Source organism: Chionomys nivalis, chromosome 14 (genome assembly GCF_950005125.1).
Source record: "Chionomys nivalis chromosome 14, mChiNiv1.1, whole genome shotgun sequence".
Taxonomy (NCBI): Eukaryota; Metazoa; Chordata; class Mammalia; order Rodentia; family Cricetidae; genus Chionomys; species Chionomys nivalis.
The window spans coordinates 7,669,433-7,812,904 of NC_080099.1; the positions used below are offsets into that span (position 1 = coordinate 7,669,433).

Sequence of the window (143,472 nt, forward strand, 5' to 3'; positions counted from 1 at the left end):
TCATGAAAAGATGCAGCTTCGGGATCCAGAAGTGTGTGGGCGAATTGTGAAACTCACCCTGTCGCCGTCTGTCTGCCGCAATGGCTCAGATTTTGCAGAAATGATTAGAAAGCAATGTGCCCTGCCCTCTGTGCACTTCAGCCCTGCACAGCACACCAGCTGCTCTCATGGTGACAAACCCCAACCGTTGTCACATCCGCTCATGGCTCCACCTTCTTATGGAGCAGATTCGCAAAGTGTGTACTACTGCCTCCTTTAAAAACACAAGCAAATCAGGAAATGTGGCATATCCCTTTCGGCAAAACTTTGTGTTTGCAAGATTCCTCTGTTTCCCAAGAGCCACTTCCCTTGAAAGTTCCATGCTGTGCGACACAACCTACAGGAGACTGTCAGGACACACTGCACCATGGGCAAGGGGAAAAGTCTAGAAAGCCTGTGTTGTATCTCAGAGCACAGCTATCCTGAGGCTGGTCCGTCAAGTGACAACACCTGAGACACAGCCTGCTTGTGTTTGTAGACTCTTACCCTACGGAGCTCCTCCTCTCTCTGAAGCCCAAGAAGTAGCTCTTCCTCTAGATTTCCTTCCAGTAACAGGCACCTTCTCCAGATCCTCTGTCCTCCTCCAACCCTTTCCTCAAAATGAGAAGACTGTGAGCACCCACTGCCTCGGAGATTAGGATCATGTCTTAGGAATGAGATCAAAAAGAGAGAGAGAAAACAAAGGCAGAAGAGAAGAAGGGGAGGGGGAGAAATCAGTGTCCCTTTGAATCTTTGCAGTCCAGTTCCAGACAGAGAAGGAAGACGAGAGGAAATGTCCGTTCTTGACAAGAAAGCATCCTAGACACTCTGACGCTCTGAAAGCCCTCGCCCAGCAGAAAATGCAAACTCTAGCTTAGGATTCTGTTTTCTATGCCAACAACAGGCTGGAAGGAACAAAGTGGTGTCTTCAAAACTCCCAACCAAGAATAGCCTTATGACCTGAGTGTCAAGGAGGGGGATGAAAGGACAAGCTGCCCAAGAGAACACGCTCTCCTGAAACCACCTGGAAGGCTGCAGGACGCAGCCTGTCCTAAAAGGAGACAAGAATGCTTCCGTTTGGTCCATGGCTCTTGTCAGCAGCAAATGCTACCAAGTTCCCACAAAATAACGTCAACCAAAATGCACTCATAAAGAAGTCTCAGGAATCAGTATTGGTGGACACAAAGAACAGATTAGGACCACAGAGACACCAACCCTTCAAGATGTGAGATGCATAACTCTAAAAACCAAATGTGAAGGATTACAGAAAACAGATAAGATCACCAAAATGGGAAGTAAAAAGGAGTATAAATGAAGAAGCATAATTTTTAAATATCTAAAGAATAGTTTTATAAATGAAAATTTCAATTGTTAAATTGAAATCTCATAACATGAGATGACATACTGATGAACAGACTAATAAACCAGTGTGGACCTGAGGAAAGTGCACAGACTGCTTATACAGAAGCCAGGAAAGGAAAAATTATTCACACAAGACTTAGAGGGATAAATTAGAGATTCTGAAGTGTTAACAGCTTCCTCGGAGCTCCAGAGAGACCACAAGGGAAGGAGAGCTATCGGTGAGTCCATGCTTAAAGGTTTTCATGGCTGGATGGAATTAATGAGCCCAAAATATATTTAAGACACCCTCAGACACATCACAAATAGAAATAAAAGACTAGGTATTGGAGAGATGGCTCAGCATTTAAGAGCAAAGACTGCTCTTCCGGAGGACCCAGGTTCTAGTTCCAGTGCCTACGTGGTGCAGCTCACAGGTGTTTGTAACTCTCATACTAGCAAACCTGATGTCCTCTTCTGGCACTGCACACAGGGTGCACAGACACACATGCAGACAAAACATCTGGACATAAAACTGAAATTAAAAAGTAAAGAAAAAGAAGTGTTGAAAGGCTGATGGTTAAAAGACTATACCAAGACTTGTGGGCTGTCACAGTGTGATTCTAGGAAGGACATTTATTCTACTGTAGTTTCCCCAAACAAAAATAAACTACAATTAAGGACTAAACAATTAATTGGCAATGTAGAAAAAACTAATAATGAAACCTAGAAAGCTGACAAATTCCTAGGGCACAATTCTCAAAATCTCTTAGAGAGAATCCACCTTCAGGAGAAAGTGGCCAGTGCATTAAACCTTTCACACAAGTATCAAGTCCAGGAAGGGCATATAAAACATTTTGTTGTGTTAAATGTAAGAAAATTTGCCATTTTAGTGTCAGTGTTCCCCTCAGAAGTATTAATTACATTCAAAATGTTGTTTAATCCTCACCATCGGTTTCCAAAAACTTTGCATCATCCCAAACAAAACCCTTCATCCACTAAGCAATGATTTTTAATCCTTCTTTTTTCTCAACTCCTAGTTAGCCATGAATTTTCCTGGCCTATATATTTCCTGTTAGTGGAATTACAACATTTATCATTTGTTTCTAATTTCATTTCACACCATCTATTTGTCTTAAGGTTTCTATTGTTGTGAAGAGACGCCATGATCATAGTTACTCTTCTAAAGGAAAAATATTCAGTTGGGTGGCTTACATTTTCAGAGTTTAGTCCATTATCATCATGTGTAAGATGGAGGCATATAGGCAGACATGCTGCTGGAGTAGAAGCTGAGAGTCCTTACATCTCAACAGGAAGTGATCTGAGACACTGGGCATGCCTTGAGCATATGTGACATCTCAAAGCCTGCCTCCACAGTGACACACGCCCTCCAACAAGACCACGCCTACTTACTCCAACAAGGCCACACCTCCTTATAGTGCCACTCCCTTTGGAGGCCATTTTTATTCCAACCATCATAGTATTCGAGATGTGTTCATGTTGTAGACTGTCCCAGATCTTCATTTCTTTCCAGTGGTGGAAGAATGTACTAGTACATGTATGAAGAACAGGTCTACATATTCACCTGCTGATGAACGTTCAGATTACGCCATCATTCTGGCTGCTGTAACATGCTACATTGGATGTTAGACAGGATGGCTGAAGGGTGAATGACTAAAAACCACGGGTAACCAAGAAGCTTTGAACAGGAAAGTTAGCTTGACTGACATCACCTGTGGAAGCTTCTGATCACGTGCTCCACACAAACCCCACAGGTATCTACCTCTTCCAGACTGCAGGGAAACCAACCTACAGATGGAATTGTCCATCCCTCTAAGTCCCCTTTTTCCCCAAGCACCCCATGCAATGTGGGCCCAGTCTCCAGTTCCGCAGTGATTAATTTTAATTGTCAACTAAATTGGATTTAGAATCATCATGGAAACACACCTGTGGATGTGCCTGTGAGGGTGTTTCCATGAATGTTTAACCCAGACTGGCAGCTGGCGGCACGGTCTCATGGGCTGGGGTCCTGGACTGAATAACACGAGGAAGAGCTGAGTCCTGGCATTCATTTCTCTCCGCCTCTAGACCCCGGATGCACTGTGAAGAGCTGTCCAGCGTTGCCACCACCATGCCTTTCCTATCCTGATGAACTCCGTTCTCCAAGTGTGACCTAGAAGGGACCCTCTCCTGTTGCAATTTCTCTTGTCGGGTGCCTGTCCCAGCAATAGGAAAAACAACTAACATTGAATGTTTACTCTGTGCTGTTGTATGTTGAAAGCATGTAACTTGGCTTTGGTTTTACAGGAGCTCATAGTTAAGAATTATCCTTGAATCTCAGAAAGGACTTTAGACTTTTGATTAATGCCTAAACTGTTAAGGACTTTTAAAGTCAGGCTAAACACATTTTACATTACAAGGTGCTCATGAGCATGTGGGAATTCGGTAGAATTTTGTGGCTTGAGCCTAAAACATCTCCCAGAAAGTCATGTGTTTAAAGTCTTGGTCCCAACCAATAGAACAGTTTGGGGAGGTTGTGATTGGCAGGCAGGAGTGTATTACTGAGTGGGCCATTAATGTTATGGCTTGACCCTCATTCCAACCCAAGACCTTTGCTTTCTAGTTGCTGAGATGCGATCCGCTGCCATGGTCTAGGGTTAGGGTTGGGAGGAGAGGTTTGGAGCCTTTAGAAAAGAGCCTCACTAGAGAAAGTGGGTCACTGGGAGTGGGTCTGGAGCTTTTAGGAACTCAGCCTATTTTCTGTCCTGCTTCCCAACTGGAGATGCAATCTGACCACATGCCTGCTCTGAGAGCCTTCCTCACGAGCATAGAGTGTCTCCCTTCTAACAGTAAGCCAAAATAAGCCTTTCCTCGCTCACATTGCTTCTTGTTAGGTATTTGGTGACTGCTGAGAAAAGAAACTAGCACACTAGCATTTAGGGAACATCAGGAGGGTCACACACAAGTGTTGTGGAATAATAGTTGAAGATGTGTTACATTTGTTTATGTTGTGGAACATTTGTTTAATGATGCAAAGATGTGTTGCATTCCTTTATGTTGCGTTTGTTTAACTCTGTTTCCTTGCCTGTCTAAAACATCTGATTAGTCTAATAAAGAGCTGAACAGACAATAGCTAGGCAGGAGAGAGGGAGGGCTGACAATCAGAGAGACTAAATAGGAGAAATCTAGTTTGGGAGAAGAGAGATGGGGATCAAGAAAAGGAGAGGCAGAGGAGGACACCAGGGGCCAGCCACACAGCTACATAACCAGCCATGGAGTAAGAAGGAAAGAAAGGTATATAGAATAAGGAAAAACCCAGAGGCAAAAGGTAAATGGGATAATTTAAGTTAGAAAAGCTTGCTAGATACAAGTCAAGCTAAGGCCAGGCATTCATAAGTAAGGATAAGTCTCCATGGATTTATTTGGGAGCTGGGTGGTGGGCCCCCAGAGAGGGAAAATACCCGACTACACGCGGGGTTGCCCACAGTCTGTAGCTAAAGAGCTAGAAAACAGGAGCGGTGTGCTGCATCATGGTGGTGAGGTACAGGGAACTCTCTTACAAAGCAGCAGAAGCTGTTTCTGTCCCTGTATTGGCTGCTTTTCCAGTTACCATGAAAAAAGCATCTGGCAAAAGCAATTGAAGGGAAAGAGTATTGATTCAGCATCGCAGTTTAAGAAATGACATAATCCATCATGTCAGGAAGGCATGGGCAGGAGCATGAAGTGGCTGCTCACAACGTCCTCCACAGTTAGGAAATGGAGACAGATAGCATCCTGGTGTTCAACTAGACTGTCCCCTTTACCCTAACCCATGGGGCAGTGCTACCCACATTCAAGGTAGATCATCTATCTGAAGTTAGAACTCTCTGGAAACTCCACCAAAGACACACCCAGAGATCTGCTAGGAGGAGATTTTTAAACGTGTCAAGTTGACAATAAAGATTGATCATCACAGATCCACCCCTGTCAACCTGACACCCAGGAGCATCACTGTTTAACTTCCTACCCAAGGTCCTCCAAAAAGTTCACGGCCATTTCATGCTATAAAGTGTATTTAGTTCCATCTTCAAAAGTCCCCGAAGTCTTAAAATTTCAAAACTGTTCAAAGGTTCAAAGTCTTGTCAGAGACCCAAAGCAATCACTTAAGCATGAACCCGTTTAAAATGTCAAAACTTACATACTTTCCAATATGCAAGGGCAGAGAACAAACACTGTTGTTCCAAGAGAAGAAAGAAGGACTAGCGAAGAGAGCCTAGCCCAGAGCAAGCTGAAACCCTACAGGGAAACAGCAAACTTGCATCTCCGCGGCCAGCATCTGGAACTCATAATCATTTAATTTCCACCAGCCTTTGGGTAGAGCCCACCCACGGCTCTACCGCCTGTAGCACAGGTGTCCTCTCTTCTGAGCCGGCGTCACTCCTTGCCTGTTGCTTTCCTTGGTGGTGTCTCATGCTCCCGGCGTCTCTAACCTGAAGAGGTCTTCACTGCAGTGTAGGCTTTCACATTGCCTGCCACCAGTGACGTGAAACCGTGATGCAAGACTCTACTGTCCTCTGATTTTTGCATTTTGAATGCCTGCAAACCAGCGTCACATGGATGATACTGGCAAGTTCCGTTGCCAGCTCAAGATGTAGCCTGACACCCTTTCTACTGCTACTGTGATGCCCTCTGTGTGGCCTTTTGTGCCCAGTTGTTTGAAAACAGAACCGCCTAGCAGCACTCTGAGTTCATGGCCTCTTACTGAGATGGCTTTGTGTTTGCACAGGGCAGAGCCCTTCATGAGGTGGGATCAAAGCCCCGTCGTTCCTGCTGTCTCAGTACAGAGCCCAAGGTTTCCTCTTTAATGACACTAGTGTCCTTTTCTCCCCACCTACTCGTCTGCGACTTTAAACTCTCTCACCTTTCTCTCCTTGTCAAACTGCAGATTTCCCAGAAGTGCCCTCTCAGTTGACACCAGAGCACAAGTTGGCGATTTAGGATAGTCTTCACATACTGTGACTAAAGTCTAAGGCTATGTATTATTTGAGGGGAAGAATTAAAAGAAATTTAAGACAGAATGAAAGTAATCCAGTACACTGGAAAGTGACATTCGTTGTCTTACTTTCTTGCTTAGAAAATATTGGTTTTCAGAAGTAGATGGCAGGAAGTAACCTTTAAAGAGCAGCTAGGGTCAGCCAGATGGCCCAGCAGGGGAAGACACTTGCTGCCAAGCCTGTTGACTTTAGTTCATTCCTCGGGACCCAAATGACAGAAGGAAGGAACCAATTCCCTGCAAGTTGTCCTCGGGCCACCACGTGCTCCTATACATCCATACAGCGCACACCAAATACATAAAGGTTTGTCATTTTTTTAATTGACAAAGGGTCAAGGATCAAAATAGAACCAGGATTTCTTTATTCTATGGAATTAATTCACCTTATCTATTTGCATGCTTCCAAGCAATTCTAGTTTATATTATGAAATAAGAACAAGTGCATTATTAGAGTGTTTGACTCACAAGACTCATTGATAACTTTAATGGCTATAGCTCGATGGAGAATACTTGCTTAGCATGTACAAAGCCCTAGTTTCCATTCCCAGCACCGCCAAAAAATTCCTGCAATATCTATTTTATTATGACAAAAAAAATTAACTAAAACCAGGCTAAGTGATTTTCTAAGCAGTCCCTAACTTTCCATTTTTTTGAAACTGTAATTGTGGTTATAAAAAAAATCCACATCGAACTTCCTGTACACACCTGGTAAATCGCCAGCCACTGGGGTGTGTCCACCTGCTGAGGGACCGCAGATCTCTAGAGCTCGGCATCTAATACCACACCTACTTCCCTTCTTGCAACCACTATCTCGTCAACCTTTTCTTTAAAAATTGATTGCTTTAGGCATGCCGTGGGTGGATTTATGCAGTAGGAGCCCTTTGCTTTGTTTCATTTAATGTTATCTTTGACGTTCACCACACGATAGTTTGAGCGGGAGTTTCATCGTTTGTAAGGCTGAATAGCGTCCTATAGAATGTGTATGGCACTTTGGTTGTCATCATGCAGCTGTGGACTCTTTGGTGGCTTCTCTTTGGCTGTTACAGATAATGCTTCTATGAACCTAGACATGAAAGTATCTCTTCTAGATAGTGCTTCTAAATCTCTTGGATAAATGCCCTTCCTGACCTTTATCTGGGATTGTTGGGGTACATGGCAATCCCAAATACCTCCATAGTGATAGCATTTTACACACCTGCTAACAATAGAACAGGCTTTCAATGTATCCTATCTTTGCCAACACTGATTTGTTCTTATCGTGGCCATGCTAATGGGTATGAGGTGATAGTCCAATAAAGTATTGATTTGCATTCCTCTAATTGAGGCTAGCAAGTTAGCAGCCTAATAGCCTGTTTGACTTGAGTTACACACACACACACACACACACCCCTTTCTTAACAATACACTTAGAAACTTAAGATTTCTCCTTCATTGAGCTGCATGCACACGCCTCTCCAAGAAGAAGCAATTGGGGCCGTCTATGGTGTCTTGAATGAGAAACGTACCCCATAGGCTCAGATATTTGAACACTGGGCTTCTGATTGTTGGCATAATTTGGAGACTGCGATGTGGAGCCCTTACAATGTGGATGGAGCCTTGCTGGAGGATACACGCCACTGCAGGCTGACTTTCATTTGCACCATTTCCAGTTCATTCTCCGCTTCCCATCTGAGGTCGAGATGCGCTGTCTCAGTTTCCGGCTCTGGCTACCTGCTGCCATACCCCTCCCACCACTTTAGAACTAGAAGACAAAATAAACTTCTACGACCATAGGACAAAATGAGCTCTTCCTTCCATCAAATACTCTGGGCCATGGTATTTTATCATGGAAACAAAAGCTAATACACATTTTGACGCAGGGCTCCCTTGCCACCTTCAGTAACTCTCTCTCTCTCTCTCTCTCTCTCTCTCTGTTGCTGTTCTATTGCTGTGAGGAGACACCATGAGCAGGACAACTTATAGAAGAAGGCGTTTGTTGGACTTACAGTCTCAGAGGGTGAGTCCATAGCCATCATGGCGGGAGCATGGCAGCAGGCAGACAAGCCTGGTGCTGGAGCAGGAACTGAGAACTTACACATGGAGACAACAACCATGAGGCAGAGATGGAGCTAACTGGGAAATTTTGTTGGCTTTTGAAACCCCAAAGCCCACCTCCAGTGATATACCTCCCCCAACAAGTCCTAATCCTTTCCAAATAGTTCTATCAATTCTGGACCAAGTATTCAAAAATATGAGCCTCTGGGGACATTCTCATTCAAACTACATTCTACTCCCTGGCCCCCATGGACTTGTGGCCATATCATAATGCAAATTTCATTAAGTCCTAAAAGTCTCAATAGCCTTTCAGCCTCAAGACTATCTAAAAGTACAAAACTTCTTCTGAGACTCAAGGCAATTCTTAGCTGTAACACCCTGCAAAATTAAAAAAAAAAAACAAACAAGTCGGGCAGTGGTGGTGCACACCTTTAATCCCAGCATTCAGGAGGCAGAGGCAGGTGAGTCTCATTGTGAGTTCAAGGCCAGACTGGTCTACAGGAGCTAGTTCCAGGACAGGCACCAAAGCTACGTAGAGAAACTCTATTTCAAAAAACAAAACAAAAAACAAAAAATTACATACTTCTACAATGGAGAGATTGGGGCATAGTGAGGAAATACTGAACCAAAGAAAGTCTGAAACCCAGTAGAGCAAAATCCAAATCCTGTAACTCCCATGTCTTAGGTCAGAGGAACGAGATGGCTCCATCCTTCCAGCCTGCTGACGGCAACACTTCTCTTGGGCTGGTTCCACTCCCTATGTGCAACTCTCCTTGGCAGCCATCCCATGGTGGTGGCATTTCCAACACTTTTGGGTTTCCAACATAATTTGGGCTTTACTTTCACTGCCTCATTCAATGGCCTCTCAGGGTCTCCAAGCAGGGCCTCCCCAGCCACATGCCTGACCTCAGGGCTTCCCTTAACTGCGAACGAAGATTCCACAATCCCCTTTCTCCTTCATCTTTCATGATTCGACAGCTAGAACCACCACACTCTCTCGTCTTGACACTAAGATTAGTGGCCGATCCAGCCTTGACTGGTTTGGGGTATGTGTAAAGCAAACTCTAGCTTCAAAATGAACTTCTTGTGTGTGGGGGGGATCCTTTACTTCCTATCTGATGCCTAGGTGCAGCTAAGACATTAAATAGGATGCTGGGGATTTGAACTCAAGCCTCATGTTTGCATTCTAACATCTCCCTAGCCATCTCCCTAGCCCTACTAGGCATTCATCTGATTAAAATCAGCTGTATCACAAGAAAGGGCATGTACAGTGTACGGAAATTTGAGGCTGTCAGTCAGAACAGAAAACCTATATGCTACCTTTAGTAACCCACTCCTCCTTTTAGACTCTGTAAAAGAAAGGTCCGAACAGTAGCCTGGTATTCTTGAGCACTCTAGTTCAAGTAGCCCACCGCTCCCTTACAGTGTGTCTGTTCTTTTTGTTTTGCCTTTAAATAAAACTTCCTGTTGCTTTCCTATTTGTGTGTGCTTTTGAATAAGATTTCAAGAACCTGGTAACAGTGAGGACAAGTCCCTGTGACATCATTAGTAATTGTGAGCACCTTTGCATTTATTTATTATTATCTTGGTTTTTTGAGACAGGCTCTGCGTGTCTGTCTGGACTTGAACTTGTAATCATCCTGCATCCACTGGGGCACTTGGATTAAGGGATTGTGACACTTGGTTCTGGAGATCAGACCAGCCTGCCCATTTTAAAATTCGGTTGTTTGATTGCCTTTAAGCTATAGAAATTCTTTGCATATTCTGGATATTAGCCCCTAATCACATATACATCTCTTCAAATAGTTTCTTGTTTTGCAAGCTGCATTTTCATTGTTGTGTCCTCTGAGAGCAGACATTTTTCAAGCTTGATATCATTTTGTTTTTATTTTTGTTGCCTGTGGAACTGTCATATCAAGAAATCAATGCTAACACCAATGTCATGAAGCTCTTCCTGTTCTAGAAATTTTGTGGTTTGTCTTCAACCCAGTTCAGGCTCATCTTCACTTACCTTATAAAGATGTGCCCTCACAGCTCTTCTGGAAGCCACAAGTTTGTGCATGAAACAGGTCTTTAGCATGGGCATACAGACATGCAGATGAAAGTCTGCAAGCCTGAGAGTCTGATCCTGTGGAGATGTTGTTCTTGCCCTGGCAGCTCTCTTATCTTTCCTCTTAACTGCCTCTTAGTTTTGACCTCACTAGCACTGACCAGTATCTGTCCATCAGAGAACAGAGTCTAAACCAACAGTTCTCAGCCAGGAAAACGGATGAGGTCATGCTCCAGCTTTTGAAAACCAGTCCAGGTAAAGTAAGTCAGGCTGGATTCAAGAGAGGTGGGGCCTTCTTCCCCTGGGTCATAAAGATTAATTCATCACCTACATAGTATATCAGGTCTCAAACTCAGGATAAATGGCTAAGGTGCTATTAGCATGACCAGCATCCCTCAGCCACTACCTGTTACAAGGTCCTCCTGTTTGGCATTCCCAGTCCCTATCCTAAACTTCTCCAGCTCAGAGCCTTGGTGGAGTGCCCTTGCCCCAGCTGCTTTTTCCTATATAACCCATTTTGGCTACACTAGTTCTTTTTTTGGCCTCTTGCCCTCTTGGCTACTGCTCCTGATTCACCTGTCCCTAGCCCCTCCCCCTCTCCTCATATGGCCTGATTCAGTTGGCTGGTCTTGTTCAGTCTGGACCCTTCCAGATAGATGCCTCTGGCTATACTTTTCCTCATATCTATCGTAAACTTCCTCCACCATACCGAGGGGCAGTCACGCCTTTTTCTTCTTTTCATTCATGGTACTCATGTCTTTCTCTATAGACCTCAAATTCATAGTTTACAACACAGTAACTCTAGTGTGACTTACTTGATGGCAGAATCTGACATGATTTGCATTTCCTTCCGCTTACATTTCTTCAACGTTTCATGACAGTGCTGTCTCTGCTTGCAGATGATTACATGTACACATCAATTTCTTAAAAATCTGAAAAGTCATGTACTCAGAAACCCACCATTCCTAAGATTTTAGGATAGAGGGTTGTGGCTCATGATAAACTTTCCTGGCTATGGCCTCCCCTTCTGAAAACACGTTACCTTTCTTTCTAGTGAGTAGCAATTCTTACTACCTGTGTGACACTCACCATTTGTCTCAAGCTTGTATAAACAAATACCTGCCAGGTAGGTTTGGGCTGTAGGACAGAACTCACATCCCCAGGGACCTCAGGTCTCATAATCTGGCTACACTACTTCAGTTTACTTCCTTGTACATTTACTGGTGGACCAGTAATGAGTAACTTGAAGATCTTTTTGCTTCTGCACACTGCAATCCTTACTTGGTGTCTTAGGGATGCTTCTGTTTCGAGGAAACATTGTGTCCAAAAGAAACGCAGGAGGGATTTTGCTTACACTTCCACATCATTGTCTTAATTTGACTTACTATTGCTATGATGAAACAGTTTGACCAAAAGCAAGGTGAGGAGGAAAATGGTTTATTTGTGCTTCCACTTCCCAGTTCATCATTGAAGAGAGTCAGGCAGGCACTCAAACAGAGCAGGAACCTGGAGACAGGAGCTGATACAGAGGCCATGGGGGAGTGCTGTTTACTGGTTTGTTCTGCCTGTTTTCTTTTAGAACAAGCCCAGAGGTGGCTCCATCCCAAGAGAAATATATCTCTCTTAGGTTTTATCTAAAACAGCGATCTCCTGGGACGCTATTCGCCACACTTTGGGCAATTCGTTGGAACGCGGCCTGTAGGAACAAAGGCCCAGTAGTTTTGCATAAGATGCGGTAACAAGTTGTAGGCATCTTTGGGACAAGCGTGCTCATAGGCCAGAACATCTACTCAAGCTTTAAGAGCATGCTATTTGATAGGATTCAGAAACTGCGAACTCTCCAGTCAGAGAGCCTCCCGGCTCCCACTTGCAGGCCTGATGAGTAATTAGCACACCGCAGCCCGGGAAGAGCAAGCAGGCGAGGTGGACACCCTACCCCAACCGCAGCCCCACGCTAGACCTCCACTCTGAAAAGAGTGCCAACTGCTAGCGGCCACTGCGCACGCTCCGCGGCCGCGCACCAGACGAGGGCGGAACCGAGCAGCCAGGCCCGCCGCCGCACCGCCAGCAGAAACTCAGGCTCGCCACTCTAGCACCCACGGTCCATGACGCGGGGGAGTGGGCTAGAACTAGGCTGGCGGTCTCGGAGCGTGCAGGTAGCACCTCCGAGAGCAACCCGGAGTTTCTCCACCTCCCACTCGCAGTGCACGACGGGAGTGGTGGGACAGGTTCGCGTTGCATGTTGGGAATGGTAGTCTCTCGCTCCATCGGGACTACCGTGTGCTATATAGCACAGCCTTCCGCGCTAAAACTAGTATCCGAAGTCTCCCGTAGTCGGAACTCGCAGTGTATGCCGGGAGTAGGCACAAGGCTCGCGCTGCATGCCGGGACCGGTAGTTTCGATGCGTCGGGCTTTGCAGCGTGTGACAGAAGTCTTGTGACAGCGATCCGCGCGGCGTATCTGTAGTCTCAGTACCGCGGACCAGCGGCCAGTGGGTGTGGACCGGCACCACCCGGCTTCGCGTGGGCCGACTGTTTACCCGCGGCCTGAGAACACGCAATCACGCGGCTGCACGTCGCCATCCCCGCCCCCGTGACGCAGCACGCCTCCCGGAAGTGAGTGCGCAGCGAGCGGCGGGTGAAGCCGGTGTCGGAGCGGGAACCGCAGCGTCGCCGCCGCCCGCGGTGGGCGCCGCGCCCTTACCGCCTGTGTTTTCGTTCCTCACCTCCGTTGTCCTGACTGCCCTTGCCGCTCGCCGGGTCGCGATGGAAACGCCGCCCGCAGCCGGCGTTCCCACCGAGGGCGCTCCGGCGGCCGCCGGGGCAGAGGTGCGCTGCCCGGGCCCCACACCGCTGCGTCTGCTCGAGTGGAAGGTGACGGCCGGCGCGACCGTGCGCATCGGCTCGGTGCTGGCAGTGTGTGAGGCCGCTGCTTCTGCGGAGCCTTCCGGGCCAGCTCCGACTCGCACCGCTTCTGGGGGCTGCGTGCGCGCTGCGCGGGCCGAGCGCAGGCTCAGGTCGGAGCGCGCCGGCGTGGTCCGTGAACTGTGTGTGCAGCCAGGCCAGGTGGTGGCCCCTGGGTGAGTGTGCGGGGACCCGGTTCCCAGGGCTCTCAGGATGTCGGGGGGTGTCTGGGCTACAGCTGCGATCGGGAGTGCAGGGACGCCCGAAGGTGCTGCGGGGTGAGAATGTAGGAAGAATGGTCGCCGTTTGTGATCGTATCAGACCCGAGATACTTTGTGTTTGAAAAGTTCTCAATGACCCAGGGTTACCCCTTTGGGAAATGTTTTGCATTCGTCCCTCTTCTATAATTGATGGACTCCACCTTTGTAAGTGAAGGCAACTTGGGTGGCTGTGGCCGCAGGACTACTCAGGCAGGTTCCAGGCTCGTTATTGAAATAGAAGCTGTCGGGCGTGTGTGTTTCTTTAAACGCTTATAAAACTCTGTGAAACGCGACTGTAAAACCCAGTGGTTTTGCATCATAGCCACGGAAAAGGCAGAACCCAGGCTGCATCGGTAATGGGTACTTGGTCCTCAAGTCATGCGAGGACCCTTTAGCTGTCATTCTTGTCATTCTACAGGAACTTGAATTGGTTTGATCTGCCACTGTCTGGCTTTATGTCTGACTTTACCAGTGTTGTGTGTTGAACCTGAGTTAACACGTGGGCATGTGTGTCACATGGCCGTGATTGTTTTGATTGTAAAGAACAGAAACTACTGGGGGAGGTAAGTGCTCCTGCCCACAGTGGGTTGGGCTGGGAGCTTCCCTCTGAAAACATCCTTTCTGTTCCTTTTCTGGTGTCCAGTGCTCACCTCTTTGACTTGTACCAGTCCTGCCTTTATTGAGTATTTGCTGTCCACCGTTCTCCCTAAGGAAATTTCCATTTTCCACCGGTCTTGTCACAGACAGAGAACCCTGCCTAGTTTCTGGTCACTCCCTAGTGCCTCTTTGGAGATGTTGCCTGGGGTCTTGGCCTGTGGACCGTGCACCTACTCCTGCCCACTGTATGCTGGAGGGTGAGGTTGCACAGCCAGCCGGAACTTGCTTCTTTGGGGCTGACCACCCCGAGGGAGCTGTCTGCTTGACTTCTGGAAGGACAAGGCTGTGGGCTTGGTAGGCACTGTTCCTACATCAGAGAAGCTGCTCTCTCAGCTTCACCTGGGCCCTCCCTAGCAATTTCTCCTGTGGTGGTAGCCTGCGTTTGAGTTGACTGGCAGAAAACGCCCACAGTGAATGTCCCCTTTCAGTTTGGCCCCTATTACAGAATCACTGAGGCCTAAACAGGCACCATCAGTCTCATAAGTAGTCAGTGACCCAAGGAGTCAGCAGAGTGGTCACTGTGATGAGTATTTGCCTCTTCTCTTTGATGTTTGAGATCTTGGAGCTTAAAGCAGTGACTTGTAGCAGGACTCTGGAACTGATGAGTTGTGTCACTTCTAGGTGTCCTTGAAATGACTCTGGGAATCCTGAACCACTCAGGGTACCTACCTGTACCACAAGTTCAGTGATGTCAGGTGGATTCTAGTTCTGGGAAAATCGCTAGCAACATCCCTTTCATTTAAAATGTTTCCTTTTGTGTGCATTTGTGGACAGCATTTTGTCAGTGTTCTGGGGAGTACTGCAGCAAAGTGATATGCACGTTTCCCATAGTATTCCTGTCTGTATGTACGTGGTGAACAATGTGAAAGAACCAGGAAAAAGCAGTTAACAACACCTTGATTTAAAGATCCCTTTATTCCTTCCCTGTGTCAGTCCTTATGATTTCTTTGGAATAAATTTCATGGTAGCGGGTTGCATTTCCCAGTTGAGTTCATGGAGCTGGGATTGATAGGTGTGCAGTACTTTCGGAACTACTGGATCTTGAGGACACCATTTAGGACTCCCCCAAAATATACTTTTGTGGAACAGAGTCTTAGAAAAAAAATTGCTGCGTTAAGTCACTTTGTACAAAGATCACTTGATGGGGGAGCCATGATTCTCCCACTCCAACCACTCCTTAGAGAATTGTCTTCATCAGGCATCCACCTGGCAGAAGTGGGATCCACTGAGAGTGGCTGTCTGTGCAGAGGATGCTGTGGGTGGCACTCACCATCTGGACAGGCTTTGGTAACACAGATTTCGGCTAAGTGGGCCTTTGCCCCACATTTTAGTTGTACAGATTGAGTGTCTTTAATTCTAAAATCCAGAGTATAAAATATTCCAAGATCCAAAACTAGGGCCTATTTACTTTTGAGTTCCCAGTGCTCAACAACACGTGAGGCCTATGCAAACCTACCAAACGCCAAATGGCCCCCAGAACTGCATCATTTCTGGTCTCTAGCATTTTGAACGAGGGAGTCTCATGTTAGGAAGTCTTTCTGAAGGGCATGCACATTCCCCTGTTTGAGAAAACAGAGAATAATAGATAGCATTTTATCTGGTAGTGAATGATACTTGCCAGGACTGTCAGACCTTGGACAACAAAGAACTGTCTGGCTCACATCAGGTTCCCAGAGTCAAAGCCCTCTGTTTTCAGAAGGGTGTCTGTCTCTGGTTTGGGTGCAGCCTCATCCAGGAGCAGTTCCATCTCAGCACTGGCTTCACCCCAGGTGGGGACCCTGGAAGGGAGGGTATCAGGAAGAAGTAGCCGTGCCTGCTAACCCTAACTAGATGCTTACTTCTTTAAGACTACAACAGGTTTATCAGAGCAGTACTGGAAGTTTGCTTATGATCTCAAGTTCTGGTCATCCAGCAGAACCTCCTGCCTCTTCCTCAGTGCTGGGATTACAGGTATCTTAAAATCACATGGATGAGCCAGCATTTCCTGACATTTGCATTAAACCTTTGGCGAGTGATTATTGGATGGTGGTCCTCAGCCACCCCACACACATACTGATGTCATAGCCACTTATATAGACTTAGGATTGGTGATTTCAGAACTGATTTGAGGCTACTCTTGCCCATCTTCAGCTTGCCTGTTAGCAGAAGAGACATCTGTTGATGAACTTTCCTCTCCTCTGCTTGAACCCCCCCCCCATTGGAATCTGTGCCTCTAGTTGATCAGCAAGCTCCGCACACGACTGAGAAACTTGGTGTTAGAGTGTCAGTCTTATACAGCTGCTAAACAGTACCCAGCTGCGTAGTCTGCCAAGACAAAAACATTGCTTCTGAGCCAAACTAGACCTTAGTCCTCATCTGTATGCCACAGTTTGGTCCTTACTGGTGTTTCCTTTGACATCAGGCCACTCTAAGCCCCTGAAGGCGGCATGAAGAGGTTCTAAGCCAGACATCTTCGTGGTTTTCCTGCCCATTATTGTCATGGTTTCTCCCAGGGTTGGCTGGCACCATACTTTTGAAGAATGAGGGAAGAGAAGATCACCCACTGCCTGGGTGGTATGGCACAGCTGAGCCCTGGTATGTGCACTTGGTGAGAGCAGATCTCATTGACCGGTTGCTTGACACTAGCTTGTTTTTGCTGAGACCATGAAGCTAGGCAGAGAAGGTGGCTTGTGTGTTTAATAAAGACTAAGAAAAATGAGACACCTGTGGTTGTAGTTGTCACATTTGTTTTGGTCATTAGTAACTTCCAATCATGCGACATCTGAGTTTGTTCCCAAAGATCTGTGTCTGGTTGAAGTGGAAGTGCTAGGACAGTTTCCACAGCATTTCTTCCTCTTGGGTGAAGATGAGCTCTGCCGGGCAGGTGAAGGAAGGGAGGAGACTGAAGGTGTACAGTTCACACTGCTTGGTAGGTCGCCGTGTATAAGGTGTTGTCAGTGAGAGGCCGCTTAGTCTACTCCCTAGACCTTCTCATGGCGCTAGAGCTCGGTAGGAACCTCGAGAATGATAACTCTAGCAGTTTATAGGGCGAGGGATTCTCGATCGGTTTGCCACTTGGTGGTGTTTACCTGGATTACAGTTAGTGTGGTTGAAAGCACTGGTCATTCACCATCTGTCAGAGAAAACCTCTGAATTGCTTTGTCGTTATTGCCCTGATCCTCTCTGCAGGACTTGTTTGCTTGTTTCTGTTTTGTTTTTGTTTTTCTGGACAGGGTTTCTCTGTGTAACCTTGGCTGTCCTCGACCAAGCTGTAGACCTGGCTGGCCTAGAACTCCCAGAGATTGTCCTGCCTCTGCCTTCCCAAGTGCTGGGATTACTGGCTGCAGGACTTTTTAAAGAGTGGAAGAGGGTGATAAGAACCCTGATCAAGTTGACTTTACTTTGCAGTAGAGCGAAACCATTGCAGACATGATCTATATTATATTATATTATGTTGTGTTCGTGGTTTTGAAGGAACTCATCAGGTCTTTTTGGCTCCTGAGTTTGGTGTGCAGGCCTTTAGCTTGACATGATCATTAACACAGGTCTCTGAGGTGGGTAGGCTTTGAAGTGTGCCTACTTAGGACCAACACATTGGCTCTAAGACTTGTATGTGCACTGTGAAGTGAATCACTAGCCCTGTGCTTTCTTTATTTCATTTTAGAAGAGATTAAACAAGGGGCCTCAGAGGTTAAGAGCACAGACTGCTCTTCAGAGGATCTGAGTTCCATTTCCAGCACCCTCATGGTAGCTCGCAACCTGTGACTCCAGTTCTAGGGAACCCAACACCTTCTCTGGCCTCTGCCAGCACCAGGCATATATATAATATACAAACATACATGCAGGCAAAATCCCCATACACAATAAATAAATCTTTTTTAAAAAGATTAAATGAAATCCTCATATTGATGTGGAGGAATAGATAAGTCATTTTCATATATATTTTAAAATTATGCATAAATACTTATGTCATCGCCAAACATAACAAGTGATGTATATCCATTGTCTCAGGAAAAGTTCGTTTTTTGGGGGGAAGACAAATAGAACAAATCAATTTTGAAATGTTTAGAAATACTTTAAAGATACACATCTTAAAGTTTATAAACTGAGATCTTAATGGATTTTTAAATGTTATGTATACACATAATTTTATTTAATTAAAAAACTTGAACTACTTATTTATTTTATTTAACTTTTTTTTCATTTATTTTACATACAGACCTTAGGTTCCTCTCCCTCCTCTCCTCACGTCCCCTCCCACCCCACTCTCATCAATATCCCTTCCCCATCCCCTCCTCCTTCAAACTTGAGTTATTTTTAAATTTATTTAATAATTTGTGCTTCATGGTAAAGTCCATTTTCACGTGGCACATTAAATTGTGGATAATGTTGGTCTCATTTACGCACTGTGTCCATGTGTGTGTCCGTGTGTGCGTTAGCTGTAAACTGGTGGCAGGTGCACCCTGCAGCTTTGGAGCTTAAGGAGCATCGGTGGCTTTGTGCAGCTGCAAGCATTTAACCCTTGGCTGATGAAATTTTGAGACAAGTTTGCTGGTATATCCGTCCTTGGAGGTCTGTGTTCCTGCAGAGGTCATAGGATGAGTGGCAAGTGGATGCAGCTTCTGTGCTTTTTGAGACTAGCAGTTCTGGACCAAGGAGGGGTGTCTTTGTGTCGTCAGAAGTCAGTAGAGACGTTTTGAGTCTTAGCTGACCCTTAGGAGATTCTTAGATGGTTTGGGAAATTGGACTTCTTAATTTAGTCTTTCTCCAAATGTTTTAGACTGTTTTTTATAACTGCTGCCAAAGCCTGACCCGTCGAGTTGCTCCAGACTTTGTCCTGGCCCTATGTCTCCTAAGGCCCAGCACAGCTCTGGCTGCAAGTTGGCGTATGAGTATATATTCCACATGTGACACCTCCACCCCTACGGAATGACTGTAGAGTAAGAGGTGTGGGCTGGCAACTATTCATTAGGGGTGGGTGTCTCTAGAACACTGAGAGCACAAGTAAACTAGATGAGCCCAGATAGTGTATACTCTGGTGACGTTGGTCTCATCTCTGTGTCTTGGCTTCCAGTCTGAGCCCTGGGACATTCTGGATCCTGTGACTGTGCTACAGGTGTTCTATGCCCTATGAAACAATTGAGCAGTGATATATGTATTATCCAGAGTGTCTGTAAACATGGTCGTGTATCCCAAGGCAAAAGCTGCCTTCTAGAATAAGATGGGCAAAGCCTTTTGATTCTAGTACAAAATGTTACATGATCTACTCATACAGTGAGGATGTTAGGTTCACAGTGCCCGAAGTATAGGAGGCCAGACTGTGCACTACACGCACTGTACCCTCACTCTAGCTTCACAGCCTTGCTTGTCTGCTTTTGTCTTTCCTGCCTCTCTCCTCTCTTGCAGAGTGTCTGCAGAATTCTTTGTTCCAGTGCTTACTGTCTTTAACTCATAGCAGTTTGACTGTAAGCTTCCCTTCTCATCAGGTCCTTGAGAACAAGGCTGTGTAGCCCACTGTTTAGATTATGGCCATGTTTCTTTTGTGTATGAAGTTGAGCCTATTCCCAGAGGAATCTTTGCCAGTGGCTTTGATGTTGGGCCCATGCTCCAGGGAAGACCAAACTGAACAGGTTACCCACCAAGGTGGTTGACTTTGTTATCAGCTCTGTCCTCACAGCAGACTTCACTATAACTTTACTCCTGTCCTTGATCGTAGCTCAGTGTGCCATGTAAAATGTCACATAGTTTCTAGACAGGCACAGGAGGTAGAGAACCAGGCTGACTCTGCACATAGGCTGGAGGGCAGGTGTCCTGTGTCTGAACTAGTATTAGTAAGGTAGGACTTGGGTGATCTGCTGCTGGTGGGAGGAGGAGGTTGCGCATCCCATGCTTCCTTGTGCTGCCTGTGTGCCATGTGGAAGATACTGACTTCTTACCCAAGTAGAATTTAGCAGCTGTGCTTATGGAAAATGATGAGCTGGTCCTGATGTTTGTACAGAAAAATACAGGGAACCTCAAACAACCACTTGGAGAAAGAATAGTTGAGAACTTTTGTTAACTGGTTTGGAGACTTATTTTAGAGCTACAATAATCAAGGTCCCGTTTGATTTTACTGTTGAGTTGTGAGGATTCTTCGTGATAGATAGTAGCTCTTTGTTCAGACTGTGGTTAACTTTTGGGGCCTCCCTGACCAAAAACTCAGAGATCCTGCACCTGCCACTGGGCTTTGTGTTTAGCTGTTTTAATAAGTCAGGTTTGGTATAAGGAATGAGCCTTAAATCAAAGATCCTCTTTGTCTTGCTTTTTCTTGCCTATGGTATCCCACAGCGCAGTGGAAAAGACTCTCCTGTCTCCACTGGGTTATGGTGTAGACCTCTGGGCCTATACCCCTCTCCCAAACCTCATGCACAAGGACAGGGATGTTTGCAGAGACTCCGTCCAGTGAGTCTGAACCTGTAACTGTGTGTCTTGGGTCTTGGCCTTCTACATCTTGTGAAGTACCAGGGAGTGTCCTTTGTTGTTCCTGCGTGGCCAAGCTTTGGTCTAACGTTTGTCCTGCTCTTCTTCTCTTTCTGAGTGCTGTGAGGGGGGCAGTGGAAAGTCTTCTCTGGACAGGTTTCTGGGAGGGACAAGGTCTCTGGCTTACAGTGTGATAGATCAGGCCCTTGGGAGCTTCTGCTAGTGACAGGCTAGACCAAGCAAGAAGCAGAGTGCTCCTGAGTGTAGAGCAGGGTAGGACCAGTTTTGGTTTCTGGAAGGTGACCCTTCTTCTGGAAACTGTTAACTTTATGACAAGAAGAAACATGGGCCTGAGAAGCACCCTACTGAGCCATATTTGAGAGATGTGAATTTGCTGGGTTATTAGAGTACAGCCTCTGCTCTTACAGTCCTGAGATTTGTCTATAGGAGTCCCTCCCTGAAGGGTTTACAGTCCTGAGATTTGTCTATAGGAATCCCTCCCTGAGACAGTTGTATGTGTGGACAGAACAAGAAAAACAGTTTCTGTTTACATAAAATTAGGAAGTGGGCATGGCAGCATATCCCAGTACTTGAGAGGCTGCTGTAAGAGGATGGAGAGTTCAAGGTCAGCATGGGGTACATGGTCAAATACTGTTTTAAAGGGAAACACACAAACAACTGGGGACATTGTGATAATTCTGTCAGAAAAATATCAGATGACTATGAGCCGGTCTAGACTGGGAATCATCTGTGGAAGGGAACAGGAATTAATTTTGGAATTATACCAGCATGTAAAGCTTTTGATGTGCTCCCTCCCAGATACACGAGAGGATCGTGTGCAGATAGTTATTGAGACCATCTGTTTGTCATGTCGTCCTTTGATTAGACCGCTGCAGCTCACTCTTGCTCTTGCGGTGTCCTGGCTAGAGTAATTGGAGAGTCAGCTGGAGCCAGCCTGAAAACTCGTTCCCATTCAGGTGCCCTTTCTCAAACCATGTGATACACTGAGATTTTTAAACATGCATTTGTTAATGTTTGCCTCTATCTTGCAGAGCACTTCTGGTGAGATTGGAAGGATGTAGCCATCCTGTTGTCATGAAGGGCCTGTGTGCCGAATGTGGCCAGGACCTGACCCAGTGAGTACACATGGGGAGGGAGGCTCCAGAGTCTTTGGCTCTCAGGTGGGTGAGCCCATGGGTACTGAGGGCAGTGGTGTGTAAGGCAAAATATAGGGTCCTGCTGCCTTTGCCCAGAGTTGGGCCCAGGACCATGGCCAGTTTCCCAGGAAAGAATCCTTTTTGTTTTCAGCCTTCGCTCCCTGACTCCCTAGATTATGCAGGGAACTTCTCCAGTGTTTCTGAAAGGCTTATGCTTTCTACATCTGGAGCACATCCCTCGCCCATTCAGGGGCACAGCTTTGACACCGAACCTGCTTTTCTAGTGCTCTGTATAGCTGACCACTGATGCTAAGTGATCTCTAGTCGTTCAACAGTATAGGTTGTGGGTGGCTGTCACTATTATTACTTGTTTTCATGTAACTGTGGTTGGTTTACATGGAGACTTGACTCTTGCACTGAGCCTGTGATTGGCATATCTGGCTGCAGGTGTGATCTAGAGCATGGTTTCTCATGGTTTCCTGTTTTTAAAGACAGGCAACATTCACTTGCTGTCTGCACAAGAGTGTGCTAGGGTAGGAGTGTTGGTCACCTCCTGCTGAAGGCATGCCACTCCCAGCTACATGTGCCCTCCATACAGTTAACCAAATGCTCTTTCCACATTTCCAGGTTGCAGAGTCAAAATGGAAAGCAACAGGTACCACTTTCTACAGCTACTGTCTCCATGGTTCACAGTGTGCCGGAGTTGATGGTGAGCTCTGAGGTGAGAAGAGGGGCAGCTGCTGGGCTCTTTAGGGGAACCCTGGAGCATTTTATAGGCACCCCCGTCTGGAATACTGCTTTCTAAGACTTGGAAGCTGCTATTTTTCTTTTCGTTCATTAACAACTGTGTCCACGTGGATGCTTTCAAGCCCCACAGCTCTTAGTTCTGTGTGCCAGTGGCCTTGGTCTGCCAACACAGCAGCAGGGGTGGCTTCAGTCCCCTTGAGCCAGACTTTCCTTAGAAATGTGCTGACAGGCTGCTAATGTGGAGGCAGTCGTGGTGGCTAGGAACTTGTCTATGTGCTTTTCTTAATAAAACTGAATTTTGTTTTTAATCCAGATATACATAATTTTGTCATTTTTCTCTGTTTTTGTCTTTAGCAAGCTGAAAAACTAGGAAGGGAAGATCAGCAACGACTACATCGAAACAGAAAACTGGTCCTCATGGTTGATTTGGATCAGACCCTGATTCATACAACTGAGCAGCACTGTCCCCAGATGTCCAACAAAGTGAGCGATGCCCGCTTTTCCCATGGTAGCTCTCACAGCAGCCTAGACTCCACGATTCTATTTTAAAGTACACTATCTTGTTTTAAGTGAATTCCTGTGATCTCCTAGATATGGGAGACAGGCTCGTCACATACCTGTGTCTGTGGGCTGCTCCAGGTGGCACTGAAAGTGGCCCCTTACTGTTAGCTTTGAGCGTTTGTGTGAGGCTCTCACTTGCTGTGGTCATCCAGACTATAGAGTTCCGAGACCTGTAAAGACAGTGAGTGGAGACACAAGGAGAATGCCGTTAGGGACATGGTCTTGAGAAGAGCTGTTATGTGGAGTTCCTCATATCTGTGTGTCTAAAACAAAAGGACGTTTGGGTTTGTGTTGAACCTAGGAGTTACCATGAGGAAATTGAGTTCTCCAAGGTGACAAGGGAAGTGGCTAGGTGTGGAATCGCATTCAGGTTAAGCCTGAGTAGGAAAGCAGTCACTTGCTGGGAAGTTCAGGTTCAGGAGTGGAAAGCTTTTAGGGTTTATTAGAGAAAGATGGCATAAAGCCTGTAGTCATGCATACTATGAACAAGGAAGTCCTAGCTAGTGTCAGGCTGCTAGTTTTTAAAATACTAGCTGTTGGGCACGCAGCATGTAGACTTTGGGTACTACTGCAGCTTTATATGTGTCCTGCTATGCCAGGCCTAGGTGTGAGAAGATACTCGAAGCTGACCAGAGCCTAGGGTATGGGTCGCCATAGAGCCAAATTCCTTTACATGAGTGAACTCTGTGGATATAATGGTGACAGGAATAGTGGCCAGACAAGAGTGTGGGTAGTTTTGTGAAGATTAGCCTTCTATGACTAGAGGTTTGCCTCCACGGCACAGCTTCTACAAGGGTTATATTAGTTATCTGTGTGTATCAGGGGGATCTTACAGGACATTTACACTGTCCTGTGCACAGTATTTGCTGTGATAGAAGTTCTTACTGGATAGTATATCATTTCAGTCAGTGCACACAGGTGGGAGGGACTTTGCTCTTGTGCATCTCAGCTTGTGTTGCTGTGGCTGTTTCTTTTATTGTTCCCTTGGAGTTACACATTTAAATTAGTTTAGTAAGGCAGCTTGAACCAGTTCTCACTTGTAGGGATCTGGAGAACTACAGTGTCTCACATCTGTATAGGGAAATGGTTCTCACCCTGTGGGTCACAGTCCCTTTGGGGGTTGCCTAAGACATGGATATTTACAGTATGATTCACAGCAGTAGCAAAATTGCAGTTATGAAGTAGCAGCAAAAATAATTTTATGGTTGGGAGTCACCACAACGTGGAGAACTCTAGTAAAGGGTTGCAGATGAGAAAGGCTGACAACACTGGTACAGGATGATCTAGGCAGAACTAGCCCTCTACTAATATCAATACTGCCAAGGTGCCTCTAGTGTGTATCTAAGGTCACCTCTGGCCAGGGCCTGGGCCACTACTGAAAATAATTGTAGACTTTGGGACTCAGCCTCTGAGTTCAGTTTCGGATGTCTGGACACTTGGGGAAGGGCTATTTATTCTTGCCTGTACCATTATGGAGACTGACATTATAGCTGTGGGACTTCTTTCTGTTGAGACGGGGGAAAGCTGATTATAGAATCTCTCATTGTGTCTTTGACAGCTCCGTTTCACCATCCTGGTGTGTTTATATCAGAGCTAGTGAATGTCTGTCCTAAGTAGTTTACCTTTTTAATTGTTAAAGAAGTCAATAATTTTGCTGAGAAAATAATGGTAAATAGAAGTAAATGGATCATAGCTTCGTTTCCTAAGGAAAACATGCTTATCTACAAAATAATAACCTGCCTGCAAGGTGATCTAGAACACTAATTCATCACTCATGTATCGGAGTGAAGCTGTGTGTGAAGCCATTAGCAGCAGCTCAGGAACCACATGGCTGTGTTCAGAACAGTGGCTGCAGCTCTGTTGTTTGACCTATAAGAACATGTGAAGCAGCAAAGAAATAGGCTGTAACGAGATAAGATAATGCCACAGATAACATACAGACTACCCCGAGGTGTGACTTGACTGGATTCTCACCAGCAGCCCTCATCAGGCTATCCTGGTTGTGGTTATCACAGGGAGTTAGCATGGTGGTTGATCCGAAGAGTCAAGTGGTTATAGTGATTACTAGTTGGCAGATAATGTATATAGTAAGGAGTGTCATGGACAGTAATAATTATGAGAGGTCGTTATTGCAGCTTATTATTACAGTGGCTAGTTGTCATAGTTAGTGGCATTCATCATCGTGGACCTTCCCATGCCTTCCTCCTGCAGAATCTGGATCTCATGTGCCCTGTACAGACCCTCACCTGGCTTGTATGTCTGCAGACCCTTGCAGGGTCTCAGGTGTCAGCTGGGCAGTTCTCCCTCGTCCTCTTTTCACTCTTGCCTGTTCTCCACAGGGCATCTTTCACTTCCAGCTGGGCCGAGGTGAGCCGATGCTGCACACCCGCCTGCGGCCTCACTGCAGGGACTTTTTGGAGAAGATAGCCAAGCTGTATGAGTTGCATGTTTTCACTTTTGGCAGCCGTTTGTACGCCCACACCATTGCAGGTCAGTCAAGCACAGTATACGGTCCACAAACGAATAGATAGCAAGTTGTTTCCTGTTTTCAAGTGCATTTTCTTCAAAACAAGGAATGGTGCAGAAACTCAGGCTTAAGACTGGCGGTTGCGGTGGGAAAGTTGACTGGGACCATAGGTGAATGAAAAGGGAACATTTCCATGGGTCCATTTTTAAAGGTAGTTCCTTTAGCTGACTAAAGATGGCTTTGGAGCTCTGCTGTCCCACGTGTGTGCCAAATGCCATCATGAGTTACTTAAGAACTGAGTGACCTTTGCTTGTCCTGGTTGGACATGAGCTGCTGGCAGTCTTGTCCATGTGCTCTTAGTGTGCAGTGGCCACCAGGTGGCAGCACTGTCTGGGGAATGAGTTCTAGCTATTGCCAGAACTGTACATTAGTCACTTCTTGAATCCCATGCCAGCAGACCCACGGCGGTTGCAGAACTTGTTCAAGTGAGCACCTTAAAATTCAGAGTCTTGGGGCTAGGGAGATGAACTCATGGGTACATCTCTTCTTGAGCTAGCATGAAGACCCAAGGGCAGCTTCCCAGCACCCACTAAAAATCAAAATGGCCAGCTGGTTTCTGAGCCAGTAGGATCAGATACCCTGTTTCAAAACAAAACAGAAAACAACAAGGCAAAAAGTAATACAGGAAGAAACCCAGTGTTGACTACTGGCCTTCGTACAAGCATGCATGGGTGAGTACATCCACCACACGTGCACACACACACTTCAAAGACACAGATTGATCTGTCTTTGTTGATGGAGTTGTTAGTTTATAATCTTTTTTTAGTCTTTGTAGCCTATGTTTTTAAATAGGCTTTGTTTTCCAGTCAGCTTCAGGTTTGCAGCCGAATAACAGAGATTTCCATGTCCACTCTCCCCTCCACAGACTCTGCCCCTACCGCACACACCCTACCTTAGACACATCTCGCCTCCCCATGGTCAGCAGCTCACACCAGAATGTGTGCTTTGACAGTCTGCACCGATACTGTGTCACAAACATTGAACCCACATGTTAAAGCTGATTCCTGTTGTGCACGTCAGGGTTTTAAGGTTGTGACTCCTGTGTACCTAGGACATAGGATTTAAAGATTTGTATGGTTGTTCCAGGACAGGCTCCAAAACCACAGAGAAACCCTGTCTCGAAAAAACCAAAAAAAAAAAAAAAAAAAGATTTGTATGGTTGTGTAATAGGAAGGTGAGCCATCCCAGACCAATAAAGAACCTCGTGTTCTGCCTGCATATTCTAACCTTTAATCAGCAAGGTGGTTATTAGGAGGTGGCCTTGGGAGGCTATGAAAGTGACCTCAGGGCACTAGCTTGTCCTTTCCACCCTTCAAAGGTATAATGAGATGGCACCATCAGCAGAACAACTACCACCTGTCCCTGGAGCTGCTGATGCCTTCATCTTGGTTTATAGCCTCCAAAACTGTGATGTGTAGATACCTGTTGGCTATAAATCACCCAGCCTGCAGTAGTTGGCTGTAGCAGCCCCGACAGCTAAGGCATCCCTATATAAAAGTAGATCCACACCCAACTTTTGGCTTTCCCATTGAAACTTTGCCTCTCTAGGTGGTAATTAGTGACTCATGGGTAATAGTGATAATGGTGCAAGCTGTAGGCAGGTGACTTGGAGAGACATAGCAGAGTTTAATGAAGAAAACATCCCAGTTAAATGAGCACTTGGGTGCTTTTAATTTTTAAGTTAAAGCTATTAGAAAAGTTAAAAATTAGAAAAATATTCATCACTATCATCATGCCCACATGTATTCCCTCCTCTCTTGCTGGATGTGGGTGTGTTTGCATAGTCTTACATAATTTGTCTAAGTTTACATACACATTCAGGCCATGTTCTCACATAAGATTCTTACATCCTTGTGGTTGGTAATAAATCTGTATCACATAACTACCTAGTAACTATTTCTTTTTGAACAGTTGCATTCATTTTGCTCTTTCTTCATAAGAAAAATGTCCACTGAGCATTCAACATGAATAAACTTTTCTTGCTTTGGATCGGCTCCTGTGGGTGAGCACCTCAGCAGTGTGCCTCCTGTCTATCTAGTAGCAACGTCAGTATTTCTTATTTGGGCTCTTTTAGATCTCATCATAGTTATTTAGGACAGCAGAGCAGTGGTTCTCGACCTGTAAGTCGAAACTCCTTTGGGGGTGGAAGAACCCTTTCACAGCAGTCACATTTTAGATACCATGCATGTCAGATATTTACATCACTGTTCATAATAATAGCAGAATTACAGTTCTGAAGTAGCCGTGTAACCAGTTTATAGTTGGGGATCACCACAACCTAAGGAACCGTATTAAAAGGTCAAAGCATTCGGAAGGTTGAGAACTGATGGAGGTGGGTCTTGTATTAATCTGTTGCTTTCATTGGTTAATTAATAAAGAAACTGCCTAGGCCCATTTGATAGGCCAACCCTTAGATGGGTGGAGTAAACAGAACAGAATGCTGGGAGAAAGAAGCTGAGTCAGGGAGTCGCCATGATTCTCCCACTCCAGACTGACGCAGGTTAAGATCTTTCCTGGTAAGCCAGCTCGTGGTGCTACACAGAATATTAGAAATGGGTTAGATCAAAATGTAAGAGCTAGCCAGTAAGAGGCTGGAACTAATGGGCCAGGCAATGTTTAAAAGAATACAGTTTCTGTGTAATTATTTTGGGTAAAGCCATGCGGACAGCCGGGTGCCGGGGACGCAGCCCTGCCACTCTTATTACAACAGAGAACCACTGGCCTAGAGCCACTCCTTGTAGATGTTTTATTGATGGGACCATGTGGACCCAGCAAGGACCAGAATGAAGGAGGATTAGAGACTGTGTCAGTGCTGAGGAAGAGGACATTTGCTTAAGCAAAGTCACATCCTGGGTTTCACCTGGGTCACATGCTCATTAGTCCTTTTGACACTCAGTCACTGTGATACTATCAATAAAGCCCCAGTGATGGAGCTAAGGGAAGAATGGATGTCAAGCTGCTTCAGACCAGAAGCAGGAGAGTGTGACTGCCTGCTGCTTTGATAGTGTCTGTACTGATGGTGCTATTGACAGTGCCACACATAGGAGCCAGCTAACAGCCCTGGCCTCTAGGGCTGCCAAAAACCAATCCTGCTACTGTGAGTCTTCCTGTGCTGGGCAAGCGCTTGAAGCCTTGGGCACCTATCCCATTTCTAGCGGTGACTGTAGGGAAGAAGTTCAGTATCTAGTACACCTGAAGCATGTTGGGTAGAATCACACAGAAATATCAAATAAAATTGTAGACAGTATCTTTGAAAACACAAGTGTCAAATTCTCCCAGGAACACTGCATGCCAGAGCCTGAGCACAACTGTGCACAGGGTGTGAACTCTAATGGCGGTTATACATGCAGGTCCTAAGTCCTTAGTGTGCTGCATGGTGCACATCAGCGTGACTGTGAACACTAACGACATTAGTGGGAGGTAGTTCAGCCTGTAGGAAGTGGGGTCTAGTGGGAAGCAATGAGATCATTAGGGCAGTGTCTTTAAGGGAATACTGGGATCGTGCTTCTCCTGTGCTGAATGTAGCACAAGTGCGTATTACAGATTGCTTCAAGTTAAAGTTACTGTAGACAGCAAATGTGGTGTGTGTAAGAGAAGAGCAGACCCAAGTGAGCAGGTCTCAGCTGTAGTGGTCACAGTGTGGAGTGCTGTGTGCACAACATGACCTTTGTCCTTTCTATTTACAGGTTTTTTGGACCCCGAGAAGAAGCTTTTTTCTCATCGAATATTGTCTAGAGATGAATGTATTGACCCATTTTCTAAAACAGGAAACCTTAGGTACGTATTTGGCTGAATTAGTATGGGGACAGTTTACTATTCGGTTTTCTCTTTAAAATTTGAATTTTGAGCCAGGCAGTGGTGGTGCACACCTTTAATCCCAGCCCTCAGGTGGCAGAGGCAGGTGGATCTCTTAGTTGAGGCCAGCCTGGTCTACAGAGCCAGTTGGAGTACAGCCAGGTGCACACAGAGAAATTCTGTCTTGGGGAAGAGAAAGAAAGAAGGAAAGGAAGGAAGGAAAATTAAACTTTGGGACTCAGCTTCAGAGGATTAGTCCCTGATCATCATTGTGGGGAACATGACAGCAGGTGGCATGGTGTTGGAGTGCTAGCTGAGAACTCACATCTGATCCACAGTGAAGCTGGGCCTGGGTCTGGATTTTTGAAACCTCAAAGCCCATTCCCAGTGACATACCTCCTCCAATAAGGCCACACTTTCTAATCCTCCCCAGACAGTTCACCAACTAGGACCTAAACATGGGACTTGTGGGGTCTTCTCAGTCAAACTACCATAGACCCTTACGGTACCCAGTCCCGAACCCCCAGCCCTATTCCCTCCTCTGCCCCGTACAGTTACGCAGTTACTCTGGTGCTTTTGTTGATGTCAGAAGTGGTGCGGTGGCCATACCCCCTGCATGTTGTCTTGCTCTTGGCCTCTCACCCGTCTCTCTGCCTTCCGTGTCTCCCTTCACCACTGGCCTAGGAGAATAGACCTTGAATTTCGGGCCTATGTAGAGGCCTGGCTAGAGCTCAGTATTGCAAAGACAGGAAGCAGTGACTGCGAAGGTGCAGGTTTGGAAATAAGGCAAAGTAGCCTAGAGAAAGTGAGGGGCCTACAGGAAGCAGCAGTGTGACCCCAGCAGCTGTTAGAATGTCACAGTTTTTTCACATGGCTTTCTGAGTTGAAGGATGAGGACACCAGTACCAGCATCTCAGAGTTATAATTTCATAGGAATTTGCCTGGCTATTTGTTCCACTAGTATGCAAAACCCAAGTTAAATAGCCAAAGTGTGGTGTCTTCCCTATTTCCTTTTGTGTTCTCTTTACTTGTTTCCTGTCATCTCTAAGCTTTTGTGACAGGGCTAGCGCTGCCTCAGTCCTCCTTAGAAAGCAGTGTTATATATGAAATTTTCACTTTGCTGAAGATAATTTCCCATTTCTACCAAGAAAGGACTGTGTCTGCCATTCTTATGTATCGGGTGGCGTTTGTTTCTGTAGTGTGTTTCTTTCCACCTGGGCCATGACAGTTTTGTGTACCAGGTGAAGGGGTGTGGCTGATGCAGGTGCCCTCTTCTAAAGTTTCATTTTCACATGGAGACATCCAGAGAGAAAGCCGTGCGAGTTGTTATTAGCTGGAGGAGAATGTGGGGTGTTCAGGTGGAACAAGACCTCCCTTTGCTAGTATACAGGGATCAATGAAAACAGGAGCTATCATTGGTGACTCATCAACCTGCAAAGCTTCTGAAGGGATGGTTGCTAGACCCAGTGCATCACCTGGACAGCACACTGCCACCTGTGCTGTGCTTGGCGACAGCTGGAGGGCCACTCTAGGGGTGCCAGGTGAACTCTTGGCTCTATACCCTGGCTGTGTTTGTGAATGTGGTCTGACCCATTGGCTTACAAGAACTGAGTTTTCAGAGTTGTGTTCTGACCTGTGACTGAAGAATTTACCATTTTTTGAAGTTTTTTTTTGTTTTTTTTTTTTTTTTTTATGGAGGAGCCCTAACAGTGAAAGAAAAAATATTTTAGTGTTACTTTCTCTGGACAGAAGTTTAAATCGTGACATAAGCGAAAGACCCTGTTATAGCTTGCTTCTTAAGGCGTCTGCTGTCTGCTGTTAATATAGTCAAGAGTCGTAAACTGTTCTTTTTAGCAGAACAAAAGATTATTGTAAACTGGTTTTGCTTGTAGAAATCTCTTTCCCTGTGGAGACTCAATGGTTTGCATTATTGATGACCGGGAAGATGTCTGGAAGTTTGCCCCTAACCTCATAACTGTGAAGAAGTATGTCTACTTTCCTGGCACAGGAGATGTGAATGCACCCCCTGGGGCCCGGGAATCTCAGACAAGAAAAAAAGGTGGGTGCTTTCCTTCTCAATGTGAAATTAGTATTTTGATAAATGTTTATCTCTTACTTTTTATTTCTATAAAGACTTACAAATTCAATATTCACTTTATTTTTTTTTTTTGCTTTTTATTTGTATTTCAGTTTTCCTGTGGCAATTGGATTTATGTAATGAAAAGTAGGATATTTAAAAATTACAGTAGGGCTGATGATACAGTTCCATGGTATACTGCTTCCTTCCACAAGGCCCTGGGTTCAGCCCCCAGTACTGGAGGAGGAAGTGGGGGCGCAGCAGGAGATACCATACCTACTGTTCTAAGTTTTTGCTGACCGAGTAAAATTAAAGATGCTGTCTGAGTATCCAGCTGTGGTGCTGCCGTGTTTTATCCCAGGTCCTTAAACAACACAACCTGTGGGTTATATATCTCACAGAGGAAGTGCCCCGTACCTCTTGTGGGATACAGTTGTTCCCCTTGTAAGACAGCCCCAAGCAGGGACTTGACTCGCTCTATTGCTTGGTTGGTTTCCGGCGTAGAAACTGTTAGGCACATGTGAACCAGGGTGTCCAAAGGAAATTTACATTTCTTTATCCTTCCTTTCTTTTTTTTTTTTTTTTTTTTTGACATAGTCTTTTTATGTAGCTCAGACCCTCTCCCTCAAACTGAAACAAAATATTTAAAGGCATGCCATTACTTTTTTGTTTTTTTTTTTTGATTTTTCGAGACAGGGTTTCTCCGTAGCTTTTTCATTCCTGTCCTGGAACTACCTCTTCTAGACCAGGCTGGCCTCCATGCCATTACTTTTATAGTCTCTGAAGTAGAAAAAGGTAAAAATTCTGTTTTAGGGCCTTGTAGAGGAGGGCATTGATTTGGAAGACCACGCCCACATGAGCTATAAAATCAGAAGGTTTGTGCATGGCCACAGACCTGAGCTACTGATTTTTTTTTTTTTTTGTCCAGCTGTTGGATCAGAAACTTCTGAGGCCTCAGCTAGAGGGTGGGCAGTCTAGACTGTCCTGGAGAGGGTACGGTTCAGTTTTGAAAGTCATTACCATTAAGTAGCAGCAGCTTTTCCTTTTGTATGCTTACTTAGTAAATCATTCTTCTAAAGGAGCTGGCGTCTTGGAACAAGCTCTGTCGCTGAAGGGTCCTGAGGAAGGTAAACCTGCTCCTGGGCTAGAGCAGAGCAATGGCCTTGGGAAGGCCTCCCGGGAACTCAACGGTGGCGAGGTTGTACCAGGTGATTTTCCCAGTAAAGCGGTTGAGAAGGATACCTGGTCCCTCACCCGGTCCTCTCCTGCCAGCAACCCTGGTGGCCAGGAGCTGACAGAAGCGTCAGAGCTCCCCGTGTCTTGTGAATGGGATAGTCGGACCACACCAGGGGCGCAGCCCACTCAGGGAGACTCCGCCCAGGACTTGGACTTTGACCTGTCCAGTGACAGTGAGAGCAGCGAGAGCAGCAAGTCAGACGGCCGGAAGTCCTCTGCTTCCGATGGCGAGAGTGAGGAGAAAAGCGGCCGGAAGTCTCCAGCCACCCAGGACAGAACCAAAGTTCCACTGCAAGGGGGTCCCCCTGGCACAAGTGGGGGGAGACCTGCAGCAAGCCCTTTGGGAGAGTCTGGGCCTAGCACTCACCCACATGACAAAGCATCAGACCTGGATACACAGGAGGAGGGTGAACGGGACAGTCTCTGTGGCCTGGGGAATGGCTGTGTGGACCGGAAGGAGGCTGAAACAGAGTCACAGAATAGTGAGCAGTCAGGTGTGACTGCGGGCGAGTCCCTGGACCAGAGTGTAGGGGAGGAGGAGGAAGAGGACACAGATGAAGATGACCATTTGATACACCTTGAGGAGATCCTGGTCCGAGTTCACACCGACTATTACACAAAGTATGACAGATACCTCAAGAAGGAGCTTGAGGAAGCTCCAGATATACGGAAAATTGTGCCAGAGCTCAAGAGCAAGGTACTGGCAGATGTGACAGTGATCTTCAGTGGACTGCACCCAACAAACTTCCCTGTGGAGAAGACTCGTGAGCACTATCATGCCACAGCCCTGGGAGCCAAGGTCCTCACTCAGCTGGTGCTGAGTCCTGATTCCCCAGACAGGGCCACTCACCTCATTGCAGCACGAGCTGGTATGTTTCACCATCCCTGATCCCATGGGTAGGACCATACAACCAACAGTGCTCCCGGGTGGGCATACACCTTCTGTGCTTTGGCATGTTCTCTTTTTGAGACTAGCTCATAATGGAACACTCTTTATAATCATGACATTTTAAAGACAAGGTGACCGGCTAGGGGGACAAATGAGTAGATGAAGTGTTTGTCATACAGGTATTAGGACCCGAGTTGGGATATCCAGAAGCCATGTAAAGCCAGGCTCAGTGTATATGTTTATGTATCATGTATGTATGATACAGTATGATATAGTGACAGACACAAGAGAATCCCAGAAGCTCGTGAGTAAAATACCCTGGTGTAAGCAGACAACAAAGACTTTGTCTCAGGGCAAAAAAACAAAACCCAACATCCAAGGTTGTCCTCTATCCTCCACATTCACACAGACACACACAAACACTCAGGGTTGATAATCGAATTTGGGTAAAATTTCCAAAGATGTCCTCTGACCTCTGCATTTGTGTGTGGCACCTGCACACACAGAGACACACTTAAAAACACACATGCAAGGTTGATAATCGACTTGGGTAAAGGGTGGGTTTTTGTTTGTTTTTTTCCTGTGCACATTTCACCTGTCGTGGGTCCCTAGAACAGTAGTCACTTAATGTGCTTTGTATAACATGGTAATGGATGTTGATTTGAGAAAAGCTTAAAGAAAACAAACAACCAATTACTTTTTTTTTTTTTTTTTTTTTTTTTTTTGGAATTTTTCGAGACAGGGTTTCTCCGTAGTTTTTGGTTCCTGTCCTGGAACTAGCTCTTGTAGACCAGGCTGGCTTCGAACTCACAGAGATCCGCCTGCCTCTGCCTCCCGAGTGCTGGGATTAAAGGCGTTTAAAGGCGGGCGCCACCACCGCCCGGCCCAATTACTATTTTAAATAGTCTTCATAAGCAGCTTGACTTTTCCTTACTTAAGGTTGCCCACATTCTCTAGGCACTCCATGTTCAACAACAGTCGGTGAGTTAGGGTATGTTCCGCATGGCTGTCAAGGTGGCTCATTCCCAGAGTCTCCCTGAAGCTTACAGTCTTATTTGCCTCTGGCTTCTGACCATACTGTCATTTGCTCTGTAGAGCAGTTACCACAGATTAGTGGGGATCAGACAAGCTTTCTGGCCCCAGCAACATCTTCTGAGGAGAGAATGTCGCCATCAGCCTTCCTCAGGAACAAAGGGGGTCATTCTTCCAAAGTGTTGAGAGCAGAAGTCAGGTCCCTTGGGTTGTGTCTGTGTGTGCACCTGCTTGTGTAGGGACGGTCCAGTACTTGGTTCACATCTCTTGTTTGCCTGATTCTGAAGCTCTCTGTGGAGACTTCACCATAGGGACAATGTGAGATGTGACAGACATGTCCTCATCCTACCTTTTCCTTTGAAGAGAATGGCTTTCTTTAAGACACAGTTAGCCAGAGGCTCAGTTGACCACCTTACAGCATAGGGTCACTGAGCTGTGTACAGAACAGCTGTAATATACCAGGACAGGGCAGGATCAGCTGGAGACAGAATGAGGAAGCACTAGGTGGGTGATCAGGAGCCTGCAGGAGGCCCTTGGCATAGGAAGGACCAAAAAAAAAAAAAAATAGGCAGGGGAAACGCCAGGCGCCAGGCTGGTTAAGGAAGCCTTCGAGTTTAAAGTGGTAGGATGCCTCAGTGTAGGGAGAATCGACATGGCCTCTTGATGGATCTCTTGTCATGGGTGGTACCAGAGCCCAGGTAATAGATAAGCCTGGAGGGCAGGGCCCTAGCTGTCTGCAAGGATAACTTGAGGAGTAGAAAGCAGTTTAGATACAAAAATCCTGTTGGCAGAGGTTCTAATTCCCAGTGGTGAGGATACTTGTAAGCCTGGTGTTCAGCTCCATTTTAAGGATATGTAACCCCCACACTGGTATACCAGGGCAGGCAGTCTGACATGTTGTCTCTGCAGGCACGGAGAAGGTGCGCCAGGCACAGGAGTGTAAGTACCTCCATGTGGTCAACCCTGACTGGCTTTGGAGCTGCCTGGAGCGCTGGGACAAGGTTGAGGAGCAGCTCTTCCCACTCATAGACGACGATGCCCGAGCCCACAGGTAGGCTCCTTCCCATCCATTTCACCGTGTTCCACACTGCCTTTCTTCCCGAAGTATCCAGCCACAAGCAGACATCTATGTGTGGCCCCATGATCTTCCCAAGCGGGGCCAGGAGGTTCTGTGGACTCCATTCTACTTCATATCCAGCAGTGTTTCAGGTGGAAAAGTGAGTTCTGGCTGGAGACAGTGAGGAGAGTCTTGGTGCTGCAGAGTTTCCATTCAAGATTCAGGACATGCTAGTTACTGTCCTGCTGCTGTGACACAGGACCCTGACAATTTAAGGAGGGATCTGGGTGCAGGAGCTTGAGGCAGCTAGCCATGCTGTTTGAGCGTTTAGAAAGAAAGAATGATAGATGTTGGCACTCAGCTAGCTTTCTCCTTCCCGATTCATAGGACCTAAGCCCAGAGAATCCCGAGATGGTGCCCCACATTCTTTTAGGGTGAGTCTTCTCCTTGGTTAACTTAATCAGAAAAATCCTTCACAGGCATGGCGAGAGTCTTCTTGATGGTTGTAGACCTGTCAAGGTAGGCATTATTAACCGTTACAAATGCCACCCAACTCCCAAGGCTGCAGTGCTCCTGAGAGGTGTCTGTTCTGTCCACCCTGGCCTTGACCTCTGCGGTGTGACTTTCAACTCCTCCTTCCTCTGTGAATTCAAAGATGAGCAGCTGTTACCATCCAGAGAAGCTTCACATCTGGGTTTTCTTTTAGTACAATTCAGTGTGGGATTCAGGAGTATATCCTGGTTTGCAGAGATTTCTGCAGGGTTGATATTGTCAAACAGTTACATAAAGAAACCAGAGGAAGGGTGGTGGGATGAGGACCATGGAGCCAGTCTGCAGAATTACTCCAAGAGGGAGGTATATGGAAAATGGAACAAATGTATTTGTGATGAGAAACTTAGTTGTTGGAGGCAAGTGGCAGTCAGTTTCCTTTGAGAGTATCCTGGTCATTATCAGCTCGAGCAAATATCGAGCATGAAGCACAAAGAACTGAAGTTGTCCTGCTGAGGTAAAGCTTCCAGGCAGGTCCTGCTTGGTGAAGCTGGTGGTTGTGCATCGTGTGATTTTTACACATAGTTATGTTCTAGAATTTTGAGTTGCAGATCTTCCATCTTAAGCATTCAGTCGAGAATTGAAGAGGCATTTCATCTGGAGCCTAGTCAGTAGTTTCTGGTTATCTGTGGTACATATTGCTACATTCTCATAGCCACATCCTTACAATCATTGTGCCTCTCTTTGATCTGTGTCCCTGGGCCATGTGTTATTGACAATACTGTTGATGGCCCTTGCTCTCACCCACAGGGATAACAGCCCTGCAGCCTTTCCAGACAGGCAGAATGTGCTCCCTACAGTCTTGTTCCACCCAACACCCATCCATTCCAAGGCCCATCCTGGCCCTGAAGTTCGGATCTATGACTCCAACACAGGCAGGCTCATTCGAATGGGCACCCAGGGTCCTGCACCAGCTCCCTCTAGTGCCCCACTAATCCACGGAGAGCCTTCCTCCTTCAGGTATGTTGTGGCACTTGTAAACTTCCTTTGCTGAGAACATAGGTATCTAAAATGTTAAGCTTTAGTTTTTGAACCTGTTACAATGGTTGTACTGGATCACAGTGCGGACAAGTGACATTTGAGGCCTTGTTCAGTCCTGAGTTTGTGTTGGGCTACCTATCTGACAATGGCAATTTCCAGTGCATAGAACACCTTTATCCTTTATGAGTCATGTGTCTCTACACAGTGCTCAGTGCTGGCAGGGTACTCAAGAGTATCCTGGGGGCCGGGCGGTGGCGCACGCCTTTAATTCCAGCACTTGGGAGGCAGAGGCAGGCGGATCTCTGTGAGTTCGAGACCAGCCTGGTCTACAAGAGCTAGTTCCAGGACAGGCTCCAAAACCACAGAGAAACCCTGTCTCGAAAATCAAAAAAATAAAAAAAAGAGTATCCTGGGGTAACCATCAGAGGTGGGTCCAGCGGGTGCTCTGACCTCCCTCCCAGATCTGTCCTATGGCCAGGCAGTCTTGGACGCCTGGACTCTTCCACATACTGAGAGAAAACACTTTGTCAGAAGGGTGTGTGAGAACACTCAGCAGACCAAATGTCATGTGTTGGCCGGGTTGGTAGTGCCCCACACATGACAGATCCTTATTACCCTCTGCTTTCTCTGTGCAGTCTTAGCCATCTCCATCCTTGTGAACCCCTCAGGCTGCCCATATATAGCTGAAGCACATCCTGCTTGTTTAAATAAGGAGCCTGGAGGTTTGGGGCAGTAGATACAGTGTGCAGCTTGCAGTAGGCGTGCCATCACCTGCCCATTCCTTTGTACTTCTCCAGAAGCCCTGAGATCATCTCTGGTAGTTGCCCTATGCAATCAACAGCCCAGAACTATAATGGTGTTAGTTCTGCTCTGATTGCAGTGGGCCCTGAAGGCCTGAGCAGTTTGCACATTTTCAGCAGAGTAGTTTTAGGGCTGAGCAAGAACTTAGTCCTGTGTGGCCCAACCTCAGTGACACACGGCAATAGGAAGCAGGGTTGGTGCAAACAAAAAAGCCTAGATACTCATTCAGGACTGGTGTGCAGTGGCACTCTCTGCTTCCTCAGTGCACCTCGAATGCACCTGCTGCTTTGCAAAGCAAAAAGTGTCATCATTACTAAAACTTGTTTTCTTCTAATTAGTTACTTACATGCTGGAATGTGTCCACTTGCTGCTGCTTCTAGTCTATACCATCACGTTACCAAAGTTGGGCGTCTGAGTTCAGGGTTACGAATATTTTTAACTGTGGTACAGCATAGCAGCTGTTTTGCAAAAACATGTTGCAGTTTGCCCTGATACCCAGAAGAGTAGATTTGTATGCTCTAGGAGATGTTTGTGCTGGACACATCCAGTAGCTGTCCTGGGATGCTAATGGCTAGCAGGAGCTTTCTAAGGCAGCCTAGCCTCTCTGTGGATGTGGGCTCACTAGTAGAGTACACTTCAACCAACGGCCTTTTATGTCCTTTCCGCCCGTTTCTGTGCTGGGTTCTTCCTCTGAGAAGGTTAGTCAAGTAAAAACTTAGGAAGCCCCCTATGTGCTCACATGAGAGCTGCTTTGATTATTGCTATCCTGCTACTGCTTCCCTCCCTAGGCATGACCTCATTGTTTGTGTGGTGTGCTACCAGGGATTTTCCTCTCTCTGTAGCAGGCACCTATGGCTCAGACATTTATTCACTGTCTATGGAATTAAGTTCAGTGGAGATTCACTATACATTGCTTTTCTTGACATTTTCACAGTTCAGTCTGAGCCTCCTTTCAGATTCTGTTGTGATTAATACCATGTGGCAAATTCTCCATATGCTGAAGTGTCACCTGGTTCCAGAACACAGGGACAGCAGAAGTTTCGGCACCTCCTGCCGTAGCCACAGCCGAGCCTAGTGGGTATGAGGTTGCAGTCACATACATGATCCCGAGTAATTTGTTTGTATGAGAAGTCTGCATTTGGTTCAGAGCACTGCATGTATTTACTGTCCTAAGGTGAAACAGTTACTCTTGCCAAAGTGTCCTTTAGGCTATCCTCGTTCTTGAGGTCTTGGTTCAGGAATAAAGAGGATGAATGTGCAAGGGCACAGCTGGTGTGGGGTTTGTACTCCTAGGACCTACATAAATGCTGGCCTCAGTGGTGCGCATCTGCAGTCCTGCCGCTGGGCAGGTGGAGACAGGCGTGACCCAGCCCAGCTGAATCAGTTAGAGGCCTTATCTCAGACATGTAAAGTGGAGGGTGATTGAGGAGACACATGATGTTAACCTCTGGCCCCCATCATACATATATCACATCAAAGCGTGAAAGGATGCTCTTACCTCATATGGGCAGCAGCGATACCTCTGTTCCCCACTTGTATCTGCATCTCACTGCTTTCTGCTTCTGTGACAGCGTGATGGAAGAGAAGCCAAAGGGCACAGGCACCAGACACTCGTGCCGAAGGTTGGATGTTAGAGATCAGGGTGGGGTAGGATGTTCTAAAGAGTCTTCTAGTAAAGCTCCATGGCAGGAAGTGTACTAGAACAGAAAAGGTAAAATCACATGGTACAAAACAAGAACAAAAAAAGGAAAGCCACATGGAACCAAAAGCTCAACCCCAGGTGAGGTGGCGTGGAACTTGTTGGCTGTAGGAATGTGCAGGTCCTTTATGTGGTACACAGGTGCACTCAGTTGGAGGGCAGGGCAGGTGTGGTCTCAGGGCTGAGCTAGATACCTGGAGCCCAGGTGGTCAGTGCATGTGTACCTAGGTGATCTCAGGAGGATACTCTGTGGCAATGAAGAGAGATTAGCATTCAGCTTGTAGGGATTGGGGGTGTACAGTGAACACTAGCCTCCACACACACTAAGTACAAAGGTTTCAACCCAGTGCTGCCTGTCCACTCCAGGGTGAAGTGTGTTTGTGTCTCGCTGAGGATGTCTGAGTGCACTCAGTATTTGGCTGGGCTCCGGCAGTGTTTACTAAGAGTGTGCGCCCTTTGACCCAGGTTCTACCTTAGGAACTGTGTCCTAGAAGTCAAAGCAGTAACTGAGGACAGTGGAGTGGGACACAGGATTTGGAACTCAGATTTCTTTCTTGCTGATAATAATCCTAAAGCTGTCACATGGAACAAGCAATGGTGTTGGGAGCAGCCCCAGTGACCAGCTGGGCTATGGCTGTGTCCACACTGGGTTCTTCTCGGGGGCACCTGTACCCTTCTGAGCTGAAGAGACACAGTGCAGAGTTGAGGCCGCCACAGCATCCAGGATTTGAGAAGCAATGCCGAGAGACGGGAGGCCCAGAAGGAGCCTGGTGACTACAAACTACCTCTTTATTCTGGAGCTCTGAGTCCTTCTAGATCCTCTCGCCAACGATATCTGTGGTGGGATTGTGCTGGGGTGGGATTATGTCATGGTCAGCCCAGAGAGGCAGATATGAGTATGGGAAAGGGGTAAAAAGATGGAGAATTCAGGCAAGATTCAGGAAAGCTCTATGTACCCACCCTCTGGAGGTTTTGTGGAGGACACTTTACATCATATAGAAGGTTAATCACTGGTCCTAAGTGATTGACTCTGGAGGTCAGAGGTTGGGGTTGGGTTTGAAGTTCCATGTCTCAATCTTTCTAGGGATTAGCCCTGTTCTGAAGCTGTCTCACACTTGATGGACACGCCAAGGTTTTGATTTTTGTGTCAGGAACTGGGAACACCCTAAGATTTCCCCCTGAGCACAAAGTCTCGGTGGTCAAGGGGTCCACATTTCTGTTGCTGTCTGTTCTGCAGTATTATTATAACCTGATAAGGGGCAAGAAGGAGCTGTGATTGAAGGCTATTTCTGAAATTCAGTTTCTAAATTGCAGTTGGACAGCAGTGCTTCCAGAATTTAAAGTAGCCGCAAAGTCAGTATGTGCTGGTGTGCACCTGCGCAACACCTGTGCAGTCTGCTTTCCACGCTGCGGAAACCAACTCAGCCTCTCATTTAGTTTTCCTTAACTAAAAAGCAAAGGCACCTTGTCTTAAGGTGAGTACAGTGTTAGGTACAATATTGTTTTTTAAATTATCTGGCTTTGTTTGAACTGTGTGTCAGTAGATTAGGGATATCCAAGACAAGTGAAAAGTAATTGTTGTCTGAAAAATAATTTGAATATGGTAGGCTGAGCCTCAATAAAGCTTTTAATACGACCACAGAGAAAGCGAGTTCTAAAATGTGAAGTCACCCTCATACAGCTCCAGGAGCTGGCCTCTGGCAGTGCATCCTGGGAGGTGACTGTTTTGGTGATGTCTTCTTTTGAACCTGGAGGTGTCTTGTGTACCCTGTGCCAACTTATCCTGGTACATTAGAGGGTAATAAGGAGTCATCAACTGTATTGGTTGTAGAAACTTAATGGAAAGTGGCTTTGTATGCTCACACTGACACGTCTTCTCAGCATAGTTCACTTTGGAGGCTGCCAGGTAACCAGGCAAGTGCCATACTCCTGCTGTCCACACTTGAATGCACAGGGAACCTTAAGCGCCACGAGGTCAGCAGGTATCGGAACTACTTATTCATGACCCTGACCAGTGTACATAAGGAAACATGGAGGCCCTGCCCCTTCCTCTTTCCTGCTCGTATGCCTGCACCAGAGAACTAGATGTCTGAGGGCAGGAGCACCCGAGCACAGAAGAGTGCTCTCCTTGTGGTGTTTGTGTCCACTCAGGAATGTAGCTGAGGGACTTGGTCCCACTTTGATCAGTCCCACTCTGCAGGGAGCTCATCTTTACTGAGTGGAGAAATCTAGCATGTTTTCCTAGCCCCACCTTGTGGAGTACTCCCCTTTGACTTCTTCCATCCTTTTAAACTTGCCTTCCTTTCTGCTGAGTCTCATACGCTGAGCCCTTGACCAAGTAAGTGTGCTCTGGTTCAGCTCTCCAGTCGGCACCTGGTGACTTTATTTTTTATAGTCATACCCACCACAGCTCCAGACACGCACAGTACATCCTTGGCTGTAGAAAGTCCTTGACCCATCTCAGTATAGTGGAATGGCCCACTGTTCCAGCCATCTACAGCCTATGTAGCTCCTGCTTTGTCTGTCACGGGGCTCCTGTGCCTGCTGAACTTCTACCTCCGTGAGAGTGGCAGTTAGCCTCGTCCTGGGCCTGGAACTCTATGCAGACCCATTGTGACAGGGTGCTTAGCAACAGCACCAAGCACTATCCTTGATGATCATTGTCACCCAGGCTGTGAAGTTGTAAGTTTTGCTTGGTACTTGGTGGCTAAGAGTACAGAGGAGTCTCCCAGACTTGTCACTGAGTGAAGTCAGGGACAACTGTAGGCACTTCTCGATGACACTTGAGATAGTAAATGTGGGGCTTGAGAGCAGGCTGTGTCCTGTTGTAGGTGATGTCCATCTGACCCCACCTAGCTCCATGTCTGAAGCAGGGTGAGGTACAGGTCTCCTCTGGTCATGTGAAGAGGCCGACCCCTCAGCCTGACTGAACTTACTAAGATGACAGGGGTCCCATCTGGAAGCGTGAGCCCAGGGAGAAGCCAAGCACGGCTCTCTGAGGGACACTGAGCTATGAGCATTTATTGAATATGCTTGCCCTTCGGTGAAACAACCGTGCCGTTGCCATCCTCTGAATTGTGTGGTGGTTGCTGTAATGTGTAAGTCTTTGTATGTTTTCTTTTATGTGAGCACTTTCTTAGTCCACCATGGTTGTCTTTGCACCTTTCAACTGGGCCTTTAATAGAGCGCTAAGTGTTTTCACTTTGTGAATTTTGTGAAGTCTACTTATCAGCTTTTCTTGTTGTGAATTGTGTTTTCATTTTTAAGTTTATTACTGATAGCCCAACCCTCAGATTTCTCTGGTGTTTTATTCTATTTCATATACTAAAATATGATCTGTTTTCAATCAGGTTTGGGTTTTTTGGAAGGAGGGTGGTATAAAGGGGTGTGTGGATGTGCACACACAGATGAACGTGGAGGCCCAAGGTCAGTGTCCCATGGCATCCTCATTGCTCTTAACCTTATAGTTTAAGAGAAAGAGTCTCTCACTAAAATTTAGTAAGCAGACTGATGAGTGAACTCCAGAGGACTGCCTGTCTGCCTCTTGGGCACTAGGACTGAAGGAGCTTGTGTGACCATGCCAGGCTTTTACAGGGGTTCTGAGGATCCCAACTCAGGTATTCAGGTTTGCATGGTGCTTTCTTGAGGCACTTTTTATAAAAGTGTTGAGAGGTCTGTTTCAGCCCTCCTACCCCAAAGGTACATGAGGATATGGGGGATTGAGTGGTTAGCATTTTGAGACAGTCTCACTTTTTAGCCCAGTGTGGCTTGGAACATAGCTGTCCTCCTGTTGAAGCTTCTCCACTGCTGGAGTTACAGCTGTGCATCTCACTAAGACGTGAGAGTTCTTGCTTCAGTTGTTTTTGTTGAAAATGCCCTTTTCTCCCTTGACCTCATTTGCAGTTCTCAAGGTCAAGCGGGTACGTGACTGTAGAGCTGTTTCCTAGTTCTGTCTGTTTCTATTAACTTGAGGATGCAGCACCTCAAGTTACTGTCTAAAGATTGATTTATCAACTCATTTTCAAAAGAACATTAAGTTATTGTTAACACACATCTTACTTTAAACACAAAGTTGCTTCCGATTGGGAAGGAATATAAGGGGAGTGCTCTTCTTAGGGTCCTGTCACACTTTTCTCCTGCTGGTTCTGGGAGTAGCTGGCCTCTTGCCCTGGCTGTGAGCTGGGCATGACTTTGGCAGTGTTATCCTCGGAAGATCCACACTCGGCTGTAGTAGAGAGGTCTTTCCTTACACTTCAAACTTGGTAGAAACATTAGACAACTTTAAAGAGAAGGAAGCAGAGTACACTTAATTTTATAAATTAAGTAAAGGGAAACTCACAAGAGCTTTGGAGCTGCGGGTGTTGGGAGCAAACAGTGGCTATAAATGTCGTCAGCCAGGTATCTGGGGTCCTGATGCTGTCCCTGGAACGGAAGCATGGCCAGGGAAGAAGATGCTCTCTTCAAGTGCTTGTTACTCAGCATTGGACAGCAGTAACTTGTGACAGCAGATGGCGCCCTGGTGTTAACAGTTCTCCAGCAAGCCTCAAGTGTCTGGGTCTTCGGATCTCAAGTGTTTACAAAGGTTATACAAGTGAACAACTCCCTGTAGGCCTAGGATATTTAGAATTCCTTAGATGTTGGCATCAGTTGGCATTGGAACTTCTGTGCAGGCCTAGATGCCATGATTTTCTAGCTCCTGACAGCAGCTAGTATTAGCAGTGTCCAAGCCTGGGGTGGCTTAGACTCTAAGGGTTAAGCAGCACTATGGAAGGCTTCAGCACCAAGGTCCATGATTTTCTTCTAGTCCTTCAGTCTTCTGTTCGTCAACCTCGGTCTCCCCTTGGTTTTATCCCAGCTGTTGTGAGCTCTTCAGTTACCAACCCTGCTGCTTTGGCATCTCTGTGTGCCCACTGGTCGACTCTCACTGCCACTCTGCTGCCTCTAACCTGACTGTGACTCTGCTGCTTTCCTCATCTTGCCACTTAGCCCACTCTACTAAAAGTAAGCAGATAAAGATTGAAGAGAAGCCTAATGCTGCAGAACTAGGTAGGAGAGCATCGTAGGAGAACACTGCCCACCCACCTCACCAAGTGAGCCAATCAGCCTGTCCTATAGAGCTGGAGGATGGAGTTTTCACAGTACTCATAGCATTGTCCTTTGACACCAGTCAAAGGCAAGTCTCTGGTAGGCCCCCAGGGAAATGGGGTCCCTTTAGTCTAGGTGGAAATTGTTTTAGGGTCTTCTAGAGCTTGCCAAGACTTGGTGTATGATAGCAAAAACTCTAGTACAGGAGTTTGAAACAGCCCTGAGGCAGGCAGCTTTCCAGCAGTGTCCATGGGGGTTCGAGAATGGCCAGTGCAGCATAGAGAGAGTCCAGCTATCTGTTTAAGGCAGCCAGGACAACAGGAAAGTCCATTTGCCTCACCTCCAAATTCTTTGCTTATATATAAGAAAATAACATCAGAAGGAGTGTTTACTGTAGCAAATTTACTAATAGTAGTGATTTGTTGATTTAAGTAGTAGTAATTGTTGATTTAAGAGTCACCTCTGTCTCAGAAAGGCAGTATTGAGCCTTTGCCACACACGTCCTGATCGTACTTTCTGCTGGGCTGTCTGACTTGATCAAGCTGAATTTTACCATTCATGTATAACATGAATAATAAAAATCCAGAAACAGATATTGGAGAGCAACCCGAAAACCAGAAAGCAAAGCAGCCAAGCCACTAGAGAAGTCTTACTCTAGGCTGGGTGACCACAGTCAAATATTCTCTCTTCCCATTTTATTTCCCCTCTAGTGCTGGGATCACAGGTATGAGGCACCACCACCTGGATTTGTTTCTGCATTGATCTTGTGTAGCCCAGGGTGGCCTTCCACTCAGAGACCTGTCTGCCTCTGTCTCCCAAATCCTGGGATTAAAGGTGTGTGCCACCGTGCCTGACCTCTAGTGGCTTAGCTTTGCCCTTCTGATCTTTAGGCAAGCTTTATTTATTAAAACATAAATAAAATAGGTATGAACATGGAGTCTTAACTTTGGAAAAGCAGAGATTGCACTTTTAAAGGTATCTAGATAGAAAATGTTTCCCTCATTAGATAATATTTAGTTAGCCTAATACAGTTGCTTTTTAATTTGTGACTTTGAGTTAATGCTCCATTATTCTTTTTCCTTACATCTAATCTCTATGTATGTGTGCATATGCCCATGCATGTATTTGTGTAGGTTTGCATATGCTATGGCGTCCTTGTGGAGGTCAGAGGACTTGAGGAGTCAGCTGTCTTTCCACCTTGTGGGTCCTGGGCATCGAATCAAGTGGTCGGGCTTGGCTGCTAGTTCCTTTATCAGCTGTGCCATCTCGCCGGGTCCCACATTTTTCTTCATGGTAGTGGGGTCTTACCACCTTATCTGTAGTGTCTGTGACAGCCAGCCTGGGGAAAGAGCTGTTCTAGAGACAGCTCTCTTATTCTCTGCTTCAGCCTTCCAAGTCCTAGAGTGTATATATGAGCCGCTGTGCCTGGTACGCCTTACATTTTGACATGAACTTAAACATGCATAAAATGTATTCATTGAGGTCCGGCACACCTAGGTGTACATTACACACAAACGCTGTTTGAGCATAGCTGCAGTTTTGCCATTAAGAATAGCAGCTTCATGTTGACATGTTGGGGGTCACAAGTAGGAATGAATATCCCAGCGGGGCCTCCAATTGGATATTCAGCAACTACAGTGTCTTTGAAGCTTGAACTTGGTCCTTGTAGCTGATTGGTTACTACAGTACTTAATGAAGCTGTGCACAAGTAATCTAATGTTTCTTCCCTGGCCTTTGTAAGCAGATAATTCCGCTCCGTTGATATCCATCTCTTAATTCACTGATCCTGTTTGGGTTCTGTTTTGTGCTCTGAAGAGCATGTAAACGTCACTTTTGTTTTCTTTTGTCTTTATTTCTTTTGACTGTGACTTTATTCAAGGGTAAATGACATTTCCTGATGATTTCTAGCAAACCATTTGTCTTTAAGTTTTGTGCTCAGGTCAAGTCAGGTGGACAGGGTGGATTCTCTGTAAAGCAGGTGAGTGTGAGCCTCCAGAGGGCCACAACATGGCTGAAGAAGAGCTGCTGGGTTTGCTAAACAAGCAGATAGCAGGTGGGCACAGTGGTCAGAACACCTTTTCTTTTCCTCCAAATGTTCTCCGTGTGTGTCACCTCGTTCAAGAGTCAGGGGTCTGCTGCAGAGCTGGCAAGGTGCTATGGAACTGCTTTCCTCACGCGGGACTGTAAAATTCCTTTCAGAGCTGTTCAGCCACATCAGCAGCAGATGTTTGGTGAAGAGCTGCCAGAAGCTCAGGATGGAGAGCAGCCTGGCCCTGCTAGAAGAAAGCGACAACCCAGTATGTCAGAGACAATGCCGCTGTACACTCTCTGTAAGGAGGACTTAGAGAGTATGGACAAAGAGGTGAGAATGTGATGCAGGCCCCAGGTCCTAGAGGCTGTCACCCGCACACCAGAGTCAGTGGGTCCGTGCAGAATAGACAGCACATGTTTTCCTGCTGAAAGGGGTTGTAACCATGTGAAATGATGGACACAAGAACAAGTGAGCCCCACTCCCAGAGCTCCGTGATAGTGTCTGTAGACATTCCGGATTGTCACGACAAGAGAGTACTTCTGGCATTTTGTGATACAGGAGACACAGTGCTTTTCAGGGTAACCTGTTAGGGAACAACAGTTCAGACAGAAAGTTGATGGAATTCAGGATGAGGTAACCTAAATTAGTTTGCATTCAGTTGAACATAGATTTTAAAACCATGGATTCAGACAAATTAACACCAGTTTCTTCTGTCATTTTTACACCACTAAATAGTTTTAGATACATAAGTAGTTAGCTCTTTCAAATGCTCTGCTTGGGGAATTGAGTACCAGGACTACAGGTGCGTTTTGTTTACAGGGTGCGTGTCCTTTAGAACTAAAGCAAAACTGTCTCAGAGGTCAGTAGCCTGTACTCTAGACTCATGTTCTCATACAAGCCCTGGCTCAGCCCTGGGCATTCCTGGGACCCTTGGCCTCACACATCTTCCCCGGCTCTCAGGCTAGCCTTCTTACAGGGCTTCTGCTCCAGGGATTTTGTTGTGTCACCTGCAGTGTCATTGCTTTGCAGACTGCTTTTAGGGAACCACTCTAAGAGTTGAGCCTCCAGTCAGGAGGACAAAAGCTGCCTCTCCACTTTTCCTGCAACCGTAGTTGAGCACAGTCACCTGGCACACTGTGCTGTGGGGACAGGAGTGTTCTGTTTCCATTGATCATGCAGCAGAGAGATCTCGAGGAAGAAACATGGTTTTTCATTTAGCAAAAGCAAGAAAATGCAGACAATATTTTCAGGGTGGAATTCCATCAACAGCTCAGATTTTTCTCTCAGACGATAACTTCTGAGCTCTTTACCATGTCTGTGTTCTTGAACATTAAGTGTTTTATTTCATGAAAAGGTTTTTCTGGACCACTGCTTCCTTGTCCTCAAGGTCAGCTGACTTACTAAAGCAGTGCCTACTCCCCCGCAAGTTGCATAGTTGGCTCTCCACCCTGCATGGTTTCCATACTGCTGTTTCCCTTCTGGCTTCCTGGCCTGTCGCAGAGGGCACAGCTTGACCACACTTGTGGTTTTATTCACTTAATGTCAAAAGACCTCAAATTATCCTGCGAAACAGCAACTTTGAGTTACTCCAGAGTCTTACCGTTTTGGCAATAGGAGCCAGCCTTAACCCCAGCCTTCCTTTCTCAGAAGCGTGCTCCTAAGAAGGAGGGGCTGGCGCTATGGTGTCACATGCATGGGTGCTTGCTCAGGTGAAGGAAGAAAACTGGAGGCTTCACAGCCCTCAGCACCCTGCGTAGGCCCAGAAAAGCAAACATCCTGTCCTCCAACAAAGATAGCAGCCAGGCTTCCCCATACATAGGCATAAGGAAGTGTTCTTGCCTTTTGTGTGCCATGGGCCACTGGTCAACATGGACTCTTTCCAGTCTTCAGGAGAAGCAGAGGGCAGGTAGTCAACCACACAAGATGTAAGCACCAGGCTATCCTCACATGCCTCTGGCCATTTAGGATCTGCCTGAACCCGTCTACATCCGTTCAGTGTCGATGTGCTTGCACATAGTGCTTAGATTCAACACTCTCTTCTTGTCAGAGTCCGTGCTCTCAGCAAACCACCCTGACCCAGGTGACCTCATCTTACCGAGCACATCCACAAAGACCATATCTCCATTGAAACCATAGACACAAGGACCAGAGCAGGACTTGGGGTGCGGGTCAGAACTTGGGCCTCTTTTTCTGGCAGAAACACACATTCACATTCCTCCCTGTGGCTACCTGAGGTGCTTCCATGGGTGAGTTGGCAAGGGTTTTTTCCATACTACAAATCAAACATTTACTTGCAGTAAATCATGAAGAAATTTATTTTAAAACACTTCTTTGATTATATATAATCTTGTCGTTTTCTAAAGGTGAAAGCAAACTTGCATGCTACTAAGGTGAATTTACTTATTTAAAGTGTTTATGAATACATGTTTCCATGCCTGTGGAGACCAGAGGACAACCTTGGACATCGTTCCTAAGGAACTCTCCACCTTGGGTTTGAGACGGGCTCTCTCACTCACTAGGCTAGGCTGACTGGCCAGCAAGCCCAGTGGGTCCACCTCTCTGCCTACACAGCTGGATTATAAATGTGTATTGCTATGCCTGACTTTTTTGTTAAGTTGTAGGGATTTCATTCAGATCTTCAGGTCTCCATGCTCGCATAGCAAACACTTTACCAATTAAACTGTAGCACCAGCACTGTTTTTCTTGATTAAATATTTGATACTGCAGAATATGGAGCACCCTCTACATTTTTCTATTAGTTGATATTTTGATTTTTTAATCATCAACTCTTATAATACTATTTTACCAAGCACACACACACACACGTGCTCATGAAAGAAAGGACTGACTGAAGGAGGGAGGGGAGGAAGGATGGATGGATGGACGGACACATCATATAATGGCAGTAATATGCTTAGGGCCATTTCAATAAATTGGGGGAAAATTTGTGCTAATCCCAAACCAAAGTTCATTTGAGGATTTCTTTTTTTTTTTTTTTTTTTTCGAGACAGGGTTTCTCTGTGGTTTTGGAGCCTGTCCTGGAACTAGCTCTTGTAGACCAGGCTGGTCTCAAACTCACAGAGATCCGCCTGCCTCTGCCTCCCAAGTGCTGGGATTAAAGGCGTGCGCCACCACCGCCCGGCGAGGATTTCTTTTAAAATAAAATTTTAAAGTCAGCAACTCAAACACCATGTATAAAAAACATTCTAATGCATTCAATATAATTGAAGGTACACTAATTTCATATTTGTCTCCTAATGGTGGAAAAATATTGTTTTCTGAAAATAGCTCTCTGTGTACGAGCAGAACGCTTGGTATACACAGCAGCAGCACTGCCGTTCAGAGCTGTTTCAGGCAGCGTTCATTGGCATGGTGTATTGTGGCAGGGTACAGATGTTGGAGTTGTACGTATAACTCTGCTAGTTAAACTGTCAACTTGAATCACTCAGAAAGTGAATCTTAGTGAGGAATGGCCTCCATCAGGTTGGCCTGTGGGCATGTCTGTGGGGGGTTGTCTTGACTATTAACTGAGTTGGGAAGACCCACCCTGAAGGAAGCCCACTGAGCTTAGTGCAAGCAGGCAGTATAGGCGCCCTCGTCTGCGCCTCCTGCCGGCTGTGGTGTGACTAGCTGCTTCACCGTCTGCTACCTTGTCTTCCTCAGTAATGAGCTGACCTGAATTGTAAGCCAAACAAGCCCTTTCTTATGTTGCTTTGGTTGGAATGGGGTCTTTTGCTTGTTTTGTTTTGGGTTTTTTTGTTTGTTTGTTGTTGTTGTTTGTTTGTTTGTTTTATCATGGGAACAGAAATGAAACTAGAACAGAAGTTGTTACTAGAAAAGTGGGCTTGTTACTGCTATGAACTTGACCATGTGCCTTGTTGTGCATTGGACTCTTTTATTGGAGGATTGTGGAGGATTTCGGAACTTCGGACCAGAAAAGCTTTTGAGTGCTCAGAGCTTACTGGCCTCCAGCAGGAGCTTAGAAGAGAAGATTGCTAAGAATAATGAAGACAGTGGAGGAATGGTTCAGAGGGGAACAAGAATTTTTGTCTTAACTCAGTTAGGGCTATTTGTGGATATTTTTGCTAAGAATCTGTGTGCCTGGGGCTGGAGAAATGGCTGTGATTGTCCGAGCTCAGCACCACTGAGGTGAAACTGTCCATGCCTCACTGGGACAATAGAAACATGTTTCCTCGAGGTCAGCACACAGAAGCTGCCAGGCCAGGCTGCATCTTGGCAATGTATGAACATTGTCCACATGGTACTCATTTTGAAGGCATAAAAGATGCAAGATTGAGAGAGCCATAGAAAGCGGCTGAGACTTGGTGCCTTGTAGCGGGGTCACGGTACCTATGGAGGTCCTGCTTAGGAGAAAGACGCAGATGAGCAGTGCTCTCTCCTCCTCCCCACTGTGTCTGTGCTCCCTGAGCTGGTGAGCAGATCCCTGTCCTTGTCACCCTCTCATTCCTGTCTTCACAGCGGTTTTGATGGCTTACTGCCCAAAGCCCAGATACCTAATGGAGGCGCCAGTGCCACCACTGTGAGCAGGGAAAGCCAGTGCTCTTCTGAGCACAGCACTGGCAGTGTCATTCCCTGTCCAGAACCACGGAGCAGGTCCTCACTGCCTAGAAAGCAAATTAGAGATTGGGGTGGGCCAAAAAGGTACAGCAGAAACATGCGTAGTTAACAAAATCAACATTGTGCTTTAGTCTTAGCTGCTTTGTAATCCTGTGTGTGTTTCTAGAAATATGTCGAAGTCAAAGATTCTAGTGGAATCCCCAAGGCAGAATACCAGCCTGGAGAGGGTCAGGACTACCTGCAGGCTGGTTTTCTACAAAGAAACAAGTGGGCTTGGAGGGTGTAGGCTGCTCCATCACTAGTAGCATGGGTAGGTAACTAGGTTAACTAGACTGTCCAGGCCTTATCACTAATAAACTGCTCTGGTAGTTATTGGTTCTGTACAGTTAAGAGAATGATCGTTGATAGCCATACTTCTGGTTTTAAATGGGTGAGTTTATTAATTACACAGCAAGCAAAAGAAGAAAAATAAATCTCATAGCAGATAGAGAACAGAAATGGATAACCATCTAGTAGGGTGACTGGAGTAGCCCAGTTGAGAGGACAAACAAGAGGTAATGGCACCAAAGCAAGGGCATGCAAAAATGCAGCAGAAATCATCTGGGGAGGCCCTTGAAGGCAGCCAGGCAGAGGTCCTGATCCAGAGCTGCAGGCAGAGCAGAGGGTCCCCTTGGGTGAGGCTTCAAGGGGCGCACATAGCAAGCAGCAGTAGATGATATCATCAGTCAGGCAGTTCCTGCATCCAGCGGCAGTGAGCAGGCAAGCTGAAGCAGTCAGCTAGAGCTCTTGATTGTGCCTCTCTGTGGAAAGGCTTCCCAGTCCCGCTCTAGACCTTTATACGGAGGATAAATGATGCTAACATCTGCTAGGGTTGCTTCATCTTCTGCCTGTTCTCAGGGTTTCTCTCTAACAGCCCTGGCTGTCCTAAAACTAGCTCTTGTAGACCAAGCTGACCTCGAACTCGGAGAGATCCACCTGCCTCTGCCTCCCAAGTACTGGGATTAAAGGCGTGCATCACCACCACACGGCAAGGACATGGTTTTAATTCTTGAGCTGTTTGTTCTCTTCCCTCCGTGTTACAGAATTGAGCTGGGAAGGCCCCTGGGGACAGGCATGGATTCATGCCCACATGCATGTGTGTAGTCAGCATTGCTAAAAGATGTTTTGTGTAGTATTAAGACTAACCCACACTACTGCGACGTCACTATTTAAGAGTCCTATTCTCTGGTTTTCTTAGGGCACTGTATATGATCCCATCACTAGTACATGAGGGTGGGGAGCAGGTATATTATTCCCAACCTTCTTTTTGCTGCTTTATGGTTGTATCCTGTGTCTGGCCCGCACCTTCTGTCGTGTGGCCCTATCTGTTGTTTACCTATCTCTTGTTTACTGTCTTGGGTAGAATGTATTTGGTCAGCCATGAAAACCAGGAGATTCACTGATTTACACAAGTTACAGGCTTCCTAGAGCTATGTTCTCAGAAAAAAAAAATCTCTCTAGAGATTCTGTGTCTCCCATGTCTCTCATCTTTCCATTTTAGGAAGCTAGTTATTGTTACTATTGTGGACATTTTGTTTATCCTCAGATGATTAGCTGAAATTACCGTTTTTTTAAGCTGAGTGATAATACCTGAAAAGATTTTATATTGTGATACTGAAGCAGAGACAGGTGCTACATCGCATCTCCTTGCTTGCCCACTGCTGCTCTCAGTCTTTGAAAGTTGTTACTAAGGAAGCAGGGCAGTGCCTGCACCGGCTGTGGAGAACCATTGCCCATGGCTCTCCTGGGCCCCAGTGGCCACCTTCAGTCCCACCTCTGTCCTTGAAGTCTTGCTCCTCCTACTTCAGGAACCTAAGAGCGCTTGTGATGAGTGCTTGCTGTGAGAGCTGCGTGTGTGTTGCTTTACACACACCATGTGTGAATTGTCTCCTGACTCAGTGTGAGAGTGGGTTTGTTGTTCGCTGAATTCAGCACCCGTCTGTCTGCTCACGTTATCTTTATAACAAAAATTAGTCCCCTCTTAGCGTTTGGGCTAAGACCAACTGTGTGGCAGTAATTCCTGTGGAATAAGAACCCGTGCAGGAAACTGAAGAGACAGCCTGACTGGGACCGTTCGCTGCTGACACATTTGAGATGTTTGACCGAGCGCAGCAGACATGTGAAGGTGTTGGGAATGCTCTGTTACTGAGCTGCAGTCATTTTTACCTCTTATCAGCTCGTGACTGGATCTTAGGCGATTATCCTAGAATACATCCTTTTGGTAAGCTGTTTAGTCAGTAGAGGTTATTGAGCCACTTGGTAACAATGTATCCTACACAAAATGTTACTTGATGGTGATTTAAAAGTTCCTCATCATATGTTCATTTTTGCTTTTTTTTCTTTAAATCAATGAGTCTCTTCTCTCTGGTCCTTTATTTCCTGGAAGTGTTGATCACTGAAGTTTTAGTGAGATAAGGTTCATTGCATGTGAAAATCTATGTGCGAGAAAGAGTTTGTGGTTCTCTTTTGTTTTCATCTCCCTGGTGTAAAGAACTTTCTTAGGGGTTTTAGAGTGTAATTTGCATAAGTCGTTTTCAGAACATATGTGCTGCCTACAGCCAGCGTCTGTGTGACAGTTTTAAATCCTCTTGAGCAGTTTCAGAACGCCTCAAGTTTGTTTTCCAAGTTTGGGGGTTTTCACATGTCATTAAAGTTTCTCTTTGGCCTTCAAAGTGTTTTCTGTTCATGAAAATAGCTTCTCCGTTGACATCATTCCCATTAAATATGTCCCACCGCTGTATTAGTTCTGTGACGCATAACAAGTACCACAGACGCAGAAGCTTAGAGCAAGCTCTGTCTTTCCTTTGTCCTATTCCCAGGGTCAGGAATCAGGTGCAGGGAGCAGTGTCCCCTGCTGGGCCAGAGCCTTCTGCCCTGCATATTCCCAGCTCCTCGTGGCTGCAGGTTGATTTCCTGTTGCTGTAGGACTGAGGTCCTGAGGTCATGGGCTGCCTCTCTGGCCTTGGCATGACCACTAGGCCACTGGATCCCAATAGGAGTCTCTTGTGTGGGAATATCCACCATGGGAATGGCAGTCTCCCCTGTTGCATTTGCCCTTGGGTGAGTTAGTTGAGTGCTTGACTCGCAGCGACTTTCAGATACCTACCACTGAAGAGTCCCAGGAGTGTCCTATGTGTAAAGTAGAAGGCTTCGTCAACAATAGAAAACCAGCCTAGTTACAGACAAAGAAGGATGACATATAATCAGGTTTTGAAAGTACCGTGAGGTGATGCCTGTTCTATGCCGCTGAATCATGGTCATAGGCATATGTCATATGTCAGGAACTGACTGATGGACATTAGCTTTCACATAAGGAGGAAACCAGGACAGTCTCGGGAAGTTAGCATGTGTCAGCAGTATCCTGGAGGCCCTGAAATTCTGTGTGGAGTCCCCTCTGTCCTTGGTAACGTCATCAGGAAACTTGCAGGCAAGACTGACTTAATGCATCTATAAATACATTGAGTTGGTTCAGAATGTTGGTTCTTTGGGACAAGGAAGTAAGTACATTTATTTGAACTCCAATCAGTTGGTACAAGTTTAAGATTAAGAAACTTGTTCTTGGAGCTCTCCTTCTCCAGTCAGTAGTCAGTTGTAGGAATGGTTTTGCTTTTGAGGCAGTGCTGGTCCTGTTTGGTGACATGGGTGTGGGGCCAGTTCCCTGGCAAGTTCTGCACCAGGCTAGGGAGAGCTGTCTGTCTGTCATTCTCTTCCAAGGCTGTCTGTCAGTGTCTTGCAAGGCACTTCCATGACAGAAGAGCAGGAGGGGCTACATTGGACTCCTGCTTGTAGGCTAGCTACCGTACTCTGTCCCATGTGTTCAGGTGTACTGTCTACCTCTAGCCACACCTCGTGGCTCTAAAGCTGTGATGAGACAGATTCTCAGAGCTTGTCTGCCTGGGGGACCCTCTTGTGTTCTGTATATTTATAGACACAGGAGTGTTTGGTGTGCTGTGTGGCCTTTTGTGAAGATTTAGTAGTTAATTTCGTACCTGAATTTTTTCCATGTCACACACTTGTTTTTAAGTTTTTCTTTAACATTTAACAAAACAGCTTTCCTGTTTTGTCTTTTAAATTAAGTTCATTACAGTTAAGTAGTTTTCAAAAGGCAGTTGACACATTTGCACAAGAAAACCTTTGGAAAATTCATGTCATTTCCAAACAGAAGCTTGATTGAAACAAAGCCAGACTTGGTGTATGCCCACATTTTGTTTTGGCTTTTAAGATGTTTCTGTAAGTCTTTGGCCAGCCAGCAGAGCTAATGCATGCTCAAGTCAGCTATCTGACTCACAAGAATGCTGGCACGGATATAGGAAATGCTTTTCTGATCAGGATGTAGATGCAGTCAGCCACCCAGAGACGCTGGTGGCCGTGGATCTCACCCAAGTTGCCTGCTGGCCTGGCAAAGCTGTGCTTGGGTGGAAGCCTCACTGGAGTTGCCCGTCAGGACTGTGGTGGGCAGGACCTACCACATTATCGTTGCTGAAGCTCAGTAAACCACTGCACTGGTGAGCAGCTGGGTGCAGCCCCCCTGCCCTGTTTTGCTCATCCCTGCAGTGCAGGATAAAAACTAAGAACTGGAGTTCTTGGGCCAGAATGCCAAAGCATGGGGTTGCCTTTGCCTTCTCTGCACAGCGTGTAAGAGTAACAACAGCTCCTACTCTCTGTTACCCGGGTACAAGGTAGCTCAGCGTAGTGTTGGACCCCAGTGCGGTTCCCCTTCTGTTTGTGGTGTACCCCACCCTGTTCTGTTCTCTGCCCTCCTCCCGCCTCAGACCTCAGGAGCAGGAATCCAGGTTGGCAGGCCAGGCCTGTTCCTCTTCCCTCTCACTGTTCTCGCATCACCTTCGTGAGGCAGATGGGAAAGACCCCAGTGTCTAGGAGCCACTTTTCTCCTGGACATACGTCCTCAGGCTCTGGGTCTCCTGATCCAGAAGATGCTAAGTGAATGTCCAGCTCACAGAAAGTCCATCAGTACAGTATGTGAAAACTTAAGCATAACGAAAACCACCATCCCTTCCTTGGGACTCACGTGCATGCTCCATGGGAGTGTCTGGTCTTCTGCTGTCATTTAAGCGTAACTTTAGACCCCAGCATTCAAGTAGGAATAGAACTGAGTATGCCCTTATGTGGGGATGCTGTGAAGCTATTGTGGTTCTTCCTGGGCAAGTGGATCGTGTGACTCTTACAGAAAGCTGACTTGCAAGACCACTGACTCTCCCCCTTTTGTCAGGTCGATGACATCCTTGGAGAAGGCAGTGATGACAGTGACAGTGAGAAGAAGAAGCCAGAAGATCAAGACAATGAGCAGGAGAGAGCATCAAAGCCCCGGAAGCCCAAAGCTCCAGGGGTCCGAAGAGAGCAGCCCCTAGGGCTGTCCCCATCTGGCGAAAGAAGCACCGCTGGCATGCGAGGGCCCAGGTGAGGATAGGCACCTGAGGGAGGCAGTCCCAGGCCTACACCTGCCTGTCACTGAGGTCTGCGTTCTGTTCTGGGTGTTGGTGTCATTTTCACAACAGTGGGAAGGGAGAAGAGAACCCTGCTTGGCCTTCTTGTTATGGTGGTGGCAGAGCATTGTGAGATCATTCGTGGAAACTGTTCTGACTGCATGTGGTCCTAGCTCTATTGAAAGGTCTGACTGTCACACCTCTGGTCATTCTGTGGGGGTTAGGGAGTGGCCTGAGGTGCACCTTTGGCATTGCTTGTGGGAGCATGGTCCTTATGCTCCGGGAGCCTATCTTTGAGCCTGTGTGGCATCCACTTATGCCGGTGGTTGCCAGTGGGTGCGTGCTTAACTCTGATAGCACTTTGAGAGGCTCCATCCTGGGGGAGCTACCTTACTCTACCTTCTCCTGTAGGTAGGTATAAATACAGATGAGATGTTGCCATGGGAATTCTTCCTAAGTATCAGGGGTCACAGTGATGCTGAGTCTCCACCTCGGCAGTGGGTGTCCTGTCACTAGTGGGCAGTCAAGTGGTGCAGCAAGACTCATGCAGCTCCATCTGCTGCTATCAGAATGGCATGCGGGGCCTTTTCAAATGTTGGCGAGCATGCGCATCTTTCCCCTTTTCTTATGATTGGTCAGTGCTTTTCAGTTGACAAAGGTTCTCCTCACTACTATGTGTTCTTCCAGCCTCTTGTCTGTTTGTGCCTTGATGTTGTGTTGCACACTTGCTAAAGTGCTTCTGTGCATCCTTATGGAGCTAGGTGTCCTGGCCTAATAGTTCTGTCACAGTGTATCCAATAATATTCTCCACTAGTTTGAAATTAGTCTCTGGATATATAGTGGGCTTTCTGTTTTGCTCTGTTGGTCCCTATGTGCTATTATTAAATGGCATTATAATATCAAGCTGATTTGCCTTTAAAAGTTTGTTTTATCAAATTGACATGAATTTATTTAAAATCCAGAAAGCAGTAAAAGGCATGGAATCAAAGATAACCAATTCCAGTGTTCTGCCCCAGCCCTGCCCTGCCCTAGCTACGTTCTCACACCTTTATTGCATATTCCCTGTTAGAGAGAGACCCTGCCTTACCATGCTTTAGCCTTTTCCTTGCGCCAATTCTGCCAGTGTGATCCTTTCAGGTTTAGATTATGCAGTATTTTTTGTGACTTAAATCGTTCCACTGAATCTAGAAGGCCATATGGTTGTATTTTCTTTCATAATCATCTTTGGTTTTTTCTTGATTTGATAGTTATCTCATCTCTTATTGCTTAGTGTTTGTGCCTGCCTGCCTGCCTGTGCGATGGCATACAGAGGGTATATGGACACGGAGTAATAGGTCTTTGTCCTCTCAGATCTCACAGCAGTGGGCAGGATACAGAGCTCAGGGATAGTGTGTAAGGGCTCTTTTAGAACAAACAACAGAAATAATGTGGCTTAATCAGTGTTGGTACATACATATACAGCCTTATGGCATTCCTGTGGCCTCAATATCAGGCAACCTTACTGCATCCATGTAACCTTACTGGCATAGCCCTATGGCGATAAAATAACCTCCACTGAAGATGATGTTACCATATTAGGGGGACAAAGATTCTAACCAGTGTCTGTCTGAGGCGGAGGATCCATGGCTTCTCTGACCCTGGCCTTCTTCCCAGCATTCAGTTCTGTCTTCTCCACCGACCTAAGTTCTGCCCTATCAGGCCCAAAGCAGTTTCTTTATTCATTGACCAATGAAAGCAACACACGAACAGAAGACCCTCCTACACCACTTAACTATGTGCAGAACTGAAATTCAGGAAGACTAGAGTGGGGGTGGGGGTGAGCTCTGCTCTTGGGCTGAAGGAGGCCACTGGATAGTGCAGGCGAGTAGGGTGGACAAGGTTCTGGGCCCTCCTTTGTTCCTTGCCCGTTGGGCTCTTGGTCTTCTCTGCCTCCATTAGATCTGTTCTGCACCCCCATTTGAGTATTACTCAGTGAGAAAGCAAGCTGGCCTCCAGCACAGCAGCTGTGCCGTGGTCGGGATGAGTCCTCTAAGCAAAAACCACCTGACTTAGCCAGAAGAGTTTGAGTGTAGCTGCCCTGGGTGCAGAATGGGGGAGCATTCAAGATGGGGTAGCCTGGTATATGCCCACCCGGATTTCTAGGTAACGGCCCTGTCCATCCTCTGGTACCTAGTAAGGCTGATGGAGAGCCTTGTTAGCAAACACACAACACAGTTCTCGCCCTCCTCACATTTGTTCTTCATCCCTAAGACCCACGACAGCCTGAGCAGTTCTCACGGGAGCTTGGCGAGTTCCCGCGGCCTTTCATAACATGTATGAGGTTCTCTGATAGCTGTCCCAGCCAACAGCCAGCACAGCCTCTGTTGGAAACTGGATAGGAAGGAGACATTCCCGTCAACTCTGTGCCTCTCAGACTTGCAGGTCTCACAACTGCCAAGTTTCTTAATTCTGTTCCTGAGTGTGATGGAGCTTCACAACTGAGGTACAGGCTTGGTTTGTCACGTGGTGCTTTGCTTGGCAGCACATCCTGTGAGGTTCACACGGCCAAGCTGTTCAGAATCCTAGCACACTTGAACTTGAAAGTGACTAACAGGATGAGGGAGCCCGACTGTATTTGTGCTTTCCCACCAAGAAGTGATTCAGGCTCCTCTCAGCAACAACAGTACTCTCTGTACACATCCCTTAGATAAGAGACCCAGCACAAGATGGGAAAGTACCCGGCACCCAGGTAGAGTACACAGCTGTTTCAGACTTGGTCCTTCATGTTTCAGACTTGGTCTTACCTTCTAGCAAGAGCTTTTTATAGGGAGGGAGGGGGAGTATGTATCACGGCCAACAGCTATCAGCTTTGAAATACAGCATGACTTTAGCCTGTTCCTAGAGTTAGTGGAAAAGTGAAAGCAAGAGTATTGAAATGCCAAAGCCTGCAGCAATTTTGCTGATACTTGTGACTCTTGGGTGACAGAGAGCCTGATGAGGTGTGTCTGTCCTTCCTTTACTGCGATGGCACTAAAGGCACTCTTGTTGATCTCAGTGTTGCTTTTACCCCATTGGTACTCCACACATACTGGCTTGCAGGACCCTCTGAGTGGCAGCCTGAAGGCATGCTAGATGGCACAAAGCCCCAGTGCAGGCTTTCCTGCTTAGTCAGCACTGTTCTGAGTATGGGGACAAGAGTGAACAAGGAAAATGTCACTACTTTATAAAGGAATAATGTCCTGATACAAGTTCCCTCTCCAGGCCCTAGGTTCTGTTCTGTTGTATCTCCGCATGGAGAGTGAGAGTGTGGTTACAGGGATGGTCAGGGTAGCTCTGCCCAAGCCTGCCCCATCCTGTTCTTTCCCTGGAAGCTTATTTTAGCCCCAGCTGTCACATCTAGGGGACTCACTAAATAGTACTGCAGAGATGCTCACATAGAAATTAGGTTTGGCATGATAATTAACTTTAGGAGAATGAAAGCAGAAAAAGTATTCTGGGGGACAAATGGCCAAAAACTTCCGAAATTTGATGGCCTTGATTTTTATGACCCAAAAGTTCAACACACTCCATGTCAAAGAAGAAATCCACACCAGACCCAGTACAGCTCAGTTGTGAGCTTGGAAGACGAGAACACTTAAAGCAGGAAGAGAAGCTCGGTGTGTTTGCGAAAGCTCTCGGGTGAGGTGAGCCTGCTTTCCAATGTTCCCACGACACCGTGGCAGGGCCATCCAGGTGCTCACAGAGCAGTCACCTGCCAGGACTCCTGCACCAACAAAACTGCCTCACACGTGGAGGAAGACGCCTTCCAGGAGCCCTGACACTCTGGACTGAATGCACTCCGCTTGAGCAGCATTGCAAACCCCATAGGCAGGAGGAGCTGTCCAGCAGCAAAGGGAAAGAGTGCTCTGTGTAGGTAGTTCTTCCTTCTGGTAGACTCATGCTGTGGTGCATATAGCTACACTGCTGGGCCTAGGACGTACTCCAGGGTAGTGTTTGCCAGCAGCATTGTAGAGGGGGTAGGCAGGAGTTGTATCCACAGATATGGTGCTGACTTACTCATGTCGGTCCTTGAAATAGAGGCTGTGGTCCAGAAAGAAGCTCGGGATCTTTGGGCAGCTGGTCATGTATGGCAAAGTCTAGCCTGAATCAGCGTATCTGAAGCTGGGGGAGAAGGGCAGGAAAGCTCAGAAACACTTCTAACTGAAACTTACATTACCTGTATCTATGTATGAGATTGCAGGCTTTTTGAAAGCTGCCGAGACAAGTATTTGAAAATCACATGAGCTCTGTCGGCACATTGTATGTCCTGACTGAAACAGTAAAAATAAAATGCTGCGGGATCCCCAAATAGCTGCAGTGGCAGAAACGCTGCGGGTCCCTGAGCAGCAACAGGCAGTGGGCCATGTGTCCCAAGAGCTGCCAGTCCCAATGGCACACGAGACCACGTCGCATTTCTCTGAAAGCAGCTGGTCCCAGGTGGCGAGCCACGTGGCGGCGGCAGGTAAGAGACAGAAGGATAGGCACTCTATGCAGAGTGAGGTTAGATATTTATTTAGTGGGTTATGGAGGGGGAAGGAAGAAGAGAAGAGCAGAGAGACAGACAGAAGAGAGAGACAGAAGCTGCCTCTCTGAGAGGGAGACAGAAAAAAGGAAGAGACTCAGGCTGCAGGCAGGAAGGAAGATCTGCCTGCCTCAGCAGACAGGGGAGGGAGTAGGCCTGGCTTGTTTCTTAAAGAGAAAGATCTTTACATCTCTTTTTTATAATGAAAAGGCGGGAGGTTAGGCACCACAGATTAAAGGAATTGAGGCGGCGGATTCTCAAGATGCTTCGTGCTTATTTATAGGTGTTGTCTTTGGTGGGGGGGACCTGAGAAATCTGGGTGCTGGTCACATCCTGGCATAACTGGTCTGTTTGTTCCTGTCCCGTGTTAGTGCTATGGAAATGTCTGGTGTCTCTTACACCTGTTTAAGGTATTGACAGAACAGAGGACAAAAATAAGGGAAAAAAAAATACCAGGAAATTGAGGGGGGTGTATCTGACCTGCTTAAGGTGGATCCTTCAATTCGGCTCCCTGGAACTCACAAGAATTTTTTGGGTTTGTGGAAACAGAAATTTTAGACATATACATTGTATAAACAGTAGCATATTTATGTCAGAATGACCGTGACAGATATTTTTTGCACAATGAAAAGTATTTTTAAGACTATGGAAGGCCTTTAATAGTGAGGGTGAAAAAGAAAAGAGAAAGAAAAAACTAAGGGACCCTGGGCCCCCAGTCAAATGCACCACAGTGTGTGCAGTCCTAGTGCAAGAGGAATGACACCAGGTCAGTCTGGTCACAATTTTAACTAAGGGAAGCAATCCAGAGATGAATGTCAGCGAAGAGCTCAACCCTCCATGGTTGGGGGCTGTCCCCTAGTTTCTAGGAACACCAAAAGATTGCTGGGAGCTCAATGGTCAATTTCTCTGGTTCAGAGAAATGGTTAAGCTGACCAGAATGGGGGAAACTCACCGATTGACACCGGTGGTGTACGTAGAGCTCACGGTGTAGAAATCATACTGAGGCATATGGAACACATGGTTTTGTGGGAAGAAAAAAAAAAAAAAAAAAAAAAAAACCTGGTTCCGGATCCTGACCCTGGGAGAGGGGTTCAGGACAGAAGAGCCATCCGAGTCACGGCACCAGTGTAATAGATTAATTTAAAATGCTGTGGATCCCCAGATCCCTGAGCGGCTGCAGGCAGAGGGCCATGTGGTGACAAGCAGAGGGCAGCTGGTCCTGAGAGCAGCCAGTCCCAGGCAGGGATGCTGCACGAGACCACACAGGTCTCCAAAGGTGGCTGGGCTCAGGCAGCGAGCCACATGGAGGTGGCAGGCAAGAGACAGGTGGATAGGCACACCATGCAGAGTGAGGTTGGATATTTATTAGTACATTATGGAAGCATGGAAGGGAAAGGGGAGAAGGAGAAGTACAGAGAGAGAAGAGAGAGGAGAGGGGAGAGACAGAAGGGAAGGGGAGAAGTGGAGAGAGGCAGAAGCTGCCTCTTCAAGAGGGAGACTATATTTTCTGTACTGCTGCCTGTTCAGATCTGGACACAAGAATGTACCTCACAAAATGTGTGTAAGGGGAGGCACAACATTTTTCTGCATAGTTTTATTGGTGTGCAAAGTCCACACACTTTAGTATGTGCAAAGCCACACAAACACAGATCTTTTGAGAAGTATTTCTCCATGCCTGTGCAGCTTACCCAGACCCGTCTGAGTTCAGCAAAGGCAGTGGAATAAAGCAGGGTTGCCCCATATAATGCTGGTCTTTTCTCTCCTTTCTACCAAACCGCACAGCTGTAATCAGCATGTGAGCAGTGCACATGGGACCTGTTGGCTCTTACTAGATTGGGTGCTGGTGTAGAACAGCACTGTGTTTATTAAAATAGTTCTGCACTTTTTGAATAATAAACCTTAGGCAATGTTCCATGTATGCTGTGACAACAGTGAGTTCAGAAAGCTGAAATATTGGGGAGGAAATTTACATTTATAATTCATGTTTATATCCTTCTACCACATTGAATTTGATATGCTTTTTCACATTTTCCAAAATTAAATATGCTAATATTTCTCTGTGGAATTGTGCAGCTGCTTGTGAGAACAAAATATAAATACTTCATGTGATACTAAGAGGGAGGGAAACAGCAGTTGCAGGCACTCATCACTATGGCCTATAGCGGTCTATTGCTAATTTGCAAGGTAATTTTTAATTACCTAAATTTACTCATGGTGTATTTTAAGCTGTATTACTGCAAACATTGTTTTAGCCAAGAGCGGACCCTGTGCGTCGTTTTCTGTAAAGTTCTACCTGGCTTCTTACAGGTTGAAGCCGTAAAGGGCTGCACTAGACTGGTTGTCCCCGCAGTAGGAATTGTCACTAAAGAACTCTCCCAGTTCTTCTCATTGTGAACCTGCTAGCCATCTGTCCCGTCCTGCCACGGACCTGCTCTCTTGTCTTTCCTTTTTCCCCCCGAGGTCTTGCTGTCCCAATCTGTCTGTTCTCTCGTGGTCCTGCCATCTCTGTGGAGGACGGATGCTCGGCTTCCTCCTTCCTTGGAGTTAGCACAAGCTCCCAGCCCAGAAACATATCTTCGCGTTTCAGTTTGAATCACATATTTCTAACATTGATGAGCACGTGCGGTCCCTCTGCTCTATCACACCCATGGGCCAGACACTGCCCTGTTTTAAGGACCTGTGAGACTCAGCTTCTTGAGATTCAGACAGATAAAACAGCATCCACCAGTGGGTTTCCTGTGAACATTAAAGAAAAGTACGTCCAACCAGCGATGCAGTGGTAGCTACTGTCTTACCTGGTGGGGCTAGCTGGATGGATGGAATAGCTTAGGCATCCCCTGTGTGCTGCTCAGAGGCTGTGTGGAAAGATTGTCAGCCTAAGGATCCTGGAAATGTCAAACCTGTTGTAAAATTCAGCGGTGATGTGTCTGTTCCTTCTATTTAGAATACAGTCCGTCGTTTGACTTTCTGTCCAACACAGTGCTCCACCTTCACCTTTCCTTTTACTTAGATTACACACAGTGTAAGAACTGGTTTAAATTTTAAAAACTTAAAAAGCCAAATTGATCTTCAAAGAAGTGTTTGAAGACCAGAAAAAGATGGCATTTGTATTTTCCCAGTTGTTTTCCAAGAGTTAAAGCTTGGCGTGGTGGTACATGCCTGTAATTCCAGGGAGGCAAAAGCAAGAGGATTAAGAAATCCAAGGACAGCCTTGGCTGCTTGCAGGAATTAATTCAGCATAGAGTAGCCAGCTTTTGTGTGGCTGAGCTCTGTGCATCAAACCCTAGGGAAGTGAGAATTTCCAGAGTCTAAACCAAGTTTCCCTGCTTTCTGGGGAGCCGCAGCCTGGCACTAGAGAAGGAGGGAGACATAACACTGCTGACATTTGAACTGGGGTGCGAGTCAGTTCCCATACCTGCACTACTTTGTGACTGAAATTCACAGCCCAGGAGTCATGAAATGTGTATTGCCATTTTAGAATGAAAAGTCACCAGGTGACATCAGCATTTGACAGTAGCCAGTTGCATCAGATAAAAGCTCCTCATATTAGTGGTGACCACCTCCAGCTATTGCCTGCCCACCAGCTAGCAGGTACCCAGGATAGGCACATGTGGCTGTGCCATCCTCCCCTGTGGTGTCTTCAGGTCCTGGGCTGTAACAGTAGAAATAAAGTTAGGAGGTGCCTTCCATATTGTTAACCTTTAGATCATTTTGTCACTATATTTGATGGATTTTTTTGTAGGATTCTTGGTTGGTTGGTTGGTTGGTTGGCTGGCTGGCTGGCTGGCTGGCTGGCTGGCTGGCTGGCTGGCTGGCTGGCTGGCTGGCTGGTTGGTTGGTTGGGTTTGGGTTTTATGACAGGGTCTTTATTGTATAGCCCCAGCTGGCCTGGGATTCACAGAGATCTACATATCTCTGTCTTCCTAGTACTGGCCCCCTGCCTGGCTTGTCATTTTTTTTTTTTAACTTTAATTTTAGCTAGTAAAATGTTCTGTCTTTTCCTGTATAATATTGTAATGGTTTCTGGTTAAGCAGAATGGTTGTTTGGTTGTTGTTGGGATGTGGTGTCTCCGGAACAGGCTGCAGCAGCTTTTGAGCCAATACAACAGGTGTCAGCCTTGGAGAGGCTTCTGGGGTCATTCTTCAGTCTAGATTCAAAACTCCTGATGGTTAGGACGTCAGCTTCTTACTGTAGATTCCTTCACAGTCACTCTGGTTTTCTAAACATACCTGCTAAGTTCCAGGGAAGCCAAAGATACACAGAGAAACCCTGTCTTGAATAGCGCCCCCCCCAAAAAAAAGAAAGAAACAAAGACACGCCTGGATCTTTCAGGCTGAGAGTTGCCTCCCTGGGGTGTCTTCTGGGTGCTCTGCAGACCACCACTAGGAGCTTGTCTACCGTGAGGCACGTTCACTGCTTGACTGCAGAAGGACGCCGTGAGGACCCGTTCCAGTGCCGCTCGCCGTCTTCCTCTGACTTTTTCCCCCGCCTGCTCTTTCCGGGTCCTACCAAGCACCTCGTCCCCAGTATTTCCTCTAAGCTCCCAGCTGCAAACCTGTGCTCCCTCTGGGCATCAGTGTTAGTCCAAGGCAGGCAGTTGTGCCGCTTTTACACCACTGGTGTAGTCAAGTGTGTACGCACGTGCTCCTACATACTCCAGAACGCAGCAGCTTTCCCAGAGCGGAGCTTCTTGGGTTCCATGTCTGCCCAGAATTTTCTTCTCCTGCCCAACCACTGGGCACTCACTTGTAACACACCATAAAAAAATGAGCCCACGTGGAGCCCAGTCTTCTTGGGTGGGGAGGCTGACTGTCCTGTGGTATTCATCCATTGACCACTCGACTGACCTTGGGCTCGCTCTATTTGAAGATGCTGTTGGAGACAGAAGCATAAGTGGAAGGGAATTTTGAGGGTGGACAAGATTTATTTAAAGTCCTTTGAGCATGGATAGCAATCACTACTTGAAAATGCATTTCAGAATCTGGTGAAAGTTGTTCCAGCTTCTGCCAGCTTTGAACCTCAGTACCCTGGGATCTATTTACCCCCTTCTCCTGTCACCATGGGGTTGAGTGACCTCTTTCTCGGCTTGTTTCCATGTGCACGAGCATGCACGTATGCACAGGAGCTGCATCAGCTTATTCATGCACATGTGGGGGCAAGCACTGTGTGTCTCCCACCTAATATAGAGCTTGCAATTTCAGCCAGGCAGCCAGCAGGCATGTCCCAGGATCCAGTTTTCTCCATCCTCACCCCACCCCTATCTGGGAATATAGATATGCACGATTGTGTCCAGCTTTTACATGAGTGCCAGGGGTCCAAACTCGGATCCTCCTTCCCACTCTTTCCCCACTGAGCTTCTCATCTCCCCCCCTTCCCCTTCAGCCTAGTTGGCTTTCTGGCAGTAATGTTCATCATGGACCAAAACAGACGTGTGTGTTTCAGTGTCGACATGCTGGTGGGCCCATTTCCTACGGGTAGCCCGAGTTCGTGCAGCTCCCAGAACTCAAGGCGTCAAGTTCCTGCACCCAGCTGTAGGAGGGCATTCCACCTGTGGAGTGTTCTGTACCCTCCTTACCCTGGCTTACATTTTCCAACATTCTGTTTACTATCTGTTTGAATTTTGGTGGTCTTGTTCACTTGAGGAGTATTTCTCTTGTAGGTTATTTGTTGTCCTGCTACTTTTAGAGCTTTTCATACATTGTATCACATACATGGCCAAGTGTGCGCCATCTGTCTTGCAAATCCAGTGTTTGCAACTTTGTGCTCTGTTTGGCTGAATAAATACTTGTATTCCTGCAGCCAAATACAATTTTGGGGAGGTTTCTTCTTTTGCTTCAAAATTCAAAAGGTTTCTTTGAATAGTGGGTCTTTATATTCCCTCAGGCAGTTCTTAAATTCTCTTTCCCACAAATGGTGCTGTAGCAATGGGCTGTGCAATTGCAAAAGAAAGAAATCTCAACCCAACCCTTACACCCAATACAGAAATTAACTCCGAGCTTGGCCATGTGTCACACAGTGAGTGTTAACAATGATACAGAAAGTACTGGCCTTAAATCAGAAGGTAACTTGTGTTTGTAAAGGAAACTTAGGAAGATAGGAAGATAGCTACAGATAGAGTGATGCTTGGGTGCACACCTAAAGAGACTCCCCCAGACCTGAGCAGTGAGGCTGTACTCGCCCTGGTAATGGCAGATAAAGGTGTGCCCATAGTCACTGGAGTTTCAGGAAAGCCACAGTGAGACTTGGTACACACTGGCTAGAAAAGGACCCATTTGTCAGCAGAGCATGGTTAGGCCATAGTAAGTGGTTTGGTGGATTTTTATAGGGGAACTTCAGGTAGCTTTCCTTTCCCTGCCTGTGGAGAGTTTGAGTTATAACCTGGCAGCAGTATATTCTTAGGTCTTCTGCCCTGAAACCACCTGAAAACATGCTCTTTGAACCTGGAGGCTTGAAGCTGGGAGGGAGGGCTCTGTGTTCTTGGCTGTGCCCCATGTACAGAACTCCAGCATCTTTGTAACAGAGTTCACTGGTTTCCAAAGGTGTTGCAAGGAGAGGGCCAGCTTGTTCATCCCGGCCGCCTGGCTAGCTTAGCTCCGAAATAATCACACAGAAACTGTATTAATTAAAACACTGCTTGGCCCATTAGCTCTAACTTCTTATTGGCTAACTCTTACATCTCAGTTTAACCCATTTCTATTAATCTGTGTATCACTGCGTGGCAGTGGTTTACCTGGTAAGATTCAGCATGTCTGTCTCTGGAGGCTTCATTGTGTCTCTCCCCTACTCCACCTTTCTTCCTCCCAGCATTCAGTTTTGTCTTCCCTGCCTACCTAAGTTCTGCTCTGTCAACTAGACCAAGGCAGTTTCTTTATTCATTAACTAATGAAAGCAACACACAAACAGAAGGAACTCGTACACCCCATCCCCTCCACAGTGTCCTGCTCTCTATCGCTCACTGAGCATATACTCCATGTACACCGGCTCTCAGTAGCATGGGACCAGACTACTTCATCTTTGTCATCATTTCCTCCGAGACATCTGTCTGTCTGTGGTCAGGACTCCTTTGCACTATGTTCCTGGAGAAATCTGCTTTTTCTTCTTCTATAGTTCCTCTTAGTTTTAATTTTCTTATTCCAGTGTGAGGATTCTTCTTTTTACGTCAGTTTTAAGATCAACCCTTCATTTTTGTATCTTTAAAAAAAAATTTGTTTTTTCTTAGTAGGAAAGTTGTTCTGCCTGAAATTTCAAAAATAATATATGGATTTTGAATTTAGGCTGATAGCATACATAGCTTTTGATTCAAAGAGCCTCATCATATAGATAAAAACCACATTCCTGTCCTCCTCAAAGGGGGGCAGGGTAGGGCTGAGCCAGCAGATAACCTTGGAGGTTCACAGTGCACTGAACTGTTGTGGTTGTTAGTGTTGCCTTTGTTGTAACTCTGATGCAGTGAACCACCTGGAATGGGTACTTTTTACTTGGAAACAGTCAAGGGGCATCTTGTCTAATGCTTCCGTCCCATTACCTTCTCACATTGTGCCTGCCTCACGTGAAAACTACAAAGTTTTCCTGATACTAGCATCGATCATTTGACGTCGTTATTGCTACATCTAGATATATTAGTTTCCACTGTACATGCTCTGTGTGTGTGTGTGTGTGTGTGTGTTAGCCAAAGAAACTTGTTCTGTGGCCGCGATTACAATGTATTTCTCTTTCAGTTGTCCCAGGATTGGAGTTGTGGGCTGATGTTGCTCAGTTACCCTCTAGATGAGTTAGGGTACAGGTTATAGAGAGAGACTTCACCAATCAGGGTCCTTATAACCTCAGGGCTATGGAAAGGAACGCGCCGAGCCTCTGGTGCCACTCTGGTTCTGGTCCACAGATTCCCTGCCGACAGGTTTAGTGATTAGAAGCATGCAGTGGTGATTGCTGTTTCTACAAAGTGCTGGTGCTTGTTTTAGTTTGTGTAGTAGAGTGACTGCCTGAGGAAACGGGCTCAGTGTACACCCAGTCACCTGAAGTGACTGGATTTCTTTTCAGAACTTAGCCTTGAGTGGCTGTGGTAAAAGACTCCCCTCCTGAGTCTTTATTTAGTTGTTCCTCTATGGCCCTTACCTTTGCTTTATGCTAGTACTGGAACTTTGAATAACAAAAGGAAGGAATGCGCATATCACAAGCTTCTCTCTCTCTCTCTCTCTCTCTCTCTCTCTCTCTCTCTCTCTCTCTCTCACACACACACACACACACACACACACACACACACACACTGACCGCTCAGGCAGTTGCTGTGGCTGAGTCTTTGTAGACTATGGCATGGCACCCATAGCAGCTGCTCTTGTCACTGTGGTGGTCGTTCCTGTTGGCCATGCTCTCTCCGCTTACTATCTGGGAGCCGTCCCTACGTGCCTTGTTGGGTTAGAACCAGCTCCAGTGAGCTTGGGAGCTCCCAGGTGTGTGAGTACCTTGTCCATCACCCACCTCATCACCTCTTACTCTCCGGCCTTCTCCTTCGTTGTGGCCTCTCCTGTTCCAGATCTGTCACCTACACCTACAGAATTCCTCCTTGGCATATACCTGAAGATGGGGTGTTCTCCACCAGTCCACTCCCTTTCCGTCCAGATGCAACCATGTGTGGAGTGGGGCTGTGTCCATGCCCTCCCTGAGACAGCGACCACAGGCTTGTTTCCTGCATGCTTGCCCACCACCAGTCTCACAGTGCTCTTGCTTCTCGTCTGTCTTCAGGGGCCACAAGAGAAAGCTGAACGAGGAAGACGCTGCCAGCGAGTCCAGCGGGGAGTCCAGCAACGATGACGAAGAGGGCAGCAGTTCGGAAGCAGACGAGATGGCCGCTGCTCTGGAAGCGGAGCTGAATGACCTCATGTGACCTGGACCTGCCACCAGTCCAGCCTCTGGCGTGGGTCCTCTTTCTCCAGAAGAACGTATATTTTGCAGAGCTCCACATACAGAAACACATTATTTTGCAGAAATAAGTGTTTGTAAGTTTTACTATAGGAAAGTCTACTTTTTTAAGCAACAAAGTGTTACGAGGAGTTGGTTGCTATGCCAAAGAGCTCAGCCCGGCCTCTCGTGTGGCTATGTGATGTCTGGTCATGTAGTGAGAGGCCTTGGGGGCTTCCCTTCAAATATAACAGCATATTTAGTGTGAGGCCTGGGGACCCAGTAAGACTTAGAAATGTAGCGAGAACCTAGCAGCTTGGGCTTTTTCACAGCTGACACGATCAGAATCTTGAAGGATTTCTAAGTGCAACAGCAGTGTGCATCCATGTGCACAGGACACCAAGACTCAGGCAGGCCTGGGCCCAGCCACCCTCAGTCCCCATGACCTGCTCCCTGATGCAGGTGCCGGCTGCAGCCTGGGCTGCCTGGGCCGGAGCCTGCGGCATGGGCAGGGTGACGAGAGCTCGTCTGTGCCGCCCTAAGAGAGCTGATGTAAAGTTTTTGTATATTTCATATTCCACCCACCAGATTCTTTTTCCATTTAATAAAATCCTTTTTCTAAGTTCTCTCTTCTGGTCCATGACAGCAGTGCAAGCAGCCTCTTGGGATTCCCTCAGCCCGGCTCCTGAACCTGTTCCCTGTCAGAGCTTGTAGGACAAACACAGCACACTAACAGAGAAGTAATTCCCTGGGACTGCATGGTGGAGCTTGCTCTCACCCACTTGTTGCTGCCCCCATCTCTTCCTGTTACTTGGGGGAAATTTTTGAGAACTTGTACCAGCACATGAAGAATGCAGACTTGTTCCCGCATGAAATGGACGCCTGGTGAGTCAGGCTGGAGAGAGGGTTCATCGTGAGATGTAGCTACTGCGCTTCGCTGCGTTGTTGCCAGGACCAGCAGTGTGGTTAGTCAGTCTGTCACTCAGGTGTCCTCAGAAAAAGCTGGGGTGGGGGCACAGCCAATAAGAGCCAGTCATTCTCTGCAGCAGCGTCTTCTAAGCCGTGGGCAGGGAGGCATGCTGGGTCCATGAGGCCACTGCCAGTGCTGCAGACCTGTTCTTGAGACAGTTTAGTCCATGAGGTCACTGCCAGTGCTGCAGACTTGTTCTTGAGACAGTTCATTCTGTCTCCCGCCTGTTCTCATCTCTCTTACAAGAATGACGTGAGCAGACATTGAAGGGCGAGCAAGAGGAGAATCTGCTAACATGGAATCGACAGTTGCAAAAGGAACCTGGTCACCACACAGACGTGACCATGGAATGGAACTTGGTTGTGTAGGTGCTGGCTGAGAGCTGGCCAGCGTGAGTTAGGAGGCGTGAGCTCCAGGCTGCCGCCAGAAAGGCAAAAACCTCGGGGGTCGTGAACCCAAGGCATTCTTCCCTCTCTTAATTCTGCTCTATAGACTCCATGTGCGCTGATTGGCTGGACGTGCATATACAAGTAAGTATAAAATGAAGACCTCAGTCAAGGGAGCTGTCTCCCTGGGGGAAGTAGCCTGCCCAAAGCTTCCCAGTCAGGTCAGCCACCCACCCACCTCCTCCTAGTGGTGTTAGGAAAGCAGGTACCTGGTGGTTAAAAGGTCACAGCAGGGCAGTCCATTTCAGGTTGCCCTAAATTTTGACTCGAGGCCGTCCAGAATGTGGGTCTTAGATTGCCTGCTGTCACCAGCCTGCTTGTGGCTAGCGGTGGGACCTGGGGTTTTGTTGGTTTCCCAGTGGGGATTTTCATACTGCTTTCATGCAAGCTGGAGCCCCTTCTACCAGTATGCCAGGAGTGCAGCCAGGGTGAGTTTCCTTCATAAAGACACCAGTGCCTTATGCCCCTTCCTGGGTCAACCACTACATTGATAGTGAACTTTGGGATCAAGACTGGGTCATCCATGCCCAGCTATATACCTCAGGAACATACTCCAGTAGGCTCAGCTCTGTCAGTGGATGGACTTGATGTTCAGAGACGTTACGGACAGTGCTCCAGGTACTGCTGCATCTAGGTGTTAAATGGTTGGACATCATCAGGAGCCAGGGCTCCCTCTGGATTACCTTTCTACTCTGCCGGGCTTTCCCGTTGCTTGGTTAACATGGTTATACTCTAACCTGAATGGTGTGGACAAGTAATGAGGTTATTGGAAGACCACTATGGGCCCAGAAATGAATGCTGAGCAGGCAAACACCCAAAAGCCAAGCTCACCAGAGTCCCTGAGTGCATTTGTTTACTCCAGCGGCAGGAAACAAAATCTCTGTGCCTTCCAGTCAGTTGACAGAGCCGCGCTGGGACGGACATGAGAACAGATGATTAAGATCAGCTTGGAATATTGCAAAGCAGCTCTCCACCTGGCTTTCTGAGCAGCGCTGGTCAGTGTCAGCGTCTTCTCTCAGTATCGTTCTGTCCTGGTGCCATGGTCATCTGGGCTGTCAGCTGCCATTCAGCTCCTGTACCCAGACCATGTTTATGACTGTCAATCACTGATGTTTATGTTGCTATCAAACATGCATTTCATACCATTCCCTGGCCCAGATGAACAAAACCCTTCCTAACCTGGCCCCACCCCCACCCGTCCCTGGAAGGTGAGAAACTGCTGCAGGGGGGTGGCCAGTCTTTTATCTGCCTCCGAGGAGCTCGGGCTTGCTGCAGATACTGGGCCAGAGCAGGGCGCCTCTCAGACCACCACCATCTGTCTGTACACCTGTCCCCAGGACTTTACTGTCCTGATTGAGGTGTGGCTTAGTCCCAGAGCATCCCACACATACACAGATGCCTAAGGTGGACTTTCTTCCCCATTTCAGTGTTGGCTGCCTTTGCACATCAATGCCAGGGCTGGGCCAAGCGGGAAGTGGGTGCTGAAGGCCCTCCCACAAGGTTTTTCAAGATTACATACTGACTCCCACCTGTCAGAACTAGCTATATCCTCTGGTAGGCCGACTGCTAGCCCCCTGACCTGCAGCCCTCTTGAAGACCCGTCTAGAGCTAGCTGCACACCTGTGGCCGGGAATGACCATGGAAGCCCTGCAGCAAACCCAGGTCCTCTGCAGACACAGGTCATAGCTATTCATTCACAGTTTGTACATCTGTTTGAAATTTGATCTTAGTAAGTTTAATAGCTTGAACTTGTTTCTCTGAAGGTTTTTTGTTTTCTAATAAAGTCAAGCTCTCTATGTAGTCTTGGCTGTCCTGGAACTCACTCTGTAGACCAGGCTAGCCTTTAACACTCAGAGATCCATCTGCCCCAGCCTCCCAAGTGCTGGGATTAAAGATATACACCACTGCCTGACTGAAGTCTTTTTTATTACCTAGAGCTTGACGAGAGTTGGGTGAGGTTGTGCACTCATGAAGTTGAGTCACAGGCCTGGAGAGATGGTTCAGTGGTTAAGAGCACTGACTGATCTTCTAGAGGACTTAGGTTCAGTTCCCAGCATCCACATGGCAGCTCACAACTGTAATTCCAGCTCCAGGGGACCTGGCACCCAGGGCAGAACACCAATGCACATAAAATAAAAATAAATTTTTAAAAATGCATTGCAAGGAAGTTGAATCATGAGGGCTACTGTGAAGTCAGGATCAGTCTGAGCTCCATGAGACACTGGCTTAAACCAAGAAAACTCATCAAAGCCCTAAAGAAATATTTATATAAGTTGGCAATAAACTGACTTACCTCCCAATATTTGAAAATCTGTAACAACTGGAACAGAATGGTTTCCCCTTGTTTTCTTTTTTCCAAGACTGTCTTACTGTATAATACAGATTTAGCTTAGGCTCATGATCAGGGTTACGAGTGTTGGAATTACAGCTGTGTGCCACCATGCTGTTTAATTTCTGATCTTTTTAGAGAAACAATGTTGGCATTTTGAGTGTGGTTCATCTCCAGAGGTGTTTATTATAAACTTTCAAGGCGGCCATAAAGCACTGACCTTTGAGTACATTTGCTTCATGTTGCCTAGCCTAAGGCCTCCCCAACCTTCCTGGCTTCTGAGCCCTTCATGGCTACCTAGCTTATTCCTTTTGTCTCTCTGGGTGAAACACTGCTGGGTTAGGTGCTCCGCTACCAAAGGACATTTGCTCTTAAATGTGAACCGTGATTAATACAGTTGTGGTAAACACCTGAGTGTGGGGTGGCTAGATACCACTGTAAAACTACTAGGTAGAAGGGGAGAGGGGAGGAAGGGAAGGGAGCAGAGGAAAATGTATAGCTCAGTAAAAACAAAAACAAAAGTCCTCCAAAGTCAATAAAAATGTGCTTTTTGCATCGTGGCAGTGAGCATCCACAAAAAAGAACCACACGCACACACACACACAAGAGAACTTAGGTTTGTAGGGATGTGACAAAGCGCTCTCCATTGTGTCCTGACAGCTCGGAATAGGAGTCCTGCTGCTGACTCCAGCGCCATTTCCTGCTGTGCTGTTTTCTGTGTTTTCTTCACAATCGTCTATTCGTTTTTCTGGTTTTCAAGGGCTCTTACTTGGTGCCACTAAATTTCTAATTTTTACATTAATGTGGTCTCTGTGTCCCGAGAGTGGCTCAGAGATCTTCCCAGCCCCTGTCAATCTTTGCACTTTCACCTGTCTCCATGGTGATCTTCCCACTTCAGTGTCAACCACGTAAGCAGAGGCTAGGTGTCAGCTGCTGTCTGGGTTAAGGAGACCTTCCCCACAGGTATGAAATCTGTCACACCCGAAAACTCTAGAAACTTGTCCTCGTGTCGTCATTGTTATGTTTGCTTGTTTTCATTTCTGCACTAGCACTTAACCCAGGGCCTAGTGTGTGCTAGGCACCGGCCCTGCCACAGTTCCTCATTCTCAACTATTTGTCTAGGTGGAGTTAAAAATTATCTCATCAATCACACCATTACACTTTCAAACTCAATGCATTCAGAATCCCAGCAGGAGGGTTTGAAGCATAATTTCCTCCAGAAGATTCTCAGGTCTCAGAAGTGGTTTTCTTACAAACAAAATAAGCTGCTCATCGTTAGGGGCTGCTATTGTAATGGTTAATCTTCATTGTCAGTGTGGCTGTCTTGATATCCCTCCCCCAAAGAAATTATTTTAAATATTGAAACATTTATGGATAAAATATCTGAGTTTTCATTAAGATACATGGCTCAGGAGTGGTGTTTTAAGATCTGCCATTCTGAAAGTTGGGTAATAAGCCAGCCCCACTACCTATTTTTGTCTTTGAAATGATCTGTAGTAAGAACATAATACTCATGTGAATTTTAAAATACATAAAATTATGCAAGATATTTTGTAATCAAAATGACTTAATTGCTCTGTGGCATCCCAAGTCTTCCTTGAAAGTCATTGGAACTACATTGAGTAAATACTGAGAGCACATAGAGCCACTTTGAGGTAGACTTGTAGAAAGATCCATACAGACAGGCTTGGGAGCCTGTGTCAGTGCTAGGGGCAAATGAGGGTGGACTCAGCAGTTTGTCTTGCTATAGGGTTCACAATTCTGCCCATAACTGAGAAAACTCTCTGATGGGTCTTTTCATCCACAACGTTTTGGCTCTTGGAATTCCACTTCATCTGCATGTCTTGAGAGGATGGTTTGGTCCTTCTGGGCCCTCGTGGAGGATCTTCTCAAAGTCAGTAATGACCGGTCCCGCCGTCAGCCAGTCAGGCCCACTGTAACAAGTAGTGTGATTACTACAAAAGTTCTTGTTCCAGAACGTCTAGAACATTTTTAGAATTGTTTTTATGATTTTATTTCAGGATTTCTTTGGATATAACGTCTTTGTGCTGATTTTTGTTTAAGAACAAGCCTGCATACATGAATCCTCTTAGCATAAATTGCCTTTGGTTTTGCTTCCATTTGGGTTTTCCTGGGCCTTCTGGGAAAAGCTCAGTTCCCACTGTCTGTCACTTCTCACATTTTCATCTCCTTGGCATCTGCCCCCAGATCCTGGGAGGACTTCCCAGGACATTCTCCACACCCTTCATGGCCATGCCATGAGTGCTTCTGGCAGGCAGCTCAGCTGTGAGCCTCGATCAGGCGCTTGCTCAGCCTGACTCCTCCGCCCTTGTCTTCATGATGCTCCTGCAGCTTCCTGCTTCTCTGTGTCCTGTGTAGGTGAAATGTTTCTGAAATGTTCTTCAGGTCAGTGATTCTCCAAAAGCATATTTTTTTTTCAAGACAGGTTTCTCTGTATAACAGTCCTGGCTGTCCTGGAGCTCACTTTGTAGACCAGGCTGACCTCGAACTCACTGAGATCCACCTGCCCCTTCCTCCCAAGTGCTGGGATTAAAGGTGTGCACCACCACCACCCAGGTATCTGATTTTCTTTTTGTTTAGTTTTCAAAGGCTTCCACTTAGATTTTGTTTTTTTAACCCCAGGAAAAGACGTGCACTCAGCTTCAAGGACTTTGCTTTGACACCTGGAGTTGTGGCTTCGTGGTAGAGAACTTGACTGACATGCAAAAGACCCTGTATTTGATCCACAGCATGCACACATGCACACACCGTAGGAAAAAAGAGTCAGCCCTAGCTGTAGTCTCTGGGGCAGTTCCTTACATAGCCCTAACCACTCTGTCAGCCTCTTAACTCTGACAAGGTGGCCTGTTCCCCTGCCAGGGCCTTTGCAGCTGCTTCCTGTTTCGATCCCTTCTTGGGCATGACAACTCACCTGAGACCGTGTCCCCCAAGGGTTGCAGAATATCCCTTTACACTGTGTGAAGATGTGCCACTGTGACTGCCTTAATAAAAAACGGAACGGCCAAAAGCTAAGCAGGGAGAGGTTAGGAGGGGCTTCTGGGGACAGAGGAAAAAGCAGGTGAGCAGTATGGAGAGATGAGGTAACATGCCTCGCAACAGACTATAGATTAAAAGAATGAATTAAGTTATAACAGCTGGTGGGCCAAGCCCAAGCTAAATCCAAGCTTTCGTAATTAATTATAAATCCCCATGTTATTATTTGGGAGCTGACAATACAGAAAAAGACATTACAATCAAGTCTTAGCACAACCCCCAAGCTCCCCCCATCACCACCCCAAGAGAGCTTCCCTTACCACCTGTCTCCGCCCCTCATTTAATCTTTGTTAATTGGTGGTTTGGGCTCTTTGCCCCACCCCCTTTTCTTGGCTGACATCCCCGTGCTGTGCTCCATGCAGAAGGGTGGCTGTTGTCGCTTTGCTGCTCCCGCTCCCACCACAGACCTCGTTTCTGGTACCCGTTCAATAGAAGTTTGTCGCCTGGTGTGGTTCGGGTACCCACAGCTTGCTTCATCCGTTCCCTTCCCACCTTGCGCTGGGGCTCTGAGTTACTTCTCTATCCCCAGTCACAAGCCAAGGTGACACTTGGCAGATGCCATTGTCTGTCCCATTGAGAGTCAGAGGAGCAAGAGCCGGAGGTAAGTGGGTCCCTCAGACCTCGCCAGAGGCTGGCATTGGGCACTCCAGCTTTCTCCCTGTGTTGTAGTGAGAGGGAGCATTTGTAGATGGGACTGGGCAGTTGCTGAAGGAAAAGTCTTCTAGACGGTATATAAAACTGCCTTCCCAGCTAACACTTCTGTATAGGAGAAATCCTGAGTAACTTCCAATGCTGTTGGCTGCAAGCTCAGCAAGGTTCACAAAAGCAGGCTGTGGCGGGCAGCTGGCACACATCTAATCCCAACACTCGGGTCAGTCTGAGCTGTGTAATCAATCCCAGAAACACCTGCGCTACAAAGCAAGACCACTAAGAACAATGTCTTTAACAAATGATCCTGGGAAAATCGAATCACACATGGAAAACAATGAAGAGCCCTCCCTCACGCAAAATGGAAGAAAGTCCTAAACGCAGACCTGACACAGCAGAACTCTCGGAGAGGAACATAGATATAAACCTTTATGTTCTGGACCAATCAGATGTCTCAAGCATGGTAGCTAGGGCACAAGCAACTAATGGACTGGTTAAGTGGGACCCCACCAAAACTACAAGACTTTGTACAAAATAAACTAGCAAGAAATTACAATGCAGTCTACAGTCAAAAGAAACTACAAAAATATATCTTTGATAAAACTCTAGAATGTCTAGAACTACAACAATTAAAAAACAATTCAATGTAAAAAAAATAGCTGAAGGACCTAGACATTTCTCAAAAAAAAAATACAAATGGCTAATGAACAGATTAAACAAGGCTCAATGCTATTAATCCAATAAAGATACAGGACTGAAGAGATTACTCTGGTCAGGGCTGCTTGTTACAAAGTCACGAGTATGGGGTTGACTGACTCCCACTAATAAACCAGGCATCCCACAAACACCTGCAATTCCAGTTCTTAGGGATCTGATGCCATTCCTGGGCTCTATCTCTATATGCACATAAATGAGAGGGGGGGGAGGAGGGAGGGAGAGAGAGAGAGAACGCATTAAAGTTAAACCCACAAGAATTGACAAACGGGACTGCATGGAATGTAAAAGCCTCTGCTCAGCCAGTGACAACCACCAAGAAGAAAGTGCCCGCAGACTGGGAGAAAATCTTTGCCACTGTACATCTGACAGGATTGGTATCTACAATATATAAAGAACTCAAAAGAAATATATACCAGTGAATATACAGTTCTCAGAAGATGGAGTACAGATGGCCAATAAGTATATGGGAAAACATGCAGTGTCTCAAGCATCTGGATTGGTGCAAATGCAACAACAGACTTTGCATGTCACCCTAATCAGGATGGCTAATGATAAGAGAATGAATACGGGCTGGGTCTGTGCCTCAGTGGCTGTTTGCCCAAGGAAAAACAAATCTGAAAAGCATGTGGAAAAAAAGGAACAAGAATCCATTACTAGAGAGAATATGAACGAGTGTGGCAGCTGTGGCAGTCACCATGGAGGTCCCCCGAAACCCTTACAGTAGAACTCTCGTCTGCTTCTGCTCTCCCAGTCCTGACCGGAAGCCCTAAGGAATCTAAGCAGACCACAAGAGATACTCGCACACATCCATGCTCAATGCAGCACTAAACAGTACCAGAGCAGGGCAGTCACCCTGGCTATCCATCAACAGATACACAGGCCCAGCATGTGCGATGGCCCCCGTGTCTACAGTCAGGTAAAGAAAATGTGGGTGTACCCAATAGTGTATCATTTCAGCATAAGGGAGAATAAATGTTTCCACAAAAGATGGAAACAGATGGAAGCCATCGTAGGGTGAAACAGACCAGCCTTACCAGTGTCTCCTCTTTGTTTCCCTCATATACATATGACATCACAGTACCTGAGACCAGTGGGAGTGCGGAGAGTGGACCAGAGAGAAACGGGTGAACTGATGAGTGTAAATGATCTGAAACCATGACTGTACAATGAACTTGTACTAATAACAATGATGAACAGTCACTTGTACTTCAGAGAAATGGAATAGGCCGTTTTGTTTAATTTTAATTAGAGCGTTTTGTGACTGGTGACTTCATTCTAGAGACTTTAAAGTTTTGTTAATGATGATATTTAAGTAAAATTCTTTTCGAAGTACAACTCTTTTTTTTCCTTCCAGTTTCCAGCTCCCAGTAACCATCTGCTTCTGTCTCTATTGTTTTGATTTTTCCAGAAAGTCATAGAAATGGAATTATATATGGTGCACTTGAGGTTCTTTTTTTTTTTTTTTCAAAAATGATGGCAGAGAGCAGAGGGTGTGTCATATCAGCCTCTGTGTCCCAGGTGTGGGTGGCTCTCCCACATCCTGATCTTCTGCAGTAATGTGAACCAGGCACTGGCAACATTTTAGCTCCAAGATCGTTTTGTTGTTACTAGTTTCTAAAAATGCATCATTTGTGTTTTGGCAAGGAGAAAGCAGGAAAGCTGGCAGTGGGCACTTGAATCAGGAAGCTCTGGATGTCTGCAGCCAGCATGGCTGGGAGCCTCACAGGAACTGCAGAGCCCCAGGGAAGAAAGGGGCTCCCTTGAGGGGTGGCACCAAAGTGGGCAAAGGCAAACGCCCTCAGGGTTACCATAGAGTCTGCCAAGAACTGTTCACAGTTACCTTGTCAAAAGGCTCAATTCTCCAGAGAATGTCAGACGTTTTACAAGTCACAGAAAGGGAAAGTGATAACTCCCAACCCGAGCCCAAGGCAGGAAGAAGGTGCGGGAATGCCGCTTCAGTCTCTATGCCGAGCGAGCAGTTCCCGGAAGACACACCTTGATCATCCACAGCTGCTGTCTCAGTGAGAGTCGCCTCATCACTTTTGAGCCAGCACAGATAGCTGAGGCTTTTCAGCTGCCTGTCTAATCAGAAAGAAAGGCTATCTCCATCCACTCTGCATTCACCAGAGCCAGAACAATAGCACTCCTGCAAGTGGATACTCACTAAAGATCAGCAAACAAGCCTCAGACCTCCACACAGGGCTTGTGCTACCTAGGCTGGGCCCCCAAGGTAATGTTCCTAGGCCCTGGGCTCCTGGCTATCCCCAGAGCCCAGGTGTACCCAAGCACTAGTGTTTGTTCTGGGGAAGGGAGAGTTGTCCACGCAGCCTGGGAACCTCCATCTCTGGGCCAAGTGGAAGGCGAAGATATGATTCCTCCTTCCACATAGCATGGGTAACGAGGTGCTCCTCTGCCCTGTCCCTTATGGTACCTGACTAGTTTGTTTTCCCCTCCCCAGTAATGGAGTCTTTGCTTCCATCTCTCTCGACACCAGAAGTCCTGAAAGGACATCGTCTCCCAGGGTCTGTTCCAAAGGTTCCCCCCTCCCGGGGTACTGGGGTGGAACTGGGTACTGAATGACTCAGGCTGGGGCATAGGGAGAGCAGCCCCATGCTGGACATGTCCATGTGTTCTTTATCTACTTCTCCAATATAAGCTTTCAGCTTTTCTTGCCAAAAAAACAAAAACCAATAAACAACAACAAAAAATCATGCAACCTTCTCACCACCCTGAGGGAATATGCAGTACCAGAAAGAGTGGAGCAGCCCCCTGGGACCCTTCTCTCAGGCCTGGCCCGCACACCCAGTCTCCCATGCTAGTGGAGGTCTGTGGCTGGTCTGCAGGGCAGAACTGACACGAAGAAGAAGGATCCCCTTCCCTGGGCCTCTCGCTTCTCTCTTCCACTTCACCTCCACCCACTCCCGAGAACAGTGAAATACATTGGCATTTAAAAGCTGCACCAATAAGCCAGTATTCACCCATATGTTTTTGAGAGCATAAACAGGTCATTAGGAACTTGACAGGCCAGGCAAGTGTGGCATGGTGTTCAGAAGGTGAACGGGCAGTAATTAAGAGGTACAACCTTCTGCAATCAGCATGCTCACAGGGATGCAAGAGACACCGAGGCTGGTGAAGGCTTCCTCCTTCCTCCGCTCAGAATCCTCAGACGCTGACGTCACCCTGAGTCATGTGCACTTAGTTCCAATGGGCACCTGGTATAGAGACAGGCAGAGCATCAAAGACATGTTAGAACATCAAAGTTTTCCTGAGCATTCTCAGTACCACTAATTCATAACTACTGGGGTGTTGGCCAATGTTTCTGTCCTGCCCAGTTCCCGCAGTCATTAAGTCCCCCCCCCAAAAAAAATCACACAGAGGTCTACATTAATTATAAACTGATTGGCCTACTATCTCAGGCTTCTTATTAAGTCTTATAACTTATATTAGCCCATAATTCTTGTCTGTGTTAGTCACATGACTTGGTACCTTTTTTGGCGAGGCAGTCACATCTTGTTTGCTCTGTGTCTGGCTGACAACTGCAGACTGAAACTTCCCTCTTCCCAGAATTCTCATTGCCCCGCCTCTACTTCCTGCCTGGTCGTCATCACCTCACCTATACTTCCTGCCTGGTTACTGGTCAATCAGCATTTTATTAAAAATAATACAAGTGACAGGGTACAGACCATTGTCCCACAGACTGGGGGAAGTGTGGTGGGTGCTACCCCAGTGTTGAATGAAGCACAGCTCTGTGGCCCTACCAACAGCCATCATGTCATTCCCTCTACAGTGCTTCCTCTTGGCCATTCTCACGGGGCCTGATGAAACTACTGTGACTACCTCTAACACCCTGCTGTGCAGGGAACCTTGTCCCTGGCCCTTCTCCATGCCCCGCTCCCTGAGATGCACAGAACAATCAGAGCTGGTGTTGGACCCAGAGTCTTGTTACTGTGGGTGCTGTTAGATGTTTTCAGTTAACTAAGTCCCACTCCCTTGGGTGGGAGGGGATGGGGGGACATCTGATCCAGCAAGTTAGGTTCACATTGAGGCTGATCTATGGCAAACACATCTCCACATGGCAGAACTGCCTTTCCCGAATGGACAAGGCGCCATCACAGAGCCACATGATCCTGAACCACAGTGCATCCACGCAGGTACAGTCTCTTCCTGTTGTCTTCTTTGTCCAAACGTCCAGATGACCCCTGTGGATGGAATCATGGGTCAGGGAAAGACAGAGGGAAGTCTGGTCACTTGAAGCCAGGTTAGTGCTGGGAGGAGTGTGCCCAGAGAAACTCACCCTGTGAGAGCAGTGGGGGTAGAAATTGTAAGTCCCCCCCCCCTGCTATTCCTTAAAGATGGTAAGTGCATCGCAGCATCCCCAGCTACAGAATGGACCTCATGGCAACAATGTTGGTCTGTCCACTAAGTTCAGGAATGAGGCCACCCATATGGCCAGTAGGGAGCAGAAGAAGCCCTGAGTCAGTGATGATAAAACCATGTCGAGGACTCCAATCCATCAGACCCATGGCAAAGCCGTCCCCAGGGGAGCCTCCAGTATAACAAGCCTTCCTCTGGGGCCCACGTGAGGACTGACCAGTTAAGTACTAGCAGCTGCACCTCCCTCTGCTGTGATGCTTACAGCTCGAGACTGCTTGCCTACAGACCAGGTGACTCCTCTCCCTGTGCTGCTCCCAAAAAACACACTGAAGTTCTGGATTATGGTGGGGCTCGGCGTCTAACAGAACCCACCTGACCCCAGCTTTTCTATGCAGGCGTCTGTCCTTTCTTCCTTCCCTCACAGTTGCAATTAGCTTCTCAGACCCAAGTCATGTGGGCCATGGCAGGAACTAAGGTGAGAACATGTCAATGGCCAGCTAGCTATGACTCTGGGGTCCTAATGAAGCAAAACTGATTCCTCATGAGTGTTCAAATCTGTTACCTGCTCCCACTTCTCTCAATCGTGTATACTGTCACTAATATCACACTCAGGGTCTCCATGTCACCTCGCCTGCCCAAGACCTCCTCTACCTCATCCCGGCCTTCTCTTTCCTCAGACTCCGGTCTGTACCCACAGAAAAACACTGGGTGGCCCAGGGTTAGCGCTCTTTCTGTGGTTCCCCTGCTATATAGCTGAGCTTGGACTTCTCGTTCCTGTTTCATGAGTTTGCCCCTTATAATAAAGAAAAATATAATTGGTCTATCTTGTAGTTAGCCTGGTATTTCTCAATCCGTGATAATTCAACAGTTGGTGCCCAGTGTGGGGTTTGGGTCCCCTGTAGCTCTAGTCAGCTGCTACCAGGCTCTGCATGGTACATTTGGGTATTTGGATAGCATCCCAGCGTGGCAGCCCTGAGTAGCCACTAGCCTCGGTAGCACCTCGGAGCCACTCAGGATGCCACCAGCAGACTGTGTGGCTGGCTGTGGCAGGGCAGCTTCTGGGTTCAGCTTTACTAGCGCACCCCAGAAGCTCAAGTGGGACATGGGCTTCTCTGAGTATCTCTGTTGGTGTTGCTGCCTTGCTGTCCCTGCCTGGCTGCTGACCAGTCAGGGACTTCCACAGAGTGCACAGTCTGTGATTTACACTAACTGCTTTTAATTTGAGCATATTTTTCAATAAAAACCAATTTAAACTGTTCAAGCTGGCCATGCAGCTACACCTGTGACACCTACTGGCCAGTAATGATTATTGCACCTACTCCAACTCATTACAGGTGAGATTCATAAGGTCAAATTTATAATTTATAATTTAAAAGGTCAAGATGACAGATAATTTAACAAGAGCTCAACAGTTTTTTAACTTATATTCCCCATCAGCCACCAGGATGTCCCCATGAGGATTGTTGCACCTAAAGGAAAGGAGCTGGTCTCCCTTAATCACTCAGGATTTCAGTTTGGGTTGCCCCAAGTATATAAAGAAGCTATCCCCACAAGCCTGGCCAATGAAGGAGACCCAGATGGCTGAAGTAGATAGGAAAGTTTAAGGAGGCCAGAGGGAAGCTGTGGATGTACTTCTGAAAGTCTGCTTACAGGGTTAGGGACACTGGTCCCCATTACTGCTACATCTAGCAAGACAGTCACCATCACAGCAACGTGATTACACCAGACTACAAAGAAACTAGGGTCTTCAGACCAGCATGGTTGGACAGGCTGGACTAGGGTTACTGCATTCTCCAGCCAGGAGTGCCGCCAGCGCTGGGACTGGAGTGCTTAGGGCAAAGTTGAGAGGCCCAATCTATATGCTCACAGCACCCTAGTACTGACTCTGAGCCCATGGCACCAGCTAGGGCACTATGTCCTTGAGTGCCCACTTAGGGAGGGTATAGGTAGGTGATACCTCTCCCATGTTCTTCTAACCTCAGTTCTGGTTGAGCTTTAGCCCTGTGGCCAAGGCTGATGGGATATAGGTGGACCAGTATCTCTCCCCAGGATGCACAGCCTGGAGCTGGCTGGCTCCTCCTTCTCTGCATAAGGCAGTTAATTTCCATTAACAGCTGGACTGGAATAATGTATGTGAAAATATTATGTTCTTCCTAGGACCAGCATGCCCCAGTGTGACATGACGGGGTGTGTTCCCATAAGCTTGTCCCTGGAGAGACACTAGAAAATTCTAGTCACTTTCCAGGACACTGTTTCCTGAGTTTTCCATTTCCCCGGAGATGATGGTATGTTCCAGAAAAGTCAGTCTAGATTTGTGACTGGGGAATAAGGAGATGGCATGACACACGCTTCCTGCTTTCCTAGCCCAGCCACCTGGGGCTCAAGGTTAGGGCTGGACAAGGACTAGGCCTGACCTCATGTCACCTTGGGAAAGGGGCCTTGGGGAAGCCTCCCTTACTTCTCTTCTGGAAGGGGCCCTGTAAGCACAGTCAGCCTGAAGCCATCTACAGACACTCCTGTACCAAAGCATCTGGGTATCCTTGTGGTACAAGGGAGATCTCTGAACAGTCCCTGCTTCCAGAGGCTGCTGGGGGTGGAGATGCTGTGGTCCAGCTGCCCGTGGAGCAGTGGGCATTTACATTCTTTATTATTGAATTTATTTATTTTATTCTATCTATGAGTGTTTTGCCTGTGTGTATGGATGTGCTCTACTGTGTGTCTGGTACATGAGGAGGTCAGAAGAAGGCATTGGATACTCTGGGACTGGGGTTACAGTTGGTTGTGAGCCTCCATATGGGTGACGGAATGGAACCTGGGCCCTCTGCAAGAGTAACAAGTGCTCTAACCACTGAGCCATCTCTCTGGGCCTTCTCAGACCTCATGTAATGTCTCCTTGTGCTGGTGGGCTATGGGAGCTCAGGCCAGTCACTGGCCCCCACCTCTCCCTTTGCCCCGAGTGGTCCCACACCTAGAAAGGTGACATCTTATTTTCCTACGGCTGGGCCAGGTACATAGAGCTGGCTGGGGATGAAGTACTTGGGAACCACATGGCTGGGTCACATTGAGAGAGAAGCCAGCACAGTCCAGAAAAGGAAATGGATCATTGGCAGCAAATAGTCCCAGAGACCTCAGGCAGGGGCCGGTTGCCTCCTAGCTGCTGCACCCTCCTGCTTGGATGTCCAGAGAGAAAATATCTCTCCTCTCCTCTCCTCTCCTCTCCCCTCCCCTCCCCTCCCCTCCCCTCCCCTCCCCTCCTCTTCTCTCCCCTTCCCTCCCCTTCCCTCCCCTTCCCTCTCCTGGGCCCAAGTCTCTTTTGGAATTCTCACATTGTTTCAGTCCAGGGGTTTCTGGGTGAGTTGTGAGGTGGAAGAGAGACCCTTCGCAATGTTTTGGACTGTGGCTTCCTCCCCAGACTGGGCTGTAGAGATCAGGCTGAATGTCCCCTGAGCCACTGCCAAGCTACTTTTGAGAGCATCCCCTCCCCACCTCTTTTCTGTCTCTTCCAGCCTCCCAGATGAGCGTCCTTGACCTGCTCATGCGCAGCAGCCAGTGTCTCACCCTGGATCCTCTCCGCACTGTGAGGACCCTGCACGGGGTCCTTTGAGTCTCGCTGGGGCTCTGACTGGGCACAGGCAACTTATCACCAAGAGGCAGTGACCTCACTTGGCCAGTGTTTTTCAATGAGCATCAACACAGATATTTTGTAGGGTGCCATGTTCACGTGAGCCAGATGCCACCGTCCTCCCATGCTGCCCTCCCAAAGGATGTCTTCTAAGTAACCAATCTGTGGCTCATATGCCCCACCTGGTCAAACCTCAAAAGCAATGCTGACAAATGTGGCTGACGAAGGAGGGAGGAGGGCGGTGAGCTCTTCTGCTGGGGATTCCATCATCTCCACACTCGTTTCCGTTTCCTCTGAGAATGGCTGTGTTCTCTTGTGGTTGTTTATTTGCTCTTTTGGCTTTTTTTGGGGGGGTGGGGGAGAGCTGACATTCAACTCCCAAATAAATCACACACAGAAGCTTATCCTTAGCTTGGCTTGTTTCTTGCCAACTTTTCTTAAATTATCCCATCTATCTTTTGCCTCTGGGCTTTTATCTTTCTCTACTTCTGTATGCCTTTCTATATTTCTTTCTCCATAGCTTGTTGTGTAGCTGGGTGGCTGCCCCAAGTCCTCCTCTCCCTCGTTTCCCTTTCTATTCTCTGCCTGCCAGCCCCACGTATCCTTGCTCCAGCTATTGGTTGTTCAGTTCTTTATGAGACCATCAGGTGTTTTTAGCAGGCAAGGAATCACAGCTTCCCAGAGTAAAGCAAATGCAGCATAAACAAAAGTCACACACCTTAAAATAGTATTCCTCAACAGCGTTCAGTCACCTGCTCTGTACCCTGGACTGTAAGGTTATCTGTGCCCAGCAACTGAACTATAAGGAGGCCCAGCAGCAAGGGCATAATGTCTCCATGGGGGGACCCCTGCATCCCACCGGGGTTGATGTAGTAAGTCCTTACCTCCAGCCTTTCTTCTTTACGAACAGCATAGCTGGGGCCCTCAGAAGGAGCTGGGACCCTGCAGCAGTTGCTAGCTGGCATTTGGAACACGTTTCTTCATCCTTGAGCCCATCTCTGCTGGCTATCACTATTGGTAATGTGAGGAGAGGGACGTGGACCAGAGCACTTGGGGGTGCTGAGTGTTCAAGTAAGAGAAGCAGATCTGTCAAGAGCTCCCTTGTTGCATGAGTTCGAATTGGTCTTAATAATAAAATCCCAGAGCGAGATGTTGGGGCAAATGTTGAAAGATCGGAGAGAGAAAGGAGCAAGCCACAGCCCACTCTTACCTTGCTAACTCCTCAACCGAAAAAGGCTGACCTCGTGTCTCCTCCTATCTTATATTCCTCTCTTCACCCAGCCAAATCACTTCCTGTCTGTCTGTACAAACCTCCATACCTCTATGGTTAACTAGTGGCTGGCTCCGCCCTCTGATCTTCAGGCAAGCTTTGTTAGAGTACAAACAAGATATCCCTTCACCAAGAAGAGTCACCTGGACCCTGGAGGAGCTACAGGTTCCAGAACCGGCCCAACGGGGACCAACGGAGCTCAGTGGGAGCATTCATGGAGTAAACTCAAACTAAAACCCGATTAAGGACGGCTCTCATCTTTAGGACCCCTCAGGCATCCCGAAGTCACTGCCTGAGTGTAAGAAATGAATTTCTGTAGCATCTGTGGCTTGTGAACAAGTGTTCAGAAGGGATCCGTCCAATTAGTGCTGGCATCAGAAGCTGCAGATTGTGCCATGCGTCAGCTTCGCTCACAGAACACCGTGTGGTGGCATTTGTTCCCTTCCGTGGGTTGCACGAAGAGCTTAATACATGGTCCCACCCTGGTGGCTAGCCCTGAAGTCCTCTGTGGAGATAGAACTGTGTGTCATTTTACAAATGCTCTCCTGGAATCCCAAACCTATTGGAACAAATGAGAACACAAAAGACATCAACATGTGCAGGTTGCCTGCAAAACTGTTCATAGTTTTATAATGTGCCACCTGGCTTGGAAGGTGTTGGTTCTAATATAAAGTCGGACGGCCATGAGGTACCCTTTCCTAGCTATGAGCAGGTGGACAAAGAGGTCTCAAGCCCAAGGTCTTTCTTGCTTCCCTTCTCACTGACTTTGGTAGCGATGAGCACAGCTCTTCACCATCCGGGGCAGGCTGGCAGCAGCCTAACTTCTCTCCCAGATATCCCTGCATTCTGAGCCCTCACTTCCCGTGATAAAGAGCACCTGGGGGTCAGGTGAGACGGCACAGAGGCTAGGGGCACTGTCTTCCAAGCCTGATGACCTGAGTTTTATTCCTGGAACCCACGTGGTGCAGAGAGAGAACTGACCGCCTCGAGTTGTTCTCTGACCTCCATATGTGTGCTATGGCATGTGTGGGTGTGAGCATGCACACATGTGTGTGTGCACCCACACATTTAATAAATGTAAAATATAATAATTGCTATTATTACCATCACCATGTTTTTGAGATGGGGTTTCTCTATGTAGCCCTGGCCGTCCTGAAACTCACTCTGTAGATCAGGCTGGCCTCAAAATCAGAGATTCGCCTACCTCTACCTCCAAAGTGCTAGGATTAAAGGTATGTGCCACCACCACCTGCTTAAAAAAATTACTTTCTAAAAAGAGTATCTGGGGCCCACTGGCTCATTCTCGCTTGAAGGTTGTGCTTCCTGCCATTGTGTGGCTTACGATGCTAAAACTATAGCAGATTTGATTTGTCAGGGTCAGTTCTTCCCCTAATACTAGAACTGACGGTTTCTAAACTTTGGAAGAAAAGGTAACTCCCATCCCTGCATAGTGGCTCCTCAGTCAGAGTCGGCAATGTAGCATGATACAGCAAATGTGGGCTATGAGAAAACACTAAGGTCATTTTCCTGGTGTAGCCCCAGGACCTCTCAGCTCTTACAGTGCTAGGGAGGCTTCAGTGCACAGTAGTGGCTGTGTCTCCAGCCGAAGCTGACAGTAGGCGTGACCCTAACGGCCCACTGCCCAAAGAGCTTGGCTATTCCGAATCCAGCAGGCTGCTGGGAGCAGGATAGCGATTGTTCTCCACTCTGCCCCTCCCTGCGTAGCTCACTAGCTCTGTCTTCCCGAGCAGCCTGGTCACCTCACTGGAATAGCAGTTCCGCTCAGCACCCATCTTCGTGGCTGCTTTCCTGCGGAGGCATGGCGGCCCTGGACCTGCACACAACAGGTGCTGGCAGCTGGTCCTTGAATGATGAATGATCTGAGACAGAAGTGGTGTTCCTGGATGTAAGAGAGAATGAAGGGGCTGGAAGGGGCCTCATTTATTATCCCCCCCAGGCTCAACCCCAATGCAACCTCTGCATGCTGGACTTCCACACAGGATGCTGTTTGCATCAAGAGTTTTACTGAAAATGAAGGAAATAGTGACAGCAATGGTGAAGGCAGCAATACTTGGAAGGTTGAGGCGCTAAATTTGCCACTTCTAACACCAAAAGGAAAATTCACATACACACACCACAGACAACACCTTCCTGGACATGGAGAAGATGCCAGTCTGCCTCCGCAGGTGCCCTCCTCCACAGCACACACAGAAACACTTGGGAGCCTTCCTGTAAACAGAGTAACCAAGCTAACCCGTTCCTACTCAGGATGTCACAACACGTCTTAATGAATGAGGAAGGAAGCATCCCACGCTCTCCCTCAGCCTGAGTCCTGGTAGAATTAGGGAGCCTGTATCTGGGGAGGGAGATGCCTGCCTGTAAATCTGGGTGCCGCCTGGTGGGGACCAGCCCCTTCAGGTTGCCTGTTCTTCAGCGTCACAGGGTAGATGTAGCAGTGTCTACCCAGAGTGACTTCATTCCTCGGGCATCTGGTTTGTTGTAAGATGTCTGCTGGTCTCATTTTAGGGCAAGGGATACTGATAGCCCCTGGGGTGCAAGGCAGGGGTACTGTTGAACATCCACACGCATGGAACACCCCCAGCAATGAATGGCACATGTCAATGACCACAGCTAAAAAGCCTGGCTCGGCTCCAGCAGGGAAATGGGATCCCTAAGGCAGGTGGTGGGAGAACATGAACCTCCCTTCCTCCCTTCCAAATCTCTGAGGGTCTGTATTTGTGCAGAGGGGATGGTCGTGAATATGCTGGCAAGGGTGGGCTGCGTGGGAAGGACTCAGAGACAGGAAGTATCCTGAATTTAAGGCTGTCTTTAACTGTGTACAGCCTCCCCTGCTGTGCTTGGGAATGTATGGCCTGTTGCTTGATCTAGCCTTGTTCATTTTTAAAAATCAGTTATTACCCACTGGTTGACTTAACAAAACCATAGAATGGCCTCTCCAGGAAGGCAGTGTGCTGTGCTCTGAACCCCACCCTTGACATCAGGCACTGGACATAGACATCTTGTCCTGAGATGCTCTCAGATCAGATGCCAGTGCAAAAATATCACATCTGTCACTCAAAAGCAACAAGATGGCTTATCTCAAGCCAAATGAGAGCAGCCATGGCCAGAAACGCAGATTCAGACAGCACCAAATAACATAGCCTAACCTGGAAGTGGTTACAAAACAAGAATAATAAATCAGTATATTTTCCAAATACGTGTGTGGGGATGTCAGGCAGGTGGTTGCAGACAAGTTGGGAACACTCTGCTTTAGGTCTCAGACACTGTCTAAAGACACTTGGTGTTTGGGTTGGTGGAAGCTAGCAGCCTGCTAAGCTAATACCTTCCAAAAGATTTGCCTGACAGCTGGCAGAATGCAGGTCAGACACTGAGATGTGAAATGAATTGTCAGCAAAAAGACTAAAGACAGCCCAAGGTAACTTGGTTCTGAATCTGCAATATCCCAACTCTCCACAATCATAGAGTTCTATCAATCAGCCCCATGGAATCTTTCATACAGGTGTGTGTGTGTGTGTGAGTGTGTCTGTCTGTCTGTCTGTCTGTGTTTCTCTGTGTTCTGGGAACTTCAGTTCACATAGGTCTGCTTACCTCTGAAATGCTAGGTAGCTTTCAGTAGAACAAGAGTATAATCAGAGTTTCTTTAGATCACCAGCTCCCAAAAAATGACATGGAGACTCCTTATTAATTATGAAAACTGGGCCTTAACTTACACTTGTTCCCAACTAGTTCTTGCTCTTAAAACTTAAATTATCCAATTTATATTAATCTACTTTCTGCCATGTGACTCGTTACCTCTCCTCAGTACCATAAATCCGACTTCCTCTGCATCTGGCTGTTGAAATACCTGCTTCATTTTTTCCCCAGAGTTTTTGTCTCTGCCTGGAAGTCCCACCTATCCTCTCCTGCCTAGCTATTGACCATTTAGTTCTTCATTAAGCCAATCAGAAGTTGCCTCAGGCAGGTGGGCTAAAACAGAGACACATCTTCATACCATTTACAAAAATTATCCCAACCTCTCCCCCTTTGAGTCCAATAAAAGGTTCTTTCTCTAACATCAATAAACTATATAAATTAAAAACAATTATCAGGTAATTATATTGTGAATTATATTCACAAATGTCCAGTCCATTTGTATTTGGCAACTTTGAAGAAAGTACTGTCTATCATATCTTGGTAAGTCCAAAGTTTTGGGCCTAAATAACTCTCATAACTTGTATTACCAACCTATAAATATCTTTTAGACCTTAAAACATTTTCTTAGATAAACAATTTAAGCTTTTGTCCCTCAACTTCATAAACTTTACATGTCTTTTGTAAGTTTCTTTTCTGAATTTGATAGCAAGGAAAACTGTAAGACTATAACTATCTAGTTTTCAGCCCCATCAGAGACATGAGAAAAATAAAATATTACCCAAGTAAATAGGAAGTGCAAAACAAGCAACTTCCAAATCTGTAGAAATGACAGAGACAGATGGCTGGCTGGACAGTCACCCAAGTTTCCTTTGCAACATTGGGGCATCTATCTTTGGCTTACATACCTAGAATATCTAACAGACTTTTCTGTGAAGCAAAAGAATTTTGAAGAACTTGTTTGCCTTGTCTTGGCAATGTTTGGCAGTCACTTTCTTTTGTTTCCTGCTTATTCAGTTTGGACAACATACTGTCAGCAGTCAAGGCAAGGGAAGTTTCAGTATCTCTCTTTGCCACATTGAAAACAAACTCCATATGGAGGTTCTTCAATGCCAATCCTTTTCTTTGAAGTCAATTGGTGCTGTCAGGAGCAGATGTGTCTCACTGTCATGAAAAACCTTATGTTATTAAAGCATCTTAAATACCATATTCTGTAGATCTCTTAAGTATTTGAAGATTACCCGTTCATAAAAAATATATCTGTCTAACCTATTTAACCTGTTAAACATATTTAACATGACTACAAATCTGATTGTTATAGGTAAATAACTACTAAGCTGCTTTTTTAATTTTATCCTAAATAGTTTGTAATAATAGCTTTCAAGGACTAGGACTTTACATTTTTTAAATTGTCTGCATAGGTAAAAATACCTTAAACAAGAATAGAAATGTATATACTGTATGTATAACAAAATAACCTTAATTTTGTATCAATATGCAAAAATCCATACCAATGTAAAATATTTAAGACTAGTGGTTTCTTTTTAGTTTAAAGTTAGAATCAATAATCTGCCTTTTCATCCTATCATTCCTAAATTCCCCATTTTCTTTCTTTTGATCCCTTTTTAACACTAGATAGGAAAGAAAGGCTAGAGGAAAGAAAAAGAAAGAAAGAAATCTCTTAATCTTCCTTTGTTCAGTTTCCTCCCTAACCATGGCCAATAATAACTTTCAACCAATCCCTCTAAATGATGACAAACATTCATAACCTACTGAACAACAAAAAACCACCCACCCAACCTCTAAGGAATGTGGGTGTCATATTCTTAAAATTGCTTTCTGCTGTCTGGGGCAACAACATCTTTAGGGAACCCTGAGAAAATCGAGATAACAGTCAAGTCCTGGGAGAACTAGCTGTATCATTTGTTGTCCAGTCTGTGTGATGGGAAAGTGCAGGGCTTATCTGAAGTCCTGGCTGGAGTAGTCTGTGAGACTGGACCATCTTAGTTAGCATCTTTGAAATTGTCCTTGGTGCCCATTTCTGAGGAAATGGCAATGGAGGCATTCTGAGCAGCTGGATCACCTGGGCTACGTCTCCTCTAGTCTCAGAGCTGTTCCCATGTAGAGGGATCAGCATATATGTCACCTGTCCTGTAGTTCTTCTCAGCCTCTTCCTTCATGTCTGCAATCAAGATTTTCAGGAGGTCTCTGCCGATAAAATCTGGTGTTTATTAATTTGAAGGAATCCATAGCTTTTTGTTCCCTGTGGAAACAAAGGCATAACCCCTCCCCAATGCAACATATTTCCTGACTTCCATTCTAAAGTCAAGACTTCCATAAAATATATAGGCTGATTTAATTCAGCAGTTTTTCCACAATCCAATGTCTCCCAGCAGCTAGTGTTTTCTCACTAGCATTTAAAAATTTAAAGTTAATAAAGCACTATATAACGTCAGAACACCCTGAATTTTGGTATTTCCTGTCATTACATGGCTTATTCTTTTTATAATACTTTGCTGTCTCTTTAAAGACTTTATTATTTTTAAACTATTTGTTTTCTATGACTGTCTAGATCCATCTTCTTTTCTTTCTTCAGCACCTAAGCACATGTTCAAGCATACTGTCCAGAGATTTTCTCAGTCTGTACCTGGCCTTTTTTTCATGCCTGCATCATGAGCCAATCCATAAAGGGCCAGGCCACCCTTTATGACCAACCCAACAGGAAGGGGAGGTTGCATGAACATTGACAGGCTTGCCAAAGAGACTGCAGCACACCGTGGTTCCTCTGGGAAAGTGTTTTTGCATGTCTTCAGGCTCCTTCTGTGTTTCTGCTTATAGTTCATGGCACTGGTGGCTGGCTCCGCCCACAGGCTACAGGCTAGCCCCTGGTTCTGGACTGCAGCAGTTGCTTGCCTTTCCATGAGAGCCTAGCCTCACACCCCCAGGCATGTGCCTGCTTGAGAGACTGTGGTTGCTAGGAAGCTGTGTCCAACTCAGTGTCCGGAACTTTTCTCAGCTTTCTCAGGCCCTATGTTTGGATATACATGCCACACATTGGGCACCAATAATAGTTGGGCTTTCTTTAGATCTTCAGCTCTCGAATAATGGCACAGACTTTTTATTAATTATGATGAAAGCTTAGCCTCAGCTTAGGCTTGTTCCCAACTAGCTCTTAAAACTTAATTAACCCTTCTATATTGATCTACATTCTGCCATGTGACTCATGACCTCTCTTTGAATTGGACCAATTCTTCCTCTACATCTGACTGGCGAATACCCCACCTCAGATTCTTTCCCAGAGTTCCTCTCTCTGCCTGGTTGTCCTGTCTATCCTCTCCCCTAGTTATTGGCCATTCAGCTTTTTATTAAACAAATCAGAAGGGTCCTTAGGCAAGTGAGGTAAAACAGAGACACATCTTCACACCGTTTATAAAAAGATTATCCCAGCACAGGAGTCCTTCCACATCCTCCAGCAGCCTTGTTATATCCGTGATAGAGTTAACATTGCATTTGTAAGACCACACCAGCTACAGCCTTCAGTTAAATTGTGTGCTTGCAATACTTTTGATAGTACCAATCAAGTGGCAACACATTGTATCAATTCACAATAATAGTAACAGGACAGCAGGATCAGCAGTGATGACGACTGGCCTTACAAAATTTTTTCTTAAGCAAAGAATAAAAGCTATATGTTCTAGTTTATTTTCTGATGCTGTGGCTAACACTGTGGTGAAAAGCAACTCGGGAGCTGGATGGATTTTATGTCCACTTCACACAAGCTGGAGTCATCTGAGAGAAAGGAAGCTCAACTGAGAAAATGCCTCCGTAAGATCAGGCTATAGGCATTTCCTTAATTAGTGATTGGTGGGGAACACCCAGCACATGATGGGTGGTGCCATCCCTGGACTGGTGGTCTTGGGTTCTATAAGAAAGCAGGCTGAGCAAGCCAGGAGGAGTAGGTCAGTAAGCAGCACCCTCCATGGCCTCTCTATCAGCTCCTGCGTCCAGGTTCCTGCCCTGTTTTAGTTTCTGCTCTGACTTCCCTCAGTGATGACCAGTGATATAGAAATGTAAGCAAAATAAACCCTTTCTTCCCCAAGTTGCCTTTGGTCATGGTGTTTCATTGCAGCGATAGAAACCCTAGCTAAAATAGGAATAAATGTTTTATTTCAGATACATGTCCAGGTCATAGTCTATCATTGAGGGAAGTCAGGGCAGGTGCCATGTAAAAGCCATGTAGGAATGGCTCTTACTGACTCTCCTCCAGGCTTGTGTTCAGCTGGATTTCTTGGAATGGCACCACTCACAGTGGGCCCACATTATTCAACAATCAAGACAATTCCTCACAGACATGGCCATGGGCCAGCCTGATCTGGGTACTCTCCCAATTTAGACTCCTTCAGATAACTTTAGACTGCGTTGAGTTGACCTCTGAAGGTAACCAGGACACGGTCTGTTTTTTGCATTGTGTGGAGGCCAGTGTGATTCTCTTAAGGGTACTAGGCCTCTCACGTTGGGCCATTGGCACAGCTTGAATCCCAAGACCTGTCGTGACTGTGGGCTCTGGACATTTGCTTGGCTGGACCACAGAAGCTGTGTCAAATACATAGACTCTTCCACAACTTCTGTTTAATCTTGCCTCCCCACCCCAAGTTCTTGCTCAGTCTGTGGCAGCATATGACAAATCTACATAGTACAATGTAATAAGCTTGTTTTTGTTCTCACTGAGTCTACACTCACTGAGACTGGCACACACACACAGCAACCTGTAAATCCTTGGCCCAGCATGGCATAGTTTGTCCTTCTCCACACATTTGAAGATACTCTCCAAAACAACATTAGAGCTCAACTGGGTTCCTGGTGCCTTGGATCCCTCCTTTGACCTCTGCAACCAAGGGAGAAAGTATGTGTGTTGGGGGGGGGGGGGGACTGGAGCATATATCCTGCTTTTTACACACATGTAACTAATAGAGTTTGGATATATGCAGTGTCCATCCTGTACTCCCAGGAGATACTGCTTCCAAAGAAGTGATGTATAGGAAGACGGAGTGGGCTGGAGAAGGCAGCAGGGGCAGGGAGAGCTCCAGGCTGGGGAGAGGTTACGGCAGGGATGACCTAGACTGAAGAAAGTTTAGAAGAACATGAGGCCAGGTGGAGTCCATGGGTCTATCACAGCTGAAAGCTCCCTGGGGGCCCTACCACTCAGTCATTGATGACAGTCCTCTCTGGTTTTGGTGTGGATGGTACAGAGAGCAAATAGCAGAGATACCAGTGGGGGAGATTGGGGGTGGGGCACAGCATCCCAGTGGTCACCCCTGGGTGGTGCTCCTTAGAAACCATGCACCTTGATATTTGAGAACAGGGCTTTCGCTGGTCCGAGGCTCACAAAATCAAGCCAGTTTGGATGGACAACAAGCCCACAGATCTGCCTATCATTACCTTTGCAGGGCTGGATTTATGTGGGCCACCATGTTTGGGCTTTCTACATGGGTTCTGTAGAGTGAACTCAGGCCCCATGCTTGCGAGGCAAGTACTCTCAGCTGAGAAACCTTCCTAGCTCATTAAACTTGTTTTAAGTCTCTTTTACCCTAGGAAGTGGCATGGATGAAGGACTTTTAGGTAGTGATTTACATAAGTGCTCGCAGAGCCCCAACTCCCCCACCCCCACCCCCTCCACCAGGCCAGCCACATTGAGAATAGGTGACTGTGGAGGGTAGAAGTGGCCCAGGATGGGGTCCCATCACAAAAGACGGTCCATGGGAAGGCCTCCGTGGAGATGGAGACAAGACAGTTCCCACGGATTTGCAGGACATTAGCTCAGAAGAAACAAGAAGGGCCTATAAATTCCACCAGGTGAAGAGTCTGAGAGACTCAACTTTCCGAATCAGTGCTGGTTGATGGGAACTGACCTGCACACCTGGAATGTTTGGGCCTGCCTGCTTTTGGTGTGGAGGGCTGGAGATTCCCAGCATTAAGGTGGAGAGTGGAGCGGGAGCAGCTCACTCCCAAAGCACTGTTGTCCCCTCATTCCTGCTCCCATCCCGCTCCAGGCCCCTCCCACTTCTATCCCTACAGCCTTTGCGCACCACAAGCCTCCAGGGTTTATAGCCAGTCTTCAGGTGGCAGCTCTTTATTCGTTGTTGCAGGGACCCTCCTGCCGAGTCCTTACACTGCGGATGGACCTGCCTGGGGTTTCGAGGAACTGAAGACAGACAGACGAAAAGAAGAACTGGAATCACATGACCTGGGCTCCCTGATGTAGAAGCCACAGGACCCCAGAAGCTTAGCGTGCTTATTATACACAGTTGAGCAGAGACCGAATTACTGCACACAGCTGAACGAGGAAACTGGTTATTACAGATAAACAAGGAGGCGAGGCTTATGGTACACAGCTGGATCAAGGAGACAAGTTTGGCGGATCTGAACAGGAGCCGTCTCTGTAGGGAGCAGTCTTCAGGCAGCAAACACGGACAGGCAAGCTCGAATGACATTTTCTGCGCATACTATCGGCATCTCCACAAGGAACAGAGGAAAGCTTCGTCAATCCTCTGAGTCTCGGTCTCTGGGAAGACTGCCATTTGCCCATGGGCCTAGGGTGATAGGATCCTTGACATGGCCGTGCCATGCTGACAGTATACATTCAATCAGGACTTCACTCACGCGGGCCTTAAACCCCCCTGGGAGGGCTTGGTGTTGTACGGTGATCTCTGCTTCCTTTGCTTTTGCATAATGAAGTGAGTAGGGGTTCTGAGCAGCTCAAAGGAGCAGCCGAGGGCAGACGGATGCAATTACGCTCTGAGTTTCTAGGGTCGCATTGCCGAGATTTGCCGGTACCGTTGAATATGGAGCCTCACATGACTGCTACCTGCCGTTCATGAAGTTTACTGTTGGTTTGAGTTTCTCACCACCTTCCAGCAGCCATCACCCAACAATTGGTAGCTCAGGGGCTTCTCTATCCTGGCTGGAACGGTGGCCCTTGGTCTTTTTGAAAACATCCCGCAGGGAAAGCTTTCTGCCGAATGTTGTATCCTCTATTTGCCTTAGACAGAGGAGGTGCCCGCTCTGGGGACCACAGAGGCTGATGACTGGGAAAAGTCAGAAGCTGAAGCTCCCCCAGGGCTGAGATGCTCGGGAGCTGAGAGAATGAATAAGGCTGTGTAGCAGCAGCGGGAAGGAACAGGAAGGGTCCTTCGCAGTGTTCGCCAGTGAAAACATTCAATATTTGAAGCATGTTTAGGAAATTGAATGTGAAAAATATACACTGTATACAATATAAATCATACATGTATATTTAGCTGTGTTTTTCCACTTCAGCAATATGTAAGAAAAAGATATAAATACAAAATCCACACGCATGTGAACTTGGCTTTTGCTTGCATTCATCCCATTTTAAATACGTATATGCACTTGGAGGAAAGCGTCCCTGGATCTGGCCATGCTCGGCATCTATATGATCCATCACTTTGCCCACATTGATTCGTCATCTTCCACAATGTTGAAGTAGAATACAGTGGTCCTCCCGCATCCTGCCGACTGTGAGGCCTTTGGCTGCAGGTGGTGGGAACAGTGTAGGACTCCACGCCCAGCTCTAAAGGACGAGCAGTGAAGGGCTGGGAGATTACAACCCCCCCCCAAGCAGTGAAGGGCTGGGAGATTACACCCGTCTCCCCAAGTAGCACAGCACATTTAGTCCCATGACCTCCCTCCCTCTGTTACCCATTTCTGAAGGTCCCAGTTCACGGGGCTCAAATGGTGAGTAGATAAAGCCTGGGGTGCAGACAGTCATGGCCGCCACACCAGACTACAAGTCCTAGAATCCCCCACTGTAGATAACAGGCCTGAGTCCCATCACCTGCAGCTGACCTTCTGGCTCTCCTTACAGGAAGTGGCTTCCGTCTGCACGCCAAGCAGCGTGGATTGGCCCTGAGTCACATGGCCTCTACAGGAGGCCAGTGCTGAGAGAAGGTGCCAAGTAGCTCCTCTGGAGAGGGTATACCCTCTGCTCCATTGGGGACAGCCCACAGTGGTGAAGGAGTCGGAGCTGAGGCCTGAGGTTTGAAACTGAAAACAACCAGGAAACTAGTGGCGCATTGGGGTGGCTTGACTTCAGAACCCTCTTCTATGACCTCCACAGGGAGAGTGTGTGCTGTCATGGAGTTCCATACACTCAGGACATGTTTGTCAGATGATGGCATTTATCAGGCGCTGTGCTAGGAGCCACAGAAGCAAGCTGGAGTGGAGAGCTGGGACAAAAGGAATTATCTGAATATAGTGTCCAATGCTAACTCCACAAGTGTGCTCTGGTGTTCACTTTAGAGGAAGGACGCCAAATGATGAATCCAGATACAACTATAGTTAGCCGAAGCCAAGAGAGGCTCTTGTTTTGTGGCGAGGATAGAAACGACAGAAATGGAAAGGCTGAGGTGAGTATCAGGAATGGCTGTACCCAGCTCAAGCAAGCCCACTGCCACTGTTAACTTTGCCTCTCTGCACCTCCCCACTTCTTCCAGGGTACAACAGGGTAGAGCCAAGCTCCCGAGCCATACCCAGTTTGCTTCCTCAGCGATGGTGTGGGAGCCTGCTGTCTGGTCTTTCACCATAAGCCCAGGCACCTATGAAAGAGAGTCTCTGCCAGTATAAATACATGGTTGAGAGAGAAGAGAATCCCTGGGTGGTGCGACTGCTACAACATAGAGGTGGGGGGGTCAGAAAAACAGTTTCTCTCCCCCCACACTCTTCACAACCAAATCTGGAAGTCAGAGGGAGGAAATCCTGAGTTGGGTCTTCGCTAAAGAAAGGGAGTCCACTCCGGGACACATAGAGCCAGTGACCCCGCAGGATTACCAGACGAGCACCCACCCACTGGAGTACATTGGGATTCCAGCCCAACAGCAATGACATTCAGGAGGGTGGAGATTAGCCCAAGGAATGAGCCTGCGCAGTGGTGTTGCATGCACCAGCTCCCGTCTCGATGCTCAGCACCCCTGGGGCCGGCAGCAGCCCTTCTGCTGGTACCATCTTCTGGGTCTGGCTAGGGCTCCACCACTTTTGTGTTAGATCCTGAGGACCCTGACCTGCTGGCAGTCCCAGTTTGTGCTGGGTCAGTGGCTTCATGCATTGCACATTTCATACACCCTAAGTTCCTATACGTGATATACGTCAGACTATATGCAGGTTTCTGGCATTTAAAGAAGACCGCTGTCTTATTCCTCAACATGTCTGATCCAGGTTTAGTTGGTGCTGGCTATATAGTTGACCCTAGACACACAGCAGAAGAGGGAAGACCCGGCCTTCTGGTCATTCCACCGGGAGATGCAGAGGGCTCACAAGCCATCTGATTCAGTCTCAGGCTCCGTGTTTTGTGGTCGCATGGCTTCATCATCCCTGCCTTCCACCAATCAACTCTGACCAATATCCCATACAAAGCAAGGAAGATCCTCCGGCTTCTGGTGGAAGCTGTGGTCCTCACTCTTCCTGGGCATACTGAGAGCTGCTGGGCTCCGGGTCGTGTCCTTCTAAGGAGTTCCAGCTGCCAGTGCAGCCAGGTCACTCTAGATATAGAGCTTAGGACATGATTTCCAGCAACCCAGGGATGGGCCATGCTGGGACCAGCGTTAACAGGGCTGTATCCAAAGGTACGATGGGGCTAGTTGCACTCGACACTGGGGGACACAGGACAATACCTAGTTAGCCCTCAGAGGATGCCTTACAACAGCCTGGGGAGCCTTTGGGTAAAAATGAGTGAGCAGGCTCCTCCATTAGCGGATACAAAGGAGGGTGCCCATGAGCCTGCTTCTCTGCTTCAGAGGCACTCACTCCCCTGTGTGAGCAGCACCCGCCCTGTCCCCATGAATCCAGTGGCCAGTTGTGACCTGTGCCATTGGCAGGGCCAGTCTTCTGTTCTAGGCATGGGGAAGTTATCTGACATGATCCATCAAAGGTGGGACCATGACATTGGTATTCACCCATGGAGGTCAGAATATGTAGCACTGATATTGGAGGTGGAGACATGTGACTGTAAGATAGTATAAGGTCACATGCCTGGTGTCACCTTAGCTAGAGAGCTCAGGCCTTACTGCTGACCTGTCCCTGGGACCTCTGAGCTGCTCTACTGTGGCCCTTCATACAGTTTCCCAAGTAATCACGGTCCTGTCAAGTATTTTCAGAATGTTCTGGGTTGTGTAATGTGTCTGGGCCATGCTTGGGGACTTCAGAAGGTCTATCTAGAAGCATGTCCCATGGACCTTGAGAGTACACTGGATGCCTAGTCATTGCTTATATAAATGTGTATGATGAGATGTATCTACATACAAGATTCATTCATCACATGATGCTGGGCGGTGCCCCATTTGCCTGTTGGTCCCTGTGGATCTGCAGCTAACCTCACACCGCATAACTTTCCAGCCTGGCGTGGCTGTTCAGGGACCCCCAGGGTGTCACTGAGAGTAAGTTTAGAGAAGTAATTAGGAACTGATGAGCTCCGTTCTCGATATATTTAATTTGAAGCTTATGAATGCTCATTTTTAATAATAGCTGCTATCTGACTGACAAAGCTTCCAACTCTCTGACAACTCCCAACTGTGTCTGCCCTACCAGCTTGCGCATCTCTTTGAGCTAGCATTCAGTAGCAACCGCCCTCCACCCCACCAGCCTGGGCCATTCTGTGAAGCATTGCCGAGGTCCCTTTACGCCCTTTTAAGAGCCTGCCCCTTCCTCTCTCAAACATAAAATGAGCCTGCAGTCAGCTGAGCCCCGAAGGATCCCTTGCTCAAGCTCCTCACACCTTATTACCTGGGATCACCTGGAGGTCCAGCTCTGTGGGCAGTGGGCTGAGACTCAGCCCGGGTTCCTGGCTGCCCATAGGAGCAGGCAGACCACAAGGCAAGTAGCAAAATCAGCCGACCGCCCGTAACTGAGGAGAAAGAATCTGAGTCACAGGAAGTTTTTCTACTTCCCCAAACCTCTGTAGCTCATAGGCAGTGGTGGCTTGTCCCTCACCGAGGAGTCTTGTCTTCATGTGTCAATCTGCCTTACAGTTCGCTTCCTATTGAATGTGACGAACATTCTCAGGCATTTTCCTGACACACACAAGCAAGCATACATACATACATACACAAAGAATCCCTATAGGGACAACATGCCCCAAATATTTGGGTAATATCACGATGGTAAATACGTAAAGCTGGTTAAAGAGGGAGATCCTCCATGCCTCGCCTTCCACAGGCACGGGTTCTCCAGATCTCTGTGCATAGCGAGACTCCGCCAGCACTGTCGGAGGACACCTCAAGACAGCTGTCATCAATCCCAGGGCTCATGGCCCTCTGGCACCCTTGTTTGGCCCCACTGTCACCGTAGGCCAACAAATTGGCAAGTACAGCATCCTTCAGGGATGACTGCCCCCCAAATATAGCAAGAGACTGCCGGTAAGTGAAGCCGTGTCTATCCCGCCACACCCCAAGATGTGACCCATTCCCTTTCTCCGACATTCCTGGGTAAATTGACATCCTAGGTAGCCAGCCCTTGCCTCTGACCCCTCTTTCTATCCACAGACAACCCCTCCTCCACTGTGCTGTCTCGTGGCTGTGCGTTTGGAGAGCAGGCAGCAGCAATGAGGGCCAGAACAATTATGGTCAAGCTCCAGAGCTGAGAAGAAGCCAAGCCTGTACTCCAGGCTCGCTCCTCCACCTGGCTGGAGCCTTGTATTCTGCTGGGGTGCAGGAGGTGCAAGAGTGCCTCAGCTGGGGAGAAGCTCCAATCTTGGAGGAAACTAGAGGCCTCTGGGAGCATCAACAGCTACTCTGGGCCAATCTGTCTCTGGCTGGAGAGGTGGGGCTTCTGGGCACATCTTCCACTGAGATGACTGTAGCCAGGGTTTCAAGGCTGTGCACTGTATATCTGGAAAGATGTTGGGGTGGCAGCTCTGACAAGGGGCTTTCGGCAAAGACCTGCTGCGACTCGTGCGCCCATGTGTCGAGTTCCCTTCTGCAATCCAAATTCGCACATTTATAGCTTGGCCAGGGTCCAATTTGACAACAACATGTTAAAGCCAGCAGCATTTGATACTTTTTTCCTCTCACTAGCAAATGCTTCTCTAATTGCTCTGCCTTCTCGGAGTTCCTGCCAGGCACACTGGGGGAGTCTCGGGGGAGCCTTCAATCAAGGTTGTACCTGTTTGGAAAGCTGTGGGGCGTCTTTTTATTTTTGGTCCTAGTAATCTGTAGCTCGTAGGTGTTGGGGGATAAGGAATTTTCCAGTCACTCCGCTGCAAATACAGAACTATTAAGCAGGACCACAGTCCAAACTCAAGCTCTAGCCTCCTGCCGTGGGGCTTTTCCTCCCATGGAAATCACCTCTCTAGCCTCACAACTGCTCTTGAGCAAACACTGTCAAAATGGCACACACTGACCTGTTGACAGCCACGCCCATAAGGGCCTATAGCCTGCCTTTTGGTGGCCAAATCAGTCAGAGCAAGTGACCCAGGGGTGGCAGGGTGAGGAAGTGTGATTACTGTTTGCCAGAGGAGTAAATGAGGAGGCAGATGAAGGGTCCTTGGCCAATTTGAACAAATGCTTTTCTAGTGCGGTGGAGGCTGGAGTCTTCAGCGTGGAGTTGCTCCTCCTGACTCAGTGGGCAGCTCCTTGGGTTCTCCAGACTTTAGCCACTCAGCTGCAGGAACCAAATTCATACCCAAGGGGTCACTGTGGGAACAGTCCCCGTTAGAACCAAGGTACCTGAAGCTGCTCCGTAGGCACTGGTCACTGCTGTCGCTAATTCTTAAACTGCATTGCAGTAACTGGTGAGGACCTGGGGCCTGAATCACAGGCTGCCTGGAGGTTTGATGACCCCAATCAGCAGGATCCATGGGCCATACGGCTTACACTAGTCAGGGACCCTGCTCCCTACCTGTTAAAAATGTTCCCCTTAGTTCTTCCCTCTAGAAAACCTCTTCAGAGCAATTATCATAGCTCACATGAATCCCACAGTGTGTGCTCTCACTGTGTCTATGGGGCACCAGGACAGCGTTCATCATAACACCTATAGGAGATGCCACTTCCTTACAGTGCCGAAGAACGCCTGCCTTGAGGTTCATGGAAACCACGCCAATTTTCTTAAACATGGTGGTCTTCTAAAAGGGTCACTTACTGCTTGCTCTGGTTGGCTCCTTTACTAAGATCAAAACACTAACCAAAAGCAACCTGGGGAGGAAAGGGCTTATTTCAGCTTACAGGGTACGGTTTATCATCAATGTCACGGCAGGAGCTCCTAGCAGAAACCATGGAGGAAAGCTGATTACTTGCTTGTCCCCACTGGCTCCCACTCAGTGAGCTTTCTGATACAGCCCAGGGCTACCTGCCCAGGAGTGGCACTATCCACACTGGCCTAGGCCTTACTGCAGCAATCAATAAAATGCCTCAGTGGGGCTGGAGTGATGATTCAGGGCTTAAAAGCACTTGATGCTCTTGGCAAAGAACCCAGGTCAGTTCTCAGTGTCCACGTGGAAGCTCACGGACATCTGTAATCCCCATTCCAGGGGATCTCACCCCTTCTTTTAGTCTGTTCAAGTGCCAACTGCATGTGATGCATTTGCATGCATGCAGGCAAATGCTTACACATATAAAATAAGATGAATAGCTATTTGAAAAGAAAATGTCCCACAGAGAAACCCTGTCTCTAAATTAATTAATTAACTAATTTAAAAAGGATATTTCTTAAGTTTTTGCATGGTGACCAAATTACCCACAAGTGTTACAAAGTGAGGGAGGCACAGGGTTGGGGTACGAGAGATGCTGCAGTCACCCCCAAGGACAGTCTGAACCCCACAAAAAAATGACTGCCTGTCCATGATGTTCCAGGAGTCATGTCATACAGGATGATGTCACACAAAAGAGCACCACACAGGATGCTTCAGGTGAGTAACATCATACGAGATGACGTCACAACTGATGACATCACACAGGATGTTGCAATGGAGATGATCACAAATGGTACAGCACCACACCCAATGACATCCTGGGAGGTAGCATCACACGAGATGACGTCACAACTGATGTCATCACATGGGATCACACAGTGTAGGTGATGGTGCACAAACGTTCGCTGTCTAGTGCTTCAGTTGTAATCTCTCAGTGACAAGAGCAGAATGAACTCTGCAGCTGAGAGGGTCCAGAGGACTCTCAGAAGCCCATCCCCTGCTTCTCTATCCTGGCTTCCCAGCTCTGGACACAATGTTCCCGGTGCTCTGGAGAATGTGAGATCTGCCCATGACTCTGACAGGACCATTGTCACTGTCTGCCTCAGCCCAGAGCTAACGCGTATGTTTGCTCTTGGATGTCCCATCAGGAAGGGTCAGGATGATGGAAGTGTAGGGCTACCAGCCAGCAGAGGAGCTGGACAGAGGCCTTTCTGTCTCTTCCTTCACAGCCACTTCACCCTCTGCTCCCTCTTCGTACCTGGGTCAAGGCTTGTGTATAGAGAATACACAGTCTCGTGAATGGTGATCATGCCCAGTGTGGCACACAGTCTCCTTCTGCTGCCTGCAGATCAAGATGCAGAACTCTCAGCTCCTTCTCCAGCCTCACATCTGCCTGCACACTGCTATGCTTCCCGTCATGACAATGGTCTAAACCTCTGAAACGGTAAGTCAGCCCCGATTAAATGTTCTCCTGTAAGAGCTGTCGTAGTTGTAGCTAAGACAGTGAGTAAACACTTGGAGTCATATGGAGAAAACATCCTGGTCAGACCAATAAATATGGTAAGAGAACAGAGAAGGCAGATACACGGGGATCACCACAGAGCAAAAGAAAACTCTCCTGCTGTGCACTCTGCTCCCAACAAGACTCAGGCCCCTGTGTGGTGATGGAGGAAGGTCATTGGTTAAATAATAAAGAAACTGCCTAGGTCCATTGGATAGGCCAACCCTTAGGTGGGTGGAGTAAACAGAACAGAATGTTGGGAGAAAGAAGCTGAGTCAGGGAGTCGCCATGATTCGCCCACCAGACACAGACGCAGGTTAAGATCTCCCTGGTAAGCCACCAGATCATGGTGCTACACAGAATATTAGAAATGGGTTAGATCAATATGTAAGAGCTAGCCAAAAAGAGGCTGTAGCTAATGGGCCAGGCAGTGATTAAAAGAATACAGTTTCCGTGTAATTATTTCGGGGCATAAGCTAACCATGCGGGCGGCTGGGTGCTGGGGACGCAGCCCCTGCCGCTCATTATTACAACAGTGTGGTGGTTTGAAGGCGGTGTTTTTTGCACCTCTTTATAGTCAGCACACATGGCCAAATTCCCTGTTTTAGGGTGTAGGGGTCAGAGACGGTGATATGGAACTTGAAAGGCCAAATATAGTGCGTGTGTTTCCATATGCCTGTAAGCACGGTGGACAGACCTCAAGATCATGCAAGAGAGCTTGCTGTGGGATGTCTTTCTGTATGCTGTGAATATGTATTGTTTTCATTGGTTGATAAATAAAGCTGTTTTGTCCAATAGCCAGGCAGAATAAGGTTACGCAGTACATTCAATCTAAAGATGGAGATGAAGAGGGGTGGAGCTGAAGCAGATTTCAGCCAGCCGCTGGAAACAAGATATATAAAAAATGAGGTAATAAGCTACAAGCCATGTGGCTAAACATAGATAAGAATTATGGGTTAATTTACATATAAGAGCTAGCTAGTAATAAGCCTGAGCCATTTGCCAAACATTTATAAGTAATATAAATTTATAAGCCTCCAAGCCAATTATTTGGGAAGTGGCTGCCAGCTTTTTGAGAACAGGCAGGCAGGAGAGAAATGTCCGATTCAAGAGCTGCTTGCTTAACCAGTGTCCCAATACCACTCCCAAGTCCACCTCAGAGTGAGGTAGAGCTCACAGACCATCTTGCATGCATATTAGAAGAGACCTGGAGAAAGTGCAGACTATGCTAGACCAGTGGGGAACACAAGAGGTGTCATTCCCTTCCTGATCAATGGTAACAATATGGTGGGCTTTCTTCAGGGATCCTGCCTGGACCAGGGCCCCAGATTTATGTGAGGTTTCACCTCAGGACTGCAGGACCTCCTCAGATCACTCTGTGGTACTTTCTAAGTGGCTGTAAGTCCCAAGCTAGCGATGGCAGTGGGAGGTGACAGTTCTGCAGGTGACGCTGGCTGCAGGGCTCAGGCTAAGGCAGAACAGCTATGGTACCACACTAAGAGTCCTGCTGGCCAACTATGCAGAGGGGCATCTCACATGGGAGGTGTTAAAGGAACTTGTCTGTGGTCACACATTGATGTGGCAAAACTTTAACTGCATCCACCGTCTAACCCGGGGAGGTGTAGTAGTTTGAATGTAATCGGTCCCCATAAGCTCATAGGGACTGGCACTATGAGAAGGTGCAGGCTTGTTGAAGCAGCTGTGGCCTTATTGGAGGAAGTGTCTAACTGTGGGGGTGGGCTTTGAGGTCTCTTTTGCTGAGTTGCTTAGTGTGACCGTCAGTTGACTTCCTGTTGCCCATAAGACACAGCCCTTTCAGCTCCACGTCTGCCTGCATGCTGCCATGCTCCCCATCATGACCGTCATGTCTGCCTGCATGCTGCCATGCTCCCCATCATGACCGTCATGGACTGAACCTCTGAAACTGTCGGCCAGCCACAACTGAATATTTTCTTTATTAGAGCTGCTGTGGTCGTGGTGTCTCTTCACAGCCGTAGACACCCTAACGAGACAGCAAGTATCCCTTCTGCACTCTGACAGACCAGAACACTCTGTCCCACTAGGGCCTAGTCAGCCTGGATTGCAGCAGTAGGTAGAAAGGCTCCAGGCTTCCTTTCCAAGAATGGCATGCCAAAAAACAGTAGCTAGTTACTAACTTGGATATTTCCCCCTCAAATATGAGTCAGTCATAATATAGACGGCTTTCAGACCACACTCTGTATACATATATGCACGCACACACTTGTGGGCTGAGATGTACCTTCCTTTTGCTTCTGAGAGACGTAACCAACGAGAAGGATCTACAGGCTTCAGAAGGAGCTCAAGTTGGCTGTGTGGGTTGGTAGGAGGTGGGGGAAGGACAACACCAGAGATATATTTTAAAAACACAACGCTATTTAAGCACTTCCTTATGGTAATGGCTGACTGCTATGTGAGGGGCAGGTTTTATGCCACACACTTAAATTCCATCTGAACTCCCTCCCATAAGCCAGAGAAGCCGAGGGCTGGGATGAGTGCTGAAGTCAGCGACATTTATTTATGAAGCGGCTGGGTCATAGAGGCCTCAGACCTTAATACCTTCCCTGTCAGTTTAGCTCTTCTTCAAGGCTTCGGAATGAATGGGCCCAAAAGCCAGATGACCCAGCTCTGAGCTGCGCCAAAAAGCAGCCCAGGCCAGTCCTCAACTGGCCCCCTGCTGACAGGAAGGGAGTTTGGAGAGACACTTCCAAACTCAGATTTGGCTTTTTCGATGAGTTGTCACTCTGCAAAATGGGGCACAGGCGCGGAGAAGCTGTCATTAGGAGTGACCTTACTCAGCACTTTCTAGATAGGAAGTTAAGTGGTAGCCAGGGAAATTTCTAGAAAGACACAGATTGATGGGTGAGAGTTACTGAAAAGGCAGGCCAGTGCCTCTGCAAACGGGGCAGGAAAGCCAGCAGGCAGAAAGCCTCTAGGGCCTCTGAAATATCGAGGGCTGCAGCAACAGAGAGAGATAACTGGGGGAGGGGTGGCGTGGTCCTGAGCAGAGCAGAAGACCAACATCTGTCTAAGCATTTGCCTCTGGGCCCACCCTTTACATCACTCAAAGAGTGAAGACACCCGAGGGACACCTCACTGCTGGTTCCCTCCTTCAGACCGCCTGGACGCTCAGGCTTCAAGACAGCAGGCAGCCCACCTTACAGGAGAGGGACAAAGACCAAACCCAGGGTGTAAGAAAAGGGGAACCATCCTGATGGAGGGGTCCTCAGTCTCACCTGCCACTTGTCTGGGTATCTTTCTTGCCTCCAGCATCAGCAGTCTTCAAAGACAGAACCCCCCTGGCAAAGCCCAAAACTCTGTGTGAAGTTAAGGGAAGTTTTTTTTCTTTCTTTTGGTTTTTCTAGACAGGGTTTCTCTGTGCAGTCCTGGCTGTCCTGGAACTCACTCTGTAGACCAGGCTGGCCTCAAACTCAGAGATCCACCTGCCTCTGCCTCCCAGGTGCTGCGATTAAAGGTGTGCACCATCACCTGGCCCAGCCGTTCAGGGAAGTTCTTGAGCAACTAAGTTGTTTTCCAATAAGGGGAATCTACTTGCCAGCATCCATCTCTGTCACACAAGCAGGGTTCCTACCACGATGTTGACCCGTCAGTTAGACTCACGGAATACAGGAGGGAAATTTGGGGCTGAAACCCTGAGTCACGGCAAGTGAGCTGCTGTAAACTGCCCGTGGAGGACAGACAGAGCGACACCCTCATGCCATGCCCCAGTTCACCCCTGCTTGAAGGGAAGAAGATTTTCTCTGAGACGTGTTGGTCGGAACTCTGTTGCAGTGCAGACAGACATTCATACACGGAAATACACGCATCTTCCTTACTACCCAACCTTGATTCCGACCGACCCAGGGCTGGGCTGCACTCTGGATCCACAATGCTAGAGAGAGGGGGAGTCTCGGGGTGGGTGCTCCACAGCCACGCAGGCGATTGCGCTGCTGGCAGATACATCCTAAGAAAAATTGCTACCAGAATTGGAACTCCTTAGCTCAGAGCAGGGGGAAGGCGGGCTGCAGTCATTACCCCGCTGCACTTCACGGCTCTATTTTTGGCTCCTGCAATCCCTGTATTGCAGGTTGGGGAATTTGAGGACTATTAAGGCAGTCACTGGTTAGTACTGCTGCGGCCAGTCCTCAGGCTTAGGAGAGGGACCTCATGCCTTTGCCCGCCTCCCGGCCCTTCCTAGCCCATTTTCTCCCGTGTGCACCATCAGAATCATGTTTCCCTTCACCGCAATGAGTTGCCAGCCTGCAACAATTGACACAAACAAGAACTTTGTCTTTTTCTTTCTCTAAATTAAATTTGAGATTGTTCTGAACTTTCCTCACCAGTGAAGTGAGAGCAGGGCAGAGCCGCTGCTAACATTAAGTTGAAATGACATCAAATCTCATCCTGCTCTGGGATGCAGTATCTTCCTTTTGACTCTAAGAGAGAATTCAGGGAAGGCGCATTGCACAGTGTAGAGTTCCCTCAGAGGACATCAGGGCTGCTGCTCAACACCCAGCATTCCAGAACTTATCCCTGACCCTGGCCACGCCCCCAAGCTCCTGCCAATGGCAACTGAGAGACGGTGTTGTCATCCCTGGATATTCAGCATACTGTGCTGGCCTGGACCACACTCACTGGTCCCATACAACCTCAGTCCCCATCAGATCCTACTTCCTCTAGACCTGAAACACATCCCTTTGCTGAGCTAGTCCCCGCTTCCCCACCGTCTCAGTATCCTCATGCTTCTGGACATGGTACTTTCGTCCCAGTCAGGGCCTCCTTAAGAGTTCTGCCAGACTCTTTATTTGGGTAAAATTATTCCAACAAAACCTGGAGTCATTGTCTACATGGGAGCATTTGAGAGCAGAACACGCTGGCAATGGAGGTTAGGTTTCTGTACACGTCACACGAATTTGGAAGTGGTTGTCAGTTTCAATCAACAGTCCCAGCTGGCACTTGCCTCCAATATACCCTCTTAGTGAGAGGCAAGATGCTCCAATGAAATGTGAAACCACAGTTAAAGCCTCCAGGGGGCAGAGGAGACGGTGTTCAGAAAGCCTGGCATTAGCTTAATGTGGTTCAAGCTATTTGCAGACTTCCCCTTCCTTTTCCTTTTTTTAAAACTAGGGTGAGGAAGTCTAATAAATTAGGAGGGTTTATTTTTCTGTTTTTCATTTGTTTTGTAGTCACTCAGTTGGTCCATGGTTAAGAATAGTACTTTACATTTTTCATATTTCACACAATAAGATGATCTGTTAGTGAAATATTTCCGAGACCTCCATGCCTTGGGTCTACGCAACCTCTCAGAAGATCAAACCACAGGATAAACTGCAAACAGCAGCTCTGAGGGATGAACTAAGCACGGGCTACAGAAATGGGATGACCAGAGAATGATGAGATCCTTTTGCTGCTGCACACTCGTTTTGTGTGGCTAGAGAAGTTACAGAATTCTTTGTAGAAAACATAGAAAAAACAAAAAGGAACAGAACCATTCAAACCCACTATCCCAGAGGCTCCCCCATTTCCCTGATCCCTATCTCATGTTATCCACATAGGGAGGCTCACTGCATTCCTGTCCCATGTTCTTATCCACATAGGGCGGCTCACTGCAGCCCTGTCCATGTTCTTTTCACATAGATCAGCTCCCTGCATCCCTGTCCCGTGCTCTCACACACACAGGGCGGCCCTCTGCAGGCCAGGTGCTTCTCAGGGTTTATAGCGTCCCTTGGGTGCCCAGCACCCACACCGGAGTAGCATTAAGCTTGGAGTTCAGACCAGGAGCGTGAAGGTTCCAGATAGTCCAGACTTTCCCAGACGTGGTGAAGTAAGTAACCAAGCACATGAGGTATTCCATCAGCCTACTGGTTGCTGTGTCTGTTCCACCACAACTTGGGGTCTACTCAAGATGTCTACTATGGACATCAGGCCGTCACAGGTCTACATATGGCTTTTGTCGGAGTGTCATGAGTTATGGCAGTTTTTGTTGAATGCCCAGCTGACAGACCAATAGGCAGATCCACGGGAAGTGTATGCATCCACGTCCACATGGAGCAGCCTGTTTTGCAGAGCTGTGGGAACACTTGTCTTTTGGAAAAGTCACTGTCATATCTGTAGAAACCTTGTGAAGCCATGATTCTTCCCTTCGAAATAGGATTCATTCCCAAACACCTCACCAGTGTGACTTCTGCACAGGCAACAGAATGACCTTGCTCCATTCCCCCACACCGTGAGGCCTTAGAGTGACAGCATTCACTCTTTGTTCTAACAGTCAAATTCACATAAAGTCAGTATCACAAAATTCCACGCTAACAGACCACATAGAAATTTCTACAGAAGACAGGCACTGAGCAGGAAGGCAGCATGCCCCACCTTTGCTAACATACAAATCTGGGCGTTCCCAAAGCTGGTTATCACCAATGATATTAGATGAGGTGAATGGGTGGATGCAGGATTCAGGGATGGTTAGTAACTTTATCTAATGGTTTGGGACGTCAGGTACTTCCCCTTGAATGCTGGCTCTTTCCTGAGTGGTGCCACCTGTTCCAGAGTACTGCTTTGTCAGGTTCTACCTGCCCTTTCTGTGATTTTGAGATGTATATTATCATTGTCCTTGCCTGTGGAATTTTCCAACTGTGTCTGTAAAAACTAGAAACCTCGTGGAGAGCAGCCCTTACTCTTGCTCTTCTTCTCCTCCTCCTCGCTGCTTCTATTTCTTCCCCTTTTTTCCTTCTTTCTTCTCCTTCTTCTTCCCCTTACTCCTCTTCTTATTCTTCCTCTCCTCCATGCCCTCTTCACTTCATTTTTTCCTCTTGCACAAAAAATAAAAATGGTGCAGAGGTAACCTACTTGAGTTAATTTTTTTACCCTTAGATCCTCACCTACCATAGACATCCAATTCTGAGCCCTGAGGGGGTACTGAGGCTGGTACTCAAGGACCCCAATAAGTTTTATAAAAAAAAAATTCTTTGACTTTGTTGTTAATGTTTGGTTTTGGGGTCTTTTGGAGACAAGGTCTCATGTGGCCCAGCCTGTCCTTGAACTAGTTACTTAGCTGGAGGAGACCTTAAACCCCTGACCCGGCTTTCCACATTCATTACTGAAAACAGGTATGTACTGCTATGTCCAACTTCCCAGAATACTTTTAGTAGCTGCATGGTTCTGTTTATCATGTGGCTGTCACATGATCTATCAAATCAATCTATTGTTGCTGGTTCTGATGGTACTGGTCTTTCAGTACTGTAATGGAGACATTCCTAGACATAAATATCTAGGACTTCAAGGGTTAGGTAAGAAAGTTAGGCATTGTGTAGCTTGGAAGCACTGACAGCATTCTTGTAAGAAGCAGCAGGCTGGGAGAGGGCGCCTCTCCTCACTCCTAGAACCCTGTGGCCAGAGCTGCCACTAATGCCTAGCTGACTGCACCTCTTTTGTTTCTGCCCCGATCTTCTCCAGGCCCCTTCCGCACCCCAGCCTCACTGAAGGAAGAACTAACCTTCCTCAGAGTTCTGCAGATTCATTAACCTCCAAAGAGAGGTGGCCATCTCCCTAGCAGGCAGAAACCCCTGCTGGGAGCTGCTCACTCATGGAGAATGGTTTTGTTCTAATTGGGTTCTGGGGGTGAGAAGGCCATGCTCCCACACCCCTGGCTCTTTCCAGGTGCTGGGTCTATTCTCTGTGACGAGTCTGAGGGGGAGAATTTAAAGCTCGTTGTGTCTGTGGGCACTGTAATCTCACTCAGTCTCTCTCTTCGGCTTGCTTTTTAACCATCCTTTGGATTTGACTTTCCTTTTGGCTGAATACCTAGGACGTTTCTTCTCTGACAGTTTTTGAGCCTCCACCCTCTCGAGAGCAGTAGCTGTTTGAAGCTTCTGTGTCCCCATGTCTGACCTGGTGGGAAGGCGTGTCTCTTGGTGTGACAGGTGACCAGACAAATGTATTAGACTGAGTACAGACAACTATCTACCCCAAAATGAAGAACGGGGTTCTGTTATGCACAAGGCATGAAACAAATCTCCTCAGAATGTCTCCATTACCACGGAATGTGGGGAAAGAAGGCACCCAATCCCCAGCACCTCATCCCCTCACCAGTCAGCGCTCAGCAGTGAAGATACTTCAGCGTGTGACTCTGTCCAGACTGAGAGTGCTTCCACACCTCAGAAAAACTCAACGCCAACTGGTCAGTATCACAGCAGGTGGGGGAAGGGTGCTGTGTGCCACAGACCTGTGACCAACAGGATGCTGCAGAAGAAACCCGGGGTGCTTTCTGGACACAATTCTGAATATTAAAAAACAAACAAACAAAACAACAACAACAAAAACCTGTGCTGTGAAGCTAGAGAGATGGCTCAGTGGTTAAGAGCATTTGTCTCTCTTGCAAAGGACCTGGGTTCAGTTCCCAACACCTACCAGATGGCTCACAATCATCCATAACTCCAGTTCCAGGGGACCCCTATTTTGACCTCTGTGGATACCAGGCACACATATGGTATATATTCTTACAAGCAGGCAAGGTTTTTTTTAAAAAAATCTTTTTTTAAAAACTGTGTTGTGAATGTTATATGACTCCCCCATAGACCTTGATCATGAATGTTTACAAGCGCAACACCACACAGCCATGCTGGCCTGCTTCAGTCATACACATGGCTGCACACTGCAGGGAGCCAGGAACCCTGTCACAGACAAAGCAGGCTACTCTTCCCTTGCCCCCTCCCTTGCCAAGTAGTGAGAGACTGACTGCTCATCTCCGAGAAGTCATAGAGAGGAACACTCTGCAGGGAGTTGTTGCACGGAGGACTCACATGCAAACATTTCGGTTTACACAGATTTTAGGAGCACATCGCTTTCACACGTAAGACTGGCTGCTCCTTCTGCATGCAGGCACATGCCCAGAGGACAGAGTGAGCTTTACCTTGCAAAGTCCGTGTGCAGAGATGGGAAGAAGAGCTGGAGTGATGAGGTCTACATTCTGGCTGCCTCCCTTTGGAGCCCAGACAAGGTGAGGACAGAGAATGATGATAAATGTGGAGGTGGGGAATCTAGGAGCCGGGATTCAAAGTCACGAACAAAGGTGGGACATTGAGGAAGCTCAAAGAGAGTACAGATTCCCTAGGATGAAGGATGTTTGATCTATCAAAAGCTGGGTGGAAGGGAAAACAAGAAAGAGGTGTGACTGGCAGACAAGAGTTCTGATGGGGCAGTGGAGAGCAGATCTGGGGGCGTTTGGGGTGGTTATGTAATGAAGTGAAGACATTCAGTGTGGCACGCAGTTGACGGAAGAAAAGACAGAGACCAGAACAGCAAGAATTGCGCACAGCTTTGGAGTTCGTGGGAAAAGAATGACCGTGGAGATGTGGACTGCTCAGGAAAAGGCTGCCTGTGGGTATGGCGAGGCCCACAGAAGGCTCTTTGCTCAGCATTCAAGAGGGGTGAGGCTTTGGAAGCAGAGCAGTGTTTTCTAGAAGAAAAGACGCTATGGGGATTCCAGAGCAAGGCAGACTCACAAAAGAACACATGTTTCCAAAGTGGACAGATGTCCAAGAACAGGTGGCATATTTAACACAAAGCTCCTCCAGGTTCCCTAAATTCTGGTCCAGGAAGAGGAAGGATGGACAGACAGAAGCAGAGGTGCCGAGTGTGGGGAAATGTGTCCAGGTTTCCTTAGGGACGACAGGCATGTAAAACTGGCTGCAGAGATGGCTATGCACATGGTAAAAGCCACAGAACTAGCCACCATGAAGTGCACAGTGTCTAATTGGATCTCATTGAAGCTGTTAATGGCAACAGAATGGAATATATCAACTTCCTTTGAAAAGCAGCCAAGAAATGGAAATTGTAGTTAAATGTCTAGGAGAAAACCACCAATTTAGAAAAGGCCAGCAATGAAAGTAACTTGATATCTGCTCAAGTTAGATAAAAATGGAGTCCCAAGCCTGAAGAATCCTGAGCAGATGGAGCCAGGCAGGACTCTGAAGCGACCCAGCACACTTGGTTTGCAAACATCAGGAACACTTGGCTGTGCCTTGTAAATGCCTGTGTTAAAGAGAAACAGAACCTAAGCTCAGGCAGTCGTGTTACGTAAGAGTGCTCTCCAGTGGAGACACTGTCTATGTGGCCCCGCCATCATACCCAGTCCCACTTCTGCCGTTTGCCACATTGTATCGCTCCTGTGACATCCTCACTTCCGGGCTGCAGCTGCCCAGTATGCTAATCTTTGTGGACTCAACGTCTCTACAGGTTTATTGTGCCTCTGTTTACTTTATAACACACAATTTACAACAGTATCCACTCACCTCCTTACTGACACAAACAGTAAAGATCTATTAACTCACAAGCTCACATGATAGGCCCTGTACTGAGGATCAATGATGCAGAAATAAAGCATGCCCCATCCTTGCAGGCCAGTGTTTGTTACGACAGAGAGGCCAACATGCTCATAGTTTCCTGGTTCTTCAAAGAAATCAATTTTCAACTTCAGGTCAAAGCAACATTTATATCTGAGACTTTTGGCTAACTGTGTGCCAACTGGGATTAGGTAATACGTTAACATAGCCAAGAGAGGAAACCCAAATACGTCTATGAAGGTAAAGTTCTTTGAGAGTGGAAAGTTGGAAAGAATACCACGTCGATTAATAAGGCATGGTACAAATCCCAGAGACTGGAATTCCGTTTCAGTAACTCCTAACTTTGTGGGACTGTGGAAACGTGGGGAACATTTGTTACCTGTTAGGTGGTGAAATGCCAGCATATGTTATAATGCTATTATTGTATATAAATGAACCCAAAGTATTTTTACAGAAAAATGACCCAAGTGTTTTGGTGTCAAAATAGGACCAAAATATTAACAGTGGTTTACATATCGGAGCTACGAGAAGTTTGCTATTTCCCCTTTTGTGTTGATTCTTTTGCAAGCTGATTCTTTTTCCCCTATTATAATAATGTACCATAGACAGAAACCATTCTAGAAGATCCCTCCTTCCTGAAATAGTGGCTACCCCAAAGTTTAAATGCCTCACCCATATGTGAGCTTCATGTCATTTAGAAAAAAGCAAAACAAAACAAAACAGAGTAAGCCCATGTTGGCAGGGTCACTGCTACTTCCCACCAACTTCCCAGAGCTTCCCTATTGGTGGGAGAAGCTCATGGTGGCATCAGCAGCCAACAGAATGTCCCATGTCTTCCCTAGTCAGATTCTTCTGGTGCAGTCTAAGACAAACATACTCAGAAGCAATGAGAATTGGGAAGGTGGCACCCAGTCGGGGATTATGGAACCTGGATAGATGGAGGCTGGCTGGAAGAAGCACAGGCATTCTGCCTACATGGAGAGTTGGTTGTCTGAATGAACACTCCTTAGAATATCACTATGCCAGAAAACACCATGGTTCCTAGGGCAGGAAGCTGAACCCATGACCTCACCACACCTGCTGGATCCTGCATCCCAAGTTCTCTCCACTGCAGCAACCGTTAGTGTGTCAACCTTCCTGAAACATTTTTACAAAACTTGTAACATTCCATTTCAGTGTTTTGCAAGTTTTTAACAGTTTCCTTGCCTTTACAGAGGGCCTGGCATTCCCATTACTCTGTTAAGTTACCAAAGGGAACAACACAGAGTTCTCGCCATTGTTCTCAGCCTACAGACAAGGGCACTCAGACAGAGGTAAGGGGTGCAGACTCCTATGAAACCAGAGGTAGATGAGCTCACCTGCCCCGATCTATAAAACATGAATTGGGGTGGTAGAAACTGATGAAGTCATGTTGGGTTATACGTGTTGTCCTGTTAGGGGATGTGTGTAATACTGGGAGTAGGCTTCTCAGTTTAAACGTCACATCAATTATATTTCAGTATCAAAGGATAGTCAACCAATGGTGCCATCATTCTAAAACACATGAGAAATATTGGATGGATAAAGCAGCTGAGTGGGGACCAGCATTGAGGCTGGTATAACTAACACCTGAGCCTACAACTGTTAGTTCTTGCAAGAATCAGAGCCTGCCCTGGGGTGGAGTGCTGGGTTGTAGCATGTGTGTGTGTCTGTGTGTGTGTGTGTCTGTGTGTGCGCGCACACGCACGCGCGCTATTGGAAACCAGACCCACACTGAGAACAAACCACCCTAACGAATCAGTTTTGTAGATGTCCAGGGAGCTAAGGGGATAGAGTAAGGCTAAGATTATAAAGCATCTGACAGACTCACTAACAGGGGAAATAAAAATGAATGAGATGAAATTTAATAGGAATCTATTTGTAATCTATATTTTAAAAAATTAAAAAACCCTGAAGATTGCAATGGATCAGGGACATGAATACCAACCACCACATGGAAAATGCAGGGACCTGGGTTGAAGAACAATGGGGTCATCTACAGGTGTGCTGGTGCCAGGGAAGGATAATTAGTGCTTTGGCTGAGTACACAGAGGCACGGAGTGTGCAAAAGTGAGGGAGATGGGTTAGTTGCAGTGCTTGGTCACTGTGACCCAGAGACTTGACACAAGGCGAGGGTCTGAAAGCTGGACCTGGCCCTTTCCTACCAGGAAGAACAGCACAGGGCCAGAGAATAAGAAGCCCAGAAATCACCTGGAATCCTGTATCCCTGTGAGAACTGGACCAGCTGGGCACTGGCTGCCAGCTTCCTGAGAGCTGCCCTGCATCTCAATCCTCTTATCATCGCATCAAAGGCATTCCCAGCCTGCCCTGCCTCTGTGGCCACAAGTATCCAGAGGGCTGGCGGGGAGCACCTGTCCCCAGAGCACAGGTCCCAAAAGCAGTCATTTCTTGCAGAACATGGTGGCCTTCCAGGGATAGCAGTGCCTGGGCTCCTGAGCTCTACACCCAGTGAACGGTTTCCAGGGAGAAAATCCCTCTCTTGCAGGCCTGGTGCAGGACAGAAGCTGGAAAAGAGCATTGCCATCTCCACGCAAACAATGACACAGCGGCCACAAGAGGCCTCCTGCCACCAGATCCATATAAGGTCCCTATCAGAGCGCGAAGCCCACACCTCCTGCTTGACGCGTGCCTCCAGAATCCATGGTTGGAACTTGTCCATAGACTGGAAACTCAAACCTCATCCTCCCAATGTCTCTGGAGTTTGTTTGGAAGAGCTTTGCTTCCTTCTCTTGGGGCATGGGTATGTAGGAGTCTGTTCGAGCATCTCAAATGGCACACGGTGTGTGGCTGTGCGGGTGTGCATAAGAATGAGTGTGCCACGCCAGTGTGTCTGATTGTGTGCACTAGAGAGCACCGTTAGCTCCCGAATGTGTGTGAACAAGTGCTATGCATAAACCATGAGTGTGTGCCTTGTGCTTGTATGAGTGCCCTAGGTTGTAGACGGGTGGTGAATGGGTGCACTAGAGAGCATGGGAGTTCATATGTGTATACCTGTGTAGCTGTGTGTTCCTTTCTGAGTGTGGTTGAATGTGAATGAAGAAGCCCATGTGTTTGGGTGTGTGGGTGCGGAAGCGCATGTCTTTGTCCTTTCATGGTCCCATGGTCCCGCATGGTGCCAAAGAAGCCAAACTCCGTGACGGGGGTCCTCGCCCTGGGACCCTTTGGGCACGAGGGGGCGCCTCGCTACCGTAACCGGGACGCGTTGGCCTGGGCGGCCCGGGGGCGGCTCACGGGGCGGTGCCGGACTCTGAGCTGTGGGCTCTGGGGACGCTGCGCTCCGCCCCGAGGAGCCACGGCCCGGCACGCGGAGCAAGCAGCCAGAAGCCCGCGCCGGAGGTAAAGTTGAATTTCCAGTGTGTGACCCGAGTCTGCACCGATCGTCCCTGGGACCGTTCGGGGAATAGGGGCGTAGCTGCGAAAGGGCTCCCGGGTCCGAGCGGAACGTGGGTACCTGTCCGCGGGCGGCCACTGGAGGGAACGCAGTTCAGTTAGGGTAGCTGGCCGCGCTAAGGGCGCCGAAGCCCATGGAGGGGCGCTCGAGGGGTCGGGCCGGGCTGGGGCAAGCGGAGCGGGGTCGCCCGCGCTCCACGCGCTGGAAGCCGGAGGATCGGGCTTGGCCGCGTGGTGCGCTTTCATGGAGGTTCGGGCGGCTGCCGGAGACTGGGTCCTGCTGCCGCCCCGTCTGCCCGCGTCGGTTCTACCGGATCCTGGGTAAGAAGGGGAGAGGAGGGCGCAGGAGGTCTGTATCCGGGAAGGGGCCAGGGCTCTCCCGGATAGTCCCGGGCTCGAAGGCTGTGCGCATCGGCTTCGGGGGAGAGGTGACTGGGGCGAGTCCGCGGTGCTGGTTCCCTTTTCTGGTCCGAGACGGTAAAGTGAACGCCCACCCACCCACCGCTTACACGCGCAGTCGCGCGCACACGCGCCTTGCACGCTTGGCTGTCCTGCTACCCTTCCCTCTCTAACGTACCAGGGCGCCGGCTTGAATAGGATGCGGGGCGGGTGCGGGTATCGACTTCCACACTCCGAATTCTGCGAAGTTTCTGTCCTCCCTGGCTCGGACAGCTACCTCTGGTCGGGACAGTGGCCCCGAGAGTGAGGAGTGTTGGGCGCTGAGGGGCTCTGAGCCTGGGCAATTGTATGCGGAAGGTGAGCTGGTTCCTATGCGCCCTGGAAGATTGTCCAAACTCGCGATTTTGAGGGCACCCTACACATGTTTGCCATCGAAGGATTTCAGAGTTTGGAAGCCCCTAGGTCTCAGTCGAGTTCTCACTCTTGAAGCACTGCCCCGCGAGGAAGCACTGAGATCATGAGAACCTTTTTGGTCACGTCCAAATTCTCCTGCTCTTGGACCCTGGAGTTTAGAAGCTAAGATGCAGCCTTGTCCTTGGCCTTTGAAGGCCCTAGAAATCCTCCCTCGTAGCCTCTGTCCTCGTTTGTCTCTCCTTTGCCCTTGGCTAAAAAAGGCCAGGGCAGCTTTTGGAGCAATGGCATGCTGTGAATAATGGATTTTGATCCAGTCTGGAACTCTGGGAGTGATTAAGTCGTGGCTCACACTGTGGCCCTGCCCTTGGGTCAGTTAAGTACCCCACTCCACCCACCCCAACAGGAATTTGTCTTCAGCAAGTGGTTTTCATTTCCACTGATGGGGGTGGGGAAGAATCCACAAGCCCCAAAGGCAAGAGGACAGTCCTCGCTTCCCTCTAGGGCCATGCAGGGCTTTCACTGACCCTTTGACGGCTTGGGTAGGTCACTGGCCTCTCACCGGCTTGGGTAGGTTGTCAATGGGATTGCTGTGTCCCCTTATGCTATGAATCCCCGGGGGTGGGGGTTGTTAAACATTCAGGGGTGAAACCCACTTCTTGGGGGACCCCGCTCTATATGATCTAGGCAGACAAAGAGGCACACACTCAGTGCTGTCCAGAGACAACTCTCGTTTCTGGGTCTCTTTCTGGGAGACCAATGACAGCTTTCCAAGGGCAGTGCCAATTTGCATACTCCATTTCAAGTTTTCACACACCCCACCTTGAAGTTGTCATAATCTAAACAAAACAAAACGAAATAACAAAACCAAGTTGGGTGTTTGTGGAGGCAAGGGAGGAGAGGAGAGCGAGTTCCTAGTTGACACAGAACGGAGCTGTGTGGTTTTCCTTTCCCAGTGCCTGGCAGAGCCATGCGTGGGCCAGATGCTCAGAAAATGTGTGCTGGTTGATTAATTGTTTGAGTTATAATTAAGAGGTTCTACCTAGTGTACGGCTGGGAGAGGCATTATCATAATTACAGGTGTGCGTGCCATAATTAGTAGGTCCCATAAAACACATAGGTTGATAGGAAATGATAAAATGTTGGGGTTTGCCCTGGCAAGTGCAGGTCCTAAGCTCCTGGGAGTTGGAGGAGGATGGGTTGAGGCAGATAGGATGAAGCCTGGGATCCTCCCTGCCCCGGCTAGTCTTCTGGAAGAAGTGTGTCTCACCATGCACCCAAAGGGCAGGGCAAGCCATGGGATGCCCGGAGAGGAGAGTGTTGTCAGCTCGGAAACCCTGGCAGATTATGTGGGGGCAGACTGGAGGGGAGCAGATGTGTGGCACTGAGCATGGAGGTACTGAAGGTGGGCGGATCTGAATGATGAAGCTGGCCTCTGGTTCAAAATGGCACTTGGGGGCTGGAGATCTGAGTGCCTGCCCACTGATGGTCGTTTAGTGAGGAACAGAAACATTTAGAGCTAACGCTATCCAGGGACATTCAAAAGGGTGGGGTATCAGGGAGCTCCCCACTGCTAGAGTGGGAGTATCTGACTGAACAGAGACTGCCCTCAGATGGCCCCCAGCGCCTACCATGAGGAGGGGGCAACCATTTTGCCAGGGGCTGGTTCGCTGAATCCTCCACAGTGGCTGACAGCTACCGAGCCACAGCTGGTTTGCAGCTCCCCAGAGGCAGAGGCAGAAATCCCTTTAACAGGGGTTTCATCTTCACCTTCCAGAACTTGAGGGTACTTGGGATCCCTTTCTGTGACAAGAACCCCAGCAGTCTCTCGAGCTCACCATTTTCCTTAAGCAGAATTCCAGAGGTTCCTTTTCCCTGTCAGGCCAGGAGGTGAGCCAGTCCTTTACCATCCAGACACCATCTACAGACACATCTCCACTGAGATGGGGGAGATATGATGGGGCTTGAGGGGGGATCCTCTCCCCCTCTCTCCTAAACAGCTCGGAAGAAGACACTCGAAAAGCAGCCGTCCATCCAGTCAGCGGTCACCTTCCCCTGAGGACACGGGTATAGTGGATATGGGGCTCCATGTCCACAGATGTGGGGCAGTCTGCAGGGTTCATGTCGAACTCAGTCCCTGAACCAGAGGCTGTACCACAAGACAGCGCTGTACTCTTGCTTCAGGGAGATTTGCCCATGAAGTAAAACACAAACCATAGCTCGTTAGAAATACCCAACATTTTGATTTGATTGCGAGTTTAGAGAAAGTTGGATTAAAATGCGAGTGTGGTACAGACAATTTTGTGTTGCTTCCTTCCCTGTAGAGTGGCAAACATGCCAGCAAAGCAGAGGCCTGGCTCCAGTGGCTCCAGGGTCTTGGGCACAGCTACCCCCACCCCTCTCTCAGCATGCCAGTTTCCTCCACCAAGGCAGCTCCCCGAGATCTGGGCTCTAGTGAGGAAGGCAGGGTGCAGGCTGCAGCCCAAGAACTCAGTGACTTCTGGATACTCTCAACCTCCTTAGACATTTGAATAGTGGCGTTTAAATGTTAGACTAGACCCGAGTGGTGCCTTGAATTGAAAGACTAGAATTTAGAGGCTCCGCTCAGCCTCCAAATCCTCTGGCTGATGTGAATACGGGGGCAGTTTTAGCTGAATTCCATCCCTAAGAGGCAGATTTATTTTTGTCAAGGCTTGGCTGTGGTGGGAAGGACTGTGGGATCCACTTGTGCCTGACTCTTTGCCCCACTCTCCCAGTGGCTTCCTAGCTGTGAAAACTTCCTCTGGTGGACTTCTCGGGGTTCTGTGCCCACTGTATTGTCACATATTATCCTACTTCTCAAGCAGAGGATCCCAGGGTCTTTCAGACAGCCTGGCATGCATACCACTTGGCCGTCCCTGCCCTGCGTTGTAGAGAGAGGGATGCTCTAGTTTGGTGGTGAAGGTAGAGCCCGGGAATGTAGATGAATATGGATCCTAAGTCAGTCTCCCTGTGTGTGTCTGTGTGTCTGTCTGTCTGTGTGTGTACATGTGTGTGTCTGTGTGTAGATCTAAGTCTTCCAAAGCATGTGTGTGAAGGTCAGAGAATAACCTTGGCTATCAGCCCTTACTTTCCACCTTGTTAGAGTCAGGGTCTGCTGTACGTTATTGGCACTTGAGTCTCTGGGGCTTCTTCAGCCTCCTGTATCAGAAGGCAAGGCTCCTCATATATTACCCTGCCATTTTACACAGGAAGCTTGTGTGGGACGGACTCCCTTACCATGTGGTATGTCAGCATCTTTAGTCTCTTTACATCTTCACTATATGACTTATTGTGGAAGTCATCCAGGTCCCTCTGCAGTGTTCCTCAGGGGAGGGTTGCCTCTGACAGCAGCTCCCTGTAGATGGACCTGGTTGTGGTCTCCACCTTGTTAACAGAGACAGGCTTCGGTCACCGATTTGATGTCACTGAACTTGGAGATGATCTTGATGTCTCTCTGTTTTCTTTGACACAGCTCTGCCATAAGCTTCTCCCCAGATCACTTTCTGCACCCACCGTGGCTGGCCGCATGCTGCCCCTCTTTCAGAGCCATACCGGACACTCTGGTGCTTGGTGGCTTCACGGCAGTGAAGCGTGTGCCAGGTGACCAAAGTGAGCTCAGTGAGCGGATGCGCCCAGGTATGAGCTGGAACCTGTGCTAGGATCTGTGTGCTCGAACTGGGGAAATGCCTCGACCTCTAAAACCTAGGCTTTCATTGTATAAACAAAGAAATGTGCATGGGTGCGTACTCACACACGTGTACGCATGCGCACACTCGCGAACACAGGCCTGGTGGTTGGGGCTGATATGAAGGCCTCGGAAGGGGGTGCAGAGAGCCTGAGCTGCATGCTCTGTGTTTGCCAGCATCTCTCCAGGCTATAGTTCCAGAACAGAACAGAGCATAGGTGTTAGTCATCTTTTATAGCAATGCTATAACAAGATATCTGAGGTAGGCCACTTTATACACACTAGATGATCTTTTTGTTTTTGCTTTCTGGCTCACTGTCCCGGAGGGATATGGTCCCTCACGCTAAGGGAAGACATGGCAGCCAACAGGGAAGGAGAGGTGACAAGATCAGGATGCTGGCTGGTCATGGTATAGCCGTACTCTGGGAGCAGAGTACGAATAGGTAGTGGGGTCAGGATATGGAGTCCGAAAGCCTGCCCCCGACGACTCACTCCAGCAAGGCTCCAAGGTCTCTTTTCTTTTCCCAAAGCACCAACAGTTGGGGACCAAGAGAGCCTCTGGGGGACATTACCCAATCCCATGTTCAAACCTCCTTATTTCCTCTTCTGTGAACCCATCAGCATCCAACCACAGTTCCACAGTTCCACCCTGACGACTCCATCTAATCCAATTACCTCTCAAAGACTCCGCCCCTAGACACACAGTGGGGGTAGCAGCTCACCTCCTTAATGTGATAGCCTTTGGGGGCTTGAACTCCTGGATGAGTTCAACCATATTCGAAACCACAGAGGGTGATGAGCATGGTGGCGCACGCCTTTAATCCCAGCATGGGAAGGCAGAAGCAGGCAGATCTCTGTGTGTTTAAGACAAACCTGGTCTACAAAGCAAGTTCCAGGAGAGCCAGGGCTGTTCACAGAAAGAACCTGTCCCGAAAAAACAAAACAAAACAAAACAAATCAAAACCAAAAAACAACAAAGAGCAGAGATGAGGTGGTGAAACATCCCACTTGCCACAGCCTGTCTCTGGCAGGTGCCTGCATCCCGCGTCTTTAAAGTAGCTTCAGGTCAGGTGAAAGGTGACCCTCAAATTGCTTTCCCTCCTGCGTGAGGGTATCAGTTGTCTCTTGTTCAAAGATGGTAAGAGCCTGTGGTAGTTTGAATGTAATTGGCCTCCATAAGCTCATAGGGAGTAGCACTATCAGGAGGTGTGGCTTTGTTGGAGTGGGCGTGGTCTTGATGGAGAAAGTGTGTCACTGTGGGGGTGAACTTTGAGGTCTCATATGCTCAAGCCACATGCAGTGTCTCAGACCATTTCCTGTTGCCTGCACGTTAGGATGTAGGAATGTTAGTTCCTTCTTTAGCACAATGTCTGTCTACACACCATCATGTCACACCATGATGATAATGGACTGGATCCCTAAAAATGTAGCCAGCCACCCCAATTAATGTTTTCCTTTATAAGGGTTGTCATGGTCCTGATGTCTCTTCACAGCAATGTAAACCCTAATTAAGACAGAGCCATTCTACCCATGAAGCTCACACTGTGTGTTCCTGGGCAGTGCTATGGTATCTCTGGGCAATGGGGGTCAGGAAGTGGGGAGACCACAGTATTCACTGGGTCTATAGTAGAGTAATAGCAGAGATGCTCTTGTGAGTCTTTTCTGAGGCCTTGCCATGACCTTGCTTTCTTCTTCATCCCTCTAATGGGGTAATTTTGGAACTCTCAGACACTCATTTGATTCTAGCCAGGCCTTGAGAGAAATGTATACTGGTGAGAGACCCTCTCTTTTCTCAAAGTGATGCATGTGTGAATGTGTGTGTGTGTGTGTGTGTGTGTGTGTATGAGATCACTGGTATGTATATAGCCACATGTGTGGGGGTGGTATGAGCAGGTTATTGTTGGGGGATGGTGAAGGCCAAGGGTGATATCAATTGTCTTCCTCTACTGTAATTTTTTTTTTTTTTTGGTTAGACAGACTTGACAGCAAACCCTTAGGATCTGTCTGTCTGTCCCCTCCCTCCAACCAGTATTAGGGCTATGGCATACTATCTCATTTTTCCGTGGGAGCTGGGGATCCAAACTCGGGTCCTCATACTTACACAGCAAACCCTTTATCCACTGAGCCATCTCTTCAGCCCTCTGGTGCTTTTTAAGATAAGTCCTGGTAGGATTCACCCTTGCTAGGAGGAAGCTGGAGAACACTGGCTGCTTCTCCCTCCAAGCATTGGTCCTCTCTTGCTGTCTCCCGGGAACAGCTTTTAGACTGTGTAATGACTTTCTTCAGGCTGACACAGAGGCCAGGTATGCACATCTCCCCTAGCAAATTAATAAGGAGGAAAACACGTCCCTTTCTTCCTTGTCAGCTCAGGGCAGTCAGTTTTTAGCGGTGTGCCTCAGCTCAGGGCTAGAACAACAAAATTAATAAGTGAAATGTTTCTGCCATTTTCTTCCCACTTGTCCTCAAGTATCCAGAGACTGTTCAGGGTCTTGCAGTTCCAGCAACAATGGAGTCCTCCTCTGTGGTTGTGTTGAGTAAATCTGAAACCTCTGCCCTCAGACTCAGACCCTCAGAACTGGAGAAGTGCCCAGCCAGGTACGCAGGTCTCCTGTCCAGGTTGGCCCCGAGGTTAGCTCTGGAGCATTTGCACGCTCAATACTCAGAGTGTTGTGTCTGTAGACATCGTAATGAGATGTCATCAAATCCTGAGGTTGGGATGTTTATCTATAGACAAGAAACCGGTATTACTGAGGGACATCCAGACCCAAGTGACTGCCAGCCCTTCCTTGATTCAGGTCCTCGTGGCAACTTAAAATACCACTTCAGATAGTGGAAGAGCAACTACGCTCACCTAGTCCAGAATTTAACCAGCTGCACAGTTGCCGTACATTTCTAGAAGCTTCCTTCAGTGAAGTTTTAAACTTCTTCCATCCACGTGATTCTGGGTTCAATGGGGCCCTTGGGCTCTTCCCGAGGTCCTCGCCTCCTGCATGCCACCTGCCACAGCCTCACAATGGTCATGTGCCTGGGCTCGGAGCAGAGAAGCCCATTGCTGTCTGCGGGACTGAAGGAAGACAGAGACAGCTTTCTGCCTGAGTCAGGGGAAGGAGCTTCCAGAAGTTTTGTTAGAACCCTGATCTCATATGGGAAGATTTCCTGTCTATCTGAGGGGGAGGGGGAGTTGTGTTTAGTTTCCTGAGCGTGTAATTAGTGTACAAAATGTGCTTTATTATATAATGCACCTTTTAAATCATATTCATGGCTCCCAGTTACCCCTTCTGCGCCTCCCCTTCCAGTCCCTTTCCTATAGGCCTCTCTCAACTTTCTTGTCTTCTTTATGTAAATCTATCACAATCCGAGTTTTTTTTTTTTAAATAGGAACTTAGAAATAGCCTAAGAGATAAAAGACAGCGCAAAGGGGACAAAGGGAATTTTTTTTTTAAAGGAATACTTGAAAAAGAGGGAGGGCTGGCATAGGACAGGGCGGGAGGATCAGGAGTTCAAGGCCACCCTTGGCTGGGGAGTGAGTTTAATCACCCATTGACTCCAATTTGTGTTGTCCTTCTACCCCTGGGTGTTGGGCCACCTGCTGGCGTATGCTCAGCTTGCCAAGAACTACACATTAAAGTAGGCTGCCTCTCTCTTCCCAAACCATCAGCTGTCCCTAGTCCCTAAACTAGGAGTGGGGGCTCACGGGCCACTTCTCGCTCCATGCTGCAGTGTCGCCTGCCTCAGTCTTACGCAGGCAACAGAGCTCCTGTGTTCATGGGCTCAGCAGCCCTGACACATTTGGAAGACACGGTTTCATTCCCATCATTCTCATCACCCCTGACCTTTGGCTCTTACCGTCTTTCATCCCCCTCTTCCGTGCTCCCTGAGCCTTGCAGAGGAGGTGTGATAGAAACATGTCCCATTTGTCACTGAGCTCTCCACAGACACTCACTCCTCTGAACTGTGACCAGTCATCAGTGTCTGTCCATGTCAACCCCTCAGCTGCACAAAGAAACTTCTCAGCTGAGGTCTGAGAACTGCATGGATATGGGAGCAGAGATACATGAGTTTGCAGGGCATTTCTTTACGATGCCAGTTTAGCAGGATAATAGTAGTTTTTTCACCCCCGGCATCTGTGAGATCCTCAGCTGTGGGTTCTTGCGCAGATTTCTAATGTCAGGCATACGCTTCCTCTGGTGGAGCAGGCCTTAGGGTCAATCAGAAGGCGGTTGGTTACCCTCAAGACGTCTGTGCCACTGTGGCCCCCCATGGGCTTATCTCACAGTAGTGATCACCGCAGTTCACATGGTTCAGCTGAGTAAGACTGCTCGTTGATCACTTCTCCACCACCGCCACCTACATATAACACCTTCCAGTGCTATGCAAGCTAGTCGGCAGAGAACATGTTTCTAGGTCAGTACCAACTGCATTTCTCCACGTCTTATGACTATTGTGTTCGTTATCTTCAGCAATATTGTGAAAATGGCTATTCTTCTAAAAGCAATCCATAGATTAAATGCAATTCCCATCAACATTTCAATGCAATTCTTCACAGAATTTTTTTTCTAATCTTAAAGTTTATATGGAAGCACAAATGAGCCCAGGTAGCAAGCAAAACAAAACAAAAACAATCCTGAACAATATAAATACAGCAGAAGGTATCATCACCGTGCCCAGTTTCAAGTTATGCTACAAAACCATAGTACTACAAACAGCATGGTACTAGCACAAAATAGACTCAATGGACAATGGAATGCCATTGAGGGCTCAGTTATGAGTTCATGCAGCCTTCTTGAGTTTTGACAAAGATGACAAAAGCATACACTGAACAAAAGACAGCATCTGAACCCAATGCTGTTGGGAAACCTGTCATCTTGCACACAACCAATTCCAACGGATCAGAGATCTCAGAGTTAGACCCAGAACTCTGAAACTTCTAGAAGGAAGAGCAAGGAGTGCTTGTCAACAAATAGGCTTAGTAAGGATTCCTAGACAGGACTCTGGTTGCTCAGGAAATACAACTCCAGTCAATAAGTGTAACTGCATTAAGTTACAAAGTTTCTGTACTATAAACAATACTGTTAGTCTACTGAGGAGGCAGACTGTAGAGTGATAGCTAAACCCGAGTGAGGATTAGTGTCTACAATACACAAGAAACTCAAAAATTAAACACCAAGGAAACAACTCAGTTAAAAAGGAGACTATTGAAATGAACAGTAAGTTCTCAGACAAAATACAAATGTTTAAAAATTCTTTTAAAGTTGGTTGGTGGTGGTACACACCTTTAATCCCAGCACTTGGGAGGCAGAGGCAGGTGGATCTCTGTGGTTTCAAGGTCAGCTTGGTCTACAGAGTTCAAGGACAGCTAGGGCCACACAGAGAGATCCTGTCTCGAAAAACTGAAAAAATTGTTTTAGAAAGTGTTTGCCATCCTTAGCCATCAGGAGAATGCAAATGCAAATTGCTTTGAGATTTTGTATTACTGTAGTTAGAATGTCTAAGATTAAGAAAGCTAAAGACAGCAAATGCTGGTGAGGATGTAGGGGACAGAGAACCCTTGTGCATTGTGCATTGGTGGGAGTGCAAATTGGTGCAGACACTGGAAAGCAGTCTGGAGTTCCTCAGAGAATGATAAACAGGTCTACCATGTGACCCCACTGAAACACTCATGGGTATCCAGTCAAAGGGCTCTCACCTCCTACTACAGAGACACGTGCTCATCCATGTTCATAGATGCTCTATTCATAACCCATCCGTACTCATCATCCAGCAACTGATGAATGGAGGATGATATCATGCAACCTCTATGCGATGGAATTTTATTAAGCTGTTAAAAAAATGAAGTTTCAGGTAAATGTACAGAGCTGGAAAGCAGACTAAGTGAGGTAGCACAGGCACAGGATGATAAATGACGCCTATGAAATAGATTAATTTTAAATAATTGTGAGCCAGAGAAGAAAGCCAAAAGAATTATTGTTTTGCAGAGGTCTCACAAGGTATCCCAGAGTGTCCTCTAACTAACTATCTTCCTCCTGAGTTTACAAGCGTGACCTACAATCCCTGGTTTCAGAGGAAATTTCTAAAAATACATATAACTAAATGAAAATTAAAATACAACAAATCAAATTATTTACGACAGAACTGGAGCACTTGGGAAACTTAACATCACCAGATGCTTACAGCAGAAATAGAAAAGAGTTAAAGTCAGTGATTTACATCCAGATTTGAATCAGGTCTTTTAAAACTCCTGGAAAAGACCTGCCCCCCACCCCGGGGTCGGGGAGTTTTTTCATGGAGAATTCTACCAAATGTCAGAAGAAGAGGAAACTTTCCTTAACTCACTTGGTGAAGTTACAGTTACCTGGTGGCCACATGAACAGACAGAATAGAAACAGCAAACTGCAAATAAAACCCACCATGAGTGCTGTCTTAGTTTGGGTTTTATGGCTGTGAAGAGACACCATGACCATGGCAACTCTTATAGAGAAAACATTTAATTGAGGTGGCTTGTTTACAGTTTCAGAGGTTCGGTGCTTCAGTCCATTATCATCATGATGGGGAGCATGGCAGTGTGCAGGCAGACATGGAGCTGGAGCTGAGAGTCCTACATCTTACAGACAACAGGAAGTCAACTGAATGTCACACTAAGGGAAGCTTGAGCATGCTTAAGGCCCTGAGTCCAATCCTAATACCACAGAAAAGGGGGAGAAGATATCCAAGAGGCACCTGAGTTGAAAGTCATACCATGTTCATGGATTAGAAGACTGTGGTGCTGGTGTTGGTTCCCAAACTGATGAATAGGTTTAGCACAACCTGTGGGAACATCCCCACAGGTTTTCTAGAGGAACTGCACGTATGCATATTAACCTCATTCTGAAACTCACAGGGAGAGTACGGGCACCATAACAGCCCAAAGAACCCCACAAAGGCTGATAGTAGCTGGAGTCATTCTGGTCATATTTGTACTTCCTCTCTAGCTACCATTATCCAGACAGTGCTATTGATTGTGTCCTGGAGGAACATACAGATCAATGACAGGACACACAGCCTATACATTATGCCCAGCTGAGTTTTGGGCTGTTTCAAAGTAAGTTCAATGGCAAGTCAGTTCAATGGCGGACCTTCTCAGTACAAGATACTGGAGAAGTTGGTCATCTGAAAAGTACTGGGCTGACCCTCACCCTAGGCCTAGCAGCAAGCAGCATTCTGAAGTCTGGTGCACAGACCTGAAATGCAAAATGTAAGACTAGGAAAACATCTTTCTGGTCTAAAGTAGGCAAAAAAAAAATTCTTAGATTTAAAACCAAGACTATGGCCCATAAAAGACAAACCGGATACATGAGACCTTATCAGAATCAAAGACCACCCTACAGTGACATTTTTAACAGCATGGACGGAAAACTACAGAGTAGGAGGATATATTTGCAAGCCATACATTCTGGAAAGAAAACAAGAATATGAAGAATCAATAATCTGTCAAGGAACTCCAATTAAAACTAGGCAAAATATGAGACCAGAAGAGGAAACCCAGATGATAAATAGTCATAACAACATATTCCACATCATTAATCTTCAGGGATGTGAAATTAAACCACAGTATGATATATCATGGCGCATCTATCAAAACGGCTACAGTAAACATTACTGGCAACACCAAACACTGACAGAGAAGCAGGGGAGCCATTGCTCACACAGGCTGGTACAACGCCTGTGGAAAACCACTTAGTGTTTTTGTTAAAACAAAACCAAACAAAAAACCAAAAAAAAGACTTAAAAAGCATATAACTACAATATGGCTTAGCATTGTAATCACTGTCTTGAAGTAGAAACAGGACCAACATGAATGTCTAGTGAGTGAAGGCACTTCCTGCTAAGCATGGTAGTTTGAGGGGGCTCCCCAAGACCCCCACACAGAAGGAACGAGTGTACTCTCAAACTGTTCTTTGGCTTTCTCATGCATGCTGTGGCATGTGTGTGTGTGCGTGTACGTGTGTGTGCATGTCCACGCCCCCCCCAACATATACACACACATACACATATAATTTTTAAACTTTCAAAGGAGGGAACACCCATACAAAGCCTAGCCATAGGTTTCCACAGTGCCAAACATGTTCCTAGAAGCCCAAATGGGAAAGGACCCAGATGTCCTTCACAAGGCGATGGTTAGCCAGGGTGCTTGACTGCGCCTTCCACCCTCCTTCCTGCCTCTCTTTTCCCTTGCTCCAAGGATCCTCCTGGAGCAGCCGCCTCCCTTCATCCCTGGTTCTCCTCTCCTGTCGCCTGGAGATTATTAATTAAGATTCTTTCAATTTTCTGAGCAAAGTTGGTGTGTGAATGAGGCATTTATATAATTCTCTCTCACGGTTTTTCTTCCAGAAGTGGATAATGGGCTCGTTTCAAATTGAATTAAGAGATAATTAACACACGTGCAGGCACAGACAGGAGAGTAATGTCTCTCTTTCTCTCTCTCTTGTGTTAAATTGTTCCTACAAAGGCTTGGCTGTGGGCCTGACCAGTGGGACATAAAGAAATGGTCCCCGAGCCTTTCCTATATACACCATGGGACTCTTGGAGAGCACGTGAGCTGGAAGCAACACAACAGCCCTGGTGGCGTCTGGGCCACTAGGAAGGTGATGAGGACCCAGCCTCACCAGGTCTAGCATTCCGGTTAGATGGTGTATCCCCAGGAGAGCATTGCCTGAAGGCTTCCAGGGAGGCAGCTAAAAGGCATGTGTCACCCGCTGCCACACAGTTGTCACCCCTCTGTTGTCCTATCACACCCTGTTGTCACATAGTGATGACACCCTATTGTTACATGCTCTCAACAGACTGGCATGACTTGTCACAGGCTGTCACTCTAGTATGTTGTCACCAGAGGCACACTGTTCCCCGGGCTGGCCCCAGACCACTCACTAACAGCCTGTGGAGGAGTCACTGGGGACCGTCCAGTTGCTCTGCAGTTCCATACTCCTTGCCCTACTTTTGACAACTTCCCTCTTGACCTTCTGAGGGTTGAAGGAGGCCTCACCCCCAGTCAACATCTCCCCCACCCAGAGACTCCTTGGCTTACCCCACCATGCTTAACCCGAGACTGTGTGTCTCATTCCCACTTATGAGCCGGTTAGAAGCCGTGCAGGGCAAGGTGGCTTCAGGTCATCACCAGGTAACCATTTCCAGATCTTTCCTGGAAGGCACGGGGTAGCTGAAGTGGGGGAGGGAGTCTGAGCCTTTCCTGGACCCATAGCCTCCTGAACCCCACCCCCCGAGTTTACCAACTCCTTCCTTAGGTCTCTGCTCACTTCTGCCAGGACAGATTGTCCCCTCCTCATTTGGGAATATAATGAGGCCAGAGTTGCTGCTCAGGCACCTTCTGCCAGACCCCAACTGTTCCCCTGGGCCACCACAGGATCAGCTTCTCAGAGAAGGTATAGTTGAGGCATGTTCCATGAAGAGGCCCCTCCGAGGAAGCATCTGGCTTCCTCCTGGAAGGCACGCAGTCTATGGCATCTCTGGTACGGTGGCCAGGAGAGCCTCTGCTCTGGTCCTGACGATCAGACCTGACTCATCTCACCACATTCGGCTGTAAAAGCCTCAGCTGATGAGACAGGAGCATGGTTTGGACATACAAGCTACAACTCCCATCCCCACAGGAAACAGTATTTCTTCCAGAAAAAAAATGTGTTTTCTAGTCCTGAACATCTAAGCAACCCACACACAAATTACCCAAAGGCGTGGGCAGGAGTTTCACTGGGGCCCTAATTATACCGTAGAGCATGGGGGAGTGTCAGGTGCTTCTGTGATGAGCGCTGCAGGGCCCATCAGGCAGAGCTCAGCTCTGGCAATGGTCCTTGGCTTGAGCCTCTGTCAGGCAACCCGCCTCCACCCCCAGAGTGCCCGATGCCGCTCCCCAGGCTGCCGGATAGAGCCTCAGAGCCCAGCCAGCAGAGACCACCGCTCTAGAGTCCGCCTGTCCTATGCTTCTTTGTAAAATGTGTGTAGATGTGTGTGACAGATGTGACATTTTAGCCATCTTAGTGTATAATTTAGTAGCACCAATTTCATTCACCATGTCATGCAGCCATTACCTCCACTCCAAATTTTCATTACTCTAAACAGAAACAACCCCAACCCCACCACTACCACACACATGCACCATACGTTCTAGTTGTTCCGTCTTTATAACTTGGCCTGATCTAATTCAAGGCTTCTTAAGCTTTTCCCATTTGCAATCCCTTCTCACCCGAAAAATTTTTATGTGACCCTGGATATGTATATACGCACATACACAGTAGGTATAGAGATAAAGCATTTACTGATAATCATGCTGAATTTTTTAAAAAAGATTCTTTGGTGTGTGTGTGGGTATGTGTGTGTATACATCTGTACTACTGGTTTTGTGTGTCAACTTGGCACAAGCCAGAGTCATCAGAGAGAAGGACCCTCAGTTGAGGAAATGCCTCCATGAGAACCAGCTGTAAGGCATTTTCTCAATTAGTGATCAATGCAGGAGGGCCCAGCCCACGGTGGGTGGAGCCATCCCTGGGCTGGTGGTTCTGGGTTCTATAAGAAAGCAGGCTGGGCAAGCCATGCAGAGCAAACCAGTAAGCAGCACCCCTCTGTGTTCTCTGCATCAGCTCCTGCCACAGGTTCCTGCCACAGGTTCCTGCCCTGTTTGAGTTCCTATCCCGATTTTCTTCAGCAAGGAACAGCAATGTGGAAGTGTAAGCCGAATAAACCCTTTCCTCTGCAGCTTGCTTTTTGATGATGGTGTTTCGTCATAGTAATAAAAACACTAACAAAGACAATATCTAATGTTCACCATTAAAGATGAGAGCAAACTTGCATACTACTGTGATAGAGAACTTGTTTATTTTTACAGGAAGGTTGAGCCTTGCCTGATGATATGACTGTGTGGGTTGCAGGGCATCTTCGGTGTTTTTCACAGTTGACTAATGTTTCAATCTTATAGTTAACAATGTTGAGAATGCTACTTAACATAAATATATAGTACATATATAGTACAAAATGACAGTGTATGTTTAGGAACCATTTAAAAGTTGTCGGAAATTTTGTGCTAATCTCAAGCCAAAGTTCATTTAGTGTTTTTTTTTCTTTAAATAAAATTTAAGTCAGCAGCTCAAATACTGACTTTTTAAATTAAATATTCTAACACAGCAGAGTGTCAGGGTATTCTAACATTCTCAGGAATGGCGGTAGGAATATATTAAAAGTCTCCTTCTGTGATTAGACCATTATATTTCTGTAAGAGTGGAAAGCATCGCATGTACAGTTAAAACCCTGCAATTCATAACACAGAATGGTCTTGAATCTGAGCCAAGGTGTTTTAGGTATTGGTGAGCCAATGGTGCTTATTGGTATTGCGTGGCAGATTGGTACACACAGTGCAAAGTGCGTGTGTTGAACACTTAGGCTGCACTAAGGTTGCAGAAATGAGCCATCCCGGGAATGGCTTGGATTTGTGTCTTATTTGATTTTGTTAATATTTGCCATGGTTTGTGAATTTAGAAATCTCTTCCTGTTGTCAAATGTTTCACGGCACTCCCACACATTTTTACATGAGAAATGGTGGCCCTCAGATAAAGAAGCTGTGCTCTTGGTTTTCCTGTCCCCAGAGTTGTGTGGCGTAGTTCACGTCATGAAGCCATACATGGCATGAGGCTGGACCTTCTGCACATGGATGTCCCCTTTTCCAGCACCATTTGTGGAGGCAACTCCTTGCTGACAATTCTATACTCTCCTTCCCAAGTGTGCTGCCCGTAGACAGCAGGATCTATGTCTGGCCTCTTTGTACTACTTTGTTAATATATATGGTCCCACACTGTCAAAACTGCTATAGTTTTTTTAGATCCTTTGGCAGCTGGGCAGGATTCCAGTGTGGTCTTTCCATGCCAGAATATGTGGGCTTCCCACAGGCCACTGTGACTCCATATGCATTAAGATTAGCCTTTTCCATTTCTCTGAAACCCTCTGAGATTTTGACGAGCTGTTCTAGAAAGGCCTTGCTTGTGAGGAAGTCCCAGCACGAGCATTTGGGGTGTGAAGACTTAGGTTAACACACCAAATTCTGACTCAGGGTGCTCTTCTTTCCAGGACCCCAGGGTTTAAGCTGGAAAAGTTAGGGCTTCAAACAGATTTATCTCAGCTATTTTTAGACTTGCAGAAGAATTGGGGAATTTGTTTCATTTTCTAAGCCAGTGTCCTCCAGTGCCGGTGTCTCTTCGTGGAATGAAGAACACAGTCTGTCCCTCTAATGGCTCACTGTAAGGGTTCTGTCCAGACCTGGGACACATCCTGTTTGTAATTCTTGGTCTCCTGCTTTTCTAATGACTGCAGGTTTGTTTGGGTCTTTACGATCTTGACATTTTAAAAGGGAGCTCTTCTCAGCCTGGGAGGCCTTTTTGGCTTGACGAGGACCTTCAGTCATAGATTTTGTCTTTGTGCTCACTGTTCCTAATGATCATCTGGTAATTGGAATGCTGTTCTGCCCACGGTTCCCGGGGGCTTTGCACTTGCCTGGGATGGATGCTGTCCTGTTTGTATCTGTGTATGTTCATGTGACTGTGGTTCTGTCTGTGGGGTGGGAACCCGTGACTGACTATAGAGACAGTGGCCTGTTGGGTCTTGTCCTCCCTCCCACCTGCAGCTCAGGACCAGTGTGTACATTACCTCAGCCCTGGCCACTGCCCTTATACCCACCCAGTGTTCATTTGTACCAAGGCTTCTCCCTCTGCAATAGTAGTCCCTGTGCCTTGCTCTGGGACGGCCAGACCCTCTCCCTATGGGTGCACTATGTTCCTGTGGGTGTCCATGTTTATCCAGACTCTTTCCTGTGCCAGGAATTGGGATCTTCCTTTTGCTTGCCAGCTAGAGCCGCTTCGCAGTGAAGAGCCCCGTGTGTGCATTTGAGGTTGCTCTGGGGTTCTATCCTAGAGTGGGATGGGCTGAGCACTCCTAGACTTCCTGCAGGGAACTGGGTGCAGAGTGACCTCACAGCTGAGTGACACCATCCCATGGTGATAAGGGGCTCTTCAGTCATGTGCCAGTTGGCATGTGCCTAACTAGGGGTGATCACAGACATTTCCACCCAGACACTTGAGGGCCATTTTTATCCTCTGATTGTCCCTCGTTCTCTGTGGGGTTTGGTCCTTAGTCACCCCATTATCAAGAATTCCTCAGTGTCACTTGCTCTTTGCTTTCATTCCTCCCCATTAGACACAAGAGTGGCTTTAGACCCTGGCAGTTCATCCATCTTGACCCTCGACTCCCTGAGCATTTGGAGAAGGCTTTCTTGGCATCCATGGACATAATCATAGGTGGCAAGCGACAGAGTGTTGCTCACACTCAGTTGGCACACACTGATGGGCATGTACAGCAGTGTGTTTTTGTTCTTTTGTCCTGTGGGTTCAAGACTTGCAACATGAATAACATCTTTGTTGCTGGGAACTGCAGAAGAAGGAACCAAGCCCAGGACCACAAAGATCCTGATGCGTTCTGACTCTTAGCTGACCCCAGACCGTCCACAGACTTCACACCCGACCTCAGGCCATCCACAGGCTTCACACCCGACCTCAGGCCATCCACAGGCTTCACACCCGACCTCAGGCCATCCACAGGCTTCACACCCGACCTCAGGCCATCCACAGGCTTCACACCCGACCTCAGTGTGTCCACAGGCTTCACACCTGACCCCAGGCCATCCACAGGCTTCACACCCGACCTCAGGCCATCCACAGGCTTCACACCCAACCTCAGTGTGTCCACAGGCTTCACACCTGACCACAGGTCATCCACAGGCTTCACACCCGACCTCAGGCCATCCACAGGCTTCACACCCGACCTCAGGCCATCCACAGGCTTCACACCCGACCCCAGGATGGCCACAGACTTCACACCAGGATGTCCATGAGGGTTTGGGTGCATAAAATGACTCATTATAATTTCACAGGGACTACACTCTTCTATAAAAAAAACCTGTAAGATGATATTTTCTCTCCTAAAATTGGAATGGTTTCATTCCTTTCACTTGTTACTAAAATTACCTGTATCTTTTGTTCAAAAGAAACTTAAAGGGAAAAACACAACAGGGAAAAACCAAGGAAGAAATGAAAATTGCCTGAAATTCCATACCCAGTCTGTGTACTACGAAGCTTCTTTGGGTGTCCACTCCTGCTGTCAGTGGCTCCCTATGACCTGTTTATCGCCCAAGCACTGTCTTGGGACACTGTTCCCGCTAGAACCAAGAAAGACTGAAGAAAATGCGTAGTCTTAAGGGAAGACTTGGATTTCTTTTTTTTTTTCTTTTCTTTTTTTTTTTTTAATTTTTTGAGACAGGGTTTCTCTGTAGCTTTGGTGCCTGTCCTGGAACTAGCTCTTGTAGACCAGGCTGGCCTCGAACTCACAGAGATCTTCCTGCCTCTGCCTCCCGAGTGCTGGGATTAAAGGCGTGTGCCACCACCGCCCGGCAAGTCTTGGATTTCTGAGTCCATTTCAACTCCATGGGCCTGCCCCCTAGATTGCCTCAAATATTGTCAGGAGGGCCGGGAGGTGGTGGCGCACGCCTTTAATCCCAGCACTCGGGAGGCAGAGGCAGGCGGATCTCTGTGAGTTCGAGGCCAGCCTGGTCTACAAGAGCTAGTTCCAGGACAGGCACCAAAGCTACAGAGAAACCCTGTCTCGAAAAACCAAAAAAAAAAAAAAATATATATTGTCAGGAGGGGGTCGAGCTGATGCGATGGCTGTGGTATTGGGGTGCAGGAGCATAAGGGAAGGATTTTGTATTTGCCAAGAGTGACAAATACAAAAACATTGGTACCAAACTGAGAAGAGTTTTTCTGAGCATAAGCCAAGGTGAAGGAGGCTGATGGTAAGGAAAGGTTAGCAGTTCCAGGTCTGGGGCCCATGCATAACCCCCAAAAAGTGTCCCCTGGAAACCAGGCTAACAGGGCATTGAGAGCCCAGCATTGACCCTAATACATAGCTACCCACATAGCGCGTTGTGGTCTTCAGAATGGAGCAGCAGACACCCCAGTTTAACTGTGTGCCTTGCATGTGATGAGGGGCCTGAAATGATTACTCATTTATTCAATAAAGTTGGAAAAGACATCATCAGTTAAGAACCATAATAACTGTGAAGTAAACTCTCAGGGCTGGGAAGATGTCTTGGTTGGTAAAGAGTCTGTCATGCGAGCATGAGGACCCGAGCTCAGATGATGTCCAGATGAACCCATGTGAAACTGCTCACACCAGCCCACATCTGCAATCGCAGCTCCACAGAGGAAAGTGTCTCTCTGGAGCTCACGGTTACCCAGCCTAGCCAATCAGTGAGCGCCATGTTCAGTACGAGACCCTGACTCAAAATCTAGAGTGGAGGTCAGGGGAGCCGGAGACAGCTCAGCAGTTAAGAGCACTTGTTGCTCTTGCAGAGGACCTGGGTTCCGTTCCCAGAATTAACATGGTGGCTCACAAACACCTGTAGTTCCAGGTGAGCCAGCGCCTTCTTTTCACCACCACCTGTACCAGACACAAATGTGGTTCACATACACACACACACACACACACACACACACATAGGCAAAACACCCATGTACATGAGATAAATAAATATTTTTAAATTTTTAATAAATAAACTGGGGAGGAATCAAAGAAATCACCTGATGCTGACCTCTGGCTTCCAAAGATGTGTGTCTGCCAAGCGTTTGTCCGGACATTCACATAAGCACCTCACACTCCCACACCCATAAACATAATACATAAAATTTAAAAAGTAAAATTTAATTGTCTGGAATGTGTCCTGGTTTTCTGTCATTGTCTGTGAAATACTGGGTTTTTTACTGAGGAAGCTGGTTTAACCTGTGGGTGCTGGGCATTGACTTCTGCTGGCCAAGACCCAGACTCTCCCCAGAGGCAGGCTCCCAGCGACAGCAGACTCTTGGGAACAGAGCGGAGCTTGGAGGAATCTACAGCCAGTTCAGGCCATCCCAATCTTTGGTGTGCCCACCCTTGACCCTTATGGTTCTGTTCTAGCCTGGCACTCAGTGGTCATTAGTGGCTCTATGTCTACCTTGACCCTTGATGATTGACCCTCAGTGCAACTCCTGTCCACTCTGACCCTCCGTGGATCTGTGTCCAGCCTTTATCCTCCATGGATCTGTGTCCAGCCTTTATCCTCCATGGATCCATGTCCAGCCTTGATCCTCCGTGGATCTGTGTCCAGACTTGATCTTCTGTGGATCTGTGTCCAGCCTTGATCCTCCGTGAACCTATGTCCAGCCTTGATCCTCCGTGAACCTATGTCCAACCTTGATCCTCCGTGGATCTGTGTCCAGCCTTGATCCTCCGTGGATCTGTGTCCAGCCTTGATCCTCCGTGGACCTGTGCCCAGCCTTGATCCTCCGTGGACCTGTGCCCAGCCTTGATTCTCTGTGGATCTGTGTTCACCCATGGTCCTCTGTGAATCCACATCCGCCCCTCACCTTCAGTGAACCTGGGTTTATCCTTTGCCTTCAGAGTATCTACATTTATCCCTGAACCTCAGTGGATCTGCGCTCACCCCTGATCCTCAGTTGATCTGTGTTTATATCTGGTTCCCAGTGGGTCTATGCTCATCCGTGGCTCTTGGTCAGGTCTGTGTCTACCCCAGCCCTCAGTGGCTCTCTTTGACCCTTGGCCCTTGGTACACACCCACCTTGTATTACAGTGTGCAGTCACATTTGCCCCCAGTGCCCCCTCTGGACACCTTGTCCACACATCTAAGTACCTTCCTGGTGTAGGACATGCCATCGATAGTGACACACTCCTATCACACACACTGACAGGCAGGAGTGGACCCTTTCCTCAAGCAACCATGAGAATTCCAAATCAGATCCTTAGTTTCCCTGTCGCTGTCAACATCTCTGCCTCTGAGCTATCTGCTCACTGGTCCCCATCCAGGGTGAATATCTCATAGGCAGATGGTCTCCCTGGCCTTGGGAAGGATTCACTCCAACCCCTGTTGGAGCAGGAGGCCAGGACTTGGTAGTTGGTTACCATGACTCTCAGATGTGAAGCCTTAAGAGGGCTCAAGATTATCAGGACTTATATTCATGAAAGAGAGAACAGCATCCAAGGTCCGGAGAAGAGGGACTCTCAGGTGTGCCGGGGTAGTGCAAGGCTGTGTTCTTAGAGCGGTGATGTCCTGTTACCCTTACTGCCTGCAGCTCCTCAGACAGAGCTCTGTGGGCTGGACCTAAGTCCCTCTTCTCTGGGCTGCACAGCAAAAATGCTGACGTAAATAACCACTTCACAGGGGAAAAATGGTCTTAACCATGCATTTGCATACAAATACACTAATTATACTCCTCTTCCTATGTGCTGGAATGGAATTAGCAGTTACAGCTATTCTGGAACACAATATTCTTAAAACCTGTAGGCATATAGGCATGCAGAGATGCCTGAGTACACATGGAAATGTGTTTGCACATGCATATATATGCACACTTTGTATCCATGTGTCTGTATAAATACCTGTGTGTGTGCCTTTATACCCATATGAGCATATATGTGCCTATCTGTCTGTGTGTGTGTCTGTTTGGATGTGCCCGTGTGAACATGTGTGCATGTGTGTCTGTGAGAACATGCATGTCTGTGTGTGCTGGTATATCTATTTGTTACGTCTATGTATGCCCTTGTGTCTGCACATTTGTGTGTCTGTGTGTGTGGATGTGTCTTTGTGTCCATGTACTTACATATGTGTGTGTCTGTGTAGCTATCTGTGTGTACCTGAGCACTGGGGACAAAGGCTTCATCATATGAGTCTAGGGGGACATCTCATGTCAACCCCATGCCAATGCTGAGCATCTTTGTAGCTGGTCAGTGTGTGGTTATAGTGCCTATGTGCTGGGGCAGGAGATCTTTATATTTCTGAAACAGATGAGATCGGGCATGTTCAGAGTGACAGCTAGCTGTAGACTATTTCTGAAACAGAACCATGAAGTTCCTGGGCCTGTCTTTGAAGGCCTTGCCTTCTGTTGACACCCACTTCACCCCTCCACCACACGATCTGTTGCTGCGTATTGTGACTGCCCTTTGGAAGGCAGCAGAGAGAGCAGCTGGTGTTCCTGATGAACTCCAGTCCCCTCACACGCAGGGAGTCACAGCAGCAACACCTTAGTAAAGACTCCTGCTGTCAGGGGACAGCCTCGGGGACTGCTTAGCAGTGGAGTTCGCTAGAAAACCAGATTGGACTGAGGGAACAAACTGCAGCCTTCCAGGGAAGTGTAAATCCTGGAAATGGCCAAGAATGAGCATCTTGTTTCTTTTTTATCCTGTTGTGGCCACAGCATCCAAGCTGAACAGGCACTTTTCTAAGTCAGGGAGCCAACCAAGCTAAACAGAGGAACAGATAAAGGTTCAGGGAGTGGAGCGGGGTGGGAAGATGCCAGCGATTGAAGGGCAACCTTCAGGAGGGAGGGCCGCGAAGAACAGGGCACGGGCATAAACAGCGAAGCAGAGGGGGCTTTGGAAGGGGGTTCTGTCTAGTTAGGACCCTTAGATGGATGACCCACGAGGCCTGTGAGCCTGGGGTTAGGCGCCACTTAATGGTAGGGTGGAGGCCCTCTTTCAGAGATGTGGGTCAGAGAGTGAGGAACAGGCATAGCCTGGCTAGAGCCACAGGCCTGAGGGAGTTTCTGTCTTTCTGGAGAAGGGAGAGCCTGGCAGAGGAGCTTGGGAAAGAGGAAATGAGAAGAGCCATTCCTCCCTCTGTGGGCGGGTGGGATCCACAGATCCAAACCCCATTTCCTGAAGGAGCAGGACATCTGGTGTGAACAGAGAGTGAGGCAGAGGAGGTTCTGTCTGGTTAGGACCCTTGGATCAGAAAGACTGGGCTTTGGGTCTGAGCTTCGGGACTTGGTTCTTGCCTTCTCTGGTGCGATGTTCCCGAACACGTGT

At 47.5% G+C, this 143,472-nt stretch overlaps 2 protein-coding genes across 7 annotated transcripts in view; both read left to right on the forward strand.

Annotated features, from left to right (window-relative positions):
- The first annotated feature begins 13,093 nt into the window (after positions 1-13,093).
- Ctdp1 (CTD phosphatase subunit 1) lies at positions 13,094-71,120 on the forward strand. 3 transcript variants are annotated; one of them, XM_057789203.1, is made up of 13 exons: positions 13,094-13,552; positions 21,784-21,867; positions 22,516-22,609; positions 22,990-23,118; positions 25,536-25,686; positions 29,410-29,500; positions 31,411-31,577; positions 32,675-33,700; positions 35,662-35,803; positions 37,109-37,318; positions 47,124-47,286; positions 56,804-56,991; positions 70,301-71,118. In XM_057789203.1, the coding sequence occupies exons 1-13, from the start codon at positions 13,239-13,241 to the stop codon at positions 70,440-70,442; spliced, it is 2,901 nt and encodes a 966-aa protein (XP_057645186.1). In that variant the 5' UTR covers positions 13,094-13,238; the 3' UTR covers positions 70,443-71,118. The 3 variants fall into 3 exon arrangements, with proteins under 3 accessions (XP_057645186.1, XP_057645187.1, XP_057645188.1); XM_057789204.1 differs by lacking the exon at positions 37,109-37,318 and having other exon boundaries at positions 70,301-71,120; XM_057789205.1 differs by lacking the exon at positions 47,124-47,286 and having other exon boundaries at positions 70,301-70,438.
- A 48,129-nt stretch (positions 71,121-119,249) lies between these two features.
- Kcng2 (potassium voltage-gated channel modifier subfamily G member 2) overlaps positions 119,250-143,472 on the forward strand; it is a 65,481-nt gene continuing 41,258 nt past the window's right edge. The window contains exon 1 of one of the 4 annotated variants that reach the window (XM_057788323.1): positions 119,250-119,367. The gene's annotated coding sequence lies outside the window, so the exon portion shown is untranslated. Of the gene's footprint in view, positions 119,368-119,477; positions 119,964-120,031; positions 120,071-120,126; positions 120,339-143,472 lie in introns of those variants that run through there. The other 3 variants (XM_057788321.1, XM_057788324.1, XM_057788322.1) reach the window with 3 other exon arrangements.

What these genes read in the sequence shown, in the direction of transcription:
- Ctdp1 (XM_057789203.1), top strand. Translation starts at nt 13,239, where the DNA reads ATGGAAACGCCGCCCGCAGCCGGCGTTCCCACCGAGGGCGCTCCGGCG. An exon ending in CCTCATTGCAGCACGAGCTG is followed by an intron (nt 33,701 to 35,661) that starts GTATGTTTCACC and finishes TTGTCTCTGCAG; the next exon opens with GCACGGAGAAGGTGCGCCAG. An exon ending in GACGATGCCCGAGCCCACAG is followed by an intron (nt 35,804 to 37,108) that starts GTAGGCTCCTTC and finishes TCTCACCCACAG; the next exon opens with GGATAACAGCCCTGCAGCCT.